At 37.1% G+C, this 144,179-nt stretch overlaps 7 protein-coding genes across 10 annotated transcripts in view; 1 reads left to right on the top strand and 6 right to left on the bottom strand.

The window, feature by feature from the left end:
* The window catches only part of LOC110167579 (adipose secreted signaling protein), a 5,096-nt gene extending 1,274 nt beyond the window's left edge, over positions 1–3,822 (bottom strand). Inside the window, exons 1-3 of the mRNA XM_020932943.2 lie at positions 3,804–3,822; positions 2,076–2,209; positions 1,172–1,325 (exon numbers count right to left, since the gene is read on the bottom strand). Of these exons, the coding sequence (XP_020788602.1) occupies positions 1,172–1,325; positions 2,076–2,209; positions 3,804–3,822 (307 nt within the window). The remainder of the gene's footprint in view (positions 1–1,171; positions 1,326–2,075; positions 2,210–3,803) is intronic.
* A 7,167-nt stretch (positions 3,823–10,989) lies between these two features.
* LOC110167578 (dual specificity testis-specific protein kinase 2-like) lies at positions 10,990–25,838 on the bottom strand. The gene is given in 11 exon segments (XM_020932942.2): positions 10,990–13,925; positions 13,927–14,753; positions 16,426–16,519; positions 16,868–16,954; positions 17,885–17,968; positions 18,045–18,135; positions 18,829–18,911; positions 19,997–20,143; positions 20,801–20,849; positions 21,546–21,667; positions 25,541–25,838. Coding segments are annotated over 11 exon segments (2,097 nt in total). The 5' UTR covers positions 25,748–25,838; the 3' UTR covers positions 10,990–13,619.
* Positions 25,839–40,518: 14,680 nt separating this feature from the next.
* Positions 40,519–46,815, top strand: tmx2b (thioredoxin-related transmembrane protein 2b). The gene is made up of 8 exons (XM_020932969.2): positions 40,519–40,808; positions 41,301–41,361; positions 41,757–41,870; positions 42,634–42,710; positions 42,786–42,892; positions 43,390–43,455; positions 43,535–43,664; positions 44,804–46,815. The coding sequence occupies exons 1-8, from the start codon at positions 40,620–40,622 to the stop codon at positions 44,978–44,980; spliced, it is 921 nt and encodes a 306-aa protein (XP_020788628.1). The 5' UTR covers positions 40,519–40,619; the 3' UTR covers positions 44,981–46,815.
* Positions 46,816–48,853: 2,038 nt separating this feature from the next.
* Positions 48,854–71,380, bottom strand: zdhhc5a (zinc finger DHHC-type palmitoyltransferase 5a). Its single transcript, XM_020932924.2, is given in 13 exon segments — positions 48,854–50,238; positions 51,574–52,541; positions 54,929–54,986; positions 54,988–55,039; positions 55,555–55,663; positions 56,366–56,492; positions 56,739–56,830; positions 57,456–57,558; positions 58,444–58,616; positions 60,196–60,353; positions 61,509–61,630; positions 67,242–68,996; positions 71,018–71,380. Coding segments are annotated over 12 exon segments (2,352 nt in total). The 5' UTR covers positions 67,406–68,996; positions 71,018–71,380; the 3' UTR covers positions 48,854–50,012.
* A 1,639-nt stretch (positions 71,381–73,019) lies between these two features.
* slc43a1b (solute carrier family 43 member 1b) lies at positions 73,020–100,249 on the bottom strand. 3 transcript variants are annotated; one of them, XM_055158657.1, is made up of 16 exons: positions 99,478–100,249; positions 97,083–97,275; positions 91,134–91,291; positions 90,372–90,555; positions 89,859–89,914; positions 89,653–89,729; positions 83,380–83,472; positions 80,423–80,556; positions 80,040–80,179; positions 79,351–79,491; positions 79,208–79,243; positions 78,879–79,011; positions 78,012–78,141; positions 77,546–77,619; positions 76,354–76,477; positions 73,020–75,656 (listed from the first exon to the last, which is right to left on the bottom strand). In XM_055158657.1, exons 3-16 carry the CDS (start codon positions 91,285–91,287, stop codon positions 75,450–75,452), a joined length of 1,683 nt encoding a protein of 560 aa, XP_055014632.1. In that variant the 5' UTR covers positions 91,288–91,291; positions 97,083–97,275; positions 99,478–100,249; the 3' UTR covers positions 73,020–75,449. The 3 variants fall into 3 exon arrangements, with proteins under 3 accessions (XP_055014632.1, XP_020788609.2, XP_055014633.1); XM_020932950.2 differs by lacking the exon at positions 99,478–100,249 and having other exon boundaries at positions 97,083–98,147; XM_055158658.1 differs by lacking the exons at positions 97,083–97,275; positions 99,478–100,249 and adding an exon at positions 91,924–91,998.
* Positions 100,250–100,974: 725 nt separating this feature from the next.
* On the bottom strand, positions 100,975–129,619 carry si:dkey-28b4.8 (sarcoplasmic/endoplasmic reticulum calcium ATPase 2). 2 transcript variants are annotated; one of them, XM_055158656.1, is made up of 25 exons: positions 129,002–129,619; positions 126,560–126,679; positions 126,233–126,250; positions 126,046–126,128; positions 125,474–125,578; positions 123,490–123,628; positions 118,594–118,760; positions 115,888–116,043; positions 115,553–115,694; positions 114,798–114,964; positions 114,143–114,234; positions 113,123–113,225; positions 112,858–112,989; positions 112,250–112,375; positions 111,419–111,640; positions 110,985–111,096; positions 107,132–107,370; positions 106,606–106,826; positions 105,773–105,975; positions 105,508–105,593; positions 105,116–105,249; positions 104,676–104,793; positions 103,270–103,404; positions 102,454–102,673; positions 100,975–101,069 (listed from the first exon to the last, which is right to left on the bottom strand). In XM_055158656.1, the coding sequence occupies exons 2-24, from the start codon at positions 126,675–126,677 to the stop codon at positions 102,503–102,505; spliced, it is 3,189 nt and encodes a 1,062-aa protein (XP_055014631.1). In that variant the 5' UTR covers positions 126,678–126,679; positions 129,002–129,619; the 3' UTR covers positions 100,975–101,069; positions 102,454–102,502. The 2 variants fall into 2 exon arrangements, with proteins under 2 accessions (XP_055014631.1, XP_020788565.1); XM_020932906.2 differs by having other exon boundaries at positions 100,975–102,673.
* Positions 129,620–129,821: 202 nt separating this feature from the next.
* Positions 129,822–138,680, bottom strand: pold4 (DNA polymerase delta 4, accessory subunit). The gene is made up of 5 exons (XM_020932990.2): positions 138,549–138,680; positions 133,796–133,911; positions 132,577–132,657; positions 131,756–131,867; positions 129,822–130,765 (listed from the first exon to the last, which is right to left on the bottom strand). Exons 2-5 carry the CDS (start codon positions 133,899–133,901, stop codon positions 130,741–130,743), a joined length of 324 nt encoding a protein of 107 aa, XP_020788649.1. The 5' UTR covers positions 133,902–133,911; positions 138,549–138,680; the 3' UTR covers positions 129,822–130,740.
* Between the last annotated feature and the right edge of the window lie 5,499 nt (positions 138,681–144,179).

Raw genomic sequence — 144,179 nt, 5'->3', positions numbered from 1 at the left:
GGTCCCCATTTAGTCCTGGTATCAGCTCTGGTTTAGTGCCTTTAATAACAATTTAAGATGAATTTATCCCTGGTTTGTTTTAAATGTTGTCCATGTAAAAACCTAGAATTAACCTACCTATTTCTGGTACATTCAAACTATATTTTAGTGTCACTTAAATCTGGTTTCAACCTAGTGTAGTCCTGGTTGGTCCTGATCTAGTCCTGGTTTAGTCCTGGTGTAGATTCTGTCTATAGATCTGGTTTAGTCCCGGTAGAGTCCCTCTTTTTAGCTTATTTTCATCTGTTTTGTTTAGTTTTGTGATATGGACTCTTTTTATCTTAAAATATCCATTACTAAAGTTGAAAATGGCCAAAATAAGGTAAAAAGGTAAGACTTTCATCTAAATGTAATCAGATACTCCTGTCTACTGTCTGTCTGGTCCGTAGATCAATGTCTGTGTCTGTTTGAATAAGTAGAAACAACAAAATGGCCCCAGATATTGAAATATGTACTGTATGGTAGCATTTCACAATAGATGCATCAAGAATTTCAGACTTCCGGTCATTGCGCAATGTATACTGGGAAGGATTTTCCGAAAAAGTGAGCATCAAACCGCCATGTTTGTTTTCCCAGTGGGATGCGTCTATTGACAAAGCCAGTCTTTTCTAGTCTTTTGAACCATATCACTTTTGTTTCTGGTTCTGATATTGTCATATTTTAGTTTTGGGATTTGGACATTGTAATTGTGTGGTTGTTGGATGTCCTAACAGTGAAAAAAGGCTCAAGAAATTTGTTTGCGAGCTCCATAACTGCAAAAGAGAATCAGATCTGTGTGACTGCAAACCTCTGTTCAAACTGTTTCCCTTCCCAACGGAATTGAAAAATAGTGAAAGGCGATGGGCAGGATTGATCCACAGGAAGGACAAAAAAGGTAACCTTTGACATTGGGAAACTAATGCAAGAATCACATTTCAGAACATGCTTGTACAGATCTAAACAACCAGGTTTATATATAAAAAAAAACATCAAAAATGGGATTAAAATTTAAATGTGAATAAACCAGGCAAATCAGAATCAAACATGAATGATGCTGATGAATACACCTACTGTAATGTATATTACAAATCTGTTACTCTTTTCCAAACCAGGAATACACTGAACTGAATTGTAATTGATTTTCCATCCATACCTTCTAGTGTGGAGTTGACGCGATTGACCTTCAGGGAGGAGGCTCTTCTGGTAGGGGAGGAGGAGCTGGAGCAGGACAGGTCTTTGCCCAGAGTGGGGACATCCGGGATGGTGAAGACGAGCTCATACACGTGGTGACTCTTCAGGAAACCAGCCTGACAGAGAAAAAACAGAAAGATAAAGTTCCCATTTTTTATGTGCTATAGTCCTAAGAACTCCTTTTGTTTCTTGTTACAAAACATATGTTAAACTGAATATCTTTATTTTAGGGTTAACTCTGCGTAAAAGAACAGTACATAACCTTACTCTTACTGTGTTTTTGTGTGTGTGTGTGTATGTTTTTTTTTTTACCATCACAACTGAATGTGCTGGGGTTTAGGTAGTGACCATTTAGATCAGAGAGAGTCCATTTAGGTTTACCCCAAATGGATTTCAACATTAAAACTGGCAACCCAAATGAGAGAGGCACATTCTGCTTTCTGATTGGATAATTGTCTTGAGAGCCAAAACCAATGAATACACCAAATTATAGCAAATTGCCCATCATGTCCCTTGAGATATATTGGATTTGAACATGTTTATACCTTATATCGGGGGACACATTTATGGAAAGTCAAATCTTACAGTCATCTTACAATAATGGTAACGGTATTGGCAAATATTCATTATCATACAGGCTGAAAAAACATCATCATATTGGACCATCCCTAACTCATGAACTATTAACTATTATGACAGCATTTATAATTTAGTTTACCAGTTGCTAAAATGGCTACCTCTATTTTTGTCATGGCTGAATCCCACTGATACCAGCATTTAAAGTTTTGAAGTTTTCTCTCTTTTTTCATACATAGGTATTATTCTATGTTTAGGCCTAAAACGTGAAACCAATACATTTCCTGGACCTTGACTAAGTAGCTGCCATCCTTTTCTCTCGTGGCGATGAGGGAGCAGAGATTTGATTGGTCGTCACGTCTCGTTGGGGATCCGGGCGGGGCATCGTCGTCAGGGAAACGAACCGCGCCTTTAGACGTAGACCCTGCAGTAAATTTAGCAATAAAAATACAAAATGCAGATGAGTTGTACATGTTTCCTGTTTATGTGTTATTGCAGAAACTATTTATATAATGTATGGAAACATTTTTGTGATATTTTGTGATTTATCTGCCCACCTTTTTGTTCAGTTCAAGTAGATGAGGAGCATGAAAGATGATACCCAAGTAATTATTTTCTATAGAGGAGTTTTAAAGCAATTCACAAATCAAATAAAAAAAAGGTTTTGCTTTTCTGGTGGAGAGTCTGCCAGCTGTTTGTGTCCATGGAGATCTTATTAAGGTTTTGCATCTACATCACAAAACTACGTGACCTGGTGTTTATGCTGCCATATTGCAGATCAAATTATCCATGTGGACGAACGTGTATTATTTGTGTGCGATAAAATTTGAATTGAATAACAATGGTTTTGACCTGCATTGCTACTGGATGTTCTGTCATCCAGTCAATCTGCTAAAGAAGGAGGCCAAAGTATCTTTCTATCAGATCCCGGCTGAGAAAGATCACAGACAGAGGTGGATAGCAGACATAAAAACAGAGGGATGGGAGCCCACTGAGTACAGTCATCTGTGCAGTCAACATTTCATTTCTGGTAAGGGACCACTTCCACACAAACGAAGAAGGGATTTACAGTAAATGAAATTATATATGCCAAAAGTTTTTGTTTGTTTTTTTTCGTAGGTATTCAGAATAATAACTCACTTTCACCAGATTACATCCCATCATTATTCACGTACACCCCATCAGCAGTGAAAGGCAAAGCAAAACGTTTGCTTATTTCCAATGAAAGAAGATCTAACAACATGAAAAAACAGATACTGGAGGTTGGGCACAGAGCGAGAGTTGATTAAACTAACAAAGCGCTCCATCGGAATTAGATTGGGATCTATTCCAGAACCCAGGAGGATGACTTTAGCTTTATACCTTTCTAATGATGGCTGATCTAACAAGCTGGCGATTTCAGACAGTTTTAAGTTGTTTGCTCTGTTTAAAGTAGCCATGATTATATTGAAAACTGAATAACACCATCTGGATTAACCCCATCCCTGACCTCCAATATGGCTGCCAAAACATTAAATCACATGACACATCACACGCATGTCCTTAATTACTTTTTTTCTGGATTATACCACAGTATGGTAATAAACGTATAATATACAGTATGTAGCTTTTTAATTACTGCTGTTTTTTTTTGCTTAAAGGTTCTATATTACGCAAAATTGACTCTTTTATTATTAGTCTGTCTACATTTCCAAAGCTCAAAATGCTCTGTTGCCTCTCCACAGATCTGACCAACTTTGCCTAGTGTGACACCTTCTTGTCTTGATGGAGCTAAATACATCTGAAGCAAATATATTTCCGTGGAAACAGGAAATATATTTAGGTAATGGAGGTAAATAAGGTAATGGAGCTTCCATGAGAAAGGTTACACACTGCACCTTTAATGAAGCATTCTCAAGGGCTGTCTGCAGTCTGCTTCTCTTCCCGTAAGATTAATCACTGCTCCCGTGTGAATTAAGATAACTACTTACAGAAAAGTCATATAAAACGAACCCTATAGTGAAGTTGCACGACCTCACCTTTACGCCCGGTCGCCATGGTGATCAGGAGAGTATCAGCCAATCCCGGCACGACGTCATCACTGGCCCTCTGCAAACCAGGAAGTGAAAGAACAAGGGCAAAATCCGAGTTACATAATCAGACTCACTCAGATCTCAGATGCTGTTTAAGAAGATGAAACATTGTGTAACTACCAAATTAAGCAGTCCATTTAATGAAACTGCAAACTAAAAATATACCCAGCTGGACACTGATATAATGTTATCAGCCCCTATAATCCTGATTCATAATACTCACAATGTTTAGTATTCAACTAGTCTGAAATATATATCTTTTTCAATTAGACCAATATATGATTATCTCTACTGTGAAGAAAAATCCAACCAGTTTAAGCTGTGTGTCTTGTCCAACACAAGTTAACAGGGATGATAATATTGAACTGCAAAATACAATACATATACAATACAATACAACGTACAATTGTAAATGTTTTTTTTTTATTTTTTTTTTTATGACAATTCACATCTGGAGTAAACAGTCTTCTGTAATAAAAATCTGCTGTGGCCACAAAAGCACAAAATCTATGTCCTTTATCCATTATGTATGAGACCAATCACAGCTCAACTCAAACACATGATCTAGCACTTTCACCTCAGCAGAGAAAGAACAAGAAAGATGTGTTCACAGAGAGATACAAGGACTAAACCAGGACTAAAACAGAACAAAATCAGGACTGAACTAAACCAATACTAAATACACAGGTGTTATAGGGCTGAGTAATACTGGAAAAAACAACCTTCTTATATTATTACAATATCTTTATTTATTTTTATTTTTTTTAATGCAGGTTCTAAGTTAAATACATTTATCAATTATCTCTATTTACCAAACTCTGCTCCAAAACTCATGCTTTGACTAACAGGAACAGAGAGCTGTACAGTACACCCTCATCTGTGTTAATGAGCTTTGGGTAATGATCGAAAGGAAAAGGAAAGATGGCGCATACAGGCGGTCAAAATGAGTTTCCTCTGCAGAGTGGCTGTGCGCTCCCTCAGAGCTCAATCGCACGAGAGGAGTTTAGAGTAGAGCTGCTGCTCCTCTACGTCAAGAGGAGCAGCTGAGGAGGCTTTGGTGTCTGATGTCTCCTAGACTGAGTCCCTACTTAGATGACCTCGGAGAAGCACAAGAAAACTGATGGATGAATTTAATTGGAAGCAACTGTATATTGCAACAGTAACTGATTTACTGCCTTGAACTGTCAAACTAACACAAGAATCACATTTCTGACATGTTTGTACTGACATAAATGATAGGGTTAGCAGCTTTTATGCAGAATAAGACAGGTTGTTGTTTGTTTTGAAAAATATGGTACTTAAAAATTGCACCCTTTGTGATTTGCTTATTGTGTTCTGTCAAATACGCAATTTTGATTTGATTGCAATTAATCTTGTGGCGCTATAAATTTTGAAATCTGCCTGGTTCTCCATCTCAGTCCATCTCAACTAGACTGCTGAGATTGCTGTAACAACATCATGTGAACACAACCTATGCAGAGAAAGTGGTAAATATTTCAACACAACCTGCTGTAGCTTACAAGTACACAAAGAGGAAAGGGCCATAGGAAAAGCATTAGTCACCACCACACCTTTACTGTCCCGTGGATCTAGCATTGATTTTAACCAAGGACCGCTTGAACTCCTTTTATAAAATGTAAAGTGGGCAGTTATTTCTTGTCCTGGACCTGACTATTATATTCTACACTTAAGGTGAATTCATACATAGCTTGCAACATTAAACCTGGGACTAAAACTGGACTGGACTAGAACTAAATCAGGACTAACAGGACCAAACCAAGTCTACATCAGGAGATCTAAACCAGGGCTAAACCAGGACAAGAGGATGTAGCCTTAAACAGGGAAAGAATGTCAATTCACTTAGCAACCATTGCAATCTCCCTCTGTATATTTTATTTATTGTTGACCTGACAATAGCCTAGTTTTGTGGTCTTGACAATATAATAAAACATAAGCAGACAACAAAATTATTTAGGCAATATTACTGAATATATGATCAAAGCAGAAGTCAAAATAAAATATGCCCAATTCATATTTTTCTATTCCACCGTAAGTTCCCGTACAGATGGGACCACCCAGTCTAGACAATCAGACAGTAGTAGCCTATAAAAACACAAGACAACCTTTTTAGCTATATTTATCCACTCTCTCCACATTAGCAAGCACTTCTGAGCTAAAAATAGACAAATGTATCGGGGCTAACCCAATAAAACAGTTCTCCTGGGAGTATTACGCACGCCCATGTCATTAACCTAAACATCCGGAGACGAAATCTTGCAAACTACAGCGATTAAAATAGAACACGTACCTTTTAAATAAACATCAAAGCGGAGGACATGCTATTCAAGCACGTCGTTCCCGGAAGATGTGAAAATGACCGTAGATTTCGTCCTGGTGAAGCGATTCTGCTCTCTTTACGAAGGGTTGGTGAGCGGGGCGTCGGGAGCGCGCATGGATGGATGGATGGATGGATGTAGTGCACGCGTGGAGGAGAGAGAGGAGCAGAGCACGTGGACGGGACATCACCCAAACCAAGCCCTGCCCTGCGAGAGGCCGACCAATTACAGTTAGGCATGCGTCAGTAGCAGCAGTGACGATGACAGTGGTATAGTAGTAGGAAGGCGAATTTGTAAAGTAACATTACAGACGTTAATTATCTTGCTTTCAGATTTTGTAAGTTCTGTGTCATAACTGACTTCAAGAGTGTTCTGTTGTAAAAGGGTGCAGAGGAAAGAGTCAAGTCAGACAGAGGAAAAGACGAAGAATGGGATGGAGGATGGAGTAGAGGGTTCTTTTGACCTTTTTGACCTTGGGGCTCAACTTTTTCTGTAATATGTAATCTGGGGCTCAATCTCATATTCATTGTTTTATATTCTTTTATATTCTATTTTGCTGACCTTAGGTGGGATGCAGTTGAGAAGGTCAGATGGAGCAGAGGATGCAGAATAGAGGGTCAGATGAAGCAGAGGATGCAGCTGAGAGGGTTGGATGGAGTACAGTATGCAGAATAGAGGGTCAGAAAGAGAAGAGGATGCAGTTGAGAGCGTCAAATGGAGTAGAGGATGCAGAATAGAGGGTCAGATGGAGCAGAGGATCCAGTTGAGAGGGTCAGGTAGAGTAGAGGATGCAGAATACAGGGACAAAGATGGAGCAGAGGATGCAGAATAGAGGGTCAGATGGAGCAGAGGATGCAGGTAGCATCCCGAGTACAGCAACATAAAGACAAACAAACATGCCTGCAGCAAGTTCTCCTATGAATGTGAATTTGTTGCAAAATGGGAGAGCGTGTAAACTTGATTTGAGAACTTATAGAACTTGTAGAACTTTGAACTTGCAATTGCCCATTTTCATACACAAGTGTATTGAATTTGCAGTCACACTGAAAAAAAACACACGAGTGCTTGAAAAAAATGTGCGCACTTTCAGAATGAAATTTTCACTTGTGGAAAATATTTGCACACATGGGAGAAAAATATGAATGAATGTGTAGATTGATAATTGTATAAATAGAGTGACAGCCACATCTATAATGACAGATCCAACCACAACTCAGCAACTGCAACTTCTCAAATGTGTCCCAGCAGATTCAAATCTGCATGCCTTGACTTTTACAACACAACATTTAGTAAAACCAATTTGCACTTGTAGAGAGGGGGAGGAGAGGACTGTTTTGCCTACTTTCATATTTCAAAGGTTTAATGCATATACTAGCACCACATGCTTTAAATGGACTGAAGCTGTTACGTTCTGTTGCATTCATAGAAAAAAATGTAAGAAGTGAAAGAGGGTAAATATTTAAACCTAAACAAAATATTTTTTCCTTTGTGTGCAGGTATCTGAACAGAGTCCAGTGAGCTCTCCCAAAGACCATCTGCTCCTGCACTTTAAGGACCCTCTTTTTGTCCCCCAGCAGTGACGTCTCTGTTGGACTGGCAGCTGCTCCGTACGGCGCTCTCTCCCTGGGCAGAGCTGGAGTTTGAGAACATCATCCTGACTGTGTCCTCAGAGGTGGTGCGGAACTCTCTGGGACAGGATCATGAGGGGCATTGCAGACCTGGCTGCTATCCCACCCAAGTTTAAAAGGAAGGAACAGTCACAGATCACGTAGAGCAGATTAATACGAACAGTTTAAGACCAAAATGATGATTGGGGTGACCATTTTTTCAATTGGTCAATAGAAGCTGGAGTTGATGGAGGTATAAGTGCATTTTGAAAGGAATGAAAGGAATAACTAAATAGAAAACCTTGATTTTTTGTTTTTTTTTTTGTCAGAAATTATTAATAAACATATTTATTTTATTAATCATAACAATAATTAGTGTTATTATTAATATAATATAATATGTATATTATAATAATTATTATTAATTAATTATTATAATTATTATTATTATCTTTTGTGTAAAAGACTGACACAGATCAGGATCAATGTGTTTGACCATCCCTTTTTGCCTCAAAAGATTGTTTAAAGGTTTTATAGTTATTAGTGTGGCAATGTTTAGAGAAATGCTAATCTTAAATGGGAGACAGCCATCACCCTTCCTTCTGTTAACAAATGAGTCACTCTACCACCAAGATGCCTCATCCTACCGACTTGCTTCCTTCCAAAAATATTCAAATTTTTTATAAAAATCTTTTAAAATTTTTACTGAATTTGAATATCTATGACGTACTATAACAAACTGGAAAACCTTCTGTAACTAAAGCCTTAAAGGTTCATTGTGTAACTTTTTCTGGTGGAGGGTCCGTCAAATGCTTTTCTTCATCGAGATATTATTGCTTTGTCTGTGTAGTGTGACTACATCTGGCCCCACGCTGGCACCAAAATATGTAGGAGAAATCTACATGGGCTCACAGCGTGATACCATGATGTAGGGGGGTAATTGATGTTACAGATTAGAATTTAGGGGTTCTAAGTTAAAGCAGCACTCACGTGGCCTTTGTGAGTGTTCGGCTAGAAGTAAATTTAGGGGCACCACTCAACAAATGTTGAGAAATATTACCAATCCAATTTAATCAATTACCTATGTTAATTAATTAATTAATAATTAATTACACAATTGATCTGAAGGTTCGTAAATTCTTGACCATATCAGTGACCTGCATATTTTGAAATGACATCACTGGAAATAACATCACTATTCACCAAAGCAAACTGTGGTTTATGGATATTTATTGACCAAGTTAAACAGAAGCATTTAAATATCAAATATGCAAATGAGTGTAGGTCGCTCTAAACTGGTGTCTAGAGATCTGAGATTAGGCATAAGAGTTATCTAAAGTTCTGTGCTGAGTCTAGATATACATTTGAATAGATATTTGAACATATGTATTCCTCTGATCTCTGACAGTGTGAGCCAATCATGTTATGAGAAGCGTCACAATGGGACAAAGGAGTATATGAAAAGTGGGCGCCCTCTTGTAGCCAACATACGATGTAGCTATGGCTGTTCTTGTAATTGTTTTGTCAGCACTTCAGAGATGTGTTTTTCAATACTGGAGTGCTATAAAGAAGGACAGCTTTGAATTAGAATGAACTCTAGCAGGTCTAAAGTCACTAGTCGAATATGCCAGGACAAAAGCAGGACTTAGCCTGTATGATTCTTTTTTTCAGTTGCTGGGGTTTAGCTAGTGACGACTGAGATGAGAAGCTCCTTTTTTGGTTTAGTGAAGCAAAAGATGAAATGATAACAAACAAGATGAGCAAACATATATATTAATAACTTAGAAGAACGAACACACCGCATTTCAGTCATAATCGGTTTATTGCACGCAGATTTCTAGTTTCACAAACAAACAGTGAAATGAACATGGTCCAACTTCAACATCACAAGAGCTTTCCAGTCTCAGTTTACTGCATAAACATTGCTAAATGAATGTTTAAAATGATTTGAATTAGTGCGACATCTTATTTTAAAAGTTGTATTAGTCTAGTCCATTTTTTATTTCTTTTTGCAAGTGTATGTCTGCATGATTTACATTGCAAATATTCCTGTTATGCAATGTTTTAGGGCTGTTCAATTGTAGAAAAAACATAACATCACAATTACTTGGTTCATTTTTGAAATTACACTTTTTTTTTTAAAAACATTCACTTACCACTTGAACCTGTAGAATATTATCATTTAGTGGTAAAGTTTTGGGCTTAGAGAAGACTTTGTTTTGAGATTGGTCGGATAATTATTTTTAATCATGATTCAGATTTGACTAATTGCAGCCTTACAGTGAACAGACAGACATTTAGCTAACTACCATCAATAGCACTGATCTGAATGAAGCACCATTTAGTGAAAGCTTTAAGTGTCCTGAACACAAGTGCAAAAATAAAGAATTTACATGAAAAATCAACCAAATAACACACAAACGATGCATTCCCATTCATTCTACTACAGTAAAAATGTACAAAGTCAGTCATTATTATTAAATGTATAAACAGTTCTCTCCGTGCTATACTGCTTATCAGTTAAAAAGTGCACTATGGAACTTTTCTGGTGGAGTGTCACCTGCTTGTTTCCATGGATATGTTCTATCAATCTCCAAAAGGTAACACCACCGGCACAGGTACAGGTAGATCTTTGCATTGCTTTTTATTTTTGTTGTTTTTATTTTGTTTTTTGCAATGAAACCATTTGTGATTAAATAAATGCAAGATAGAGGAGTTCAATGCCATACTGTGGAACATTAAAGGCAAGGCAATAACATCTCCATGGGGACAGGCAAACAGGTGGCGGAAAGTTACATAGTGCACCTTTAAACAAGATTAAAAAACTGCTTCACAAATTATTATTTACATAGCAAGGAAAAGGTCCATGAGTTTTAACCCATGCAATAGCAAAACACTGTTCAATTTCTTCTTTACAAACGGCAATCTGACACTAGCTTATCAGGGCGGAAGCTATATTACGATAACTTCTCGAAATTATTACAAGTATTGTTTAAAAAAATTACCAAAAATGTACAAATTGCAAAAAAGCAAACTTAGAATATTACCAGTGTGTAATTTCAGTGCGTAAATAAATAATAAATACATTTGCAAAAATATATTCAGGAGTATACAGTAGCAGTGCATGGCATGTTACAATCATCATCAGTATTATTTGCACAGGTCGTTTCTAGGAGAATTTTCAGTGCATTTTGTTTTTTGTTTTTTTACCCAATATCCTCATCAGATTATGGAGCTCAATCAAACCTTGGTTTAGAAAGTAACATTATTTTCCATATTTTCCATAGACAGATGGGAAAATGTCATATTAAGGGTTAAACATAAGTTTAAAAAAATCAGCTCTGGTGTAATTATAATGAAATACAATAATTTTAAAAAACATTTAGGCTGGCTCAGTATATTGCAATCAAATAGAAATCACAACTTGATCTGGTGTAATTGTATACTGCAAAGCTACAATTATTTAGCCTGATTCATCAGCTGGTTTCACTTTGTGGAAACCATCTAACCTCACAGCATTAGGATTTGTTTGCTTGACGATAGGCGGGTACTTTTTTTTTTATTTAACAAATTGCTGCTATATGGTCGTGACATATGTAATGCGCCAAATTCCATAGGAAGAAGGGTAATAACATCTTTCCTTGATTCTTGATAAAATTCAAGCATACATGCTCTTTGTTCCAGCTTTAAAACTTCGATCTCGGGACACCAACACAGAATGTCTGTCATCCATCTCACCCACTTTGTTTACTGTGGTGTTATACCACAAAAGGGACCCAGACAGGGGCTTGAGTTTGACGTCATGGCTTCACAGCTCTTTGTTGATTGGCCGGTGCACGATCTACAACTTCTGGAGTTTTTGCAAACCGTCTAGTGTATTTTGATTCCTGACCTAGTCACTGGAGAGAAATGAAATTGACCGGAGGCACTAGGTGGCACCAGCCTGGCTAACAATTATTTGCAAATCTTTCTTTTTAAGAAGAAAACTCTCTAACTTAGATATTTACTTTTTAGTCTTTTTCACTTTCAGATATGCACTGTGAACTGAATCCTAAACTGAAAACAAATTCTCAATGCAATCATACTTTATTCCCAAAACCATGTAGCCCTGATAACTTTGTAATCAACATTAGTGTTTTTATGTATTGATAAAAACATTTAAACAATTAAACCCTTAATAACAATTAAAAGTCTATGGAAAAAATGTAATTACAAATGTACTTTCAGAGCCACTTCTCCTTCCACCTTTGAGCTACATTTAACACATTAGTCCTGACCATATACAATAGTTGTTCGCTTTCTATTCTCTTTCAGACCAGCAGGTAGTGCCGTCGTAATCACCTCTGTCTCTACACAGTCTGAACACAGGTATGGATAAAGGTACAATTTATTTTCCGCATGAGAAACTTTGAATACCTAGCTGGATGATTAGACTGCTCTACTTGATTCTATCCATGGGTTTTAGAATGATGAAAAGTTAGGACTGTTGCCATAACAATTAACAATTCAAATCAAAATATTATTATCTTTTTAACGGTCAACCGTCCTCAACATGGCACCATAAACAGGAACGAGACGGTAATCCCTCATTCAAGCATGATTCAGTGTGGAGAAGGTTTTAGTGGTGGTCATCTAGGCCCGTTTTCAATTTGGTGGCACTGTCTTGAGGCACTAGGCTTCATCTTAGTCCGAGTTAACTAAATCCACTCCACAAAGGGAAGAGTCTTAGAGTTAAACTGCACTGCCCTTGTTTACTAGCTGACATCATTATGGGTCATTATGCCCGATATGTATTGGATGTCTCACCTATAGCATTGTTAGCATTTGATTTGCTTGCTGTCTCCTTATTCCAAGTGTTCAGGACACTTATGTAAACACCTGGTAGATTTAATCTGTTCTAAGAGCTTTCTTCACTTCTCAGAAAGAATCCCTCTGAACAGAAATGGTGGAGTATAGTATAAATCCTAGTGCCTCAAGCCAGTAACACGAAATGGAAAATGGCTTCTGCATGAAAGCCAAAATGTCTCGATTACAAAAGCAGTGTCCAGATGACAACAGTTGAAACCCTCTCTAAACAAAACGAAAAGCTGAAACCCATGAATAGAATAGTTTTTTGCATTTGAGTGTATTAAACATAATTGACAATACCCAGTCAAAAACAATATTTGTACTTTGCAAACAGTGAAGGATTGACAATTGCCTCTGCAGCGTCAGATGGGAATGTGTTGGAAGTGTAATGAGCAGTGTTGATTGTCTGAGGGAGAAGTCTGTGCTAACAAGATGCTCGTGAGCTCTGGTATTGAGAATTAGTTAGAAAATGCTCTTTGTAAACTCCTGTAAAATGTACTGTATGTAAAATATTTTGTATGTAATAAGTTAAGATCTGTGCTGTAGATGGTTGAATAAGTAACTTATTTCGTTCTACTGTTTATTTATTACAGCTTTTTATTGATACTGTAGATCAAAAATTTTGGTTTAAAATAAAAATGTTGGTAGGGAATTATCCCGCTTCAGGGTTAGTGTGTCAGTGGCATAAAATATTTCAATATTATAACTGGTTGCGATATCTCACTAGCACAAATTTTGGTACCGTGACATCGGGTGACATTGGACATCTGGTTTAAAATAGACAACAAATCAAGGTACAAATCAGCCAGATCTGCCAGTTATTTAATGCAGTATATATCTATCTAAAAATCATTCTAATCATGTAAACCCAACCATTTGATTCAGACTGTGTAGTAACACTTATAGAGGCTTTCCACTGCTGTCCTGTCTGCTTACATTCTATGCTTGTTTAAACTGTGCTTGTTTAAACACTATGTCTGAGCCTCTGGTAGCGGCAGCCCTGGTTCCCGCGGTACACAGGTTACTGCAGTTACCCCATTCGTACCCCTACACAGTAAAGCTTTGGCCGCGCTGTTCGTTGTAGATTCAGACCCGCTCCCTCCCGATATCGTCCCATTTAAATTCCAATTCCCTCTTTGCTTCGGTATGGACACTCTTCTCCTCTCCACAGCTGCAGTCGTCATTCCGGTCGAACCACGCAGGCAAATCGATGGTAAACTCAGTCCAACCAGGCAGCAACCTGGACAGGAAATGACATCATCACTCTGCTCCGTGCGAGTCCGGATTGTACAGGGGTGCAGCTGGAGCGTAGCCTTTTGACTGCGTTCCTACTCCGACCCACTGCGCGAAAGTTTGGTTATTGTTGTCCATTCGCGGCAAAGGAGGCAAAGTCGGAGGTCCATTTGAAATAGGGATGCGCCAGCAGTTAGTTCGTAGGCAAGAAGAGGCAGAGGTAAGGAGGGGTATGGCGGTTGAATTTGATTCTGCGCATTCTGGAGATTTTGTACAGTCCATAGGCTCGATTTGAATGCTATTCTCTTCCTCTCCCTCGTCTTCCTCGTCCAATCGCTCTAACGAAACCATGTCCAATTCAACAGGTAAACTTGTATCCTCTCTCCTCACCTCTTCACTCACTGCATTGCTATCAGCTGCTTCGAAATTCAAATCATTTTCTTCGATTTCTACTTTAGTTTGTTCGTCATTTCGTTTCTTATCTTTCTCGCTTTGCAAAACGACTGTCCGGCTCAGCTCTGGCGTACATGGCAGCGACTGACACCTCCTAGGGGGCGCTCTAACACCAGGAGATGATCTGAATAGATGCGGAGACATGCACGGATCCCTCAGAGCAGGCAAAGTAAATGTTAAACTTATCACAGATTTGCTTGGCGTGTCTAAGAGTTTGCATTTGCCCCCGTTTAAGTCCTGTCTCAGGGAGAATGGGTTGACTCGAGCCGGAGTTCCGACCAGAGGAGGGGTGAGGAGAGAGGGCGGCAGCATGTCCGACTGACTTCGGGCTAGACCCTTTTGTTGTTGTTGGACACAGTTGCCATGGTGACAGGGTGAGCTGCGGTGGCGGTACGGGCTCATGTCGGTGACCCCTGGCTCTGTGGAGAAGAAAAGAAGGATTTTAGTCCAGATATTGGTTTTGATTTATATTTTAATCTGCAGATAAATGTGATGGATTAAGGATAGAAAATTCATATAAATGTGTAAGGTTTACGGTCTGTAATAGTGTACTACAATAATGATGGCACTCCAGGTAAAAGATGTCTGTGTAATCTCTTGCAAAATAATATGTAATTCTGTCAACTAGACATAAGTCTTTTTTTTCTGTTTTCTGTTCTGTTTCAGTTTTTTTTCTGTTAGAGTGAATATGTTTTATCACTCATCAAAGTGTCTTTGTCTGTTGTGATGAAGCTCTGGTAAGGGACTGGCTTAAAGGGCCCATCTCATGCAAAATCAACTTTTCAGAGCTTTCTACCTTCTCAGGGTGACGTGTGGGCCTTGTATATGTCACCGAAGTGTTTTTTAGATTGATTCTGCCTTTTTTTAACAAATTGCAGCGTATTTTTACCACCCTCCCATATGACAACGAACTAAAGCTGCTACAACGATGACGCGGCCAGCTACACCTATGACGCGTTTGACGTAGCAGAAGGTGCTTTGCACCCTCCCCCGCTCCACCACCTCCGCCCCGCCTCCACCGCGCATCAGCTGACAATTCCCACATGAACACCTAAACAAAAGTGACAGCATAAACTAATTGTTCTACACTGCAGTAAACACGATATAATAAGTTTATCTACTAGTGTTTATTAATACTTTACCAATCAGTAATGTTCAGCTGATGTTGACGCGGTGCTTGAGCTTCCTGCACCTCCAAGTCCTCATCTGATTCTGGGTCCAACACATAAGGCTGAACCATGATGAATAAAAGTTTATTCCTACCACTATCAGGGCACACGCCTGTCTCCCCCTCCCTCCCTGAGATGGGCGGAGGAAGGGTGGCTCACTCAGAGCCTACGTCAAGTTTGGAGGGCGAAGCCTGTGCTTTCTCAGGACGGGGGGAGGGATGAGCAATATTCGGCATTTCATAGTTCCTGGTCTGTGACTGTCTCCAAGAAATCAGTAAGATTTCAGAACTATTGTGTAATGGATGTTCCAAAACCCAAATTGTGCTTGTATATGTGCAGAAGATACAATGTGAAAAGAGTTATTTTGCATGAGATGGGCCCTTTAAATATTTGGAAGGATCAAATTACACTGAAACTAACACACCCTAGTTGTTTACAGTAAGGAATATTTGTATTAGTTCACTCCATTTAAGGTGTTAACTGTCACAAGTCATATTTTGAATAATCGTCCATGCCCCTGTAGTCTTCTAGCACCTATTAGCTTACTCTGACTATCTCATGGTAAACAGATTGACAAATTTTGACAAAAATAAAACATAATAAAAATGTACATATTCACAAACCTCAGCAAAGCAATTTTAAAATAAGGAAATCTGAAATGAAACCACTAATCATAGTCAAAGCGACTTAGCCTCCATAATGCCTTTGAACTCTCAATATTTGAAAAGTATATGGAAAAAACAAATGGAAAATGTACTTCCAGAATCAAAGCATGGGGTCACTGGTCAACCTTACACAAGTTACTAATCCAGGACCTATGGCATTTTGTGTATTTGTCATTATGAAATGCAAACAAAAACATACAATTTGTTATTAGTTTCACATTCTGAAAACCTTACAGTCTAATTTTATCATGATTTACCAAGTGCAATGGTTTTGTCCTTCTCTTCCTCAAGATTCATTCCCTCCAAAGAAAAGACGATGTCGCAGAAAGTGGGTCGCCTCTCCGCACACATCTGAAGAACAGAGCATAAACAAAACAGACAGGACTCTGGAGTTAGATCATTTTACTTTAACATTCAGAGACAAGAGTATTATTTTTGTATAATGATTTTGTATATTTATGAAGAATTGTTGTGTGGGAGGATGGGATACATAGGCTTGTGGACCGAGTCCTATATAGGATTGTACTGTTAACCATAAGCAGGGTTCAAGAGAGATCGAGAGAGACATCGCTGATTACTCAAACATGCCTGGATGACATCTAAAATCTCTCCAGGCACATTTTTGATGAGGAAACATTAGATCATGGTAGAAAGCTCTAAAAAGTCAATTTTGAGATCTTTTCTCACACATGTACTCACATTACAGCAGGTCACAGCAAGGCTGAAGAACGCAGAGGGACAATCTCCAACCATGTTTTCAAACGCCACCACATCAAGTCCAAAGTCCTACATACACAGAGATACAAAATAAAGTGGACAGAACCCAGCATAAATCTAAATGTATAAAACTCAACTGGTCCAATAGGTCACATTCCCGTGACATCCCAACTGTAGAATTCCTATAGTTTTGAGCTGGAGGATAGATTAAAATTTTATGATAAAAATTGCTGTGAAAATGCAGATTTGTTGACCTGGTTTATGGTTAATGTTTCTGTAATTACTTGTGCTAGCCACATGAAACAAAAATTGGCACAATGTTTAAGCTCTCTTCTATAAGTATATATTTTTTTCATAATAACTTCAGAAAGGTATGGCATTATTCATCGCCAAACATGATCCTTGTGAGATTAATGTGGCAGGTTTGTGGAGCCATTTCCTATCATCGGTTTCAAAAACAATACATCTCCTCCTAAGCCCCTGTGCTTCATCTCTTCTAGCACATGAACACAACACAACAAATGTGAGCGATTATGACAAAAATTAATTTGTCAATATTCTCTAAGAATCTCCCAAAAACAATTCTGATACTTGATCTGTCTGTTCTTGTTGAAAAGTACTAATTTATAGAGGGATTATCAGACTACATATCTTTGCGCTCTACTGCGCATGTCTCTTGCAGATTTCAGCAGATTTCAGGTTCCCCTGTTGGGCAGGGCTAGTTGTGTCGATCAGGTATGAGTGGATGTCCAGCTACTGAAGTTTGAGACACTTCTTCTCTTCATTTACACACTGACCTACATTTAATGCATACCAGTCAATAAGATGTATCCCACTCACTAATGTCCATTTAGCATCATAACTTATTTTATCACACTGTTCGATAAACTGTTTTATTGTGCTGACAACATAGCTGCACTCAGGCTGTGCATGCATCCACTGTATTGGTAAACAAATAATCGGTCTATACTGTGATATCTATATCTGAATGTGTCATACCTCTGTCCTTGGTAAGAAGTCAGGATCTGCTTCAATTCTGGCAATAATCTCACACAAAATGATGCCATAAGCAAACACGTCCACCTGAACAGAACAGGTTAAATATAATTTCATACATCAGCCTTCATACATTGCAGGCTGTAATTATTTTTGTATTTACCTTCTCGTCGTAAAGCTCTCCTCTCAGAACTTCTGGGGCCATCCAGTAGGGGGAGCCAACAATGGCCAGAGGTTGCTTATTCACACCACCACTAGAAAACCACAATCAAAAATAGTATCAGTATTCAGTTATTCAGTAATCACTAGTCATTTTGAGTACACACAATTATAAACCAGAGATTGAATAAATACATTTTATTCTTTGGCATGGCGTGAGCTGAGAAGTCGTTATTTTATTCTCTCGTATTACTCTCTCTCGTAGTATTTATTTCATTGTATTGCCTTGTTTTATTCTGTTAGTCTATGCCATTTTTGCAGTTCTTATTTGGTTTTTAGAAGTTTTTATTCTTTTTTCTAGTCATCACTTAATAATCAGGATGCATATGGAAGTAATGACCACTGCAAACTGTTTAAAATGAACTATGTTTTTTCATGTTTTTAAGATGTTAATAATCAGATACAGCACCTTCAAGGATCGGATGGGGTCTTCTATATTTTATATAAAAGCTGTTAAGCCCGTAGTTTAGACCTCTACAAATATGTTCTGAAATGCATGGGATTGTGTAGCTTAGTTCATATTTTTGAATAAACCAAACAGATTTTCTTAATAACGACCGGTGGAGCTGACAAAGAATCTTTAATTTCATGTGAGCTACTGTGCAGCACTGTTATAAAATACAACACATACATGGATTTGCTTTAGATTTGCTTTAGATAAGTGAATGTATTGCACTAACATAACTAAAACTAATTAGAATCTTTCTCATTCTCTCTGTGTCACTGACCTGTAGTCTGGGATCTTCTCTGCCAGTCCAAAGTCTCCGACCACAGCAGTGAACATCCCACTGTCACAGCGCACCAGGCAGTTCTACAGGGACAAGGATGTGTATGAATACACTGCAAACTCTAGTGTGCCAGCGTCTTTTAAAGGGCCCATATTACGCTATCTTCTGATCTGTGTTATAATGTTATTTCCTCATCACAAACATGACTTTTGTCTTGTTTCATTCATACATGTTTAACACACAAGGCTGAGTTCTTCTCTCAAACAGAAAACACTCAGTTCCACCTTGTGGTGTCATGAGGTAATAAAAGAAGTGCTCCACTGTGTTTTTAAACTCCATACAGCTTCACTAGAATCATTTGGATGATTTCAGCCCTGGAATTGCCAGTTTCCACTGAACTAAAGCTTAAGCTTTGGAGATGTAGACAGACTAATAACAAAACACAACTCCAGGTACGTTTTTGAAGAGATAACAATATTATAATGTGGCTTAAAGCTCAACAGTCAGTTTTGCATAATATAGGACTTATTGAATATTTTAGACAGCAGTTAAATTCTGCAAAAGACACCTTATAGCACTGGTGGAACTATTATCAACCCTTCTTTTGTCTTATTAATGTTTTCTGTAGTTATAGGTTGTCCTGTTTTCTATTGCACAAATTTGTGAAAATAAAGTTCATCTTGAAACATTGATCAACCAAAGTGAAAAGTCTCAGACAGCCTGTTTCATTATGCTTAAACATTATAAGCAGCTGTTACCGATGCAACCGATGGGTTTGCAAAGGTTTAACAGGAGGAATAAATAGAATAGAGACATTCAATGTTTCATTTCATCATCGTTAATGAGGAAACAAGCTACACATCACTCCCCATATGAAGCCCACTCCCCACTATCCTTGTGTCTTTCTCTACCTCTCCCCCTCTTTTCCCTCCTTGGAACCTCCAAGGTGAGGTCACTGTTGAAGTCAGCATTATTCCTTTGCTGTGAAAATACTGTATATACCCTCCTCCATTTCTCTGTCCCCTTCTTTCTCTTTCTCTTTCTCGCTCTCTCTCTGTTCTTTCCTTGGAGGTCACGTCTCTATGGAATATCCCTTTACTGTGAAGATGCTGCAGTCCTCCTCCTCCCCCCTCATCTCTTCCTCCCTCTTCCCCTCCCTCCCTCTTACCTTAGAGGTGAGATCTCTGTGAAATATCCCTTTGCTGTGTAGATACTTGAGTCCTTGTGCGATGTCCAGAGACAGGCCGATCCTCACACTCCATGACAGGTACAGGTCACTGTCCAACAACTGCTCCAGGTTCCCACCATTTATGTACTGCAAGACAGGCAAATACAGAGCTAATTAAAGGATCTCTATTTTTCCACACATATTTTGTCCCAGTACAAATATTTTGTATAAGCAGCTCTTAGGGTAAAAATGTGAATGAAGAAGTAACACTGGTGCACTGTTGATGTTGATGTGATTGCAAAACTCCACCTTGGCATCTGAGAAAAACTCTGATAAACTCATCACTGTGAATAATTAGGATGTTCAGAATGCATGACATAATCCTGTGCTATTAACCCTGTAGTTTAGACCTCCACAAACATGTTCTGAAATGTATGGGATTCTTGCTTTAGTTTAACAATAAACCAAACTCTGACTATAACAAGGTATTTTACCAAAATTGTTCAGATACAAAATTTTTCCCTATATTTCGCAAAGTACTCACACATAGTAAATCTTGAACAAAAGCTTACACTAAACATATGGGAGACACATCTTCATAAAATATTAACCATAGATGCAGTGATATTGGGACATGTGGAGAGATAGCAGCGTCATGAATCATTTATGTTTTCAGACTCCAAAACGCAGCTGTCCAGGTCTGACTCTGTCTCCAGACGTTACCATGGAAACCACCCCTCTGCAGAGAGCACGTCGATGGACTGATAATAAAAATAAAAGATTTAAAATGAGAAAGATACATACCTCTGTGAGAGCATGGAGCTGGCCTTCGTGAACGCAGACGCCCAGAAACCTGAAGATACAATGATTATTGTTATTAAATAAGAAATAGGTCAAACAAACCCATGTAACAGCAAAATGATAATCCCTATTCCATATATTTTCTATAATTTAATATAGTATGGACAACAGCATGGTCTTCCAGGCATTGCTATAAATATTATACTGTACTTAAATTGCCCAAATTCTATCCCATATGATTTAATCTAATATGTTTTATTGTCTGAGAATCAGGAAGTAACACTGATGTAGCTGGCCAGTTGCTATAGTTACATGATGGCAAAACTCCACCCTGAATTCTAAAAGTTATGAAAAGCTCTTAGAAACTCATCATTGTGTATAATTAGGCAGTTCAGAATGCATAAGGTAAGTGAGGAATACCTTTGGACCACTGCAAACTGTTTAAAATGAACTAGTTCTGTGTTTCATGTTTTTAAGATGTTAAAAATCAGGTACGTCAAGGACGTAGTCAACTAGAAATCAACAAGAAAATCGACTAAAGTTGACTAAACACATGCTCTGTGCAGCAAACAATGAAAATGGAAATGGAAAATGCCCTGACAAAAGCTCGCAAGTATTTACCCAACAGCGAAGGAATAATTTCATGACATACTGTAAATGAGTGAGCTGTATATAATTAATATACATAAATGGTTCATATATTTACCCACTTGAGTATTAAGGAAATACAATGGCATAAATGGTTTACCTGAGTATGTTTGGGTGGCAGAGTCTGTTCATGAGCTGCACCTCTCTCAGCATATTGGCTTTATTAGAGGCCAAAGTGTTCATCTTCAGAGCCATGACTTGGCCTGTGATCCTGTGCTGCACCTGCAAGACACAAATAAGCAAATGGTTAGTAAAAAATAAACCTGCTTTCAGTAAAATTATTAGTTTGCAATGATGAGATAATACATGTTTCTATGTACTTGTCTGAATATTTGACCATTAAATAACATGATGCTTAATCATTGTCTTTTTGCCACATCAAGTAGACCCCATTCAGGGTGCTTTTGTCACATAAAAGAGAGGCAGTATATACCAGTGTAATTTATCATTTGTTGAAATTACCTTAATTTGATTGATGGATATTTTAGTAAGCTTGCCTATTCAGCCTCATTACATGTAGGACTCTGCTGGTTTTTTGTGTGCAAGGAAAATAGCTGAATTACATAAACAGAGGATATGTAGCCTATGATCTTAATTTTTTAACAAATTAACTACAAATACAACTGACAGAAGGTGCCTTAACCTCCATATAGAGGACATAAACAATATTTCCTAATTGTGAGTATCTGCTCAGGTCATGCCTCAGAACCTCCATTCACTCCCTGAACTGCAGAGGCTACACTAGCACTGATTCATGATTGGCTGCAGATATTGGGGTTTAGGGTTTTAGTCGTATAGGACCAGGCAGACCAAAATGAGAGACTATGTGGGGCTTATTCTGTTTTCTAATTGGATCAGATAATGCTTATGAAATAGTAAATAAAAAAACATACCCTCCTTAAACAAGATTTACATACATATGCTTGTTGACATGAAATGTTTAAACAGATCTACATCATTTATGAGAAATACTGCAATTAGGAGGACCTTATCCCTGTTACAGTAGCACCAGTCTATTGCCTGTCTGTGACCCTGTAGCCTCGTCTCCAGCCCTGATCCATGCAGTGTGGAATAGACAGGTCACTGACAGAGCTTCAGAGTTTAGCTGTCTGGACCTGCCCGAGTCCAGATATAGTCCTGCTATAGTCCTGCTGAAGTCCTCCTGTGGTCCTGCTGTAGTCCCTCAGTTCGGTGGAGAGTGCAGGGGTATTAATAGAGCTCTAATAGGATTTCTGGATTTCCCATCACCGCTACTGATCTGCTCAAATCCAGCACCGTGACACATACACTGTCAAGAAATACAAACTAGACCACACTCTAGACCTGGTTTTAACTTGGTTAGACTTTTCAAAAATGCACAAATCCACCTGTCTACTTGCTAGCACTCATACTTCACCGCAAGAAAGTTCTGGGTTCAGTTTCTTTCTGCGCAGAGTTTGCATATGTCTCCTTGTATCTGGGTGGGTTTCCTCCGGGCACTCCGGTTTTCCCGATAAGCCAAAAACATGCACCATAGGTATCCACTGCTCCTGACATCTTGTCCCAGTGGGATTGAAAGATGGGTCAAATGCAGAGAGCAAATTTCCCTAAGGTGGACAATAAAGTGTACCTTAACCTTAAACTTCGATTCAGTGCTACTACAAGGAATGCAAGACTTATTGCAGTCATATCAGGATTCTATTGACCAATTGCTCAGACTGGAATTTCCTCTCTAAACAAGAAAATATTCAGTCTTATTCTGTCATTAATACACCTCTACAAACATCTGAACATCTAATTCTTGTATTAGCTTAGCAGTTCAGATTTCATTCTTTCTCTCAAATGTTACTGCTCCTTTGGTGTTTTAAAAAATATTATATTAAAAGATTATATTTTGTCCAAAATTGTTCAGTCTTAACTAGTACATTGGGTTTGGTCCTCTTGGTTTAGTTTAGTTCCTGAAAACAATATGCAATATGTTCAAAATGTAATAGGAGTCCTGAAAAATGTTGAGCGTCTAATCAACTTATGCATGTTTAGAAGGATTTGTCAACATGCCAAAGAATTTAAGTCAGTGAGTTTTGATGCTCAAGATCTTTTTTGCATTAAATAGTTGCTGTATTATTAGCTACAAAATAATGTGCTGAGCATTATCTACTAACCAGCCAACCCCACCAAAGCATCTCAAATATGTCCCTTTAAAACAGTGGCCCATCCCTGTAACTGCTTTGTTAGTGTGTGCATTTGGGGAGGGAAACTTTGATAAGAGCTTCAGGAATGTGCTACACTGACTGAGTTCAAAGGGAATTCAATCATTCAACAAGAGCAGTGGCATTTATGTATAACTCCAACTTTGAGCCACAATTCCCCAATTCAATGAAGAAAATACGATTATAATGTGAAATACTGTTAAAAAAAACCACACACACATATAATGAAAATTTTAGCTATAGTAATATCAATTTTTTCAGTTAAATGTTTCTCCAGGTTGTACTCTGTGTACTTTGAATTACTTTGCATACGAATTGTGCTCTACAAATAAACTTGCCTTGCCTTGCCTAGCCATAGCTGCCCTCCCCTCCTCTGAACTAAAGGGCCCCATGTTCATGTGTGTAACAGTAATCTGCTTATTCCGCACAGGTTCTGACCCCACTCTCACAACACCCTGACCCACTCACAAAACACACACAAGCAACAATGCATGACAATACATACTTTCTAAAGATATAGTTCTTATGTATGTAACGTTTCTGGGTATACTCCTGCTTGTCTCCATGGAGATGTCATGTTCCACATTATGGCAAACAAACAGCACATCTATCTCCATAGAGACAAGCAGGTGATGCAGGCAGACCAGTTACAGGTATGATCTGTGGAAAGAGTCAACCCTACATTAAGAAACCACGAGAAGATATATTTTAGCAATTCAAAAGATATGTTTAATGGCTGCCATATGAGTCTCCAAACAACATGGCAACAGTGATTCGGTAGTAACATTTTAACCAGATTAATGTTATACAAAAAATACAGAGAGGTATTTCATCATTATCCATCTGTGTCCTCAGACCTGGATTTAGTTGAAGGAAATGGCACCTCAAATTAGAGACTCATTCTGCTTGCTGACTGGTCTTGGGAATTAAAACCCCAAATTATAATACAAATAACTTTGCAATCATGTCCATGTTTTTGTAAGAATAAATCAACATTACAGCTGTTATCACTAAAACAATAATTGATGTTTTGTTTCTGGGGACACAGTGATGTTATGTTTGAATACAAATTCTACAAACCCTTCCTTTAAATGAAACATTATTTTATTAAAAACAATTGCTTTATTTATTATTGCTTTATTAACAGTTGCTTTATTCACAATTATAAAAACTTTTTCTATTTTACATAAGTTCAGTGCTTGATACAGTGAGTAACTCAATTAACCTGTGCATTCAGACCACACTGTCTCGCCTCTGCGTGCAGCCTCCTCCAGCTTTACTTAAAAGGATTGACCATTTGACTCTCTAAAGGTGAGAGGGCATGGACAGTGCGGAGTAGTTAAGAATATCAACGTCGAGCCTCTGCAAATATAACCTTTATAGTCCTGTTTTAGGAAAACCTGACAGGAGCAGTGAACTACCGCTGTACAATGCTCAGGAACCAGATCTCCAGATCTTGAGCTAGTCTTGGTTAGGACAACCTTAGCTGGAGCATTTGACCTATTGTGCATATTCTGGGTTGATGGTGGAAACTGGAGTGCTTGGAGAAAATTCACCCAGACAGAGAGAACATGCAAACTCCACAAAAAAGGCCCAGCAGTCAAACCTGGATTCTTACTGTGAGCCAGGTTTTTTAAATGTATTGATTCTTTTTTATTTAACCAGGTTAGTCCCACTGAGATTTGGCATCTATTCGGTATCCTGACCCCAGAAGGGAAAGGACGCCTACACAGAAATGGGGAGACACCTACACAGACATGGGGAGAAGGACCTTCCAGCTATGAGGCTCTGTTCCACAGTGCTGCCCCTTGAAGCACCCATATTCTTCAGTTGAACTAACTTGTACCGACTTAAATTTTCTCACATTTTGATCAGCTGAACTTGAAACATAAATAAATCCACATACCTTGAAGACCTCGGAGAAGAATCCCGATCCTATTTTTTCGCAGAAGAAGTCATCAATCCTTGCCAGACTGGACACAGCGCTCCTCAGGGCTCTGTAGGATGAAGGCCGGACTCGATTTGGAGCATGGATACTGTGAAGAGGAAGGTCGTCTGCCCCCATGTGACCTTCCTCTGGGTCACAGAAGCAGCATTCATTACGATAGTCCATTCTGCCAGGGGAATACCAGGACTACCACTATGCAATTTGTTTAATCTCAGACAAAAATCCAAAAAGTTAAGGTTTAGTAGTCCTTTTAGAACTGGTGATGGCGACTATGAGCGACATTGTATAGTGTAGAACTTGGCAGACTGCAGCAGCTTCCACATCACTACCAGGGCTATACCAGAAATACTACTATACAATTCGCCTAATCTTGGCCAACATTTCAAAAAGTTAGGGTTTGGTAGTCCATTTAAAATTGTTGATGGCAGATAGGAATGTCATTGTGCCAAAAAAATGTTGAAAAAAATCCTCTTTGAAGACTGTAGCAGCTTCCACATCACCAAAAAATATATATCATTATTGATTACTGTAACCAAAGCTAAACTAAAATGCACTTAGGTAGAAATCATTTTAAAACAGATTTTATAGGTCACAGTGTTAAAAAACTATGCAAAGATTATTAATTGTGAATCGAAAAATAATCCACAATATGCAGTATGTAGTAGTCGCTTCCAAGTATACATAAAACATATATAGATGAAACCGAACAAAGACTGAGAATGACTTCTTGTATTAGCAAAGAGCAAAAAAAAAATTAAGCAAATGGTGGTTGTGGTAACTAAACCGAAAAATCTTCGCTAAGATTATATATTCTGAAAATGAAAGAAGAAAATCCACTTAGCGAATAGTAGCAGGATTACACCAAGAGAGACATCTTGCAGTGTAGTTTCTTATCCTTGAAGATAAATGAACCAAAATATAAATCCATAGTCAGAACTCAAAATGGTTTAAATCAGACTTTAAAAAAAAATCTTCTGTTGATGGTTTAGCATTGGCCCGTGTCTTCACATGACATTAGTTTGGAGGGTGGTGAAGAGTATCTGTGGTCAGCTGACATCATTAGCCTGTATAAAAGCACAAAATAACAACAAAGCTGTGATAGCATGTTCAAATAAGACTTCATGTATTTCCTGTATAGGCATGGGTTTTGGCTGTGACAAAATATGGTCTGCTGGAGCTTTAGGGATAGCTAATAAGATAAAAAGTGCAAAAACTGGCCCATTATATAATTCGTCTGATATATGGGACTCTATATCCGCTGCAAAGTATCAGTGGGTCTTTATTTCTATTTATAATGCATTTAAGAGATAACAGTGTTCCCCATAGATAAATATGAGTCTGTGGTGATACAGGAAATCATTATTTGAATAAAATTACTTCTATACATTTACGAAAACAAACCAATCAAAAAGTATAAATTTTAATAGAAATTTTTGCTGAGCTTGTCTTAGACCAGGGGTGTCAAACTCATTTTGGTCCGGGGGCCAAATCCAACCTACTTTGATCCCAAAGGGGCCGGATCAGAAAACTCATGACATATAAACCCCAAAAACAGCAATAAGTTCAAATATTTGTGCAGAGAAACACAAATCTATTACAGAAATCTTTTTTTAACTGATTAACTGTTTCTTTTACAAAATATTATAATATTATGTACAAACCTGAAACTTTAAGAAAAATGCTATTTCAACACAATGTTTTAATATGAACGTGTATTCAAATAGGAATAAGTCAATTTTTCTTGGAAAATCCTGCACTCGGCTCCACTTTTCTCATTTTTGACATTTTGCTGATGAGGGTGTCACGGTCAACAGTCAAAACGATCGTCCTTTAAGAACGTTTGGAAAGAGACAAGTCTTCATTTGTGCTGCTCTGGAGGGAGGGGCCACGTACAGAGGCACTGGAGACGCTGTTATGCTAAGCACCGCAGAAAATTATCATTATTTTTATAGAAAATATGATTAAAATATTTTTGTAGAAAATCAGCCGAGGGCCACATTAAAGGTCTTGGAGGGCTGGATCCGGCCCCCGGGCCTTATGTTTGACACCTGTGTCTTAGACTATGGGGACAAAAGACTATGAGGAATGAGATCACAATTCTGTTTTACACATAAATTTTCTCTCTCTCTACTGTACATGTCCAAACCCTCTCAATCAAAATATAGGAATATCTTCAGATATTTTAATATCTTCACAATAATTTTTGTGGGCTTATGTGTACACTGCTTCTACTTCTCTGTCCTTCTTCATTGACACTGGGAATCAGGGCATTTCACATTCACTACATGCACAAAAGCTAAAATGATACTTCAGCAAGGTACTCCTTGGGCATGTAAAAATCGTCCCTATCTAACCTTATGATAAAATTAAAAATGCATGTTTTTTGTAATTAAGAATAAATCAGCATACTTCAGTAAACATCTTTGTCTGTGTTAACTGACACAGTTAGATCATATAATTTTTTAAGTAAAAATCATACTGTCCCTTTAAGTTATATACCTTAAAGTGATCTTTGTAAATTTAATGATAATAATCCATTCTGAATACATTTACTCAATTAAATGCCAATAGGAAATATTTTAATAGAATAAAACAATATATATATATATATATATATATATATATATATATATATATATATATGTGTGTGTGTGTGTGTGTGTGTGTATATATATGTATATATATATATATATATATATATATATATATATATATATATATATATATATATATATATATATATATATATATATATATATTATATATATATTAGTGCTGTCATGCGATTAAAAAAAATTGAGAGATTAATTCATTATGATCTGTAATTAATTAATCTAATTAATCTCATTTTAATCTCACCTAAAAATTGCTGAGAAAAGCCTTCAATTTGAGGTATTTTCATTTAAATTCATTATTACATTATTGTGGCAGATCAAAAGACTAATATAGATTTAAAAAGTGACTTTATAAAGTCCCAATTTGGCTGTTGAGCCCAAGTCTCCATGAATAAGAAACTGTTTGTTGTAAAGTAGCAAAGACGAGGAAATCTGAACGTAATGACTTTTGTCTACTTAAAGACAATAAAAAGTCCAGTCTTTCCTTAACCATATTAAAAATATTATTGATAGAGAAATGCTTTATATATGAGATCACTGGTTTTAGTCCTGGTTTAGACCTGGTTTAGACCTACTTTAGTCCTAGTTTAGTCCTGGAATGGATTAATCCTGATTTTAGTCCTGGTGTTAGTTGTGGTTTAGTCCTGGTTTAGACCTGGTTTAGTCCTGGTGTTAGTTCTGGTTTAGTCCTGGTTTAGACCTGGTTTAGACCTGGTTTAGTCCTGGTTTAGTCCTGGTTTAGTCCTGGTTTAGACCTGGTTTTAGTTCTGGTTTTAGTCCTGGTTTAGTCCTGGTTTAGACCTGGTTTAGACCTGGTTTTAGTTCTGGTTTTAGTCCTGGTTTAGTCCTGGACTGGATTAGTCCTGGTTTTAGTCTTGGTGTTAGTAGAGGCGCACAGGATGAAGCGCGGTTTACGCAGCGTACGCGAGAAAACACGATCCACACGCGGCTCACGGGAGCACGTCGGTGTCCGCGCAGTGTCTACGGAAGGAAACGTGGTCCGCGCGTTCTCAGGTTAATGACGATGATGAAGGTGTGTGTTTGTTTGTGTGTGTTTGTGTTTGTGTGTGTTTGTGTGCGTGTCCCCTCATGTGGCAGGTCACTATAGGACAGTAGTGCAGACATCATGAGCCTATGCAGGTTGTTTTTAGGCGATATTATATTTGTTATTTTCTTTTATATTTCACGTCGGGAGAATAATTTCCAAAACACGAATGCGTTTTTACCTGTGCACTGCTGACTCTGTTCTACTGGCTCTTCGACCTCGTCCACTGTGCGCCTGACGCCGCCAACGTAGACATGACGTTTACATCGCTGTTACTGCGCGCGTTTTGTGTGGCTTTCCGGCAATGAGTGGAATTACCGAAATAAAAAAATGTATAAATGTGTTTGTGTGTGTGTGTGTGTGTGTGTGTTGTTGTCCCAACAACACATAAAAACAGGTTTTATAATAAAGAAACTCACATACAGAAACACTAAAGTTAGAGATTAAAAATGAGATTAATATGACTGTAATTAATTAATCGCAATTAACGCGATAATTTGACACCCCTAATATATATATATAAAATTAAACTCCTTAGATGTACCATGCCATTTAAAATATCGCACTCCATTGTTGTGTGGGGTAGCCAATTGAATGCATGGCTCTATAGGAGTCTATGACATCACCACACAGCCACACACCCCTTTAAATTAGAAGATAACATACATTTTACAGCTTTATAGGACTGATGGTTATTATAGCCTATATTTTAAGACTTTGTAGATAGACCAATTCAGTGCAACGATAAATAACATCCCCCTATATATAGTAGTCCTTTAATGCTATGACCTATATATACACGTAGTACAGACCTTGTATAAACATATATATATATATATATATATATATATATATATATATATATATATATATATATATATATATATATATATATATATATATATAACTACAATATGAAAAAGTAACATAATGGTATGCCTATAAATAAATTAGCAGATTGTCTTCTTAGCGTTCAAGATTCTGCAGATTTCAATAACACGGTAATTTAATCGCGTCTCAAATTAATTTATAATAAAAAGTACAATAAACATAGCTAATTCTCGATGCATATAATAATAATGCACATTTAGTTATCTCATAATATAATATTGTAGTACGGAGATGTCTAGCTGTGCATTGGTCATAACGGGTGCTGTCAGTACCAGGCATCAGCGGGCCACGGCAGAAACACTAGACGAAAATCTCACCTCTTACGGCGGCCTGGAGGACATAGGTGGCTCGGTGTCGTTTTTGGTGGTCAAATAAAACCATTAAAATGTCGATGTTGTGGTCCGTGTCCGCTGTTGATAATCCGGTCCCGATTCCCCCGGCCGCTCGTCGGGATGTCCTCCATGAGCCACACAGACACGAGTCAAGGCGCAGGCGGAGGGGATATAAGCTTCCTGTTTGGATTTCAAAATAAAACCTGATAACCAAATCTTTAGTAAAAAGATAAGCAAATACAATGTCAAGTAAATCAAAATAACCAAGGAAAATTAGGCCAAATGTGGGAAGCATATAGTCCATTTTTTATTCATTTATTTAGAATTTATTGTGATGCATTCCCCCAAAGCCTTTAGGCTGTTGTAAAAGCAGGCAAGCATTGTCTTCCTAGGAACCCATTGATACAGTATTTGCACAGCAAACATGACGAGATAACAGATAAGAGCTATTATGAGAAACAGTGCCTATTGAAAAAATGTCATTGTTTGAGAGCTTCTGTGTTTATGTGAAAACAAGTGTAGGTTAAATGATTGGCCCGTAGCTAAAAAGACCAAGTGATGATGATAGCCTAAGTTATATAATATGCTGCTTAAATAAATGGATGTTTAATTGTCTTTGTAACGTGTGGCACCAGCCTTTGTGATTACAGATGCATATTAGCAACTGAGCAAAAAACTGGTGCCTGCATTTCTCCTGATAAACAAGCAAATACGTAAAATGCATTGTAATAATTTTTTATTTAATAATACAAGTTTAGGTTGTATTAATTATTTCTGGTATAATGATATGAAATGCCAAAAGCTGAACACAATTTGTAATTTTTTTTCCCCAAATAAATTTTTATTTTCCAAACATGGTTCCGTAGGATCCTCTTTGCTCATCTCTCACTTGACGCTTCGCCAGTACACTAAAGCCCTGTGCGACGCTGTGATTGGCTCGTGAGGAGGCAGAGTCTGGAATAAAACAACTGATCTGAGTTCAGCTTTTTCTATTTCAACTAGAGATAAAGAAATGACATTATCACAGCGTAAACCGATCGTAGATCAGGACGGAGTCGGAAATGGAGAATTGACAATGACACACATTTTTGGAAATATGTCAAATTTGACAAATGACAAATGAAAGCAATAGGATAAGAAAGAAAGGTGGGATGGTGGTTAATTAAAATAAAGCTAAAGAATATTTGAGGGATGAAGTTTAAAATGGGAATGATAAATAAATTAATAACTGGAGAGAGAGAGAGGCCATCTTTTTCATGTTCGCGTTGGAGGAAGTGATGGTGGAGCTTTTTCATTATTAATTTATTTTATCCCTCCATCCGTGGGCAGTGCAGCGTCAGCAAATCGATGTGAGGGAAGATTAGAATTTTAAAAAGAGAAAGGGAGCACATATAAATGTTATTTAAAATATATTTATGTCATTATCTTTTAGGATAATAATAATAATAATAATAATAATAATAATAATAATAATAATAATAATAATAATATAATCATCATCATCATTATCATCATCATCATCTTTGTGTTACAACATTCTTTTGTGTCTTTTATTATTATAAATACTTACTCCAGTACACTAGTAAATCCTGCATGTGTTAAAATGACTCAGTATTGAGTAATACATGGGTGACATCATCAAGATTTCATGTGGGCAAGCAATGTTTTGAATCTGACACATTTTGCACATAATCATTATAATAATTGTATAATTCTGATCTGAATCTGTTTGATTTATTATAATTTTGTATAACTATACCACAGAAAATGACCACCCAAAATATATTTATGTGTTTTAACAATACACGATACAACAATCTACTGATACTTTGCAGGTGAGTTCATTAACATTTCCTGGAGGTGTGAAGCTAACTGAAAGCACTACTTAGAATTTCTGTAACTCAAATTAGATTTAATCTGAGTTTTATTTGAACACAATCTGATCATTAAGAACTGATTTAGCTGCTGAGATAATATTTGCTGCTACAGGACTATGAACACTCGGACTAATCACAAGCTCTTGAAAATATGCTGTTAAAAGCCACTTTGTCTTTTTTCTTGAGTTTTCAGACTATCTTAAACTTTTTTTTTGTCTGTGTTTGATAATGTGTGGATATTAACAACTGAATATTCCGCCAATAGAAATATATATAGAACACCCCCAGCATGATGTCACAGCAAAGTATCAATAGGCCTAGTCACCAATGAGAATGATCAGGTTCAACATTTGTGAATTTGGACATTTCATCATAAACTACATCTGACAACAAGTTTACAATAAAAGTAAAATAAATGAAACAAAAACTTGAGTTATTTTTCAATTTATAATATTTAAGATCACAGAGAAAAGGTAAGTTGATAATGATTGCTTTTCTTGGTCCCAGAAAACACAAATTAGCAAACATGACACAAAGCATTTCAGTATATAGATATTCCCAGATTAAAGGTCATCTCATTTTGGGGGTATTGTGTTGCTGGATTACATCATGCAGAGATTTCTACAGAGCAAGCAATATTTTGATTTTGAGTCATATGTCACTGTTACTATGGTGATGACAGTGTTGTGGATCAGAAAGTGTGGGATAATGTTGGACTAATCTGAACTGAAGTATCACAGTTACACTTTTATTTTCAATTTCTTTTGTCAGTACCAGAGTGAAAAAAGTCTGTGGTCACATTATTAAGACTCAAATCATATAGAATAAAGCCAGTAGTTTTGCTGTTTACAGAATATTTTTTGTTTAACACAGACTGACCCGTATAATGAAACCAAAAACTTCCAGAATTACAATCGCATTAAAGTTCAAGACATAAGAAAATAACTTCTTGGAACTTTTCTTTGACTTGGAAAACCTGTTCTATTGTTTGGCATTCTATTTCCTGGTTTGCCCTAAATGTACACCCTATATCAATGACAAAACAACAAACAAAGCAAAAATGGATGAAGTCTTACATACATATCTTACACAAAATTAATGCTTTTAGCTTTTAACCATTTAATCGTTTCTTCATCCAAAAAAATGTTGTATTGAAATTTGTGTTTGAATCATAGACGGTAGAAGTGGACTGAGTGTGTGTGTGTGTTGTAGAGTTTGACTACAGCCAAATGAAGCCAGTCCAGGCTAACAGCTGGAGCAGTGGATCTACAATCAAGTTCCATATTTGGAAATCCAACTGCGCAAGTAAAGAGCCAATCAGGAGCAAGTCTGTGGAAGGTACATGTCCCAGATACCTGATTGGTATCTTGATTTATAGACACAATAGTGAAATAAAAATGTCAGGATCATGTAGAGCATACAAACATTTTAACACCAGAATGATGACCCTGATAGCAGCAGTTATGGAGAGAGAAAGTGAATTGGAGCCAAAGTCGATGGAACCAAATCACTCCCATGTTCACTGGAACTCCAGTGAGTCTAGTGAGTCTGATATGTCCATGGGTGACATATCAGCTGACATGGTTTGACTTTGTCATTGTTATTGATTATGTGAAGCACTTTGTTCAGATGAAGCTGTTTTAAATGTATTAGTTAATCACTGTAATGACTATTTGTCAAATAAAAGTAACAAACAAAAGCGATGAGCAGACTCAGAACTAAACATAACTCAAATAATCACTTTTGGGCACCATGGGTATGTGGTTTTACACAGTACAAATTAATGTCCATGACCAGAGCTGAGTTTCTAAGGTTTATTTCCAGTTTTGGCAAACAGCAAGGGATATATGTTAAAGGCCAACTCCTGCTGCCTCTCCATTGGACTGGTAAAAAAACCATAGGCCCACCCAGGTGCACCCTGGTCTACGTGTTCTACCCTCCTTTATCCGCTAGGTGACCCAGATTAAACCAAAAACAAAAAAACATAAATAATACCAATTTAGACTAAGAAATTAGCAAGAATAATATTAACATAGCAAAAATATATTATGCAAATTAACAAAACTGAATTAGTAAGCTAATTAACAAACAAAAATAATAAACTAATTTTAGAATCAACAGAATAAGCAAATAGCTCCTACAATCATATATTTCCCTGTTCAGACTTCAGAAGTAGGTGGCAATCAATACATTTTTCTTATCAGTCAACCTCTTGTCTTGCTCTGAGTGAGTGGGAGGTGGATTTACCCAATCACAGTGAAGCTGCAGGATGGTCCAGACTTTAATTTGCTCTATGTGACTTATTAATTTTCCCTAGGACAAAAAAATAAAAGTAAATTTAAATGTTTAAGTGAATGAATGATATACAAAAATGTAAAGTTCCTGAAAGTCATGAAAAGAAAATAAGGCAAAAATATTGCAGTTAAAATCTTATTGGTTTAAAATACCTGTGTTTGAGTAATATGATATATACCTTTTCTGGATTGAGCCACAGAAGTTGGTTTGGTGGAGGTAGATGGTAGAATTTTTGATACTTCATGAAAGCACATAAGGCACAAATATTATATTACTATTAAAAGTGGTTTAAAATATCTTATTGACCAATTGAAGTTAAAGACTGATGTGATGTATACCATGGTGGGGTCGATTCATCATAGGGAGTGAGGATTTTGAGCCTTTAGAACTGAAAAAAAAAGAAAGAAAAGACGTTTTTGTCTTTGGTCTTTGGTTTCTTTTGAGAAAAATTAATATTAAACATGTAGCCTGAGCTGGTAAGCCAATCATCACTTATACTCTGGACAGCAGCAGAACATATTTATTAAACAACACCCTTATAAAAGGTATTGGTTATTTTTGATAATAAACATCACAACTGTAAAATCAATACTGGGATTGAATGTATAGCCTTACTTTGAGACCCAGGACTACACTAAATCAAATGGCATACAATACAACAAATAATAAAACTTTTTTGCACATACAGATGGTATAGATGGTAGATTTCAGATGTATGCATTTACCTTTTGGTACCTTATTTCACTGCAAAGTAATGCAATTAATGGGGAAAAAACTGAAATCTCTGAAACAATCTGTAAGTGAAAAACTGATTTTAAATTGTTTTTAGTTGTGGTTCTTCATGCAAAAAACTAAAAACAGAAAATAGACATGCTTGTGCTCTTATCACAAAAGAGATAACAGGTTTACCCATTGCTGAAGTCTGGTCGTGGTATCGTTATGGAGTGAAATTTTCTCGGTGGAGGAAAAGCTGAAGGGGTGCGAGGACTAATGGGTGTCGGATCAGTGTGTCTGTAAAATATTGAAGTAAAAATAATAAGTAAGTAATATTTGGTGAAAGTGTTTTGTGGTGGCAGATTTGTAAATAATGTGATTTGTGAATGTGAAAGTCAAACCAAGATTTAGATTGTAAATGATAATACAAAAACAAATTCAATCAGAAATGTTTTTAGTTACATCACACGTTTTTCTCAAAATCTTTTCACACAAACCACAAAGAAAATTTGACTTTCCAAGCACCACCAGTCCTGAACTAGATTTTATTCCAGTGAAGCACAAGAACATCAGGAGAAAATAAAGATACATTACAATTAAAAATAGCCCATCTAACCAAATGATTAATATACAAAATACATTAACTTACTACTACTATACAAATACCACTGCTAGTAAAAGGCTACTACTTGGGAAAGTACAGTGAAAAAGGAGAATGAAATAAATAAAAGTTCCAGAGACTTACTGCTTAGGCGAGGACATTGCTACAGGTCTCAGTTTGGTCTAGAAGTGATATGATCTTACTTCCTCATGCACTTGTCTTGTTCCCGGAGCTGCCAACTACAAAAATTACACAGTGTTCCTTTAAATATATTAAGGTTCCTTTTTCTATTTAAATGTTTTTTTGTTGATCTGAACCAAATCGCTTAGATTTTAAGATAATCAAATATAAACCACCAAAATTAAAAACAAGCTTTAATTTCACATTTTTAGCTCAAATTTTATGAAGGTTTAAGCTTATTTTTGGCACTGATATAGACATCTTTGTGAGTGACTATTCAGGTTTCCATGGAGTCAAAGCAAAGTTCATATGCCCTTGGGTTAGCCATTCAGAAGTCCCATGCTTCAGCAGCTGGTTCGTTTGTGCTGCCAGGCGCTCGTGGAGGGGCAAGGCAAGTTTATTTGTATAGCACAATTCGTACACAAAGTAATTCAAAGTGCTTTACAGAATAAGAAATACATTAAAATCATAATAAAAACAAATCAAAACATAAATAATCATAAAGATTAAAAAAAAAAAAAAAAGAGAGACATAAATTAGAGAAGAGTGTGGAATGAAAACCTTTCAGTTATATGCACAGTTAAAGAGAACCGTTTTGAGCCTGGATTTAAACAGCATCACAGAAGAGGCCTGTCTCACATGTTCAGACTGTTCCAGGTTTTAACTGCGTGAACTTGAAACGCTGACTGTCCTTGTTTAGTCCTGACTCTGGGCACCAGCAGGAGGCTGGTCCCTGAGGTCCTCAGAGTGCGAAATGGTTCATATGACACTAACATGTCACAGATGTACTTTGGTGCTCGGCCATGGAGAGACGTGTACACAAGCAGAGCTGCTTTAAAGTCTATTCTCTGAGGCACAGGAAGCCAGTGCAGAGACCTGAGCACAGGACTTATGTGCTCGTACTTCCTAGTTCGAGTAAGGACCCGAGCTGCAGCATTCTGGATGTTCTGCAGCATCTCACAGCTTGTTTGGAGAGACCAGTGAGCAGACCATTACAGTAGTCTAACCTACTGAAGACAAACGCATGGATAAGTCTCTCCAAGTCTGATTTAGACAGTAAACCTTTGATTTTTGCTATGTTTCTTAGATGGTAAAAGGCTGCAGATGTTATTGATTTGATGTGGCTGTTAAAGTTCAAGTCTGAGTTCATTATTATCCCTAGATTTTTTGCCTGATTTGAAGGTTTTAGAGAGAGACTGGAGGTGACTGCTGACACTGTCTCTTTGTTTCTGTGGACCAAACACTATGACTTCTGTCTTGTCAGAGTTTAGCTGGAGAAAGTCGTTTTGCATCCACACACTGATCTGTTGGATGCAGTGACAAAGTGAGTCCACTGGTCCATAGTCTCCTGCTGCCAGAGAGACGTAGATCTGAGTGTCGTGGATAATTGTGGTAGGACACATTATTGCTGCTTATTAACTGGCCTAATGGCAGCATGTAGAAATTAAACAAAAGGGGGCCCTGGATTGACCCCTGAGGCACCCCACAGGTCAGGGCCATGTGATCTGAGACACAGTTTCCAATTTCAACAAAATACTTCCTGTCTTCTAGATAGGACTTGAACCAGTTTAGTACAGTACCAGAGATGCCCACCCAGTCCTCTAGTCTCTGTAAGAGGATCCCATGATCGACAGTGTCAAAAGCAGCACTCAGATCTAACAGGATCAAGACTGAGACTTTGCCTGCATCAGTGTTCAGGTGGATGTCATTTGTCACCTTGATAAGAGCAGTCTCAGTGCTGTGGTGGGCTCTAAAACCTGACTGGAAAACATCAAAGGAGTTGTTCATTTGGAGAAAGTTCGTAAGCTGTTGGTAAACAGCTTTTTCAAGAACTTTGCCAAAAAACGGCAGATTTGAGATGGGTCGGAAATTGTTCAGCACTGTGGCATCAAGACTGCTCTTCTTAGGAGAGACTTAGAGAGGCAGTTTTCAATGCATTTGGGAATGTTCCAGGTTGAAGTGACATGTTAACTATGTGAGCGAGTGGTGAAAGTAAACTGTTGAGGACAGACTTTAGAAATCTAGTGGGTAACATGTTAAGGCAACATGTAGATGAACTCAGACTGGTAATGATCTCTTAAACAGTTTTGTCAATTACAGGTGCAAAGTGACTCACCTCTAAGTGTCTCTGTGGCTGCATGCTTGTTATTTGTGTTGTGGAATTGATGGCATTTTCGATGCCCTGAACTTTGTCATTAAAGAAAACTGCAAACTCATTACATTTAGATGTGGAAATTAGTTCTAGTGGCAGTGGAGCTGGAGGGTTTGTTAATCTGTTCACTGTTGCAAACAGGACACGAGAGTTGTTATTGCAATTTCCAATAATGTCCGAAAAAGTGTAGTTTACATATGCAGTTTTCCTCTGTAAATCTCATAATGAACCTGGGGGTCGAACTTGCGCCATTTCCGCTCGGCCCTCCAGCACTCCCTTTTCTGAGAGCAGTGAGCTTTTTTAGCCAGCATGGATCAGGTCAGGGCCTGGTGTGGTCCAGTTTTTCATACCTGAGACTCTTTCCTGAGTGTTTGCCACTGTGATGGTGACTGGATTCTGTTCAGGGAGGTTGCTATGGTCTTCTCTCAGAGCCCCCAGCCACTGTGCATCAGTGTTATGTGATGCCTCCCTCTTCCATATGCCTTTCCAGAATGTTTCAGTCTCCTGCCCTGGTGGGTCTGCTCTTGTGTTATTACCCTGCCATTGAGCATACACTTACGCAGGTTGTGTTGGGAACAGGCGGTTTATTCTTTTGGCTTCATTATCTCCTGTGCACGTCTTTAGGCAGCTGGCCAAGGATTGGAGCATTGGCAGTTTTGAGTGCTTCAGGTATGGGCATCTGGCTGTACACCTTGGGCACTTTTTCATTGCACCTTTTTGACAGGTGGCTCACTTCTCTCCACGATTTTACCCTCTAACCGTCTTTTCCATGCTGGTTATGTATCTCATGACTCCCATGGTTGCTGTATAGCCCAACACCTCTAGGATTACTGCTACTTGAGTATCAGTGCATTGGTTTCAGTGATGGTTGTGGTAGAGATCACTCTCAGTGCTGCATTCACATCTTCTAGGAGACTGTCAGATAGTACTTCACTTAGCCTCTGTAACTGGCACTGGGGTTGCCTTGTGTTCATTCGGACCACAATCTTATCTTTCAGGTCAGTTGCTGCCTCTCTCACCGTGATACTTCTTGGGTCTTCGTACCCAGTCTCTGGTTGGGGAGTTGGTGTTAACTCCCCTCTGACCTGGCGTCTTGGCTCCCCCTTGTGTTGTACCTCGTCAATCTCTAGTGATAGCAGTTGACTGCGGTTGAATTGGTTTGATATTGGATATTGGATATTCGACACATAACACAGGCACAGATTTTTTTTTTCAAACAACTTGTGACGTCTTCATAATCATCCAGGGTATATATCACAAGACAGTAATTATTAAAGAATCATACTACACGTTTATGGACTTTAGCTTTACACTGTGGGTATCGAAGGGACAATTTTTCTCTCATCCTGTTCATGTAACCCCTCTGACTCGGGTTACTGGAGTAGTAGCATTTCAGCGGAGCCTTGCTCCGATCCTTGCCTTGTTCTCGCATCTCGCCCATTTCCGCCTTGTTTCAGTAGCCCATTTTTCATCAAGGTGTTCTGGTTCCCTAGCACCTGACGCAGACCTTGTTTGGCCGGGCGACGTCTGAGTCTTGTATCTAGTTGAGGGTAAATAAACACCTTAGCATTTTGATTTAGTAAATTTTATTTTTATTTACATTTTTTATCTTAAAGTTAACAACCCAACTTTTTTGAGGACCAACATCTCTGACAAGCTTCTACAGTCGCCTCAAAAAGTTTTTTGACTCCCCTTTAAATTGCCGTTATTGGCAGCTTTGTTATATTATGCATGCACAATTTTCAAGTATTGTATTTCAATTGCAGTTTGCCTGCATTGTTTACAGGCGCCTGAATAAATCATGAGTACATGTCTAAAATGGCATCGTCACTTAAATCAAAATAAAATCGTAAGGTCAAAGCCTCAGGTGTCCTTTGTCCTAAATGACCTCTACACCTCGTCCCAATCCTGAATTTACTTTAAATACGGGCGAGTAGGTCAAAGAAAAACCGCTGTCAAGCTAGCCGTGTTAACAGTGTTTATGTTTACATTTGAGAGCACCTTCGCAGTCAAACTTTTACGGAAAACATTTATGGAATACTTTATATCAAAGTACCCAATGTATATAAATATTTCAGAATTATATGATAAGAAATCAGAATAAATCATTGTTTTCCCAAAGGAACGTCTCCAAGAGTCTATACAAATGCTAATATCACGTATAAAGATGGCCAGGGTTCTTTTATTTTGGTAGAATCTTTTAGGAAGTTATGTTTCTTTTCACATCCGGTTGCCCTACCAGTGCACAGTGCCCTACCATTCATACAAAGCTAGCTCCTCTTGGGTTTATGGGCATTTGAGCTCGTTTATTAGTAGTATTAACTTTTAAAACAAAATGGCATTGCTAACGCCATTATTTGCGTTTCTTTACCACTTGCCACAGGTTTATAAATGGCTACTAAAACCGTATTACATAGCATCCTTGTTCATGTCAATAGCATTTTTAGCTGTACGCAAGACCCCTGGCATCTGCGACCATCTGTCTACACAACGAGAGGATGGCAACCCCTGCGACTTCGACTGGGTTTGTATAAAATCTAACAACTATATTAATAGCAAACATTATTCAAGGGGTGTTTGTTGCTGCTTCGACAACGTTATACCTATGCAATTACACATAAGAGGACAAGGTAGCATTACTGAAAGGCTAATTGATTGTCCTTGATCAACAATGGGTGGAGGAGATGGAGGAGATAGATAAAGTTGCATGTTTTTTAATGAAATAATGAAAGACCAAAATTGCTGTTTTCATAAAGTAGAATGACATATTAATGCCATCCCTGATGGAAGATAACTATTCAGGCTCTATTGTGCATTCACAACAAAATATTAGAGACAATGTCCATTATTACACAATATTTATTCAACTATTCAAACCTTATAAATAAAAATCAAAATTTGTAGTTTTCTGCCCAACATCAACAACAAAACTACACAGTAATGGGGCCCAATCAGTTAACCAAGTAAGCGTATAATCGTATCTAACATCAATATTATTTTTTGATTTGTGTTTCAGAGGGAAGTTGAAATCCTGATGTTCCTGAGTGCAATAGTCATGATGAAAAATCGACGAGCAAGTGAGTAATGACACTTGGCAAACTTTTTTATACCAAGAACCTCCTCAGAGAAGAAATACTGTTCAAACCCACCTTAAATGTTTTAAAAACTCCAGTGACAAGAAAGTAGGGTGATGCCTGGACTTTAACAGAAAAATTGCAAGAGTAAACCAGGTCTAATCTACGACAATTTCAGGACTGAATTAGGGCTAAACCAATTTGAAACTATGACTATACACAAGGACAAAATCAGGACAAAACCACACCTAAACCCAGACTATATTAGCCAGACTCACTAGAAGGAAGGAACCAGAATAACATCAACAGAGTGACCACCTTCAATATCCACTGCTCTGTTTCTGTATCACACATAGTTTAAAGACTCATATTTTAACTTGTGTCTTGTGATGAACCAGTCACGGTGGAGCAGCACGTTGGGAACATCATCCTCTTCAGTAAAGTGGCCAACGTCATTCTGTTCTTCAGATTGGACATCCGAATGGGACTTCTCTATCTCACTCTCTGCTTAGGTCAGTATTCCAACTGGAGTGAAACTACGGATGAAATAATGTTATAAAATCAAAAACATGGTATGGCCCTGTGATAATGTACTATTCTAAGGAGATCATGAACTTGATCAGGTGATTCTGTTTGTTGGCTAAAATGGACATGCTTTTATTGTCACATATTTGACTCTAAATCTCTTGATTATAAAGCCCAGTCTGACCATTAGGTGTGTTTCCATCACTTTGTTTTTAATGTGATTTTTGAAGATTAGATAGACATAGGTAATAGGGAGGTCACAAAGCACAAATATCACATTTAGAACCCTTAATTTGCATAAAAAATTATTCACTTGCTTCAGGTGGATTTTGATTTAAAGCACATAACAGTTAAAGCACAGTTTATATGGGTGGAAACAGTTATTGACAATTCAAAACCCTTGTTATATACAGTAAAATGTGATTAAAGATTACACTGCTCCCTATTACCAAAGGCCCATAAACCACAGTTGCATATAAGAAAAGCAGTAGATTATTCCTCTTGGCAATTTGTTTGAACACAAATGTTTCTAAGTTTAGCAGTCCAACTGATTTGCTTTTTACATTTATTTATAACACTATTGTCTGTATCCGTCTTACACTTAGTATTTTTTACATTTTAAATGTTAAATTTTATTCAGTTTGTGGTGTTTTATAAGCCCATGAAAAGGCTGGCCATATGTATGCAAGAAAGAATAATAAAAAAAAATAATTCATTCAAAAGTTGCTAATAGCTCTTGTTCTGTTTCAGTGTTCTTGATGACCTGTAAGCCTCCTCTTTACATGGGCCCAGAGTACATCAAGTACTTCAGTGACAAAACCATTGATGTATGTGAACAAGAGGAGATATTTCATATTTTTGTAAAGTAAAACAAATGTGAATGATTTTCAATGTGCGTTTAGGACGAGTTGGAGAAAGATGGCCGCGTCACTTGGATTGTGGAGTTTTTTGCCAATTGGTCTCCGGAGTGCCAGTCCTTTGCTTCAGTGTATGCAGATCTGTCCCTCAAGTATGTATCAATTTTATCTTTTATTTATTTGATTGGGGCAGTGCATTTTATCTAACATGCAGTAAGAGTTACAGTAAATATGACAGATTATAGCAATTTCCATTTGTTGCAAGTATCATGGGAAATAGTTACAAAATATTACAAAAAAGATGGCATGGAACAGTAAAATATGTTAACATAAAGAAATTTTTGCCTCCATAGTATGAAACCAAGCTGAATAAAATAATAAAGTGGTTGTATTACCACTTTTTTATTATACATTATAAGTTACGCTTGTAGTAATTCAAATATGAATCGTTTTTGCTACCATAGTCTCCAGTTTCCTTCCTGTCGTAACAATATCGTAAAATTGTGTTATTATTATTATTATTATTATTATTATTATTATTACTTTGTGGGACTAATAAAACAGCTATCCTTAATTTGGCAAAAGTAAGATTTCTTGCAGTTGGCCTTGTGAGTTGCATGGCTGAATATAGGTGACTGTTGTTTTTCAGGTATAACTGCGCTGGTCTCAAGTTTGGAAAAGTAGACATTGGGCGATATGGGGAAGTATCTAAAAGGTATGATTAGGCATCAGCATATATGTTTTCTTGAAGACAATGTGAGATATTTTAATATTCATTTAAAATATTTTTACAGATACAAGGTGTCCACATCCCCCCTGTCCAAGCAGCTGCCCTCTCTGGTGCTGTTTCAGGGAGGAAAGGAAATCATGCGACGCCCCCAGGTAGACAAGAAGGGGCGAGCAGTGTCATGGTCCTTCACTGAGGTATACATTTCTTTACAGAATAATTGCAGTTTCGTTAATAGCGTATTATAGTATATAGTAGTCATACTAGGTCTGATATAAAAGAAAGCAGCAGTTACAGAGAGAGCGATGACAAGATCCTAATATATGCTAAGTCAAATGGAGCCAGGGTCAGAAGGAACCGGAAGAGCCTCCTGGCGAACTTCCTATTTGGCATGCGGCGGCCAGTGGGTTAGCTATGTCCACTCATATATATGGTCTATGGTTACTCTACTTTCTGATGTTATAATGTAATGACATGTTATAATGCTGTTTCCTCATCACACAATGAAGTTGTATTTTGTTTCATTCACACATGTTTAACACATAGACCCTGCATATTTAGCCAGAGTTCTTCTCTCAAACAGAAAACACTCTGTTCCAATTTGTGATGTCATGTGGTGATACAGGAAGTGCTCCACTGTGCTTTTAAACTCCATACACCTTCACTAGAATCATTTGACCTTTCTGCCGCTGAATTGCCAACCTCTACTGAACTGAAGGTAAAAGCTAGTTATTAACTCGAAAACAACTGCTTCATGACATCACAAGGTGGAAGTGGACATTCTAAGTTTTAGGAATACAGACATCCTAATAATCCATGTTTACTCAAACACAGCTGCAAGTATGTTTTTGAAGTAACATTTTAATATGTCTTAAAACTCACAAGAGTCAATTGTACGTAATATAAGAAATTTAAGTATCGGTTTGTATCTGTGTATACATTTTTGCTGTACTGCTGTAAATGATTTGATTACTTCCTCCTTTGGCCCTTATTTATGTAGTATGTATGTATGTACTAAGTATTCATGCTTCAATTTCGGGATGAAAACAATATTTATTTAATAACTTATGTTTGTATAGAATTTAACTTAAGATCTACAAATGTTGGACCTTACCATTATTTGTCTGGGATTGGCTCCAGAAACTTGCCATGTTAATCTTATGACTTAAACTTCTTTCAACACACAACCACCAGTGTTGGGAGTACAATGATGGAACCACTTTCTGAAGCTCTTGTGAAAAAAATATTTCAATTCAGCAAATTCTAGTATAGAATTATTTGGGTCCATTTGCTCCTTTGACACACATTTAAACATCGCTCTTGTTTATTCCAATAGGAGAACATCATCAGAGAATTCAACTTGAACGAACTTTACCAAAAATCCAAAAAGCTCAACAAAAAAGGCGAGAAGGCAAATCTGTCCACGTTCGCTCCTGTCCCAGAGGAGGAGGAACCGGAGCAGCAGACCACAGATGCCCAAAACGAGGAGCCCGAATCCAAGAAGGACAAATAATTCAAAATGGCCGCCATGTTCTCTCCCAGCTTTTGTGTTATATTCTCTACACTCCAGACTGGCTCTATGGTAAATTTAAAGAACATATATTATGAATCTTGTGGCTTTAATTACCTTTAAACCTGCTTTTGGTCCCTTTAAGATTAGCGTTTCACATTTTCTAACTTAATAATGTGAAAATCTCACCTGTTTCAAATTAGGTATTTAGGTGTTCAGCAGGGGGAATGAGCAGTCAGAAAGTAAGTAAATGAAGCCCGTAAGCCCCTTGAATGGTATGCTAATAGAGCCATGTGTTTGTTGTGAAAATAATTTAACAGCAAAATTAATACGGTTAGGGTTTATGGGCTTAAAAACTGCACAGTAGTAGTCATCTTTTTACCTGTGATGCAGCAATCTGGACAAAATACGAACTGAACTGATTTTTGAGTGCTCAAAGAAGATGACTCTGGATTAATAAAGTAATGAAACAAACAAGTGTATGTAACAACATTATAACTCCAGGCATGTTTTAAATGAGGGGGCAACAATATGGTTAAAGGCTCAAAAAAGTCAATTTTGCATAATATGTGGTCTTTAATATGTAACATCAGAAATAGTAAGGGCCCTTGAAGAAGAATTGCATGGAGTAAATTAATTGCATAAAGTTTGGGATGGACTGAAGTGACTGCTAAAAGTTGGAGAGGAGAGGTAGAAATGTACTAATTGACAAAGGAGGCATATAAAGTGCTGCTATTTTTTATTTTTTCCATTATTTTTATCAAACTAATTTAATTCAACAGTCGCAATATAGATTAACTGCAAGTAATGTGAATAATATTGGTTAATGGTACATTCCAGTTTGTAATTTTTTTTATGCAATTGGATACTAATTTGCCTTCAAGTGGTCCCCATGGGCTGTGTTAATGTTGCTTTGAATCATCATTTAATTGTAATTTTTATATCTTATGATTGTTGTTGTTGGAACGTCTTTTTGATTTTATTTAAGCTTTACTCTCAAAAGTTAATATCTCCATAAAAAGAAATGCATCTTGTAACAAACTACAACATTTCAAAATTTAAGATTTTGATTTTTTTTTGTCTTCTAACAAATCTATATTTGTGTGTTTTCTTCTTGCAGTGTGATGCAGTTATACTTTTTTATTTATTTCAGAACATCTAATAAATAATTTTAGAAGGAGCAGTAGGTGTCTTTACAGCCCTCCAGAGCACGAGAACGGATGAATTAACATAGTCTAAGTCAAAAGAGGTAAAATGTCGTTTTGTATTATACAATATGGAACATTTAAATCCAAGGTAGAAAAGTATTTCTTTTAAATCTTTGTCAGTCACTTTCCACGGGCCACTTGAGAGCAGCATAGCTTAATCTTTTGTTTTAAGTCAGTCTTTGCCAATTCTTCTGATTTTTGTTTCTGTTTTGAATCATTACTACTTTGTTCTATATTACCTACATAACATCAGTTATGGTCAGTATTTTTAGAGCTTTTGTCACTGGACCAATTCTGTTTTTATGGTTCAATATTTTGCTTGTTGTTACAGACTTCCATGTTTGTTTTCCTATTTTCTGTCACTAGTTTTAACACTGTTTAATTCAAATGTCTTGGTATGATACAGAGACTGAACCAAATGTGTCCATGCATTTCTACAATACAAAATATTTCATGTTTAAGCACTGACTGGCCATTTGTTGCTGTATTTTAACATTGACCTCCATAGAATGCATTAAATGTGACACATGAACAACTGCTGTATGTACAGACCTGGGTCAGTTACTACCCAGTAACATGTTTTTTGTTGAACTTTCTTGCAATATGATTAAATTACTTATGCAACCTAGATTTTTTATTTTCTTATTTCAAGGCTGATAATTTGTTTTCAAATCTGCTATTCTTCTGTTTGCTTGCATAACAATATGTAATAGTATTATATTTTCTGCACATTTAGCAGAATAGTAGGCTAAAGGTTAAAGCTAACAGAACAAAGTTGTATATTCCCTGCAATTAAGTTTGTATTAGCCTCTTAAAAGATAAATGATTTGAAATAAAATCTTTTTGTTTTTAATAGCTTTGAATTTTATAAGTAAAATAGGCAAGTGGAAGAATATTGTTTTTGGCCAGGTTTGTGATTTAGTGTATTTAAAAAAAATGTTCAAAGTGCAAACATTGAAAAATTTCAGAAGACTGAAATGAACAGAATCCTGTGCATGTTTGAAGAGGTCGACAGTACAGGATCAGCAAGTTTTTCCACATGCTACGTGACCATAGACTGTACATTCTATGTACATGACACAGGAAAAGGTTTTTAAGAGGATAATAAACCTGAATTCTTGTAGCTTTTGGAATTTGCCAATTTCAGCATTTCAAAACTTTCAAAACTATAAATAAGGACACAGTTTTGTCTCTTTAGTTTGAGGTTTATTCCAACGCTCCTCCCGTCACCACACATGTACATTCACAAACACCCATACACACATTAGGCTGTACAATACAACTACAATTTCAGCTATTTTCAGGTCAACATTTCACCTTTGAATTTAAATAACCCAAAATGTGCTTGGTAACATCCACTTATTCAACGTGTCAAACTTTTTCTGTTACAAAAATCAAGTGTTTCTGCTATGGGGCTAAACAGTGGGGGAGAACATCAGGTTTGGAAATTAAATTCCTGTATTCCTGTAAAACATATATATTCTAATATTAAGACTTTGAAGACACAACAGAGGCCAATTAGCTATGGCAGAGTTTGTCCAACGGTGGGGCATATTCCTTTGGTGTTACACTACCTCCCTCTTGTGGTACAAGATGTTCTCTGCAGGTCTATTTCTTAAAATACAACATGCAACTATCTGGAAGTGGCATGTCACCTGCATGAATCCAAGATCGCAAAATCATACTTTGGAAGATTATAACCAAAGGAGCAACATTTCCATGGATACACACAGGAGGGGGCCCTCCTTCCTCCTCCAGGCAAAATAAGAGACAGGTTTGGGCGTTGCAAGGCCACTCACAGAAGGGGTGCATGTTTTGTTTTTAAATGTTTTGGGTTTGTGTTATTGTCATTTGCAATAACACAACCAAAAATCAACAAATGTGTTTATTTTAGTCTTTTTTAAGCAAAAACTTACATACTGTGACTTTATTATTATTATTTTTTTACTTTATTCATATTTGTCTTACTTTAAGTTAGTCCTTGTTTACTTACTCATAACATTTTCTTATCTTCATATTTTGAAAACTTCAAAGTCCAAATGCACTTAAACTGTTTTAAGATTAAGATATATATATATATATTTATATATATATAATTTTAAGAAAATACAAGTTATATATTGGTAATTACCCATTTCCCATAGTGAGTCATTTGGTTCCATCAGACCTTACAGACCGAACACTTGATTTCATGAGACAAATTTAAAGGAATTTACTCCAGAACAATAAAGTTCAATCCACTGTTGAGCTCCATGATTCACTGCCTTCACACATGCCCCTTTAAAGTCTTTTTCAAACAGGAAGATAGGACTGCTTTTCTACCTCTTGAGGGTTTATGTAGAAATTGGTTTAGAGTTGGCCACCGCAGACCAAAAGTCATGATAAATGTAATATTGCTGATAAATAGTTATTTGATTGGCAACTTGGACTTTGTAGTATATATTTTCATATAATTCTAGGAATACTTTTGAGCACTTAACTGTTTTTCTTAAGTATCCCAAGTGAGTTTGGTACAGGAGAAAAAGAAATATATTTTTAAAAATATAATAAAAAGTAAATTTGTATGTTTAATTTAACTTGATTTGAGTAGATTTACCCTGGATTGTGTGCCTTATTTCTAGACATTACCAACTGGTTTCATCATATTTTAAAAGAAAATTGCAAAATGTTGATAATTACCAATTTACTGGACAATTTTTTTGCCAAACTATAAACTTGTATTGACAAGGGGGCTGTCAGTTTGTAATTTTGACTTAATCTATAGCAGTTCCTGTTACATTACAAAACAGGGTATGTTTTCAAAAATGGTCTATTCTGCTTCTTGCATAAAATCTCTTCACCTACCTTATATTTCAATAAAAATTCATATAAAACAAATTAAATAAGTGAAATAAAAAAACAACACTTGAATTTCAAGGCAATTGATCAAAGAATTTTCTACAAAAACGCCTTTTCATTTGGACCCAAACAACAACAATAACAAAGAAGAAAAAAATAACAATTTAAAACAAACATTTCTTGTTCATTGAATCATGTTTGTTCAAAATAAAAAGTGGTCCACGTCAGACACAGCGACCTCTAGTGGCTGTGGGTGGTAAGTAACGCATGCTTGCAGTTCAGAGGAATGCCATTCATTTCTTAAAAGAAATTTGACATTTAAAAATGACATAATGCTGTACAAACATATTCACATCTAGGAATCATTTGGGGATTTAAATCAGATCAACCAATGCAATTTAAAAGTTAGATTTTTCTCCCATTTTTTGAGTCGAAAGTGCAGTTTTAAAAAGTAGTTTGTAGAAAGTCCACTGATGAATGTGTGCCAACTCCACATTCCCCCAAAAAATCTTGCTTCTTGTGCATTTTTCCAAACAACACCTTTTAGTTTTTTTTGTATTTTTTTTTCTGGGCAAGACAGCAGCTTTTGTGAAGTAAGAACAACTAGGGCGGCATTACCACGAGTCCATGCAAAACATTGGCATTTTTCAACTATGGGAAGCCCTTAAAACGTTTTTTTGACGATTGGATTCCATAGTATATCATTGTTGTGTAATAAAAATCCAATGACAAAACGAGGTGCCAATAGGAGCTGTTCTAAAAGATACTTTTTGGGTTTAAAGCTCCTAGCAGTGGCAGTGGTCAAACTAAATTCATATTAGACAAAACCATGCAATTGCCATAATCGTAATGACCAGCATGGCTAAAAAATTGTTCAAACCCAATGGAAAAAAGTTGAAATTAAGGTCACGTTGGTCACTTGATATCAGCAGCATTTAAGACTGTCTTTAAGCAACAAAATTCTTCTTCTGTTTTTAAATCCGTAAAATTTAAACAGAAATCTCATAAGTGGTGCCTCCGATTCCCGTGACTTTCTTGACTGTCCCGGCCTGAGGTTTGTGGGTGGGACTTTGGGCCAGTGTCGAGCCGGGATAGGCTACTCCAGGTCGGGCAGAGACGCTGATTGGGTGAGAGGGGGAGGAAGGGGCGGAGCTCGAGGACAGAGCCTGGCCGCCATTGGTCCATCCGAGAGGCTTCATTGGAATCGGCTCATCCCTGGTTTGGTGGATGAAGTAAAAAAAACAAATGAATTTAGATAGAAACACAACAGAGGACAAAAATACACTGCACTACTTTTAATATTGGCCCCATTTGCTATTAAAATGTAGCCAATATTTTGGACTATATGTGCCATCTATTGTATATGGTTACATTTATTCTTTTTGGTTTCAGGCTGACAGTGAAAATGCTCTAATCCTGCTCTAGTCCTGCTCTAGTCTTGCTGTCACTGCTGGAGGTCTCCATAAGTTAGATGGGTCTTGAAATCAAAGAGTTTCCAAAACTCTGAAGAAGCAAAAGTTACCTATGTAGTTTTAAATAAGGTGCCAATATGAATGAAGAGCACAGTTTAATTGCTGTGTCCCTATCAAATAAACAATAAAAGACATTTCTGTGCATCTGTTGGAAATGACAAACATAAATCATATTATGTACTTTTTGGACCTTTTCAATAGAGGTGCTCCGATCAATTGTTCGCCAATCAAGACAAAAATAATGTGGTCGTTAAAGTGAGACATATCGATCAGTAGTACCACATAGGGAATTGATGGGCAGTTTTCTAGATGCCCATCATAGGTAACTGATGGGCATCTAGAGGCACATTATTGGCTTACATTGCCAGCAAAAAATCCCTTGATGATATAACTAGATTTTGCATCACTATATCAAAATCCATGTGATCAGTATCAACTGTGACCAGTATCGGCAGATCAAAAATTCATGGGATCAGAGCATCTCTACTCTTCAGTAAGGATTAATAAAGATAGAACTGTACAGAGAACAGACAAGAGCCAAGTCAGACAAAACATACAACTTAACAAATGCATGCACAATATTTTCTGTACTACATGATACCTCCAATGTTTTGTGCATTTTTAAAATACATTTTGTGTCATTAGACTTAGTGAATAGTTAATGTGTAGTTATTGTCTCATACAGTGTAATATCTATTTAGGTTGAGGTGTTGTGAAATAAAGTCTAACATATATTAACAATGCATTACTCTATTCCTGATAAATTTGACAGCATAAATACATATATTGTGAATATCCAAATATTAAAATTATCCTCCATAAAAAAAATGAAACTAATTCATTCAAACAGAACATGCAGACAACATGTGCAAGTTTAGCATGCCAAAACTGGACAGAGGACGAGCGAAGGGAAGAGAAAGAGGCACTCACAGGAAAGCTTGTTTTGGAGAAGAGGAAGAGGGAGGCAGAGGAGGCAGTCAGGAGGATTCAGGCGAGCAGGAAAATGTAGGAAATTTCAAGATTTTAGCAACAAAAAAAACCAAACATCCCAAAATCCAAATGGGACTTGTATACTCACTTCGAAATTTGTCCTCCTCCTCCTCCCATCCCCCCTGTCCCTCCTGTGTTAGCCGCGTTAGCGCTAGCCGACGCAGATGCCTTCCGCACTAGCCTGTATTGCATTTCAGCTGCAGCGGCGCTGGAATAGGACAGCGATTTACCAAGGGGCGGGGCGTGCGGAGAGCGGGGAGGGTGCGCTGGCGTGCCACTGCCGCTAGGGGGGGTATCTGTAGAGCGGGTGCGGTAGGGGTAGGCGTGGGGGGCAGGAGCGGCGGCAAAACGTGGCGGTCTGTTCGTGGAGTGGTGGTGATGATGATGGTGGTGGTGGTGGTGAAGGTGGTGGGGAGGGGCGGACATGGGAGGAGCGGAGTTATTTGGAGAAATGTCAGGGGCCGACTGTGGTGACGAAGACGTTGAAGAGGAGCGGTGAAGATAGGGAGGAGGGTGATGATGGTGGTGTCCATGGTGATGGTGATGATGCGGTGACTGCATTTCAACCGCTTGCTGAGTGGTTAAAAATGGCGAGGGCCTTCCAGAAGTTGCCGAAATCTCTGCTCTGTCTCCTGCTACAGATGGTGTTGTGGAATTGGGCGCTTGCTTTTCGAATTCATCTGTAGCCAGGTTGTCGTAGGATAGGCTCCCATTGCGCGTCGCTTGGTGAGGTGGTGGTGTCTGATTGGCTAAGCTCTTGAAGCTAGTAGAAGCGGTGGCAGCAGAGCTAGAGGATCGGGAGCTAGCCACAGCGGACAGCACTGTAGCGTCTGAAAACGAAGGATATGAACGCCCGCCCAAAGTGTACCCAGGCATGCCAGAGTCTCTGCCAGTATCACGCCTCTCACCGCCCCCCGAGTTGGTCCCAGGGCGGTCCGACGGTGGGTGGTCCAGGCTGGGTTGGGAGCGGAACCCGGGCTGCTGACTGGACTGGAGCAGGGAGGAGGTGGAGGAGGAGGAGTCACGGGCGCTGCCGACGCTCTCCCCTCGGCTCAGCTGTGAGGTGAGAGGGGAGTGGAGAGGAGACAAGTAGAGAGGAATGGAGGAGAAGAGGAGGGGGAGAAGAGGAGGATAGAGGAGAGGAGACACGTAGAAGAGAGAGAAGAAAGAGCAGAGGAGAGGGGGGAGGAGGGAAGGAGACAAGGAGAGGAGACTGAGATCACAGTGATAGCACAGCCCTCAAACCCAGATGTGCTAATTCCGTCAGTGTGAAGCCCCTGTGAGGATTTTAATTCTGAATTCTTTAATTTGGTGTTTTTGATTAAAGATTTATTATGTAACTTTTCTGGTGGAGGGTCTGCCACCTGCTCATCCTCAGATATTTTTACTTTGCCTGAAATCTTCCACAGTATGATACAAACATATTTATTATTTTTATTTATATATCAATAACAAACAAAGGAATAATTCGCAGTGATCTAATCTGGAACTGGCAGAGTGTGTTTGTCTTGACAATAATAAGTATTGTATTTTTTAGACTTTTTTTCATGGTTTGGGTGGTCCCGCAATTTATAATCCGGTGCGATTTACATATTAAAATTTTCAGATTGACAGCCGCGAAAGGCTCTAGGCTTGTGTGTCAGTATCTAGTACTACTATTACTCCTGTGCCACTGTCACTTCGCTCTACTGCACATTCCTCATGTAGAAAAAGCTGCTGTCTTGCTGCAAATAGTGAAATATTAAGCCAAAAACAGTAATTGAGCAGCAGAAAGAAAGTTCTGAGCAAGTGAGAAACTTGTGAGGGACTGGCAGAAATCGGGGACGGAGAACACAGCTTCACGGCAACCGGAAGAATGCACCATGCAACTTTCCTGGAAGTCACTGGATGAACAGACAAAGCCTGAACTTCAATGACAACAGAAACCATCCTGTCAGGATTCAGAAAGGTCAGAATAATTCTAACTGGAACTGATGCTGAGTCTGACGACAGCTACACAGAAGAGGAAGCAGCGCTCCGTTTACATCATGGATCTATGGTTTATCTCCGGAGAAGTATTACTGATGATGAAGAATTCAATGGATTTAGTGATCTGCAGTGAGATCGTGAATTTGGTAAACTTATGTTCTGTTGTTTATGCTATAATTATCTGAATAACTGTTAATATGTTACGTTAACATATTAACACCTATTCAACTTGTTGTTCTCTGTTGTATTGTTATTATTATAACTTGCCTTTTAAAATTAAATGTTGGTTCCTGGTCTGTGACTTATATATGTTTTTTTCTTCTTCATTTTTTGGCTGGTGCAACCGGAGCGATTTATAGTCTGGAAAATACAGTACGTTTAATGTATTGCCATACTGTGGAAATTTCCAGGTGATGGGCTTATCTGGGGGATGATCCAGCAGAAAGTTAAATAGTGCATCTCGTAAACAATATAGTTAGGTGTGTTTCCATATAAAAAAAAATAATTATACACTTTCTACTGTTAAGTCTCTCCATTGTCCTGGGGCAGACTGCTGGAAATGTGGCAACTGATCTGTGCCACCAATCTCTCTGACCACCATCAGTCACAGTAATAATGTAATTTAATGGAAACACAACTAAGTTTAGTAAAATGTGCCTGAAGTCATACAATGTTCACATTTTGGAGATTATTAAGACAAAACTCACTAGTTCTACAAAGGGATTATTGGGAATATATGGGGATATTTGACAAGGAGTAGTATATTGTGAAAAATGTCTACATCTACAATCACAAAAACAAGGGAGTGAGTAAAAATGTAAATAAATAAAAATCAAAAGGTGGAGACAAAATGCTTCAGCCACTTACTGATACGGATCAACAGAAAGCCACTGAGAAACCAAACCAAGATGGCCGACAGGAAATCAAAAGAAAAAGCATGGACACTTATTAGATTGGACATAAATGTAATAAAAGACAGACACGCGTCAAAGCAAAAGGAAACACAGACACTACAGAGCTAAAGCAGAGGCTACACAGGAGATGTCAGGATTAACTGATAACATAATAACAATTTTATATTTAATTCATAATGGACAAATCGTGTATTAAGAATGATTCAGGCTTAGTAAACACTTAATTAACACCCTAACTCCTAACCTCTTAAGTAGTTACTGAGTCTGAATCATTTTAATAAAATATTTATTCATTATGAATTAAGTGTTTGTTCATGCTTTATTAAGGCTATAGATAGAGGTGTAGTTATAAAAAGTGGTAGCAAATTTACAAGTTTTTAGATGAATTTCTATTAACAAAGATATGACTTTATTTAAAGTTGCACCATAGCATTGTGTTGCAAGGAATGTTCCACTGTATGGTATAAACTTGTGTAAATAAAATTGTGTTTCATCCAAAAAACGTCAGATTATTATTGAACTGTGACATCCCTGTTGTGTAGCTTTAGAGTGGCGCATTACCTGGTTAGCATAAGCGTGTGTTAGCGCTGTGTGGTTCTTCCCAGGGCTGTACGTAGGGTCTGTACTTGTACATGGTGGGAGTGGGAGGAGCTTTGTTCAGGAGGCTGCACTCTGGAGAAAGACACAGGGAAAATCATGCATTAGTCTCATACGGCGGTTCATTTCAACTAACAGTAATGACAAAGGCAACTGATGTCATACCCTAGTCTCATATAGCACGTTTCCAGACGTCACTATACAATTTGCACTCTACTTGATGGTGGTAAGCTTCCTCTGCTAAAGCTGGGGACTTGTATCCGTTTACTTGAGCGTCAATGTCTTGCCCAAAGACACAATGACATTCATTTGTGGCAGCAGGGACCGAATCGCCACCCTGTGGTGGATTTCACTGCTCTACCTACTACTGTTGTCTGGAGTGAAGTGTCTTGCTTAATGACACACCAGTATGCACTAGAGCCAATGCTGCCCCACTGTGGCACCTGGTATTCTCAGCAGTCTCCAGTCCAAGTACCAGGTTCAACCCTGCTTAGCTTCTGAGATTTGAGGCAGTTGGGCACTGACAAGGTAGTGTGTCCATTCATAATGTGACAATTCTTGCTTACGCCGCTTGTCCATAAGAGACCTACCCTCATTGTTTCCGCGGCTGAGGCCTGGGTACCGCAGCTCAGGTTTGGGAGGAGGAGGAGCTTCAGCGTCACATGACTGGGACTCCATCATCTCCAAACTCGACTTACTCTGAAACACACAAAATAACAGTCTGTTACCACAATTCAATGTGTCAATTTTTAAAATGGTTGCATGAGTTTAGTCCAGATGTGAAATGCTGAAAATTAATTGGGATTCATAAACTCCAAAATTTATACCACAAAAAGACAAAAAAAAAAAATCAGGGTCACCAATAATGAAATTATTAAAATAAATTGCAAATAATACATTTTTATACAGATTTAACCTGTATACACCACCTAAAATTTGAAAAGGTTAGCGTTTGCATAAAACTTGTTTTGGCAGAGTGACTCTTGGCTGAATTGTAACTTGCTTAAAGTGCCCATGTTGTGCTATTTTTTGAAATGTTATAATGTTGTTTCCTCATCAAAAACATACCTGGAGTAGTGTTTTGTTTTATTCGTACATGTTTAACACATAAATCCTGTATATTTAGGCTGAGTTCTTCTCTCAAACTGAAAACACGCTGTTCCACCTTGTGTGAATGACACAAATCACAAATCCAGGTATGTTTTTGATGAGGTAACAATGTTAAAACATGACTTAAAGCTCACAAGAATCCATTTTGTCTAATATAGGACCTTTAAATACCTGCTGCCATATGATCTCATGTAAATGTAAAAGGAGAAGATTTGAATGTGGGTCTGATAAGTCCATTTACACTATTTGTTAATCAAAGCACTGCTCTTTTATCACGTTTATGGTCCTCACCCTGTGCAGCTCTCCCTGGATCCCATTGTCCAGGATCTTAGCCGCCAGCTGAGCCTCTGTGAGCTGGGGTCTTAAGAATGGAGGCTGCACACATACGCTTTGTACAACCTTTTTTCTCCCCAAATATCTGCAGAAAAGAGTAATATTTGTTATTCATGATTATTCATTTGTTGTCATGATTTCAAAAGTCTTATTTATGGACTTTAACAGTGTATCAGGTGGTAAGCTGATGGGGTTAAATGCATTGTTTTAATAAAGTGAAATAATATTATGTAAAAGATGACAAATTGCTTTTAGGAATTGCATAAATTAAGCTATAGTTGTTTAGTATCATTATCTTATTTTCTTCCTCACATTGAAAAAGTAGAAGTACCTGGGAGCTTGTGAGCTGCAAAGAACATGAGATACGTTCTTGAAGCAGCCGTTTGTGAAAGGGTTAACTCCTCCTCTGAACTTCCCCGTGACCTAGAGCACATAGAAAAAAAGATAGTTGATATTTAAAGGTGCATTGTGTAACTTTTCTGATGGAGGGTCTGTCAAAAGCTTTTCCCAATGGAGATGTTACTGCTTTCTCTGGAATGTTTCACAGTAAACCTTTCTATCTCGGAGACAAAGTTATATGTCAGATTTGCGGAGAGGCAACCCCTCTCACAGTCAGAATGCCCGTTTTTCTAAGCATTTTTGAGCTATAAAACCATCTCTAATTGAATAAATGTAAAATAAAGCTGTTCCATGCCATCCTGTAGTACATTCCAGGCAGAGCAGTGACATCTCCATATAAAGAAGCAAGTGACAGACCCCCAACTAGAAAGTTACACAGTGCATTTTTAAAGAAGACTCACTGTGCTTGTCTACTATAGTATAATCTAGTTTGGTTCATGCTTTCTTCCATTTAGAAATACCCCAATATGCCCTTTTTCAATTTCAGCAAGCACTAGTATTAACTTTAATATTACACGATGACTCAATCCATTTATTTTTGATTCATGATTCCTGTTGTTGCATGTCTAGAGTTTGGCAAGAACAGGCTGCATTGGAAATAACTTTCAGGCATTAAACTACAAATAAGTAAGCAAATAAATGATCTTACCTGTTCATTGGTGGTCCTCCCTCGGGCCACTAGAACTATGTGAAACCCAGTGAGTCCAGCCACAGGGATAAAAAACAGACCAGCCACGCACATCACAGCCAAACTGAGAACTGGGGTCAAGGAGAAACTTTGTATACAGAAAAAAAACTCAAATGTTACACAAAGAATTCACATACAAATACAAATGGCCAAGCATGTTAATTCTTATTCACTGATCATTTATATACTGTACATAAGATTTTTATTTTAAATGTCAGAAACAAGACCCATTTGTGTCTCTACATACAAGGTAAACATGTCTGAATCACAAATTGCTTTTACTGATAACAATTACAACGCAGCTTGTATAATTATGCCTTATCTGACACCATTGCCTTTGCTCTTATTTTTGCTACTTATTTAGATTTATTTTATATATTATATTTTTTTCTTTGCTATTATATTATATTGTGATGTGTGAGCTTCTGTGTTCAAGTATTTTCCCTTGTGGGATCATTAAAGATTGCCCAAGTCCAAGTTATATTAGCTTTTAGGGCTCAGTCCTTATAGTGTGTACATTTTCTTTGCAAAACTGGGGAGATTTGGGATATTTTTGTTAAGATAAGATTTGAACTGTAGAGGGTTGAATAACTAACTTCTGTGGCTAATTAATGCTTCAGTCTGCAATCTATTTGTTGCAGCTCAGGCCTTTTGAATGATATTGTCTATTTAAAAATGATGTACTAGGATTATCTTGCATTACTGTTATTGTGTCAGTGACAGGAAGTATTTTCAATATTATCTCTGTAGCAAAATACCACGCTTCAAAATTAGTCATCGTGACAGATCTACATATACTGACAGTGAGTAAAACTTATGTGTAGGTTAAGGCATTGGCAACTTAGGTTCAGTTGTGATTGTAACATCTTAGTACAATAAGATGGCAGCCGGCTACATCAAACTGAGTGAGTGTGATAATTTAGCATTGCAGCTTGTTTGAGAAGAATACGTGACGATGGCATGTAGTCGGTCAATGTTCTGTCGATGGTACATGATGAAGAGGAGCCCAAACCCAAACACGGCCATGATGTGAGCCGTGAGGGAGAGGAGGAAGAGAAAGAAGTATCTGTAGTTCCTCCGACCAATGCAGTTATTCACCCATGGACAGTGGTGGTCGAACTCCTGAAATGGAACACATGTAAGAATTTAAATTGCATTTTTTCCCAATATCCACGCTCACTGTAGTGGAAATTATGCTAATTTTTATTTATTTTACTTTTGTCCACATCATTTTTGACAAGATTAACAAAACTAAAACTGAAACATTCAAAAGTTTCAACCACATTTGATCCTTTAACCCTCTGCATGTGATATGGCGCTTTATGATTGAAATTACATACAAAAGTCCTTACATTTTGTATGTGCTCATTCCTTCAGTAGTTTGTTCAGCTTCGGTTTGTTGACAAAATGGTCACCATTATTACCACACTTCTACCATTGTTTCAAATAGAAGAACCTTCTGCCAATTCACATAAACTTCAGTATTTTACATGTGGTTAGTGATTATCCATCAGTTACTTTTTATATACTACATACTAGGGGTGGGCGATATCGATATTTTAAATATATCGAGAGTTTTTAAACTCGATATGAATTCTGACATATCGTATATATATCGATATAATGCTTAGATTCAATTCTGATTTCGCCGCTTCGCTTGTTTACCTTCTCTCTCGTCGCCTCCGCCTCCCTGATTTTGTTCGCTCGTGTCTCCTTCACTTGTCACTACCACCGTGAACACCGAAAGTTGGTGCCAGTGAAAAGCTTCAAGCACTACGAACCTTTTCCACCATTTACAGACAAAACCATCAGCAGCACATCCTCATATTCCACCGAGTCGCATCCTTCAGCCCGAAAGAAGCTAAACGAGCTGAGCTGCAGGAGAAGTGCGCTGTTTATGCAAATGAGCCATGCGCTTAAGTTTCGTTTCTGTAAAATGTAAACACACGTGCGCAAAACTGCATTAAACACATTATTATCTCAAACGAGCTGATGTGGCTCTACAGTCCTTATGCTTTATATATTGTAAAGTTTAGCAATGTAAAGTTTATTTATGCAGAAGATTTTAATGAATAGTCTGCTGCAGTGTCACTTGTACAATAGTGTTTGGAAACGTTGGGTTTGATCTGCAGTGGATTGTGGGAAACCTCAGAGCTCCTTCTGCTGGTGAGGAACATGGATCTGTTAAAATAAGGAACATCCTGAACTTCCTCTGCTAAAGGAGCTCGTGGTTCTGGTTCTGGTCTGGATAAGAGAGTTAATGCAAAGATGAGCTTGTGTTGAGTTGTTTTATTTATGAATGAAAAAAATAAAATATGTTTTATTTATTTTATTTTACAGTTAAATTATTATTTATGTAATTAGGTTTTTTTGTAATCGTAAATGTTCCTATATGAACTGCCGACCTCTTACACTTCAATAAAAAAAAAAAAGAAAAGGACCTTGTTGTATTTGGCAGATTTGTTTTTGCAGTTTTCAGTTTTAGGGGGTTATTTTTTCTTGAACATATATCGAGATATATATCGTATATCGAGATATAGCAAAATATATTGAGATATATTTTTTGATCCATATCGCCCAGCCCTACTACATACTATGCAAAGCTAAATTTATAAATAAAGAAACATACTTGTCTTTTAGGAATTTTAGGAAAACTTGGCAAATTTCCTAACACCCATAACCCCACTGAAAGAGCGTGTACCTCGACACAGTTGTCACAGACGGAGCAGTGGGAGCAGCGTGGTGGTCTGTAGAAGCGACATGTGGAGCACCACTTCATTCGAACCTGGATCCCTCTGATCTCCACTGTCTTATACAGAGGAGCGCGGAAGTCATCATCTTTATCTTCATCCTCCTCCGCTACAGACAGAGACCACAGGACAGAGAGATCAATACAATAAGACATTTGGGATGGGAATTGCAGGGTCATTCACGATACAATACTCTATACATGGCTCACGATATGATATTTTCATGATATGGCGATACATGTGATAATCGATATATTGTTCTTGATCTTTTGCAATATATCACTATTTTTATGAAAGAAAGAAACCCAAAACATGTTACAGGTCTCCAAGAGTTGATAGTCAAGGTCAGTTAAATACAATCAATCAACAAACCTGCCCAGGGACTACAGGTGGAAATTAGCACTGATACTACAACCTGGTGTACAATGCATCTCTCCTGTTAAAGTAAATGCAAAAATTGTGCATTGTCCCTGCCTAAAATAAATAAATAAATAAATAAAAATAAATAAATAAACATTTCTTTGTTAAAGCACAACTTGTGCGAAGTCAGTATAGACTAACATAACCATTACAACAGTGAATGTCAAGTGCACTGCATAAACGACTTTCGTTTCTCTGAACAAACATCAAAATTGTAATACTGTCACAAAATAATTTAGATACCAAAAAATACTCTTGGTGATATATCGATACAGCAGCACACAATAATGACACTGTATCACCAAATTTAGTATCTCTATATATCAATATATTAATATTTTAGCACACCCCTATCATACAGAGGAGAGTGAAAGTCATCATACTTGTCCTGGTCCTTCTCAGAAAGGCAAAAGAAACAACACAGAGGAGAGTTCTGTTCATTACAGTTCTATGTTTGTTTTATGAATACTGAAACTTCTTTTTTTTGTAATTTAAAATGACATTACCGGTAAGCTGTTATTATACCACTATATGATCAAACCCCCTTGTGGATATTATATGGTTTCAGACGTGGATATAAAAAACCCACAAAAGTTTCAAGAGTGGTCTTATCTAAGCATCCCAGGTTAAAGTTCAAGGGCTACACATAACAATAATACAAATAAAATGGTAATAAAGAAATCTGCAAAGAAATATGCAAGTGGAACAACCAAACTAACCCAAAATTAATTATTTGATCAAGTCAAATATATTATACTGCACACACTGACTTAAATCACTATGGAACTTTTGCAGGACAAGTGTAGGTCCCAAGCCCAAACCCAAATCTGTGAAAGACACTGACCTCTGGGGAAGATGCCGGGGTCCATGAATGTGGCCATACAGAAATTGGCCAGAACAAACAGGAAGATGATGCCATTGTAGATTGGCACGGCAACAGAAAACCGCTCTGACAGCCACGGACACCTGGAACAACAGATATAAAAACATTTAATGCAAATTATTAAATTATTTAAAGGTGCACCATGTAACTTTTCTGATTTAGGGACTGTCACATGCTTGTATCTACGGGTTATCACTTTGCCTGAAATGTTGGCATTAAAGTAATCTCCATGGAGACCAGCAGGTGACAACATCTAGCCAAGTTAAAGGCAAGCCGACAAATAGCAAGACAGTATGCTTTTCAAGATAATTTTAGCTACAAAAACACCAATAAGTAAATAATGCAAGATGGGCAAATTGAATGTCATACTGTGGAACATTACAAGGCGAACTAGCAATAACCTGTCAATGGAAATTATATTTCGACAGGTTTTATGGCTAATATCACTGTAATTACAGGGTCTATTGCATTGCACAAAAGGTCAAAGTCTTCTCTGTCTGCATAAATAAACAAAAGTTTTTTACTGGTTCCAGAAAGTGGTGTCATTATTCAACCCCAAAGACATGATTAATGTCAAAAGAAAGGACTTTAAGACAAAGATTAATAGGGAAACTTTGTGAAACAATACATATTGACTTCACAAAAGGATTGGTTAATCTTTGGTTTATTGAAAGATAAGTCAACTAATTATTGTGACAGGCCTAGTCGTAGCTGTAGAACCTGTTGGACATACTGGTTCTGAGATGTTGATTCAAAAACATAGTAGGGAAGGGAAGTGGGAAATAAAGAGCCAAAAGGTGTCAGTCGTGTTCTCAGTGAAAGTTTCACACTTGTGGAACTCTTTGCCACTGGAGCTGACGTCACAGTCAGACTAAGACTTTACTCCACAAAACTCAAAAACTGGCTTGAGGAAAATCAACAGTGTGAACACTAAACTGCCCTGGGATGTAAAGTGGACAGACGTGGAAAATTCCTTCCATGTGTGTTTTATTTATGCCTTTCACTAGAGATAGACTGATATATCAGCTGGCCGATATTTGCCTTTTTTTGCGTATCAGCTATCGGCATTCAAACGTCATGAGAGGCCGATATATTGTTTATGCTAACCAGATGCATAATAAATCTGACTACAGTTTTAACACTTTACTACGAAGAGAATGATGTGCAAAATGAGACTACACTGCCTTCTTATCCATTTTGTAGTAAAACAGAGCTATATACATTTGTAAAAATGTATTTATATAATTTGACAAAAATAATCAGAAACTGCCTCACATATCAGCCAAATGAAATCAGCCGTGAAAAAACCCATATCAATCAATCTATACTTTTCACTAACTAACGCCTTCTTTCCTAAATCCTTTTAAATGCCTAACCAGGGGCGAGGGCTTTAAATTAGCCTCTAGCCAGAACGCTTGTGTACATGAATATTGGTTACCTATTTGGAAGCAACGTTTAACTGTATTTGTCCCTGTCAAATAAGCCAATAAATAAAAATTGTGCCTCTTGAATAGAGCTTCTAAAATCATCAATGATCATTTTGGGTCTTTTTACTAGAGAGACCTACACAGCCAACTGTCAGTGGATTGCCATGAAGAAGAAATTAATATTGAAAAAAAAAATCAAAATAAAAAAAAATAAAAAAAATCCTGTTTGATACTTAAAGAAAAATACTGTGATGCATTTGTTATCCTTGTTTTGGTGTGAAATGCGTGTGATAGTGACAGACTCATACAGTGTTGAGGCTTCAGGGAGTGACAGATGTGGCCTATTTTCTCTGCTTTAATCCAGCTCCGGCATCAGACCCCACAACACAAGCTGATTACACAGCACATATGCACCACGCACATTTACAAACATTACAAACAAATATCATAAGGGTCTGAGGTTATTAAAAATGGAGCTATATGTGAAATTGTTATAATAAAATGAAAAGTGTATTAAAAGGTTCTAATGAGCAAGGACAGGAACAAATACTCAAATGTAGTTTTAGACTTATTATACACAATTATTAGAAATATTTTAATCCAGTTTTACTAATAATACTTAAATAAAAAAAAAAATATTTATATGGTGCTTTTCAATAAAACGCACTATAATAAATAAATACCTAAAATCTATTTGTTTTTATGAATGATATGATTGGATGGGTGGAAGCCAACTCCAATTGCAAACCAATTCTACCTGCGGGTATAAATAAAGTTACCTGAACCAGAACTTTTCAGGACTAGTATTGTCATGGTACTAAAATTTCAAAGTGGATTTTGATACTAAGAAATAGACTCGACAGTCGACCACAATGAAAAAAATGCTCTATCTTTAGATGACAAAATATGATTTTCAACATCAAACTACAGTACCGGTACTTTAATATTACTATGTGGTGTTATAGCTATGCAATCCCTCAGCTGTCCAGGTGTATACTAGTCTATGTGCTCTCTATTCAGGAAAGGTTCATTTCTGTGCCATGAATGTGACTTTTGGCATTATATTAAAATGAGTATCTAGTTTCAATACTAGTTTTTGTATCCATTAGTATTTAATTTTTTATACTTTTCACAACCCTATAGAACTACTTTGTCGTTTGTAGTGTCAGTCTCCCTCCACTTTTCTCTCTTTTCCCCTTTCTCTCTCTTCTCTCCTCTATCTCCCACTCCCTCCCTTTCTCTTCTTCCCACGATCCTTTGCGTCCCCACAGAGAGGTGTCAGTGAGATCAGTGATGACAGCCTGATACAGCAGTGACTCAACAAGACAAAGACAGGACCTGACAGGAGGACAGGGGTCTCAGAAGCAGCTACAACTGGAAATGTACTAAATGTTTAGATGGGTTGCAACTTACGATTCTTTTAGTAGTCAGCTAGTCAGTCATACTCACTTTTTTTTTTTTTCCCACTAGTCAGATTATTTCTATTTGATTTTCAAAACATGTCATTGACCAAATAAAGGTTCAACTATGGTGACTGAAGGCTTCTGGATAAAGAGAATATTATATATTTATATTTATTATATATTTTTGTTAAACAACTAAATCTGTGATTCTGAGGACCCCCTCAAAAATGAGACATCTCAAGGGGCTTATCCTCCAAACAAATACATTAATAATAATTAGAGCACGACCGATATATCGGTTGGCCGATGTTATCGGCCGATATGGCCGCCTGCTTGCTGATAGGGGCCGGTATTTCACGTGGGCATGTGATACGTCGTTAAAAATCTTAGACTCGCTACATTCTGTTCATTTAATCCAATTTACAGACAGATAAATATCCTAATATGTGGCTCCACATCAGTATTTATCTATAGAGTCATTTGTCTGTGTGTGTGTCGTACTGTCCCTGAACACACCACAGAGTCACTCACGTGTGTTTGTTTACACGCGCAGACATAGATCCAAGCATTGAGATTATTTTCTTTTTACGGACAATCGGTTTGAGTCTGGATTAAAAGGACATTTATTAGTGCAGACTTGTGATGTGAGGAGAAGCCTGTGTGAGTGGTGAGTGTTGGAAATATGTCGACTTTTAAGCTAGTTTTGGTCATTTGTTATGGGTTAGCTGCTGTAGCTCCCACACATAAACAGGCTGTTTGCTATTGGTCTATTGTAAACTGACTACATTGGCCGTATATTTGTTACTGGACCTGCACTGATATGTAAATGAGCTGTGAATAGACGTGTGAATTATGACATTTGCGCATATAATTAATTACCGCGGTGCGCACGTATTTACGGCTAGTTTCTTTACTAGTTATGGGTCGGTCGTGAACGAAATGGCTCTTAGAGCCGGCTCTTTGACGCGAACAACGGGAGCCTGATCCTTATTGGGAGCTGTGTTTTCTCTTTCTCTCACTTGTTTTCTCTTCAGGCCGTGTGCAGACTCGTGGTTTGACAGCGGCAGCGGCTGAAAATGAAACTTTGAGAAATTTGCGTGTACATAGGATAAAAAAAAAAGAGCATATTTGGCTGTAGTTTAGCATAAAATAAATAAACCAGGACTAATTTTGGGCACGAGATAGAGACCGAGTCCCGACACTTAGTCCTGGTTCAGTTTTGGTTTAGTCCTGTTTTACACGTGGTCTAAATCTGTTTTAGTCCTGGTTTAGTCCTTTTTCAGTCCTGGTTTAGACCTGGTTCAGTCCTACTTTAGACGTGCTTTAGACCTGCTTGCAACAAAACAATCTGAAGAGCCACTTGGGAGCCAAAAGAACCAGCAGCATTTAGTGAACCGAGCCAAAAGAGCCAGTTCTCTAAAAAGAACTGGAATACCCACCACTAGTGTCTAGAATGTGATGAAAAAATGCCATTAAGCTAACCTACTGTCTGTAAATATGATGTAAAGAGGCAGAATAACAATAAATATTGCCTAAATAAACCCAATTTAAAATCCACCAGAGCCAAACCTAAGTTTTTGGTTTCAACATTTACAGTGTATTTTTACATCACTAAATATATCGACGATTATATTGGCTATCGGCAGCTCCAACTCCCATTATATCGGTTTCATATTGGCCACAGCAAAATCCATATCGGTCGGGCTCTAATAATAATGCCACTGTTTGTAATAAAACAGTCTTTTCTTATGTGTTTTTGAGCCTATACAGTTCAGATGATGATTGTGATTATCAAAATACGACTACAATACATCTTTATAGTTGACATAGTCATGATTAGACTATTAATCATTGCAGCCCTAGTGTTAACACAGTTTTACTCAAGGGTTTGAACTTCAACCTGTTTGTGTAAGCACCATTTTGCACTTTTCACCGTTCAGAATATACTGTAGAATATAAATTTTTCATCCCTCTTGAATTCAAGAATTTAAAAAGGTTTGATGGTCAACTTCCAAATATTTTTTTAAACTTCATTCATGGACCTGGGTATTGATCCTCCCACCTTTGTAAAAGGCCGTTATTCTATTGTCCCATGATGTGTTCAATACACCACACTACACATTACCTCGCACATTAGTCTTTCATAGGCCTTTTAAAAGACACTAAAATGGCTTTAAAACTACATGCATTATTCATTAACTCCCCATTCAGAGGTGACTCAAAGCTGGTGTGAATTCTTGTTCAGCCACCTCCAAATCACACACCGCATTCATATAATAGGCAAATAAGGTTTTGCCCAAGGACACAATAAAAGATGGCTATATCTTGGCCTGATTTCATGGCCATAGTGAATATTACAAACATACATTAAGCTTTTAACCATGTTATATTGTTTCCCCTTTATCAAATACATATGAGGAATTTTATTATGCTTCATTCACACTTGGTTTATGAATCCATCAATCCAAAACCTTTTTCTCTGAGCACTTAAATTCTGTCAGTTTTGTTGAGTCATAGGGTAAAAGACAGAGTTCTCCTGCAGAGTTTTTTAAGCCCATGAACCATCACCAGACTATGGTCTATGGTCAAATTATGATCACAACAAACACATGGCCCTGTTAATATAGCATTCCATGAGAATTAGTTTACTTTCTGATTGGTCGTTCTTGTTGTTGACAGCAGAAGCCTAAATAACTAATTTGAAACAGGGGTGAGGTATATTTTCCGAATGTAGACATTATTTTAAGTGAGAAAATTTGAACTACTTTATAAGGGGATAAAAATGTGTTTAAAAGAGAATTAAAGCCATTAAATAATAGATAATTTTGATACTTTTAAAGAACACTTAATACATGAAGACTTACGTGAAGCAGAAGAACAGTGTGGTGGATCCGACTAGGAAGAATGTTGCCGCAGAGACAGGGACATAGCGCGAGGGTCGGAGGGGTCTGGGCGCTGGGACTCCAGTGTGAGGAAGGGGGGAGGAGGACGGACCACGCCCCCCTTTACTACTGCCTCCTCCGGGCATCACGTCCTCACTGAACCTGGGAGGGGGCTGGAGCTATGGTGGTGGGCTAGATGTCATTCACAACAAAACAGGTGAGGGGCAAACATGGCTGCAGGGAATTGGGGCAAAAAATTTGAAAAATTCTCATCCAATACAAAATGGAAGAAAAATATGATTGGTAATAAAAAAAATTAAAATAATAAAATGATAATAATATATTGCTGCTACAAATAATGAAAGAATGTTCACAAATGGGTTTTGCAAATGCAAAAGAAAAAATATAAAAATAAAAACTAGGCCAATGGAAAGACTGTACACAAAATGTGTACAAAAAATATGAAGTGAAAAAAATGTTTAAAAGTTGGCTTGCCTAAAACTACAATGTGTTGGTGGTATTTTGAAAACAATATACAAATAAGAACAAAAATATAGTTATGAGTGGCAAACAGCACTGCTAAATTTGGAGGTTGTCAAGGAAATGTGCCAAAAAGGATATAAACTGATCCTAAAAGTATTACAAATAAAACTGAGTATAGAGTAGTAGTTACACAATTTAAAGACGTTGGTGACGTTTTTCTTGCTTAAAACTGTTTAAAAGTGGCTTGACAAGTTACTACCGCTTTGAAACTCGGGTGTGGCAAGGAACTGATATGAAAGCAAGATAAGGTTCAAGAATAATTGCTTAGTCAATTATCTTAGTTGAAGTTAATTTGTAAAGATCTAATAAAAAAATAAAAATAACCCTTTCGGCAAGTATTTTTCAAATTACGGGATGTTAATGGTCTTATTGTATTGCACACTTCATGGGGAATGAACAAGCAGCAAAAACACAAAAAAGTAAGTTGAAAGTAGCAAAACAAATTTATAACAAATTAATATTTTTTTCTGTTTAAATGCAGCCTTCAGCAGTGAATATATGTGGCAAAATAATAAAAAATAAGTCCTTAGTTGAAAATATCGGTACAACTTTTGCAGTCCCGAATTCGTATTAAAAACAGCAGTCTTTGAACGGGCCAGTGGAGCAGCCTAGTTTTCCTGCGAGGAGACATGCCTATACTTTGCAGGTGGATTGCTTACACCACCTCTCCTCCACCCTCCAAAATAATGTGCTTGTTTTGACAGTGCAAACAGCAGTAGATGATAGTGGTGCCTTCATTTTCCAAAACATCTGTGAGAAAATCCATTAGTGTCCATGTAAATAATAAATATTTCAAGATCAAGTTTGAAGTTCGTAGAAAGTTCAAATGGCTCACAACTTGTTTCAGTGTTAGCCGTCTATGTGTAGTGGCAAATGCTATTTACATTAGCCACTGAGCTACATTTCTCTCCATATTTCCCTCCAGGGAAAGTCTTGGTTTTACTGCCCAGGTCGGAGCACTCAGGCTTGGATAACACCCAGCCACAGCGGTCCCTTAAGAGTCCATCTCTCTGGAGGAAAGTCCCAAAGTTCATAAGTGATAAACAACTTAAATTTAAAAAAAAGTTTGTCTTGATTTGTGGATTTTAATCCAGACTTTTCAGAGGGAACTGTAAAGCAGGATTTTAGCAGGTGATGGTAGTCTGCAGTCCGTGTATCCAATTGATATCCAGTCTGAAGAAGGAATGGTTAGACCTTAAAAAAAAGAGAGAGAAAAGAAATGATCACATTATGAAAAAAATTACAACCTGAATTATTAACCTGAATTTAAATCTCCAAAAACCTGAACATTCTACACTATTAACTGACAGTTGAATCATTACATTACAGCTATAGTAGTTGGTTATTGCCACACATTATGACATGTTCCGCTCCTGGTGTTGCTAAACCCTTAGGCCCTAACATCTGAAAATGATCATGTGATGTTTGTCTGGTCAAATAGATTCTTCCTCCTTTTGATTCTCATGTTTGCTGGGATAGGCTCCAATCCACAGCAATGGAAACAACTGCAGGGCAAGCTACTAAAAGACAGATTTTGTCACACACCTAGTTAACAGACATTTACAGTTATGTACTTCATAATAAAAAGTTAAGTACTGTTATTACTGTGCAGTTCCAGTATTTCCCACAGACTGTAGACAATATGATGGCACAATCCATATTTGATTAATTTTGCTTATTACAAGTTTGAGGAAAATGTAACTTAATGTAGTTTAAACAGCACAGTTGTCCCTTTTTATGCTATAAGATGCAAGAGTAATTTGTTTGTGAAATCAATTTTATTCAGTGTTCAAATTAATCATTTTGTCTTCAACATGTCTTCGCTTAGTGGGAAACAAACAATTGTAAGCTACAGATTACACATCAAATAAAAAATAATTCAAGATGCACTAACTTGTCTGCATGGAGATGTTCCACAGTATGGCACTACACATTACCCAAGTACAGTTGTTTTAGGCAATAAAAGCACATGTAAGAAAGTAAGGTTATATTGTGGAACATTTTAGGAGCATATTAAAAATATACTGTGACTGATTTGTTAGTGCTATAAGATTTTTAATAAAAAAAATAGACACTTAACAGTTTAGTCTATTGTTAAATTGGTATAGCACTTTTGTGGCTATAGTCAAACAATATCTTACAATGACAATACTGAGTGATGAAACCACACTATATTGAGAACAAATTGTCCAAAAAATCTTGTTCCTCTTTTAATGCATGTAGCTGTCCTCTTCATATATGCTAGTACTAGAATTATGCAAAATGGACAAAACGACTATCCCCTTACATAGCCAACAAAAATTAAATGTAACAAACTTATGTATTTAGAAATGTTTCATACCAATATTGATAATTTACTGTCTTATGAGTGTGCATTGTAATCTACAAATGCTCAAATCCCCAGACACAATAGCCCTCCATTGAAAAAGGCAGCAGCTTCCCCCGTATCTTTGGGTGTGTTTGGCCCGCTGCAGTGCATCCAGCGCCGGGTAAAGAAAGAGCATTAGCCACTCTTCCGCTGCTAGTCTACAGGGCATCCTCCGCCCTCCATTGAGTGTTTGCACTTTCGTTTTAATCCAGGGCTTGTCCTTAAATGCTTTGGTAGTTTAAAAGGAATAACTGAATTAAATAGAATGACACGCTAATGCCAAATGAAAGGCTGGATACGCGCTATGTTTGACAGCTTGGTGGCAGATAAAACATGACCATTTTCCATATTATGTTCATATACATTAACATGTTTATTTTTAAAATGTAACTCACAATATTGCATTTACGCGTGCACTTTCATAGGATGCCGTGCCAAATAGCTTAAGATAGCAAATGTTATCGCTGCAACACGCATTTTGTGTCTATCTTGCCAATGTACTGGGCATCACAGGGTGGGGGACACAAGGAAGTGGGTGGGTAAACCAAATCAACCAGTGCAATTGCTATAATTAATTTAGGTTTAATTACAAGTTCTCGGATCAAAAAATAGGGCGTAGTGAGTAGAGATGCGCTTGGATAAATGTCATTACGCTTAATATTGACAAGCATATAATACAGGTTAGATAAAAATACACAGTTTAAACTATTAAATGTACTTGCATACGCTAAGAAATGGTATAATGTGGTATAATATGACACTTAAGGTTTACTTTCCAGTGTGGGGTTTAACGTTAGCTTCTGTGATCAGATCCTTAGCTCTGGCTAATTGCTAACATCCATTTTACCTTGTGTCTGTGCATCCGTGTCCAAAAACAAAGCGATAGAGACGCGCAGGTAAAGGATGATTGCTTCAGGCGTAAAGGGACAACGCCTCGCATCCGAAATCCACCAGAAAGAAGCGGTGCCAAGGTCCTCTCCACAAGCTACACAGCGCCAATGCTAATTTTCATTTCAAGCGCAGGTAGCACCAGCCATTTAAACAGCCATATCTTTGTTGTTGTTAAAATCCCCTGTGTTGCGGGTGATCTAATAATGCAGAAGTCTGTAATCCCGTGACATCCAGGTACTTTCCGTGTCCGTAGTGTCTGTGGTTAGGAGAATCCCAGAGGCCGCCGACATATTTGCTAGTAACAAAACTCGGATAGCGCAACCTCCAAGTTACGGCAGCCTAGAACGCAGCTGATTGGACGAAGCAAACGTCATTCAATCAATTTAAGAAACTGATTGGTCAATAAGCTCTTTATCCCTCCTTTCATGGGTAAGCGTTTTAATTACAGGAAATAGTGTTTTAAAATGTTTTAATAACATTTTCTATATTTACATACAAAAAACATAAAGACTGATATTATTCAAATAAGATTATACTTATTACTATTTAACACGCACTTCTGGAAAAAGGGTCCATCTGAATTAAATAAATACATTCAAATAATAGCCAGCATATAAAATAATAATATTGAAGACAGCATTTATTTATTCTATTTGGGTTGGAGTCGCACAGTTGGTAGAGTGTTTGAATCCCACTCTCATCATAAACATGACTGGTTGAGCAGTCAGGTCCACTGACAGCTGGACCTGACCACAGGTTGGGGGTGCAATTCCAGCTCCCACATATAAATGCTGTCGTTGGCAATACACTTACCCTCCTAGCCCTTATGTGTGTATACACTGGTGTATGAAAGGGTGTGTGAATGGGTGAGTGGTTCCTTGATCTAAAGAGCTTTGAGTGCCTTAAAGGTGGAAAAGTGCAATATAAAAATGTGACCATTTACCACTTAATGTACCATATTCATTCTAAAACTAATTCATATATAATAATTAATATATTAAAAACTGACCAAATATTTGTCTACACTTGTTGACTGATATGATAATAAGATAATCCCTGATGGTAATATAATTTATTGTTACTAAGCATTGGCTTGCACATAAGCTGTTTCTGACATGAGGTTTTAATCCTTAATGCGACCCACCGACACACTAACGTATGCTGGCTCTGAACAGCTCAGAACAGGGCTACAGTCATTTAAAGAATCCTTTATATCTTACCCTATAGACTTGATATAACATGCACTGACTACTACTACTACTGTTTTGCTAAAGCTGATGCCTTTATGAAACATGCTATTTATTTTTATGCTTACATCTATTTGATCAGTTAATATTTTACCATTATTATTTTTTATTGTTTTATATTGCACTATACCGCCAAAGCATCATCCTAGTTTGTGAATTGTGTTCACTGACATTGGTAATAAAACTTTTGTTTGATTCCCTCTCAAATAAATAAATACAGTAAATGCTACCTTTAAAATACTGTTAGTTTCCATAGGGTACTGTTGTTGTAACATATTATTGCAACTATTAAAATATACAGCTTCTAGGTCTACTACTTATACTACTACAATACTACAAAGTACTCTAGCTATTTACAGCTACAACCTACTGTAAATGTCTGAAAACAATGTCTACTGTCATTCACCCTCTGCTGCCCAACTGACTCAAAAGGGAAGATTAAAATTGTGGCAGTGGTCAAAGGGTTAAACCACTCAATCAACTCTTCATCCTCTGCAGCACAAACAAAAAGCCCACACACAAATACAGCAGGCTAACGACACAGTGTGCACTCTGCAGCTGGCACCACACAAGCTAAAGAGGCAATCTCCACTCAACAATAGATTATTTTATGGATGACCCAAATACAGAGGGATGGACAAAGCTGTTCAACCTCTTTGTTTTCAAAATTCTCAAAAAAAAAAAAAAAAAAAAAAAAAAAATTAATGGAGATTTTCACTTGTTTTTAATTTAAATTTCAGTCATACAACACAGAAACCTTTAATATCACCATTAAAACTGAATATAAGGCACATCTTATCATGAGACTTTTTTTAGCACATTGTATGTACTCAAGATGCATAAACATAATTTACACAAACATATTATTTGAGAAATAAATAGCCACCACAAAAAGTGACTTACAAACTACTTACATACTACTCCCACTTGTAGTATTACAGTATAATAATACAAAATAAATCATCAAAGTGCAAGAATCTGCAAGCTACAACTTCTTTATTTACAGCATCACACCAACACTCAACTGCACGCAACAATTGCAAACAACAAAAACATGTAACAATCACATGTAACAACATGCACAACATGTGACAACAACGGATAACAATAGCACGTAACACATGCACAAAATGTAATAACAACACATAATAACACGTAACAACACATAACACATGGACAAAATATAATAACATATAACAATAAAGTCACAGCATGTGAACATTCCTGAACCATGGCTTATGAATGTAGAAACTCTCTCCACCTGTGCATAATATAGACCGTATATGTATGGAACATGTGATTTTGTCTCAATACAATTGAGATCAGTGATGGTATGAGCACCAATGACATGTCTCTTAACTGAGTCTAAGTGCATGGACCCTTATCTATCAAAACCGTCGCCTGGGGTCCTGAATACACACTTTTCGAAGCTGTGAGTCTGGTCACCGATGAATCTTCCTTAGGTCAGATGGACCTGACCAGTGATCAAAACACTAAACTCTCAATCTGAGGTGAAAGAAATTTGAAATTGTATTTGTCAAAGTTGGCTGACCAATGAACTCCTTTGTTTCACAAAAAAAAACAAAAAAAAAAAAACTCTGATTGCATGATCATGTTTGGCTCTGTCTCAAGATGCGATAGAGGGTGTGGTGACCAGACTGAGTGTACTGTAGTGATATAAAGAAAGGTCCAAATGTGTTTTAAAGTTTGAATCATAAATTACACAATTACATTGATAAAGTCTGTGCCTGCACAGTCTCACTCAACCTGTTTCTGTTCTCCAGGAAAGCACCAACCTGAACATGAACTTTCTTTTAAACAATATTTATAGAAAAAGCTCAAAGCTGCTGGGAGAGAGTTCACAGTGAATGTTATAACTTGTTATTTCTTGTTTTGAACTCCTTATGACTTTGCTGAGAGACACTTAGTAAAAAAGACTAAACTTCTACCTTTGTCTGCAAATCTATGTTATTAGACCCCAAGAGATTTTTCATTAGTCCTGTATGTGTTATATATATAGGATCTACATTTACTACTAAGATGCTTCTGTTTATGGCTTTTTGAGGGCTTTTCACCATTCAATAGTCAATATTTTATTTTAAATTGTTAATCGATATGGCTACACTCCTCCTACAGTCTTCAGTCTGAAACCCATGGATAGCTACTTATACTAATACTAATACTAATACTAATACTTATACTAATACTTATACTAATACTTATACTAATACTGCTACTACTCAGACTACTCTGTTGATCATGAACCTTTTATTGCTTAAAGGTGTACTATGTAACTTTTCTGGTGGAGGGTTTCACCTGCTTTGAGACAAGGTGACGCCAAGTTACAGGTCAGATCTTTGCAGAGGCAAGCATGCGGACAGTGAGAACGTTTCACTGAATGTATTTTTCAACAGTAATCTTCCTATAATTGAATCAGTGTAAGCTAAATAACTGCCATACAGTCAAACATTCGAGAAAAAGCAATATAACTCCATGATAACCTGCAGGTGGCGGATACCCCAAAAAGTTACAGAGTGCACCTTAAAACGTTTGTTAAAGAACATATATTATGCATCATTTGTACCGATGGCCTTTAAACATGCTTTTGAGTATCTCTGCTTTGGTAATTCACTAAAGATAATAAAACCATGTACTGACCATTATTTTATAGACTTCAAAACTGCACAGGGTTTCTAACTGTGATGCAACAATCTTGGAAAAATTTAAACCACAAATTCTCTGAGGTTGTGAGGCCAAGGACTTTTTATGCAAATTACTGAAACCAGCACGAATGAAGCTAAATACAACTCCAGATATGTTTTTGATGAAGGAACACTGTCATAATATGTTTAAAAGCCCAACAAATACATTCAGCATAATATGTGTCCTGGACTTTGTAATACTGTAAGCCTTCACAAGATATTGCAGTGGTGTGAGAAATGTATACTGTTACATCCCTAACTTGTGTAATACTATTTTGTCAAAACAAAAGGTAGCCCGTATTTGTCCCAAGGCAGCATTTGTCTTTGCTTTTAAAACCAGTTGGTCAAGACTAACTCCTCACCAACCACCTGTAAGTCATTCATAAACTCAATATTTACTCAATAGAAAAAAGAAAAAAACCCCCAAAACATTACAGTCCTAAATCACATCTCCATTAGCAGTGTGGCCATTGGCTCGGACTTTGCTGTTTTCTGATTGGTGGAAAGGGTTGTTTTCTTGCTCTGATTGGCTGAAGAGATTTGAATCGCACTGCATTTTGGACTTGATGAGATTTCGTTTGTGGTAGAAGAGGTATCCCGGTAACAGGAACCCGGCCAATGAGAAAATGAGCAGGGCAAAATTTATCTATAAAGAGAAAAAAGAGGCAAGTCACTGCAATGAACCACAACCAACCTGTTTTTGAAACACTGCTCCTATAATGTGGACTTGTGTGTGTGTGTGTGTGTGTGTGCTGTGGAGAGAATGTTCTCTGCTGAGAACTTAATGTGAATGATACAGTCCTTTTTGTGATGATCTGGTCATTGTAAAGCCATTTCTTTGAATGTTTAATTTTAAGGACTATAACATCAGCCTGCCCACAACAGGTGGAAATTAGCACTTGTGCTACAACCTGGATACAATGCATCTCTCCTGTTAAGGTTAATGTACTGTCTGTGGTGTCCCTGTCTCATTAAATAAATAAACTAATCTAAAATATTCCCACACTATTTTACAGAGCTATTTGTGAATAAATCTACAACAATACATTTAAATAATCCTTATTATTGTGATAGCTAATGTTTTATGTTGTATTTTGTGATAATATTATATATTAAAAGTTTCACAGTGTAAATAAGGACTTTTCCAATATAATACATGGTAACTGTTTCAGAGCATAAACAAATCTGTGACTTAGACATATGGTATCACATGCTTGTGCATTGTGTCATTGCATCGACAGAAAAGTGAGTGCTTATTTGACTAGGGCTGTACCATTAGCAGAGACACAGTACTTTCTCTCTGTGTATCATATTTTACCCATAGACATATACTATGATTTTACCCAGTATGGATCTCCTCTGAGCGTGCCCAACATCAGGATGAACAAAGGCTGCTGCAAAAGAGCAAACGCTGCACTGATCATGGACTGCATCCCTGTCAGAGTCCCAAAGTGGTTGGCTGGATATCTGTGGACATGACAAACACAGAGAGACATGTCAATAGAGATGTTATTGCATTAGAATTATTCATGATCATTTTCACCATGACTAAACAACAGTGAAATCTTTAATTCACACTGATGTGTTAACATTGCTCATGTTATGTATTACCGCCTATATTCAATTTTATAAATGATACCAAAATGTGATATAAACAACACTGATTACATTTGATTCTAGTTAAAGGAACAATATTACACAACATTGACTCTTGTGAGCTGTAAGCCATGTTAGAATGTTGTTACCTCCTGAAAAACATACCTAGAGCTGTATTCTGTTTCATTCACACATGTTTGAATAACCTCAAAATGCTCTGTTGCACCTTGTGATGTCATATAGTGGTAGTGTTCAAGTTTATAGCTATGTACCTTTTACCTTTTACTAGTCTAATGTGGGTAAACTAATTATTGATTTGCCAGTTAATCTTGACTTCCCTAAATGTAGATGTTGTAATACAGTATTTTGTGATAATACTGTATACGAAAAGTTTAACAGTGCAAATGAAGACTTTTCCAATATAATATGTAGTATTCATATCAGCTTAAAGCAACCATGTGTAAGATTTTTATTCCAAAAACATGACCTATTTGTGTCCCTAGATACAAGGTAAAAATGTTCAAATCAAATACAGCATTTACTGATCGTAATTATGATTTATTCTTCATTACAAAACCAATGGACATGATGGCCAAGTAATTTATGTTATAATTTGGTGTTTTGGTTATCAAGATGATTATCCAATCAGAAAACAGAATGAGAAAAAGGGCGAACCATAGCACAAAGTACTTTAACAGAATTAACAACTTAAGCACCAAACTCTTATCTCAGGTAAAAGAAGTTACATATTTATTCTTAATCATAGGAGAATTTTTGTCATCCACATTTAAGAGACATGTGCAACAAATTAGTGGCTGTGGTTGGACCGTTAGGACAGAGATTTTTCATGCTCTGTGGTATGATTCCAGACTCTTCTGGATTCTAACAGACTGTGGAAGGGACTGACAGGTCAAGCAAAGTTTTGGTGGTTTTACTCACACTGCAGCATAGAGGCCTCCACAGCACGAGTGGATGAATCCTCTGACCACAGTATGCAGAACGAATGACACCATCTGACCAACAAGAAAATCAATTATTTTACTCAGGAAACACTGTCTATGTTAACTGGATTTAAAAGGTGCACTGTGGAACTTCTGTGGTCTGCCAACTGCTGTCTCCACGGACATGCAATAGTTTGTTGTCCTGGTTTATGGTTAATATCTCTGTAATTACTGGGTCTGTCATTCCACACACTTTTGTTCATATAAATGAACAAAAGTGTGAAAATATATTGTCATAATAACTTCAGAAAGTGGTACCATTATTCAACCCCAAAGTTATAATGTTGTCAGTTGATACTGTAGATAAGTTAAAAGCTATAATGTGGAATATTTCCGTGGAGATAAGGAGGTGGTGGACCCTCTGCTAGAAAAGTGACATAATGTAGCTTTCAGTGTTTTCTCACCTGAATGGGCAGATTATCGATGAGCGAAACGACCCCGAACATGACAAGGAGGAGGTTTGTAAAGATGAATGCTCTTATGGAATTGGTCAGTTTCTGGATCTTTCTGTCACGTTTTGGAGGATTTGATTGGCTAGAACAACAATTATATTAGTTTAGTATTTAGTAATTGATGTTGTGATGTGTTTTTTATGTTACCTTAAACAACTGATGCCCTTTGACCTCAGACTTAAATTCAAATTCCTCAACCACTGATTTGAATGGAGAATGAATTACTGTGGAGTCTGCATGGAGAGAAAGTACACGCTACTGCTGGAACTACAACTACTACTTTTACTACAACTAACTAATACAACTCCAACAACAATAACTACCACTAGTACTTATTACTACAACCACTCTAACTATACTGCTTTTGCTTTTCTACCTACTATGGCTACTATTATTAGTAAAAACTAATACTCCTACAACAGCAACAACTTATGCTGCTGCTACTAACAGAACAAAAACTACTGTTATTACTACTACTTCTAAGACTAATACTGCTAACTACTAATGCTACAATTTAAAATATGATCTTACCCAGGACTGAGTCAGAATTAAACCAGTTAGCAGACAACCCAACAGGAAACATGGCTCAGGTGGTAGAGCAGTCATCTTATAACCAGAAGGTCAGTGGTTAGACCCCAGCTCACAGCATAATGTATGAGTGTGCCACAACATTTATAGAAACATCTTACATAGTCTGAGGAGTGACTGGATTTTGTGACTGGAAGGGCATTATAAATCAAAGTACATAATAACAGTTGTACTATTGTCAATGTACTAACAATCACAATAAACCTTGATTTTTGACACACAAGTTTTTACCTCTTCAGAGTTTCTGGAGTTGCTTTCTCCTCCTCACACTCCTTCATCCTCCAGTCCATGATGTACCCAATCATTGGACACGTGACCAGGCACAGCAGCTGCATGGAACCGAACACAGACGAGTAGAAACCAACTGTAACAAGAGCAAACAGCCACAAGAGGGCAGCAGAGGGACACATGTTTAATTTAAGTGGATCCATTATCAAGGTCTAACAATAGCCCTGGAACTATTAGAAACTTCTTTGATACAACAAAAATGTACAACCTAGGAATATGTAATAATTGAAAAATACAAAATAAAATATATAAGTGGAATACCATAAACATACCTTGAGTCTCTGCCTCGTTCAGTACATGTTCTGAGGCTAAAAAACAAAACCAAAAAACACCACATAAAATAAAGTATTTCACTATTACTGAAAGTTCTAATATACACAACATTATAGTGGTATCAACTCTTAAAGTGTCATACAGTCTCCATGGGTGACAAGAAACTCCAACATCTTGTTCATGGCGCCCATAAAGAAGATGAGCCTGAGCTGAGTCATGGCCATCGTGATCAAGCTCCAAAGGAAGATGGGAGAGCAGACCGAGCGGCACAGGGGAACAGCATCTGGACAATCACAATAAAGAATATGTAATAACAACAACAACAACAACAACAGAGAGTTGAGAGTAAAGAATATGTTGAAGAATGTAAAAGATCAAACTTTTATATTTAGTTATTTTTTTCTGTTTCCTACATGCCATATGTCTTCATTCATAGTTTTGGCTACTTTCACACTGCAAGTCTTGAGGCCCAACTTAGATTTTTTCCCCAAATCAGATCTTTTGGGGAATTTAAAAAGCATTAAACTATTCCCTAGGGTCTCCTTAGTTAACAGCGACTTTACTCTGAGCTCCTCCTAATTTTTTCACTCACTTTCCTACCACTTTCTTTGCATCCAAGTTATTCACCGCAATGAGTTTATGAGCATGTTTCACAACTTGGAGAGGCCAGAGCGGGCACCCCACTGCTACCAACTAGCAGTGGATCTTGGTTTATGGGGATGAAAGACTTTGTAATTAGATGCAGACAGCATTATAGGATCTTTAAAAGTCAATTAAATTTATGTGGATGTGGTTAGTAGCTAATACACCTGTAAATAAAGTGTATCTTACTCTTTGGGGTGCTCTGTGAGTCTGAATGGTCCTGTTCCTGTCTGGAGCCCACAATTTCCTCAAACGTAGTGACTGGAGTGAAGTGCATGTCTCCGGTTTTAACGTCCTTCGTGAGAACGCTGCTCATCTTCACCTTCTTACTGCAAACAGTAACAAACCAGTAACAAAAGACATGAAGAAACAACTTCGAAAATACTAAAATGTATGTTAGTAAAACCTATGTTCTGAATCTAGAATATAACACAAAGAGATAATTAATCAAAGCATCATCAGATGAGACAAGCTCCAGGAATCAAACCCATCCACGGGAATTCCAGTGATGGAAAATGTGTCATGTGAACATAAAAGGTGTAAACATAACCTCTTGTGAATAAAATACTAACGTGTATCTTATATCCTCTGGTGCAGGGAAGGACTCCAGGGGCCAGTTAAGGAAACAGTTGATGAAGACAAAACAGGCGAGACCAGACCAGGACCACATGATGACCCTGAACGACACACCCGCATCGTAGATCAGCTACGGAGAAGAGAAGGGAAGGTGAGAAACAGAAAATCATCGAGAGGGAGGGGGAGAGAGAGTGAGTGACTGTGTATGTGTGTGAGAGACAGAAAGAGCGTCTGTGCGAGAGAAAGAGAGAGTGTGTGTGAAGGAGAGAGAAAGAGGAAGGGGGAGAGAGAGTGAGACAGAAGAAGAAAGAGACAGAGAGAGAGTGAGAATATGTGAGTGTGTGTGTGAGAGAGAGAGAAGGAGACAGAGGGAGGGGGGGAGATAGAGAAGTGTGTTTAAAGATAATGTAATATAAAGTCCCTATAGATTTTAGATATGCAGAACCTGGAGCTTTAATGTGTCAGGCTGAGTTGGGAAACAAACCCCTGGACGATTTCCAAGAAGATACAAGATACAAGTGGAGAATATATTAATACATGGATAAAACGAGAAAGAAACATATACAGTAATCTCCCAAATGAGGGAATAAAAGTCACGTTTCTGTACTTTTCTGGTTCTTGTGAGATACTTGAAACTCAGCCAAGACATTTTAAAGGTTCATTTTTGAACATTTGTGAAGCGCCGTTTACTGTTTTATTTTCCCAGAATCATACAGCTATTTGTCTATAATCTAAAACACAGACACAAGATTCTATTGTACTTTAGGGTCTACTAACCCTAAAAACTCAATTTAAAAAAAAATGTTGTTGTTGGTACAGGCCAATTCTAACGGGGAATGAGTATAGACAGTTTTGTGAAAAGCCAGTTAGTGCAATAAATCTCTACTGAACACCCAAATGGACTATATTTCATTGTTTAATTGACAATTGTATAGTTCACCTGAGTCAATAATATTTTTCCCTCTGCTATTCAGAACTGACTATAAGCTGCCTACTGGAGATCAGGAATGTTTAGGTGTTTGGGGGTCTGATGCCGAATATTTGAGATAGGAGGGGATTTTTTTTTTCTTGGGGGGAAGGGGAGAAGGTGGAAAGAGGGAAGGGGGAATGAGGGGTCCTGGGGTGAATGTAATTGAGGTAAATTACATCGTCTTCAGGTTCGCCATCGAAACAAAAGTGCAATCCACGCTTGAACCATCCACAGAAGTGAACACGTGGTTTGGTGTCTTCTGGCTCAGATGTTGTCAGTTTTGCTGGTTCTTCTTTGACCACATTGGGGCTGGTGTTGTAGGACACTTGATGGATTAGTAGAGCTTGTGAACATAAAGATTGTTTACTGTTCCTGCCCCAGTTTTTCTTTGCAGACATTTCTGTCACTGCAATGACATCTGTACAATCTTTGGTGTTCTTTGGTTGGTCTGTTCTTTCTCAATCAGGTGGGTGGCAAGAATCTCAGGCCCATTCTTTAGCGTTGGGACCTGGGTTATGTGAGGGGTGTGAACAGTGGGAAGATGTCTTGGTGGTTTCCATTCCACATGCTTTGGAGGTGGTTTGTCTTCACTGCGTTCTGCTGGAGTCTTGCAGTCACCTGACTTTCTTGGAAGATGTCTTAGTGGCCTCTGTTCTTTCAGTGGGCTCTAAGGATACCCCTCAACTAGGTGAGGAGGTTTCCACCAATTTTATCCACCATTTGTACCCTCCTCAGCAACCTGCCTGGATGGACTGTCCTCCCATGTTTTTAAAATTTTCCTGACTCAGGCTTTTTCTGTGGGTACAGGAGCTTGCACAAACTTGGTTTGGCTTTGGTTTCTCCTGTGAAGCCTCTGTTGTTTCAGTCTGTGCCTGGTTGATTTGTGGTATACCTCTCTCTGGTGGGTGGCGATTCCCACCCTTTCTATAATTTTTTCTCCTGCTTTTAGGATCTTGCCATGGCCGTGCTATCCTACTCTGTCTTCTCGACTGTGACAGAACAAACGTAGATTTCAGATTGAGGAACCTGCAAAGAATCTAAAACTTCTTTGAGGCCCTTCCTCCAGTGTTTCAGGGCAATGGCCTATAGCAGCTTCAACAAGCTGTTTGGGTGTATGACTCTTACCATAATGCTAGATCTTTTCTGGTTCTTTCTTCTTCCCATTGTGTTAAGTTTGTTATTATCAATAATCTTGATAATAAGTCACAAGTATGTGTAGTGCTCACCTAAAAGTGTTAACAGTTAGAGTCTTCTGCTTCTCTGTTTGTATCCGTCCACAAGTGCGTCAACTATTGAATGACCAGATTCTGCACCTGTTTCACTCTCACAGACAAAGTTGTGGAATGTCACACAAGCAAGATTCTTATTTGGACTGTCATGGCTTGCCATGGCAGTTGGATTTTCTTAGTTTTTGTTCTCAAAATAATAATAATAATAATAATAATAATAATAATAGGAAAATGTAAACAAAATGTAATCGCTGTTCGTTTGTTATTTTTGAATACTTTATGCATATTGTCCCTCATAAACAAATGAATGAACACTTTTTGATACTACTACTATAGTATCCTGCAGTCCCACCTATTGTTAAAAGCACAACAAAAAACTGATTCACATTACCTAGTATGGAAGTAGTGTGTGCGTGAATGTTAGTGATGGTTGGGGGGGGCCGAAGGCACAGATTGGCGGCCTCACCTCTGCTAGTCTTCTCCAGAGCAGCTGTGGCTGCAATGAAATCTTACCACCACTGTGTAAGGAGTGAATGAATAAGGCAGCAGATTTTAAAGCAATTTTAAGTGTCTGGAAAAGCGCTATACAAAACTAAAGCATTATTATTATTATGATTATAAATGATACTAGTAGAATTCTTATTGTAGTGGAGTAATGTTGTTGACTATTGGCTAAATACTGGTCCAGTATTTTGATGTAATGCAATACTGTGAATCACTAAGACAAACCTAATTCATAGGACTGTGGCTTTACCTTGACTCCGGGGAAAGTGACGGCAGATGAAGCATAGGAACCAATCATCAGAGAGAGAATCGTGGAGCGGATGTTTCCAAACATGTTTGGCAGCTGTGAGGAACAGAAACGCACACATAAAGCTGTGTGACATTGACAGTCAGGCATCACACGTTAGGTAAATAAAAATGTTCTGCCTTATGTCTGACAAACACATGGCCCTGTATTTATGGGTGCCCAAATGCTTTACCTTGACCCATACACTGGTATGTGTATGCAGTGTACACAGATACAGGAGGGATATAGCACCATAAGAAGTGCGGATTGAACCTTCAAACTTTGTGCGTATTAAGCAAACTGAAAAAATAAAAGAGATAAAGATCAAAGTAAAATTTACATTAAAAAGTCCTATATTTCACAAAATGGACTCTTATGAGCTTTAAGCGATGTTTTAATGTTGTTACCTCATCAAAAACATACCTGGAGATGTGCTTTGATTAATTTAAACATTTGTTTAGGTAATCCTTTATTATTAGTCTGTTCTCTGGGAGAAGTGTGCTTGAGAACATGTTTATTCATTATATTTTAGTATTAGTTCTCCCTGTCTGCAGTTGTTGTCAAGCACCACACAAGGGCAGCAAAGAGCCAACTACAAGCTGCTGAAGTTTTCTAAAATACACTTTTTCTAATTCCTCACCTAATTTAAATGATATTAACTTAATCATATTATAAATCAAATTACATCTTCTCACAATTACTTACTTACTTTTTCACTCAAATAATTTCTTGCACTGCTAGATTGTACTTGAGTAATATTAACTTTGAAGTAAGTTTATCCCACTAACTTCTGACTGTTGTTTTTTTTTTTTTTTATTACAGTTGAAATTAAAATGTTTGACGTTTCAAAGAGAGTATCACCTGTCATCTTCGTTTTATTGGATTGTAGAAGCCTTGCCTCTTTCTAGCATTGCCATGTGGAGTAGAGAGTATAGGAGAAGCATGAGAACATTTCCTGGCTGAACACATGTGAATTTTAGACCTGCGCTAAGTTTAGACTTAACCTGAAGAGGCCATGAAGCTACTGAAGCTACTGCACGTGTCTCTATGAGCTGTGTGTTAAACCAGGAATACTCCTAGACTCAATCAGGACTAAACAGGACTAAACAAGGAGTGGACTATATGCCTGCTAGGACTAAAACAAGGGCTAAAGCAGAACTTAAACAGAATTGAACCAGGACTGGACCAAGACTAAACAAGAACTGAGCCAGGACTGAGCCAGGGCTGAACCATGGCTGAACCAGGACTAATCCAGGACTAAACCAGGGCCAAACTAAACCAGGACAAAATTAAGACTAAACAAGGGTAAATTAGGACTAAACCAGGACTGAAAAGCAGGAAGGTTTAAAGAAACCACAACTGAAAATGATGGAGTAAAATGAATGAGTTTTGTCATTTGGGGGCAGTGGTGGAAGACTACTGACAATTTCAAATTAAAGTACAGTTACATGGCTAAAAGTGTTCAATCAAGTACAAGTGGTGTTGCCAAATTTGTCATATAATTAAAGCCCTAAGGTCCAGCCTGTAAGTGGCAGCAACATCTTTTTGTCTCCATGAAAATAAACAAAAGCCCTATTGTGGAACATTCAGGTAATAATATAACATCTCAACAGAGACATGGCTGACGCTCTCATGTGGCTGACCCTCCACTAGAAATGTTACAAAGTCTGTGCACTGGCCTAACTATGACTACCAATAATATTAAAATTCTACATTTTGACAATGAGACATCTCATGAGGGATAAAAATATTCTACAATGTTTCAGCGACAAAGCAATTCTGTAAGATAATTAAGGCCAGGCACGTTAACACATTAATTTTGCGTTAACTAATTAATTAATTATCGTGACAACTATTTTTCCACCGTTAATGCAGTTTTTATTTATTCTTTTATTGTAAACATCTGTTGCTCACTGGCTTTTACTTCGAAAAAGTCCATCATCAGCGAGCCTAGAATTGGTTACTGTTGCAGTGCTCACAGTAAACACCGAGAAAGAAAGTGAGATAAACAAACATGGAGGAAGGTAAAGAACTTTTACATGTCCATTTTCATTTTCATGTCCATTTTCAAGTTCTTCCAGACAGCGCTGTTGACACAGCCAAAGTCATTTGTAACACTGAAAGATTGAACTGGACTGAACTGGACATGGACTTTACAGACTAGTGCCCTGCTACTGTATAAAGAAATGCTGTTTGCACAACAGATGTGGCACTTTCGTTTACATTTCCAATAAAAGTGTGCTATATGCTACTTTTGAATTCATTAACTGGTTTTCCATATAACGTGATTAATCATGATTAATCACAGGAACTCATGTGATTATTATTATAAATTTTATAATTACGTAAATATGAAACCTTTTTTTCAGATTTGGATTATCACAACAAAAGTCCTTTTGCAGTTCCTTGAGAACACACACTTTTCCGATACTTTACAAAGACGTGAATCTGGTCACCCTCGAATGTCCCTGAGTTTAGATGCACGTGATTGACAGGCCATTCAGGGACATGCATGATCTGTCCATGTCAAAACAAATAAGGCTGCTTACAAGAAAAAAAAGAGAGAAAAAATGGGTCTGAATGACATTACGGATTTCTGCAGAATCAATGAGCGAAGCACTAAATTCTGTTAATCTAAGGTGAGAGCGATGTAACTTTATTCAAAATGATTGGGACTGGGATTTAGTTTTACATGACAGGAAACTATAGAGTATCAACACTGATATGTAAGTATTGGTGTTCGCCAGAAAATACTAAAACTATTGTAGAAACTAGATACTAATTTTACAAATATCAGTACAGGAAAAATAATAGGAGCATTCCTGAATAGTTTTAGAATTTGATCCATGGTTGGGGTGATAGATAACACCACATAGTAATATTGAAGAAACCACTGTTATGTGTTGAAAATTGAAAATCACATTATATTGACTAAACATGTGTTTATTTCCTTATCATGAGGTATTTAAATGGATATCAAGCATCAAGCATTTGCCTTAGTTTAAAATAGAGTTTGATATTTTTGTATCATGACAACAAGGTATACAATATGATTCAACTTGAGGTCAAGGTTGTTGTTGTTGTTCTCCATTCTTATCAGTCCTTTCTCTCCCTCCCTCTCTCTTTCCATCTTTCTGTTTCTGTCTATCCTGTCTCTCTTCTCTCCCTTGACTCATCTCCGCTCTCTCTCATTCTCCTTCTGACTCAGACTTTCTTTCCATTATTGTTCCTAATTCAGGTTTGGTGATATTCTGCTGAATTTGGGCAGAATATAAAGTGGGCTAAGGAAGTGTGACGTCACAGCATTCGGATCCAGCCACATGAAGCTCACAATGCTTGCAGGTCCATATTAGAAATAGGAATTTATTTCCTTACAAAATAGTGAAATAAAAACACCAGGATCATAGAGCGAATTAATATGAACATTTTAAGACCAAAATGATGAGGCTCACAGCAGCAGTAACAGAGACACGGGGTGACAATTTTCCAATGTAATTTCAATTGGAAACAGAGTTGAGGGAGCTAGAAGAGTCTCTGTGAACACTTTCTATTTGAAACGCAGCTTCAAATGGGTTAGCTATGTCCATTTATCTATGGGGCATACTGAACTTTGTATTTGGGGTGATTTGTGCCTATCTGAGCAGTCTTTAATTGCTTATTTTAAAGATGTCATATTGCCACCAGTATATACAAATGAGCGTGATGTGCAACTATCCATCGGAGGTGCACGGCTCTTTTTTGTGATGATGTTTACAGAGACAACAGCTCCCACTGGGCAATGCAGTTTTCTAATGCAGATTTTCTTATTTTATTTGAGATCTAAATGTTCAAATGAGAACACAATGATAGACTGGTTTAATAGATTATAAGTGCATATCAGACACAAGTACAGTACTGCTGAAGTAAATTTCTAGTTGTGAATTTTATTAACTGACATTGGCAATAAAATATATTCCAATTTATTCATCTTGATTTGACTGTGCAGTAGGGATGTAACAATAACCAAAATATTGTGATTTCGTATCGTCAAACTTCTAACAGTAATATCATGGATCACAATATATCGAATTACAAGTCTCTTTGCTTAAATTAAGAGTTATGGTGCAGCAATAGCTAAAAAAAAAAGAAATAACAGTTCTAAACACTTTTAAGTTTTAGTTCTTTGGATTAAGTCTTGTCAAGGCATTTTATGGAAGAAAAAGTATCATATTCACTCTTTTGTTAGTCTCCACAAAATATCGCAATAAATATTATACCGTGAGATGTAAATCCTGAAAATATCGTACCGAGATATTTGGATATTGTTACATCTCTAATCATGAGCCTCCCCACCATATCGTGAGCTTTCCCACGATATTGCAATAAATACCATGAGGTTCATACTGTCGCAATATCATATCGTGAGACTTGGATATCGCTAAACTCTACTGTGCAGTGACATGCTGGGGGTGTACTGCATGTCTGACTATGGTGGAATATTTAGAAGTTAACATGACGACAAAATACACACTGCCAGCTATGTTTTAAAATGGTGTAAAAGAGACAGAAAACTAATTTAAACACATTTTCAGGAGCCTATGATCAATATGAGCATTCATAGTTGTGTTTAGATGTTTTCTATTTCTATTTTCTAGAAAAAAGATGAGAGTGTCTAATTGGTAAACTGTTGGCTAATGCTACCTCGATTGTGACTGTGAGAAGGACTTTAACAGTAAATTAGCTCACCTGTTGTAATTCTAACCAAGTCAGTTCTTTCTAGTCAAACTGTGCTAAGAGAAAATTCAAATTTAAGTCTAATTTGAGCAACAGACCTTCAGAAAGAACACAGTTGGCTTCACACGCCCAGAGCATGTTGATGACATCAGCTGTAGTATCAGTATCTGTCCTTATTTAACATCACGCAACAGATGTATTACCACTTCTATCTGATTATATTATCATGTGTGACCTTGTGTGTATTAGGCATTTCCGTCATGGATCAATAAAGTAAGTCTAAACTGAAGAAAACCCCCCATGGATTCTTCTAAATCTAGGTAGTCATGCGTAGGTCAACAAGACAAATCAACAAGACAAATCAACATCAATGTCCCACAACAAACAGTGGACTCAGATGACCATGGCCCGGACACAAGCCAGGTCAGGAGCTGTTTAAATTTACTCCGTGGGTAGAGGTGTGATAAGGCTGAGAATCTGCACAGAACATAAGAGAGGCGTGGGTCTAACTAAGGCTTCTGATTGGCTACCAGACACATGGCAATATTTAGAGCAATCGGAACAGAACACCTTTAGGGACCTTAGGCGGTTGTCCCTGTGTCCCTGGGATTGCTATGCTCACAGTCATCAATGCTTTCCAAAACACACACAAATAAGCTGCAATCTACAAGTTGAACAAGAAACCACTGTCACTGTAAAAGGCTGATGTTTATAAACTTTTCACCGTCATCATTAAACCCTGAAGACGCTGTAACTGGTTTTTATGGCCTTGAAAAAGTGAAAAACAGAACTAGTTCATTTTTGCTGGTCCAAAGGTATACCAGACTTACCTTATGCATTCTAAGCATCCTAATTTGTCACTGCAGTTTATAAGTGTGTTTCTAGTGTGCTAACAGTGTACATCCTAGTTTGCGATAAAATTTTTTGTTAGATGCATACAAGAGATGCTTTTATTCAAGGCAAATTTGACTTTGTACATATTTTTTTTGTTTAATTCAACAGACATTTGAAACCTTTCGCCACACTGCTGTTTTATAATTGCCTGTGTCTGCTTCTGATTTATGTGATTGAAATTTGGCTTAGTCAGTCAGGCACTCTGTATCAAAATAAACATGACTGCTTATGAGGAAAATACATGAATATCACAGGGAACTGAAAAACTCAGATCAACTTTTAAGAGAAGTTAGATTTTGTTCAAAATGATGGATGACTCATAAGCTCCTAAAATAAAGTTGTAGCTAACATTGAAAAAGTAATTGAAAAACACATTCTTTTTTGGTATAAACTGTCACAGTTGTACTCCTGATGCACTAAACTGTATCATGTAGATGCAACATTCAGGGGCAGTACTGAACCATCTCTGTACCATTCTTTGTTGTTCCCTTTGACAGAGAATAAAAAAAAAAAAATATATATATATATATATATATATATATATATATATATATATATATATATATATATATATATATATATATATATATATATACATATATACATACATATACATATATAAAATCTTACTGTGAGTGACGTGAAGGTCAGACATATTCCGCCAAAACCGTTGAATGAAACAGCAAAAAAAATGAGCATAGAAAGAACTGAAAACAGAAAAATAATACAAAATAAACTGAAATCATTTAAAATATTTGAAATGTTCATTATTGGTTAAGGTCAAACTTTGTCTTATTTATATTCCGTATTTTAGAAAGCTTACAATATATAGTTACCTTCAGGCTTGTACGTTGCTGTAGCGATCATTGCACAAGATGCTGCAAAACATGAACTGAAAGAAGCAAAGTTTATGTAAAACATTTTCTGTGGTGTGAAAAAGCAATAAACATTAGAAGAAGTTGGTCAAAGCATATCTGGAGCTATGCTTTGTTTTATTCTTACAAGAGTAAATCTGCATAATTAGCTCCAGTTCTCTTGTGTTACATCACAATACTTTGTTCTACTGACCCAGACTGTGTGGTTCTCCTTATAACATCATCATGACTGTCTTTTTTTTTGTTTTGTATATGCATTTATATAATGTGCACCAGTAGAAAGCAAATCCTTGTGGCTACTGCTGGCAACCATGACATTTTGTATGATCCTGTGTTAATAAAGAGTTAGGTCAAGTAAAATGACTGTTGCTCATTTTAGTTGTAATGTATCCAGTCCAATACTCTAGTCATTATATATCTCAGGTTCCATATTGGGCTGACTCCTGCCCCACCTAGGAGAATGACATCACCTACCTGCCGATGAGTCTGAGTGGGCGTGGTCCAAACTTGTCCATTAAAATTCCCAGAGGTAAAGTGGCGGCGCTGAGGAGAAATGATCCGATGGTGAAACCCAGATTGAGGATCTCTTCCTGCTCCACACAGCTCGCATACTCCCCGCTGTGCTCGGTGGAGTGGTTAGAGGGTGCTGTTCCATTCTCTGAAAGGAAAGAAACTAGTAAATTGCTTTCTGTGTATTATTACATTATATATATTAAAACATTTATCTTATTGGAATGTAATGGTGCGGACGTCGAGGTCTCTAAATGGACATGTTTCACGGACAGATTATTTCATTCTTTAAATTAAAATCTTGTTGTTATAGATTTTGGAAAACTAGTCACTATCAACACACATTAAATTAATTAAAGTTAAAGATGCACAACGGAATTTCACTGAAAACAATTTACTAAAATATTTAATAATGTTTCACTTTAAGTTTTGACACTTTGAGTCCCCATTCCACTAATCAAACTAATGCATATCACATCAGGTTTGTGAAGTTGTGTATAGTTTTGCATCCAGCTTTTGTGACAAATGGCATTGTGGGAGCATGGATGACATAGGCTTGTGAGCTGAGCTTTGCTTAGGATCATACTGCTTATTGCGAGAGATTGCAAAATTACTCAGACGTGTATGGGTGACATATAAAACCACTTCAGGTATATTTTTGGTAGAATGACCCCCTTTTTAAAGAATGACCAAACCCTGAACGTTACATATATTCCTTCAGTGTACCGATGCAGATGTGTGAGTAAAATCCCTCGTTCTTGAGCATGATGAGCAGAGAGCCCCAGCCCAGCAGCACAGCAGAGCACAGCAGGTTTTCTATGATCGCTGTGACCGCCATCCACCAGCGCCTTCGATACGCCTGCGCCAGACTCGGAGCCATTCTCCTGCAACAACAAGTATAACAGAGGAAGGGTGAGCAACAATATCAATACTGTATATTGTGATACTAAATTTAATGATACAGTGTCACAAACTGCAATAATGTATTTAAATTGAACAAAATAATCAAAACTGCACTTGCAGCTTTTCCGGTGGAGGGTCAAATGCATGTCTCCATAGAGATGTTATTGCTTTGTCTGGAATGTTTCACAGTATGGTATTAAACCTTTCTTTACCAATGCCTCTTCTTATTTTGGAGCTATAAAGCCACCTGTAATTTAATAAGTATAAGGTAGATTTGTTTAATGTCATACTGTGGAACAATCCAGGCAGAGCAATGACATATCCATTGAGACAAGAAGGTGATAGAACCCCCTACCCAGTGCACCTTTAAATTAGCTCAAAGTATAGTACTAGACAAAAAGCCCACCAATTATAATTACTGCAAAATACCATTTTAATAATTAAATATAAGAGTGTGCTAAAATATGCAAAAATATTTATACATCAGCATACTAAATTTCATGATACAGTGTTGAAATTGCTGCTGTATCAATATATCATCACTATATATTCTAACATTTCCATGAACACAAGCAGGTGACAGACATTACCCACCAGTTACAGTTAAGTGTACCTTTAAAGTCTGAGAAATGCCTGACGCCTTTAGCCATGTCATGAACATATAAAGCAGGATTTTAGTTACTTAATGAGATGTTTGGTTGCTTTTAGATTTTAGAAAGGTCTAATGTTACATCCTGGTGAGAGAAATAAAATAGTTTAGAGCAAGTGAGTTGTGCAGATGCATTTTTTTTTATTATTTTTTTTTTATTTTGTATTACCTGCTCCGATCCTCCAAACTTGTTTTAAGATGTTTATGGGCGTGTCCTCTCCCTTACTCCCAGACAAGGACACAAGAGACTTTTTTTTATATATATATATAGATAACACTGTGCTTTTCCATGAAACATCCAAAAGGTCAATTCACAAATATGACTATTTCTTTTATTTACTACACCCATAAACACACCATTTTGCAACAAACATCTGCATTGGACCATGTAGCTTTATTCTCCTTGACATGTAATTACTTTACCAAGAGCGTTCCACAGCATGGCAATAAATTTATCTATATACCCATAGATTAAGTTACAGGTCAGGTCTGTGTAGAGACAAGCCCACTCAGAATAAGAATAGTTTGGAGCAATAAAACATCAGATGCAAAATAGATTAATGCCATACTGTGGAAGATTCTAAGGCAAATTAATAAAATCTCCTTGGAGACAGGTTAGTGGCAAACCCTCCATCAGAAAACTTACACAGTGGACCATTAAGGATGTTATTTTTAGCTCTTCTCCTGTATTAACTATGATTGCCCTATGTAATGTTGTAGTGTCATCTGAAACTCAGCAAAAGAGGAAACCCTAATATGTAAATGTGCTCCTCTCTGGAACAGGTCCAGTCTTACTCAGAGTTAGACATATTACGTGAATGAGACAACTGCGGTCAGAAATAGAATGGTTTTCTGGCCTCTCTGACATGCATCTGTCCGGGGCAGTTAGGCCTGTGACCACTTTAGGCTCAAATGACCAAAGCATGGACTATGATCAGTGAGTAAAGCTAATGCAAGATTACATCAGCAACCCCGCTCATTTAAACGACTGAGACTTACTTTTAATGTGTTGTTTTTTGTTTTTTTTTTGTTTTTTTGATACTTTGCAGATGATGTCATCAACATTCCCTGGGGATGTGAAGCTAACTGAAAGCTAACTCTGTTTGACTTTTTTATTTTAACACAGAAAGAACCAGAAAGAGTTGGCTTGGTTGGAACTACAGCAGGTGAAATGATTTGTGCTGCTCTCTCACGCATAAAATTACAGTCACAAGCTAACTAGTATTAGCCTGGAGTTTTTCAGTTAGTCACTCTCAACTTTTTGTTGTAAATCAAACCCCTAAACAGGACCATAAATGCTTGTGTTGCTCACAAACTCCTGAAAATGTGTTTTTAAAATCCATTTTGTATTTTCTCTTGAGTTTTCAGAGCAGTGATGTCACTACCAAGTATCAATTGTTCTGTTCTTTTAAATTGTTTTATTGAAGCTTTGTTGTTACTTTAGTGAAGCATATTACATTATCTGCTTGAGTACAGATGGTTAGTTTTAGTGAATACACAAAATTTAAATCATATTGTATCGATACTAGGGTGTTCTACATGTATCTCTATTGACAGAATATTCAACAGTTACCATGGTAACACAATGCACATAATATCTTAATAATAATAATAATAATGCATCAGTTTTATATAACACTTTTTTGGACACTCAAAGACGCTTTACAGAGCATCATTCATTCACTCCACACTCAGTGGTGGTAAGCTACAATTGTAGCCACAGCTGCCCTGGGGCAGACTGATGGACGCAAGGCTGTCAATCTGTGCTATTGGCCCCTCCGACCACCACCATCACACACACCACTTTCATACTAGGCAATGTGGGTGAAGTGTCTTGCCTTGCAACGACAGTTTTTACAAATGGGTCCACTGTGGCACCTGATTATCCCAGTAGTCTCCCATCAAAGCACTAACCAGGCCTGGCTTTGCTTAGCTTCTGATATCTGATCTGATATGGCTACTAAAAACTGCCAAAAATGCTTTAATAGTCTGAAAACTCAAGAAAAAATACAAAATGGGTTTAAACAAAACATTTTCAGGAGCCTGGGACCAACACAAGTGTTCATGGTCCTGTTTAGGGGTTTTCAACAAAAAGTTGAGAGTGACTAACTGAAAAATGTGTGAGAGACTTGTTTAACAGCACAAATAATCTCACCTGTTGTAGTTCCAACCAAGTTAGATCTTTCTGGTCAGACTGTGTTAAAATAAATCTCAGATTAAAGTCTAATTTGAGTAACAGAGCTTCTAACAAAGCAGTGCTTTCAGTTAGCTTCACATCATGAGAGAATGTTGATGGCATCAGCTGCAAAGTATCAAAAGGGGCTTCGAGAATGTGTTACCCAAATTAAGGTCAATGACTTTAGAGGTCTACAGTCTATTTTTATACATATATAAATTATCTGAATTAGAGCTAAAATGACTAACCAAATTAAAGTGGATATGGCAGGTTAAACTACTCCTTTTACAAAAACATAATTAACATCATTATTTTTAAGATTTTCCAAAAAACCTTCACTAGTTTTTCTTAATATTTCAAACAAAAAATTTTGAATTTTACTTCCATAGAGTTAATTGCAAGACTTACCTAGCAAACATTATGTCAATAAAGTCAATAAACTTAACCATGTGTATTTGTATGTGTGTACGTATGTGTATTGATTAGACTAATTAAACCACACCTTCATATAAATTCTCAGCATTAAGCATTCCACGTCAATCAGAGTTAACTAACTGCTGTGCGCTGTATTTTCTATGAAGAGTGACTTAATTTCATACTCAGTAGATGTAATTACAAGTATTAAGGTTCAGCAATATCAACAGTATTTTTTATAATCCGTTAATACTAGTTAACTAATACGCTTATGTATTTCTAATTTTCTTTTGTCCAGACACAGTTAATATACCAAACCAAAAACCTGAATTTACAGATTCGTAATTCTAAACTTAATCCTGAAAAACTGGATGTGTTTTAGTAAAATTTTAGGTTTAAAGTCACTTTGTTTAATCAAAAACCCTGTTCCCTCGACTGGGGCAGCTCAGGTGAATAGGAAACTGTTTAAAGGTTGTCTGCCATGGTTGCAATTGAACATTAAGCCCCATCAGTGGATGAAATGCAGAGTTTTCAAGAGAGAATCCCAGTCTGTTTTAGAATTTAGTGCTACTTCCTGTATTTTTGATCTTCTACCCTTTTTTCCACAAACTGCCAATTAACTGATGAAAAACTTCAATAAATATTTTCTACTGGTTCTACCCCACCAAACCCAGAAATAATAAAAAAAAAAACATGAAAACCTGTCTTATGCATTTTAAACACTGCTATTAATGTAGCAGTGTTTAATCGCACTGCTACACACACACACACATTAACTTTTGTGATCACCCTGTCTTTTCACCACATTTGAGTTACAGGAAGGATTGGACAAACTTGGTTGCCGATTTTTCAGCAGAAGTTATTGTTTACATTGAAAAGTGTAAATACAGATGATGCAATGGTCTGTCTGACATAGTTCTGGGGGGAGTGACTGGAGCTCTGTGGTGACACTAAAATAGCCTGTACACAGCCCATGTACACGTGGAGCTCTGGTACATGAGTGGACAGTAGCTGGAACCATAAATCTCCCTAAGGTGAAAATATGCACCCATTAAACGTGCTGTAGTTTTGAGCTGGTGTGTGAATAACAATAGAAGCCGAGGTTAGAGTTGCAAGGACATATTTGCTAATTACTTTGTTGTTGTACTGTTGTAAATATTTATCATAGTTTTATACCAGTTAAGTGTCAGTCCAAGAATACAGGGAGTAGAGGAGTTCCAAAACAGAATACTCAATCCAGTGGTGGAAAGTATTAAAGCACTGTATTTAAGTAAAGTACACATACCTACATTTTATACTTTAAAACATTTTAAAGTGGATATTGTTACTGTTACTTCACTACATCTGAGAGCAGGTATGTGTATTATTACTCCTTTCGATTTCTACTACTATCTGTGCTACTCCTTTCTACTCTACTACATTTCTGAATTGGAGTATTTTTGAAGTATTTTTTTACTATTATTTAAGACCTGCTGAAAAGGCTGAGGCGTGATTTTTTTTAACACGTTATATACAAAAATATTCAAAGAAAAGCTAGAAAAAAATTCAGTTGTTCTGCTGAACAAATTTCAGCACAAATCTTTATCAAAATCACTACGTCTGAAGCTTTATTAGATCTCAGATTCACCAAATTAAAAACAAGTAGAAATAATATTCAAGAGTAGTAAATTAGTGTCCCACCTATAGTAGTCTATCCTGTTTTACGCACTTTTAGAAGACCAAAGACAAGATTTACAAATGATCAAAGATTGGGAAATCACAATTCCCAAATCTGGATTACAGTACTGAAATATTCAAAATTCCAGTAAATTATTTCCGTAACCACAATTGCCCTGGGGTAGGCTACCCAAAGTGTGGTTGCAAATCTGTGCCATAAGTCTATCTACAAACCATACATTCAGTGATCTTGCCCAAGGACACAATGGCAGTAATATGCAGTGTGGGTGACTGCTCTAACAACTGACCCAATATTTTTGTTTGTGTTTTGTTTTTGGTTAATACTATGTAAAATGTAATACATATTTCAGTGATGCTGTGTATTTAGAAAACGTATTGTAAATGCAAGTTCACAGAGACTTACTTTGGAATGCCCTACAAAAGTTAAAGGAACTAAGTATCTTTTCTAGTGGAGGATGAGACACCAGCTCCTCTCCATGGGGATGTTCTTGGTTTGCCTTGAATATCACACTGTATTGTATAAATCTATGTCCATGGAGTCAAGCCAGGCAATTTATAGAGAGGACGCTCATGGTAAGAATGTTTTAACTGTATTTTTGAGCAATTAAACATATGCAATTAGATAAGTTTAATGCCATACTAAGAAACATTCTAGGCTTAGCTCCATGGTGGCAGACTCCTCACCAGAAAAGTAACATAGTGGATATTTAAATGAACATACACAGACACACATATGGTTCAAAACTACAAGCAAAGCATAAGCCGTAAACTTAAACTAGAAGGAACTTTTACTTTGAATTGGAAAACTATTACCACACCCATAATATCTAAGCAAAAGTTTATGATCTGATCTTACCTGTTAGCAGTGTCTTGTTGTGAAACCTGTGATTTCCCTGTGTAGATCCTTGATTGCAGCAGTAGCAGAGTGGCTCCATGCAGCAGACGCGTGGAAAAGACACATGGACTTTCTCTCCTCTGACCAAAGCAGTGTGTCCAAATAAGGAATGACCCGCCCCCTCCACTCACACTGGACACAGAGAGGAACTGTACTGCAAATGAATAGGAGTAGTGGTTAAATAATTTTACTATCAGCCAGGTCCAGAGGACTCTATCAGACAGTGGACACATCCTGCACTTTGAGTTCATTCTTATGCACTGAGTAATGACATACAGAACTTTTCAATGCAAGCAGAATATGTAGAGGAACTCCTTTGAACCTGTTGAAACATATAAATGATGAACTGGAGGGCAAATGGAAAAGGAAAGGAAAATGTGTGTGTTTTTCTTTATGTTTCACTGTAACTGTGGTATTTTCAGGAGCATTGTGCTTGTATGTGGGTGATGTGTGAGCTGCTCCCCTTGTCCATAAAAAATGTCTCCTACAAGATGCCAATAAAATGAAGGAATTAACTAACTAACTAACTAACGAACTAACTAAAGAAACTGACTAATTAACTAACTAACTACTATTATATACCATAACCAACATAAAATTATGAAATGACAGTCAATTAGGGGGTGATCAAGGAGGTGAAGTAGTCAAGAAGAAGAAGTAGGTTTTCATCTGTTTATTTATCTGTTCACAACATAACAAAAGATTATATGTTACAATGTCACAGTGGTTCAGTCTGGAAGTATTTCTGAATTAGTACAATCTAATCAATGTTGTCTGTAAACCATAGTTGTAGTCTGTTAATACATAGGAATAATTAATATATTACACAACTAGATTTGTGTTCGCTACATTTGTGCATCTTCTCAGTTCTTTGCTAACTACTACCTGGTTTTAGCAGATTGTAGTTAGTAACTGGAATGATGACTAAGCTTTTTTGCTATATTTTGTTATTCCAACAACAAAAAATGTTCGATCCGTACCACCAAACCCGAAAGTACTAGAAATGGCACATGAATTTCATAATTTAATCATTAGGGAAAATTGGGCAATAATGGGTTAGGGCATAGCAGCACTTGAAATATTTCTGGACCAATACACATATCACATTCATAAAATTGGAATTTAGGTAGGCCAATATTCCTGATATATAACCTGATAATTAACATCAAGGTTGTGCAGAACATGCAATGTCAACTTGTGAAAAGTTGGCTGCAGTCAACCAACACTTCCTGAAGAAAACTACAATAAAGGAAATAATTAAAAGAGAGATTTTTGTTTTACTAATCAGAATACATTTCCTGTCTTATTTCATGTAAATGAAGACAGATCTGGAATCTAGAGTATATCTGAATTACACAATAACATTTCCTTTTTTCTACTGTTCTGCACTGATGCTGATTCCTTTGAAACCAAGAATAATGTCTGTAAAAAAAGTTAAAATACAGTTTCATTCTAATTACTAAAGACAACCTGTGTTGTGCATTAACAGGGCCCATATTACACAACTTTTTGATGCTGTAATGTTTCCTCATCACAAACATAGCACAGTGCACCTTTTCTGTTTCTGGTGTAATCTGTGGGGCACCTTGGGGATAAAGGTGGATGGTTCAGCTGGACCAGAGTGCACCTGGTGAGCCTATGATTTTTACCAGTGGGCAGGAGAGGCAGTAAATAGGCCTGAACATGTAGCCTTGTTGTTTGTGTAACCAAGGAAATGTACTTTTGTTTTTATTTGTGAACTTCACCAAATGCTTCATTGAATTAATTTTCTATGGTTATTTCATAGTTTAAAGCAGATTTTAGCCTATTTCCCAACATTATTATTGTGTTTCACATTTTGCTTATACTGTCCCTTTCCTCGTGTGCCGTGCAGCAGCGCCTCCCTCAGTCTGTGCAATGCTACTGAGGAGGGGACTGATGAGCTGTGTGCATAGGGATGGTCCTTACGCAGATAAAGCTAAGGGTTATCGGATGTGCACCAACACATTAGACTTTTAATGAACAGACACACACCCGTTACATTTGCCTACAAACTTGGAATAAATCTCGGAAAAAGCATCTCTGTTATGTTATGTTACCGCTTTGTTTGTTAGTTTTCATTGATAAACAACGGTGGGTGGTGTTATAATTTTTTGGGGGGAGCACATAGGCCAAAATTATAAATATTCATTATAAATATAGGTATTAGATATACTATAGGCTATATAGTATTATAACGAATACCATCAACAGCTCATTTACACACAATTTAATTATTAACACTTTAACACTAGTTAACTCTTAATACTATGACACAATTTACCTGTGAGGCTCTGTTCTCAGATTTGCCCCAAACTAATGACAACAAGCCTCTTACCTTCTCCAGGGGACTGATGCAGAATATATCCTCTATCCTTTGTCCTGTTGGTTATCTCCAAAAGAGTATTGTCCAATATGAGGAGATCAAACTGGTCCAAGTCCTGGTCCAGACAGGTCTGCGATGCGAGGTACGGGAGCTGAATGCAAAAGCTGGCTGTAAAACTAGTCTTAATCCCACTCCCCACCAGTGCATATTAGCACTATACTGTGTGGTTTCAACTGCATTGGGGAAAAATAAACAAGCATACTGACATATCCCCAAATTGAAAATTTCTACTGAAAAAAAAAGTAAAAGTTAGCTGTTAACTTGAAAACTTCCACTACATGATGTCACAGGGAAGAACAAAGCATCTGGAGATTTGGAGATGTAGACTAATAATAAAGGTTTACTTAAACATGTGTGGATGAAACAAAATACAACTCTAGGCATGTTTTTGAGGAGGTAACTAATGACATTCTAACATGGCTTAAAGCTCACAATTTTGTGCAATATTGGACATTTAAAACATCTTGTGGACATCTTACCTGCTACTACTATTACTACCACACCCAGTGTTTCCCTTTAATAGAATAGACAATAGCTGAATACCTGAAAATATAAAAAGGGTAAAAATTGCATCAGCTGGTACTTAGTGGGAATAGTTTGAGGACCACTGATACAGATGTTAGTTTTCATTCTCAAGAAATATATTAGAAAATGTGGCACTGACTTTGAGAGGAAATATTTGTTCTGCAGTTCAAATACTCCTCAGTGCATTCCTGAAGCTGTGCTTTAGATGAGACCGAAACAGGAATATAGATTACTGTGGTAGACCTACAAAACTTCAAGCAAAGGAAATTAAAACAAAATACTAAAGTGAATGTATGCTTCTGCTTAGACACAGAATATAACACAATATATTATTATTATTATAACTTTATTACAAAATTTGTACCTTCTATGAGAGACTATGATTCTAGTTTGTATAAAGTTATTCTGAGTGAACAAGAACTTTTCACTGTGAGATTTGAAGTATTTTGTGTCAGGTTTATTAGCCTGTCCTGGTGTAGTCCTGGTTTAGATCTCCGTTCCTTCTTTCACCTATGGTCCCTGGTTTAGTCCTAAATCAGATTAGATTAGATTTAGATTAGATTTACATTACTCTACATATTATTTCATTGCAGAGTATTTTTGACAAGGCAGTAAACCTTTCTATCCTCATGGAGACAAGCAGGTAACACCATCAGGCCAAGTTGCAGATCAAATCCGAAGACTGGCTTGCCTGACAATGCCATCCCAGGAACTAGAGGGATGGCACTGTCAGGAAAAGGAGTGGCGACCCTGCTCACAGAATGTTTAAGCAATAAAAAACACAATTGAAGATAGATAAGTTGAATACTAAATGATAAAACACTCTAGGCAAAGAAGTAACATCTCCATGAAAACATGCTGGTGGCAAACTCCCTCACATGTTGCATGTTCAAATGATGAACAAAGACCATGGACATGAGAATATTCAAAATCCCTTTGCGACCTTTATTTAAACACAACTTTCAAAGAACTTCCAAAACATCAAGTCCTGTTCCACTCATATCCTATGACAAGCTGACCTACAAATAAATAATAATGACATCACAATTAATTAATAATAAAACATATAAATACATAAAATTAAGTGTTGTACAAAAAATCCCACAATTTTGCATTTTTCAAGCGGCGTGTTAAGACACAAATTCAACCTAAAACAATAGAAAAACAGGCAGAAAAAAACTATAAGCTTCGAATCACAATGAGGCAAACAGTGCTTAAATACAAAAAATAAGTAAAAATTATAAGTGTTTTTAACTCTTTCTCCTTCCATATGAACTGCTAAAACAATCAACAACCAACAACCCTTTATCAACGCAACCTTTTCATTGGAATTAAGAAAAACATTTAAAGCAGCAATGTGTAATTTTTCAGGTGTTTTCCTAGAATATTCCTCAAAATGGCATTAAACTTAGCAGTTTCCATGGTAGTAGATGAGTCCAAAGTAAGAATTTTTGATAATATAAATGCTTGAAATACACTAAATGAGTGATATACAAGTTAATATCATAATGTGGAACATTCCAAGAAAAGTAATAACATTTTATGAGACAAGCAGGTGACAGACCATCCTCCAAAAAAGTTACATAATGCAGCTTTAATCTTCATGTAGCATATTGTGAAAAACTAGACCTATTTATTATAGGCTTTAATATTGGAGACTTCGGACTATGCTGGCACACTCCACTAAGAGGGGTTATTGGGTAAAACATAGTAGGAAGTTGTATTACCATGACTGACTCTAGTGTTAAAACAAACATTTAAATGGCTTTTTCAACAAGAATTTTAGACAGGGAAGACGTGTTGGCATTTCAGTAGCATTAGTATTATTAGTAGTGGTATAAAGCTAATGGAGTTGAGTGCAATTGTACTTAAAAGTTTATTCCTGTATTTTCATTTCGCCCATAAACTGATTGCACAACAGTTGAAAAGGTGTTATGTGTAGCATTGTCTATATAAGCTTAAATTATAGTAGTAATCATAGTTTCCCGTGGTTAAGATAATAGTTATTCGACAAACTTTTCAGCAGTAATTCAATTTTTTTTGTACCATGATGCTTCTCTGCCTTTTTAATTAATATATTTCTGAAATAATAAGAAATAACTTCAGCATTAGACACCATTAGTACAATTTACTGGAAAAAAATGTGACAAGTCTGAAAAGACTTATTAATATTGTGTACCAGTTTCAGTTCTTAGAGGGCCTGAAACCTTCTATTCTTCAGAAAAGTTACTTACTAATATTATGAACTGTGTAATAATAAAAAAGGAAATGGCTAAAGCTACACATAGCACCTTTCAAAACAATGAAAAGTGACACAGTTGTACAATGTTTTATTTGTGATTGTCTTTTGGACTGACTTCAAAACCTTTTTTCACAACCCAATAACTTGCGAGCTTAACTTACCATTCTTTCAATATCCTATTAACTTGTTTAAGTTATAACTTAAACTTTTTCACTCCCAGAAGATGTTGGTGATGTCAGAGTCCAGACTGAAGATCCATAAAACCAAAGGAGCTGCAATTGCAACAAACGCCCAGGACACACCCCTTAGAGACAGCCGTATCCAAGTGCCAAAGCCCCCCGCTCCTCCTCTCCTTCGCTGCTCTTCCTCCTCCTCCAGGGACTGAAAGCGACAAGAGAGGAAATACATTTTATTTATGTATTTTTTACCATTGAAAAAAAGACTGAAGACAGGTCTAAATCAGAAACCAAACAAGCGAGACTATGGGTGTGTAATGTTATATTTTTATAGGTACCAGTACTTGAATGATAACTGATTTATGGAACAGTACTTTTACTTTTTACAGAAAAAATTCGGAACCACTGCCTTAAACGGTACCCATCCCTAAGCAAAACCTAAATAATACAAATGGATCAAAGTGATCTGGATCATCAATGAGCTTGTTCGTTTCCAACTTGTCACTAAAATAAAACTGATGGGAGAGCTCTGTCTGAGTTTGGTCTGTATTTTAAGCCTTTTCTATTTAGTCTACTACCAAAATGAACATTTTACTCAAAATGAGGTTACTATTTACTGCACTACAACTTTTTTTGATTAGACAATTTTCTGTAGTTTAAAAAACATTTTTGGTAGTGACGTAGAAAATTTGTAAACTGAAATTGAAATGACAATTTCATTTTTAAGCAAAATTGCCCAGCCCTAACAGAGATCCCCAGTTTGTTTTACCCAGGCTAACACACTGAGCATAGGACCTTTACCTGAATCTGTGTTCCTGGTTCAATGTAATTACGAGCCAAAAACTTGAGAGCTTCGTCCATGAGAATCACAGGGAGAGACATCTTCAACACCACGACCCACTGAGGCCAGGACAGAGGCCGGATCTGGAAAATCATCTGAGGAAAAACATGCAAACAGCTAAGTAGAGTAGATACAACTAGGGCTGAGAAGGTTAATAGGTTGTGTTCATATTTTTGAATTGGATAATTTCAGACAGAAGGCAGGGGCCTATTAGCCAGGCTGGCACCACCTAGTGCCTCCACTCAATTTCATTTATCTGCAGTGATGAGGTCAGGATTCAGAATACACTAGACGGTTTGCAAGAACAAGTTCGGGCACCAGCCAATCAGCGAAGAGCCATACATTCTGTGTTGGCAATGATTCTCGAGCTTGAGGATTTAAAGCCAGAACAAATAGAATGGTGAATTTTATCAAGGGGAAAGACGTTATTGCCCTTCTTCCTACGGGATTTGGTAAAAGCTTAATATACCAGTTAGCCCCGTTAGTGGCGCATTACATACGTCACGACCAAATAGCAGCGATTGCTTAAATAAAAAAAAAGTACCCACCTACAGTCAAGCAAACAAATTCTAATGCTGTGAGGTCAGATGGTTTCCACGAAGGGAATAGGCTAGGGGCCTATACAACTTTATTGGAAATTCACAGTTTTTGAAAAAATATCCAAGCTTATGATCCATAAATGTTGAACCTTATTATTTGTTAGGGACTGAATCTTAATCTTACTCTTTTGTCTTAAAAGTCCTTTCCACTGACAACATGTCTTTGGGGTTGGATAAAAGCACCACTTTCTGAAGCTTTTGTGACCAAAAAAAACTTACTCATGCTGAATGCTGATTCATTCAGTTGTATTAAGTGACTGTTTACCTGGTTAGCCAGAATCCCATGCATGGACAAAACGTGACAAAAAGAGACTTGGGTCTGGAAATCTGAGTTGGGTGTGACTGACAGGCAGGTTAACCAATAAGAGATGCATAGTCCGTTAATATCAAAACAAAGATGTGGCTTACATGAAAAAATGAAACAGAGGACAAGAAAACAGCACCGATTTGTGCAGAGTGAACAAGTGAAGTACCAAACTGTCATCTATCTCAGATGAAAGAAGCTGTATACTTTGCTATGAATGATATAAGAATTTTCTAGAGGAGATGTCTTCCACATTGGAGAGACACGTGATAAAAATTAGTGGCAATGATTAGCCCATTAGGATGTGTTTTTTTTACACTCAATGGTCCGACTGCAAACCCTTTCTAACATAATTCTAACAGAATGACTAATTCTGACAGAAGGACTGGTTGGGCAAGTTGATCATAATAATAGTAAATTAACAATAGAAAGTTTTACTGTTCAGCCTGCCATATCAACTCACGGGCAGTGGGTCCACGTAGAGGATGAGGAAGTGCAGAGCCATGGACAGGCAGATGGCTCCCATCAGCCACGGGTTTGACCAGGGAGGCATTTTCAGCAGGGATTGGTTTTCTGAAAGACTACACACAGAATATAATAATATTTTGATAAAATGTTTTAAAATCAAATTTAACAAATGTTTGTTCAAATGAATAAATAATACATGTTTTGTAAGCTTTACATTTTCTTATTTCCTCAATTAAATGCCCTAACTTAGTATAACATTTGGAGTCGTTGCACCCTCGAGTCTTAGTAAAGAGATAATTTTTACTTTCACATGAAACGACAAGGCTAAGCTGTTTAAAGGAAGGTTAAAACCTGAATGTTGCTTGTTATAATAGCACCTTTAAAGTCACTGAGACATTATTTAGTGGTTGGCGTGTCACCGTTTTGCGTACTTACCTGTTAAGGGCATTGCACATCTCGATGGTGACCAGCACAGACAGAGCCATGGTCATGGGGATCGGAGACTCAAAGACAGAGCACTGAACTCCAGCAAACTCCTCATGACCCTCACTGCACTGGAGGTAATGAGACTGAGGACAGAAAACTGGTTTAAGTCACATTCATTTACAATGTGGACGGAGGTGATAATTGTCTCTGACATCTTGAACTTATCGTTCAGTGTCTGATAGATGGAACAATCATTTTGGGGAGCCCATATTTATCATTCTTTGTACTAGTGGAGAAACTTTTTAATTTTTCTATACTAAAAGATTTAAATTGTAAAGAATTGAATTACATTTTTTTTACTTGTTGTGCATGTTTTCTGCTGATGGGGGAAAGTGTCTTACCAGCTGGTAGAAGGAGACTTTGGGTCCATCGTGCGCTGCCATAAACCACCAGGCAGCAGCTCCTACAGTGGCTGCTCCAACATAACCTACAGAGAAATACATCCATATTAGAGAAAGAACCATTTTATTTACAATGTACTGCCATTTACAATACCACTTCAAATATAGACAGAAGTAATACCCAGCGTTTTTGGTGTGAGTGTAGAAGGCATACATGGTAACTTTTTAGACTTAGACAAACATTTAATTGTGCAGCTGGACTCACAGCCAATGATGAGGTATCGACAGAAGAGCCACCCGGAGATGAGTGGTTCCTTTGGGGAGCGGGGAGGCCGTGACATGATGTCCAGGTCTGGAGGATTAAAGCCCAGAGCTGTGGCAGGAAAACCATCAGTGACCAAGTTCACCCACAACAACTGTACTGGGATCAGCGCTTCAGGCATCCCCAAGGCCGCTGTGAGGAAGATACTGCAGAGAGAGAGAGAGAGAGAAAGGAAAATATTTATCTAAAACAACTTCATAAAAGAAACAAGTCCAAATTGAGGAACAAAGTATGTAAGTATGTGTATATGGGGGTAGGGGAAAAGTGAATTTTAGCAATAATGGCATCTTGATTGAAGGAGAATTAAGGTTATTCAAACATGTGTAAATCACTAAATACAACTTCAAGACGGCAACAGAGCAGATAGTTCCTCACTCTGAAAACCGTTACTGCAAAATGCTATCTGCTGTCAGCAAAGGAACTGATTAACTAAAATAATATACCACTGTTGCATTGAAGAGTGAAGCAGTGTAAACAAGTCTAAAAACAATAACTCCTATCTTCAAGGACATGCATGCCAGCTTCCGCTCATCCCAGTATTAAGGTAAATATGGTTTTAATTGAAAATGGCTGTGTTTCTTTTTGTGGGCTGTCCAATTTATATGTTGAAATGCACATTTGCAAAGGTGACTTGGTATGTTGGCGTATGTTGGGTAGAAGTGGCTCTCCTCTTGATTTTGCTCTTCCTAGTGTGGCTCTTGTAAAAATAGTGAGCATCACTGCCTTAGAAGATGGAAGTTGATTCAGAATAATCAAGTAATAATAGTTGTACTGACCAGACAACCTCTCCAATGTTGGATGAGATCAAGTATCGGATGAACTGTTTCATGTTGTTGTAGATGGCGCGTCCTTCCTCTACAGCTGCCACAATGGTCGAGAAGTTATCGTCTGCTAGAATCATCTCAGACGCAGATTTAGCCACTGCCGTGCCACTGCCCATAGCAATACCAATCTCTGCCTTCTTCAGTGCGGGGGCGTCGTTCACTCCGTCACCTGTCTGCAAACAAACAGGAGAGGAAGAGAGGGCATTTGTTTAAAAAAAAAAAAAAAGCACACAAACAAAACAATGAGATATGTTCACTGACACTCCACACAAAACTAGCAGATGAAAATTCAAAATGTTGTCACTAGAAGAGAAGAGGACTATTATATGTAATTTATTTTTTCTTTTACCATTAAGAGAAAACTACTGCTCTTAAAAATTATATTATATTTGAACTACTACTACTACTACTACTACTACTACTACTACTACTACTACTACTACTACTACTACTAATTCCCACAAGTTCCCCTCCTGACCATAGCTGTGATGTCACTGAGGCTCTGCAGATATTCCACGATGCGGCTCTTGTGTGCAGGCTCCACTCGAGCGAAGCAGCGTGCCGTCCGACAGGCCTGACGCTGTAGGTGAGGGGGCAGCTCGTCAAACTCTCTCCCTGTCAGACCCCCCGTGGCCCCAGGACCCTCCTGCTCCTCCTCCTGCTCCGTGATGATGCCCACACGCCGACAGATAGACAGAGCTGTGTTCTTGTTGTCACCTGGAAAAGATTTAATAATACAATATTTAGAAAAATAATGCTGCCTCACAGCCAATTTTTCTGAAATCAGACATTCAGCAGTGAGGGTAATATAAAGGGGGAAAATGAGGGTGTGACAGAGCACCAGCAAAGGCCACACCCAATCAGTGCAGTTTACAGCTATATATTTAGTATTCTTATAGTTTTTGGATTATTATTGTAATAAATATAAATATTGTAATAAATATAATTTTATTTTATTTTGAACCAGCATATTGTGAACCAGAGAGATAGGAGAGAGAGAATTATTCAAAACTATTCAAAACAATCTGAGTTCCATAATCTGGGTTAATATACTGGGAGAATAAAGGGTGTGGGGCTTTCACCAGAACAACACTTACATCTTTTTAAAAGAACTGAACAAGCAAATATGCTCAGTTTGTCTTCTTATGTACTCATTGTAAGACAATACAGTAAAGTGTATTTACCTTGTTGACAGTTCTGAAGATATCTTACAGCTAGCAGCCGAATGATGTCAACAAGGTAAATACACTACTACTGTATTGTATTGAAAAAAGAACCCAAGACGTTAGTGAACAAACAGCTACAGGTGTATGCAACAGCTGAAACGCACAAGACTGAACCTCCACCTAAAGAGTGAAGATTTTAAGAAACAAGTAAATTACCTTTAGAACATTACAGTTACATTACAACATTACAGTTACAACATAACAGTGCGTTTTGAAGTCATGAAGACGGCACTCAAACTACTCCTGTTCTCATCATTAACTGTAGCTCTGTCCATCATCTCAGGTAATATCAGCAAACCCATATATTTATAGGTTTGGCTTAAAGTTATACAAAGCATTTTGAACACTTGTTCCAATTTAAAAGATATACAGTAATACTTTTAAATTGTTCATCGCTATGGCAACAGACCTAATTTTTTCAAATATTTGTTTTCCAAATACTGCAGCCCCTACTGCAACAACAAATACTAAAGCCTCAACTACTACTACAACTACAACTACTGCAGCCCTTACTACTACTACAACAACTACTGTAGCCCCTATTACTACTACAACTACTGCAGTCTCCACTTCTACTACAAATACTGCAGCACTTACTTCTACTACAACTACTGCAGTCCCTACTTCTACTACTACTACTGCTGCAGCCCCTACTACTACTACAAATACTGCAGCACCTACTTCTACTACAACTACAGCAGCCCCTACTACTACTACTACTACTGTAGCTCCTATTACTACTGCAGCCCCTACTTCTACTACTACTGCTGCAGCTCCTACTACTACTACAACTACTGCAGCCTCTACTACTACTACAGCTACTGCAGCCTCTAATACAAGGCAAGGCAAGGCAAGGAAAGTTTATTTGTATAGCACAATTCGTACACAAAGTAATTCAAAGTGCTTTACAACAACTACAACAACTACAGCCTCCACTTCTACTACAACTACTGCAGTCCCTTCTTCTACTACTACTACTACTACTGCAGCCCCTACTACTACAACTACTGCAGCCCCTACTTCTACTACTACTACTGCAGCACCTACTACTACAACTACTGCAGCTCCTACCTCTACTACTACTACAGCAGCTCCTACTACTACTACTACAAATACTGCAGCTGCTACTACTACTACTGCAAATACTGCAGCTGCTACTACTACTACAACTACTGCAACCCCTGCTTCTACTACAACTACTGCTGCTTCCACTTCTACTACAACTACTGCAGCCTCTACTACTACTACAACTACTGCAGCCTCTAGTTAATTAATTAATTAATTAATTATGCATTTACATATACATAGTGCCTTTCATGACACCCAAAGCACTTCACAGAGCATTACTGATTCACTTTACACTAGGTGGTAATAAACTACTATTGTAGCCACAGCTGCCCTGGAGCAGAATGACTGAAGTGAGGTACCAATCAGGGCCACTGGCCTGTCCGACCACCACCATTACTGACACACACCACTTTCTTACTAGGCAATATGGGTGAAACAACAGTTTTTGCCACTGGTGCCTCCCTGTGGCACCTGGTATTTGCAGTGGTCTTCCATCCAAGTACTATATATACATTTATTCTTATTTGCTCATTTCCAAAGAAACAATAAAGAAAAGGCAATTTTCTATTTTTGTTTTTTTCACATCTCTTGATTAGGGACATCAAGATATTTTGGTACAGTGATAATTGTGTTTATGGAGGTTGCAATATTATTATATGTTTATGTATTACGTGTTTATAAAAAAAAATAAAAATTTACAAGCAAAAAAAGTAATTTCAGTCTTAACACCAAAAAAGTACATCTAAAACTAAAGGGTTTTTATCTTACTGTTTATGTGACATCAACTATATCTTGCACAAAAATAGATTTCATAAAGCTGGTCACATACTATAAACAGGGTATTAGGCCTGTAACAATAAAAAATTTTGCTGGACGATTAATTGGCCAAGAATTTATTGCGATAAACGATAATATTGACATTTTGAGACCAATTTCAACTAATATAATGACCATGGAATAAAAATGCAAATACATCCTCTCAATGATCAGTAAACCTTACTTTCTAAAGAACATTTAACACAAGAAGTATAAGACAACCAAAAACAATAGGCCTAAATAAAACAGACTTAACAACCAAAGCAATAAATAAAATGGATTATTAAGTCTCTAACAAAATTGTCCTTAAAAGTTATTTGTCATTGACTTACACTGGTATATTGTGTCTCGTCTCTTTATGGCTGCTGCTGTGAGCCTCGGCATTTTGGTCTTGAAGTGTTCGTATTAACCCGCGACACAGGATGTTATTTCGCTATGAGGGAGACACTGTCCTGTCTGGTGTCGTGTCGATTCGGGATTTCGGGTTCTCCGGGGGCTAGGCTACTTCTGTCGCTTGGGTTTGGGTTTATGTCGGCTGTTGGGGTTTGAAACATTTCTTCTTGTCGCTTGTGCGCTCGCTACATTTGACGCATGTGACTCTTGAGACGTGTCCTGTTCACCAATGCTGATTCGGCATCGTGACTTGTTTTGGCGATGAATGGCGATGAACTGTTTTGTCACTCTGACGTACCACACAGAGAGCGGATTTCTACATTTGCAGAATTTGCATTTGCAGAAAGCGTGCAGACTACGCGCGCATCCGCTCTGTTGACAAGCACAGCGCACGTTGGTTCAAGCGTCATTACGCTTTTTAAACGAGAGGAGTCAGAGAGCGATAGAAGCCTTCTAACATTCAGTCTCTTGGAGAGCGAGAGAGAGCGAGGAAAACAAACAAACATGCAAACAGAATTTATCGTGGCTGGAAAAGTTATCGAGCTCATTAAAAGTTATCGTACGATTAATCGATTTATTGATTATCGTTACAGGCCTACATGGTATTAAGTATTTTTTATGTTAATAATTCTGTATACGTATTTGCTGGATTTTTGCAATATTTAAAGCTTCTGGGTTAGAGTAACATGTTGGAAATGCTTTATTTTTGTTGTAATAAAACCTATGTTTTTAAATTCCTGTGGTCACCTTCAACATAAATAATTTTATTTAATGCATGGTTGATTTAAAAGATAGTTAATAGAAACCTGCCATAGAATTCTCCCTCACCTGTGATCATGATGACTCTGATGCCAGCCTGTCGACACATTCTCACTGCATTGAGCACCTCTTTACGAGGCGGGTCCAACATCCCCACACAGCCCACAAACGTCAGGTCAGACTGAGGACAAATAATGAGGATCAGTTATATGACATGAGAATAAATAATAACCCATCATTTAAACTAAAGTAGGAACAGAAGAGAATACAGTCCAACTGGCTGTTATACTGTCAAAATGCAAATGTAAATATTTCTGTAATGATTGGGTAATTCCTAAAAAAATATATAGGTTTACATTACATTGTATCACAGATATATTCCCTATAATGTTTATAGGCAACATTTTAAGAACTTTTGACCATTATTATTTTGTTACTTGCTATGGGAATGGACCAATTTATCAACACAACTTAAAAATTTTCTCATCAATAACCCTCCTCACCTCATAATCAGCAAAGGTGGCAGAGTTTTCCAGATTCAGTGTTTTGATGTCAGGAGGAGAGTCTCTTGTTGCCATAGCCAAGCAGCGCAGTGTGTCTCGGCCCGATGCCCACTCTCTCACTGTGGACAGCAGCTGCTCCTTCAGTGCTTTGCTCATGGGCACACGGGAAGTGCCACTGATGCGAATGTAATTACAGCGCTCCAACACGCTCTCTGGAGCTCCCTATGAAAGAAAACAAGACAGAATTATATGAAACAATGAAAATGAAAAATCACTGAAAAATTACAAGAACTACATCATGATTAATTTGTATTTCATGATAACTACAAATAGTAAGTAATACACAACTTCTACTAGACAGCATTTGAAACACATTTTATTAATAAATTAGTAGTCAGCTCACAGTTGCCTATTCTGTGGCAATGGCCTCTATACCTAAGGGGAGGTTCATTCTAGCAAACACGATATCAAAATTTTGGACTAAAGAGTGATTAAACCCTTAACTGCAACTGGACTAGAGTGTCTCAAACCAGGACCAAATCAGGGTGCAAGTGTGACAAGAAAATTGTATTTTTTTGTTTTCAATGGCATTGTTGATTACTTTACCTGAGATTTGCTCATTACATAGTTTTCATGAAGAGGCATCAGTTTTTAGATGAATGAATAGCTAAATACAATTAGGATAATTCAAATAGTAATTTAGTTTGAATTTCAATTACCTTGTGGCTCTATTCTGATTAGTAAGAACAAATAACTGCCATGCTACAGAGCCACTAGAGGGCAGGCTAAGCTTTCACAGTATCAAACAGACATACGCTTGTGTATGTTTACCTTCACAAACATCTTGGCCCCAGTGGTTGAGCGAGAGAGTTTATTGGACAAACAGAAAACGGACATTGACTTTCTGTCTCGGGAAAACTCCAGGGTCAGCTCCTTCTTCATCAGCTGCTTTATTACCTAAAAAAATAAGCAAGAATTTAAAAAAACTAAAATGAAATGTGCATTTTACTTGATTAGACGGCATCTGAATAACTTAATATTGTACCAATAGGCTGTACCTGATTTCTTTTATGTAATATAGTTTTGTTTTTATCCCTGTACAGAAATATTATAAAAACATGGTCAAAATGTCTCCTGTTTATGTAATTATTAACTGATTTTACTTTACTTTGAGGACCAGGAAGATATGCTGGTGTCCTGTTAACATACTTGTTAGCATTACCATGATAGCAAAACTCGCTCTGGCCTCTGACAGGTGAAAACATTAATAGATCAGTTTTTCACATTTGTAAGACAATAAAAATCAACAAGTACAGTACATGGCTTTAGGTCTTTAGATCCCTGTTTATTGGTGCCATATTGAGAACTTTTCAAAAGACAGAATATTTAGTTTTAAATTGCCATGGATATTGTCACATCCTCAATGCAGATACACTTACAGAGCAGCAGGCCGTGGCTCTCTCCGATCGGCTTAGTCCTCTCAGATCTGTGTTAAAAACGTTCATTTTTTCCACGAGACAGCAGAGAGCAGTCTCGGTTGCCTCTCCAACTTTCTCAAACAAACCCTTGGCCTGGAACATAACAAGGAATTAAAATTAACAAGTACAAAAGTACAAATGGGGCTGCAACAATTAATTGATTATGCAGTTTCTTATGCAGTTGCATAAGACATCGTTAACTATAACTCTGATGAGTTTCTGTTACCTCATTGTAGTCCAGAGAGGAGTCGTTGCACAAAGCACAGATCGTGGCCATCTCCACCAGTCCTTCATACTGACTGCATTTCACCACTGCACCATCTTTGAAACTGGGGGAAAAAACAGACACTATCATTACTAGACTGAGAATAATTCAAAGGAATACTTTCAGAAAAAGTCCTGAGGGCAAATTTGGGGAAAAGTCAGTAAACATGCTATTTCCCATAATTTGAGGGTGCTGATTCCAAATATTTTGTTTACCAAGCTGAATTTTGAGTTTTAAGAATGCTCATTAGCATAATAGCACAGGCACCAGGCTAATTAAAGTTCAAATAAAAGTTCTTTTTACATATTAAACACCACATAAAATCCTGATATGTGTGACTTATAGTGATTTTGCAGTGACTCCAAGGAAAATTGTGTCTTCTTGAGTTGGAGAGGCAATTTCTGTTAAACTAAAAATGCTGTAAATAAATTTGATTTGTACTTGTTGGATTCATATTCATTCTTAGTTTGATTTAATATTTAAGACTAATTAAAATAGATTTTTGATTTGTTTTGTTACCTTTATTTTATAGAAAATTGTGTGTTTATATACAAATATATATATATATATATATATATATATACACTCTCTCTCTCTCTCTCTCTCTCTCTCTCTCTCTCTCTCTCTCTCTCTCTCTCTCTCTCTCTCTCTCTCTCTCTCTCTCTCTCTCTCTCTCTCTCTCTCTCTCTATATATATATATATATGAAATATATCATTAACGATACAAAATGACAGAAGTGAGGGCTGTGCAATTAATACAAGGTTATTAATACAGGTTTTAATTGAAATTTGAATTCCAAATCCTAATGCAGGTGTTACAAGTAGTACTTCATCTAATTCATACCTTTTATTCATTTATTATTCAAGTAATTAGTTATCATTAGTAGTACATACTTCTACTACTTCTGCTTTAGGAAACCACACATTTGTTAGCAAATACAGTCATGTCAATGCTAGTATTAAAGTGTTAAGAGACTCACACTTCTCCTTCTGGAGCATATGTGGATCCAGTCACAGTGAACTCACTCAAGGTGCACTGATCTCCAGAGACAGTCTTCTCCACAACAAACATCTACAAACGCATTAGTTATGGTTAGTGCTCAGAGTTAGTTACATGCTAGTTCGGTTATATATTAGATTAGTGAAAACACAGCTAAGAAAATTTAATTAAAATTTGTGTGTTTACAATGTGCACAGTGAACAAAATTTCGATTTTGGATTCATATTTATTTTTCTCTAAATCAAGCAGCCCTTCGTAAATCCTTTTACTCATGTCAAACTAAAATTAATCACCTGGAACTGAGGAAACAAGGAAACATATAAGACAATCAAGAAAAGTTGTTATGAAGAGGCATTAAAAGCATATAAATAATACTAATACTACTCTAAATAATAATAATTGCAAATGCGATATGATTTTTGATAAATGTTTAAAAAGTAAGAGTTTGTGTTTGAATCCACATTGTAAATAACTTCAGGAGTATTAACATTTGAAGCAAGACTGAAATACATTATTTAATATATTTTGTTAATTAAAATACATGATATTTTGTTCTGTGCAGAGGAAATTCTGTAAATAATACAACGCAGCTTTTTCCAGTGAAAAGACATCTCTCGTGCTCTTTGTATGCTTACCCTGCAGACAGACATCTGGTTTGTTGTGAGGGTCCCAGTTTTGTCAGAGCAAATGACGGAGGTGCAGCCCAGAGTCTCCACTGAGGGGAGGCTGCGCACTATGGCATTTTTTCGGGCCATTCTCCTTGTGCCAAGGGCCAAGCAGGTGGTGATCACTGCAGGAAGGCCTGAGGAGAGAAGCAATGAGATGGTGAGATTTACTGGACACAACGTAAGACTGCACACGAAAGTAGGAATTTTATTTCAGATAATTCAGTTTTAAACTCTTAACATACGTAGGTCATTAGTTATAATTTGTTAATTGTAAAGTAAACAATGATCTAAAATGGTTGGATAATACTAAGATGTCCATCACTTTTTGTTCAAAACTGCAGAATTACTATTGACAGATTTTTATTTATACATTTTTATTGTTGAATAATGGCTACATGCTATTTTTTAACCATGCAAGAATGACCTGCAATGTGAAATTTTTGAATAATGGCAAGCAAGTTCAGAGAGTCGGGAGAGGGTAGGTGAAAGCTAAAATTTTCTGACCATTCAGCCATAAATGCAGGACAATACAGGATTACTCACACATGCATGCATCACCTGAAATACAACTGGCTAAGAATGACAGAATATGATTAACAAAATATGCATATAAAATGTGACAAAACAGGAACAAAGACAAAAACACTTTTTGCTAAAATTGTTCCAATCAGTAAACATGATAGAGGTGTCTTATTGTCCTGCCTTATAGTAAACACGTGTACCTTCAGGTATGGCAGCCACAGCCAGAGCCACAGCGATCTTGAAGTAGTACACAGCCCCTCGGAGCCAGCTGCCTCCGTGCACAGGGTCGTTAAAGTGACCCACGTTTATGGCCCACACAGCCACACAAATAACACTGATCACCTACACCATACAAAACAAGCAAATCAGGGACAATGTTTTAAGACCCACAACAGAGTAGCTATTTTTACTTGAAAAATGTGCACTAAACTTTCTTTTTGAGGGACGCATTCCCTCAATCAGTACATTTAACCTACATATCTTTAGGCGCATATTTGATTCATTACAAAGATTAAAAGATTTGATGTGTCCTTACCTTGGACAGTTGTTCCCCAAATTGGTCTAGTTTCTGCTGCAGTGGGGTGCGTTCAGGGTCCGTCGAGGCCATTTCATCTCGGATTTTCCCAATCTCCGTTTGAACTCCTGTCGCCACCACCACCCCGATGGCCCGTCCCGCTGCTATGTTAGTGCCCTGTCAGAAAAAGACCAAAAGTTAGAGACAAAGTTGACATATTCGATATTAGTTTTAATTATTATTAATATCACTTTGCTTTAGTTTTAATTTAATGTAATTCCTCTTATATTATTTAAGGCCTTCAATTTTGCAAAACCTGTCCATGCTGTTTTTAATATAGGAAAATCCTGCATAATCTCAGATATAATTTCACAGATTCCAAAGTAAATCAGTTTACTTGTTAAAACACTTACATGCACATGTGAGCACATTCCTAAAGCAGTGGTCAAATACTGTCTAAAATACTGAGAGATTAATTTTTGTCTATATTGCTTTATGACCATTTTCTCATCTTCAATAAGTCTGTATTATCAGATGCACTGTAATTCCCAGCACACAGACAGAACTGTTGCTGCTGAAATGTTGTCTTAAATAAATCATGAGTGTTTGTCCTTTGAGCTGAGGACTGAGTCAGCTCCTTTTGAACAGAATACAACTGCTGCTTTCAGTTATGCATCATCATTAAATCAATACAGTCTTTTAGACCACTACAAAAGATCAAGCCCAGGTTAAATAAATGCCCAGGTTAAAGTGTGCATGACATTTTTTCATGTCTTTCTAACTATTACTGTATTAGGTGGGATAGTATATTTATCATAGATTTATATCAGTTAAGTGGCAGTTTGTTGGACAAAAGGTTACGTACAAAAATACGGAAAGCAGTCTCAATATACAATAGAAATAATAGTTTGACTAGTCTACTACTAGAATCATTAGTTGCAGCCTTAGTGTAAAAAACGGTTGCTTCCCTGTTGTCAAATTATAAAGTTCATTTACACAAAACATATAGAGGAGCAGCATTGAGTAGTGCCAACAAAATTCATTCTATACAAGTAAGGAATTAGTTTTTCCATTGTATTTTTTCCTGGTAAGTAGCCATATTTGTTTTAACCATGCACTAATCCACCTGTGAATCATGCTCATTTGACCTGTGAGCGATTCATTGGTGACTAGACTCACATCTTTTTAGAGCATTGTGTATGTTTGTGTGTAAAATGTCAAAATGTCAAAATCAGCTGTAAATGTTTGACAGTAATAATCTCAACCTCAAGTATTTTTTATTTTTATTTTACTTTTTAATTTTCACAGTTTCTGTCAGATCAACTTAAAACAAAAGTGGCTAATGGACTAATTCTGGGATAGTTACATTGTATGTTCATTAATGGGCAGTGCACTTAAATACATCAAAATCTTTTTAAATTTATCTTTGATTTGATTGAACATAAACGATAGAGCATTTTAATCATTGCCATTTAACACAAAAATAGTCTCAGTTCCACATTTCTTCCTCCAAAGTTTTCCATCTTCTCCAAACTACAAGCTTTTACTGACAGAGGATTGGCTCTCCTTTAAAAAGACCCAAGCTGATCATTGACAATTGACAAAAATTTGAAACGACTGAATCATAATTAAAATGTTATTCATTGGTTATCAACAGGTCTACCAGCGTATGGACTAATCTTATTCTGTTTTCTGATCCATGTTATAACGTTGTTTCCTAAACATGTGTGAATAAAATAATGAACAGATAAATCCTGCATATGTAGGTTGGGTTCACTCTCAAACAGAAAACACTGAGGGCCCAATCTTGCTACCAATCTTAGCACTAGCGCAAGTGTGGGGAGTGAATATCAGGTGAAGTGGAGCAGACTGAGGGCGTGGTGTGGGGTTTTCAGTGAACAGCCAGAATCGTAAAAATAAATATTAAACTAGTCCGGTGAAAAACAACGAGTAACATGCTCAAGACTTATTTTATTGTAAATATATTAGGATGATGAATGCTTAACATTCATAAATTGTTCGTGTGCGTACGGGATGTTTGTGCGCCATCTGGATGTCCTCCCGCAGCAGAGCACAGCCCCTCGCCTGCTCCCTGTGTTGGCTCAGTTCTGCTCTATAGTTTGGTTTGATCTGGATCTGTACAAAAGATGCTTATTCACATGAAGGCAGTTTACAGCGGTGTCCTCAAGAGTGTTTCCCTACCCTGTCTGCAGTCCTAATACTGTGATGTCGATTTTCTGACATTCTCGTGTCCTTTCTGTTACAACTCCATTTAATTTCATGACCAAATTATTCCCATTGTGCCTCTTTGGTTTATTTATAACATTTATAATGTTAGTCATCAATAGGTAGGCTACCATCAGAACTGTAGAAAACTGCATGGAGCTGTGGAGCGGCCAGTGACAGGGATCAGTGCACATTCACTGACAGCTTGGGGCAATGACAGCGAAGCAAAGCAGACACACGTCTCATATGTGCTGCTGTCTTGGCTGCAGCATTGGAGATGTAGATAGACTAATAATAAAAGGTTTACTCAAGCATGTGTGATTAAAACAAAACAACTCCAAGTATGTATTTGATGAAGTAATAACATTTTAACATCACTAAAAACTCACAAGAGTAAATTTTTGAGTAATATAAGACCTTTAAGCCAAATTCATGTTTGGTCAGGAGTACCTATCCATATCATGGATCGTGCGAGTCATGGTTAGTAAGTGTCATTCTTACAGAGAAGAGCATGTTCTTCTTGTCCTGGTTGACGGCTCTGGGGTCAGGCACAGGGTCAGTGTGTTTGAGCACAGACACAGATTCTCCGGTCAGAATCGACTGGTCCACGCGCAAAGTCGTGGAGCGGATGGACGTCAGCCTGATGTCGGCTGGAACCTTGTCTCCAACTGAAGAAAAAAGGAAACAGCAATCAAGACAAGACAAACACAAGACATCAAGAAAAGTTAGTATGAATAGGCATTAAAAGCATAAAAATAGTAAGACAGTGTTTGTTTCCCATTACTACAGAAGACTATGGTGGCCTCCCATAGTCTAAAATTGTCCCCATAATCTAAAATAATCTGGACTCTATTGGCATAGCAAAATTAGACATTTGTTGCTCATTGTATTATCATAAACTTACTACACTGGTCAAAAATTACTTAAAAATTCAAATTAAGTGACATTTATGCTCCTCAAATTGAGATGAAATTATACAGATAAAAATAATTTGTGCCACAATAGTTTTAACAGAGTATATAGAAAACAGAGAGTAATACTCTTGACTGGTCGACTACAAAAAATAATCATAAAATAAACATACGAAAAGACTTTTTTATAACAAAGACAGCTGCATTACTAAACTGAAATGTCAAAAAGGAACAACCAATTTCTGATTTTCATTACTAATACATTTTATTTGTAAATATTCTCTAACTAGAAGCTGTCAGGAACTATTTTCATCCTTTATTCAGATAATATAGTATTTATAAAGTCTCAATGTACAATAAAAATAAATCGCTGACACCTAAGATAATCGTTAGTTGTATTAGACATTGATATTTTGTGTGATATTGATATTCAGAGAATATTATTTCTATCCAATAGTAATGTGCTAAAACATAACTTTAAAGCTGGATACCTGATGTTCACACTAGCTCTCACAAACTTTTTTTTACAACACAGAAAAGAAACTGAGTTAGGACTTATTACTTAATACAAATTAGACAATGAAACTGCAATGTCTCAGTTTTTCATCAAGTGCTGCTTTTACAATATATGGTACTCTTATGGGGAAAACAGAAATTTTATTCATTTGAAAAAAAAGTTTTAAGATCACATCTGAAATTGTATTACAATTTTTTTCTGCCGGTAGATAGCAGAAGTGAAACCTGCTCCTCTCTCTCCTCACCTGCGTTTGTTCAGGCTCACCTGTGCTCTCTGGTCTTCTTCTGTCAGGCCAAAGCTGGCACACTAACAGACAGCAGCAATAAATATATAGATAGCATCTAGTGGTGATATGTTAGAATACAATAAGGGCGGTGGTTGATGTTTAAGTATCAGACAGACAAAAGTACAGAAATATCAGTTTATACTCTTATTAGGAAGTTGGAAATAATTTATTTAAATTTTTTTGTGGGATTTTTATAAGCGATATATAATCAATTTTGAAACTGTGCATATCTTCAAAGCAACAGTCACAGTATTATCCATTATAAAATATTCTACCCACCTGTAAGTGTGATACATTTATTACACATCTATACAGAAATAAATCGAACTGAATAAAAGTCCTGAAGTTATTGTGAAAGGCTTGAGAGGAAGTCTGCAGTTTTACTTATGGGAAAACAGGGTCGCATTCTTCCATTTGCAAAAGCACAGAAACTTATAAACAGTTTACATTAGTTTGAATACACAAGGTGCTCTGGCATAACAACACACACACACACGGGTCTCCAGAGTGGTCTGATGAAGTCTTTCAAGGCTAATTTCAAATGTTATTAAACTACATCATAAACTATCAGTCTAAAATACTATTTCAAGGATGTTGCTTTATTCCTGGTATGTACTAGTATTATCACAGATTATTAGTAATAGTAGTATAGATTATTGTTACGCATGATGTTTAACACAGGGACAACAGACATTGACAAGAAAGAAAGATGCATTGTACCAGAAGAAGCCAATTTCCATCTACAGTCCCAGAAGAGGTTGATGTTAACAGCTTACAGAATTAGTCCACTGAGGTTCATTTGGTCTTCCGATAATTTATGTTCACAATTATGAACATAAATGTAGTACAATTTACAGAAATAGATAGATACACAACAATGTCCCCACACATTATCACACAGAAAACTTGGAATGGCAAGACCAGGACTAAACCAGGACTAGAACAGGACTTGAGGAAATGTACATAAGGACTAAACTGGGCTCAAACCAGGACCAATCTAAGACAAGAATCACAAGTAAGTGAAGTAAGTAAGTACGGGACCTTGAGCAGGGTTAGGAGGTAGGTGCAAATGGAAATTTTCTGATCAAGCAAGCAGGCTTACCATCGAAATACAACTGACTAGGCTAATGATGAGGCTAATGATGAGGGAAAGCTATTATAACACAGATTTGCAATTTCTATTTTAATAGGATTGTGTTCAAAGTTCACGTTTTAAACACATCAGAAAAATTGACAAAAAGGCTGAAATTTTTAACTGACTAGGAACAAGATTTAATTTGTTTTTAGAGTAAATCATGGTACTTGAAAAATTGAAGCCTTCAAGATTTGCAGATTGCCTACAAATCTTATAGCGCTGCATAACAACGACAAATTACACTTTTCTTTTGTTGGTTACTGGAAGTGAACCGCAAACATTTGGGTAAGTGGGTAAATTTCTGAGCTACTGTCCATTGTACGAACCCAAACATTAAAACTTTCTAACTTGATAACCTTGTAATCAGCATCAAACAAATTTAGATAAGGAATTTCCTATCTGACTGCCTAAAACAACACAATTCACAACTAAATTGCAATATAAACAAACATGTGCCAAAGCTGTGGTAAAAATAACTTAAAATAACTAAAAGCGTGCCTCCTCTGAGTTCCCATGGTCCGGAAACTCTGTGTCTACATTAAAAGAGGGCACTGGATCACACACACAGCTCAATTGCGGTTCAAAAAAAAAGAAAAACAGTTGAATTCCCCTGATGAAGTTTCTGCTGCTATTTCAGGAAGACGAAAGAGGGCAGTGGGACAGAGGAGCTCTACAAAGTCAAGATATTTACACATGATTTAATTCAACACAGAAGTCAAAAGGGGAATGGAAAACTGAACAGCTGAAAATATGAGAAGACATTTTTAATTGATACCATATTGCGACTATTGACTAACAACTATGGCAGGACAAAAAAGTTCCAACAGGACATGAAGTTGATATAATTATTAATAATATTATTGCCCAGTTTTACTGGTTCAAGGACCAATCACAGGGCAGCATTGTGGTTGGTGCAGAAAAAAATGAAGTGCCTCAACACACCTCAAGACACCCCAACATGGAGAGGCTTGATTTGAAATGCATTTTATTCCAGATTACATGGCTATATGCATGCACGTGATTGAAAAAATATAATAAACTGTCTGACCTGAACAAAGAATAAACTAGAACAGAGAAAGTTTAAATAAGACTAGTCCAGATTTTTCCATCAGGTTACTCACATCAAGAGCTCCTCTCTAAAGCAGCCTGTTGTTACTTCAGACAGATATCTGAGCTGTGATTCCAATCATTCCAATGCTCATATAAGGAAATGACAGAAAGAACTTTCCCTCTTCACAAATCCAATAATTACGATGTTGTCAGGCATGGCATGTGTAAATAAATAATACTATATGATGACATGGTTGCTTGTCCACCTACATGGTTCAGAGTTCACACATTCATCCTAGTCTGGTCCTGGTTTAAGTAAAAACCTGAACTAGAAGAGGACCAAACAAAGCCAACATCACATATGGGTAGTCTGTATCAAAGATTTTGGTCTGATCTATCTATTCATCTCACATTTGTGAGATGAATAGATAGATCAGTAAATGTATCATTTTATATATTTTCCTCCAAAGCATATATTGTATAATAAGCATTTTATGACAAAATGAGACTGCTGCATTCTGTCTGCAGCTAATAATAATAATAGTGTTTTTCATTCTCGGCAACCTGGAGGTAAGCACCAAAAGCAGTACTCTGACTGGCTGCACTTGGGAGGTCCAACACAGTTTCATTTTGGGGTCTGAAAAAAGCTGTTCAAAAATATTGAATAAACTGAATATTAATACATGTAAATATTAACAATATTCCAAACAGTTTGTGAGAGCTACGAAGGAGTTAGACTTAAATTTAAAAGGTAATGCGCTCAAAATTTCCCACAATGTTTTGAAAAGTAGTGGACATCAATGGTCACTAAACCGGTCAATATAGACCAAAATGCATTGCAAGAGATCGGGAAAACAACAGCATACAGCAACAGGTGTTACACAGTACAACTGAATGAAAGTAGATAAAAGTGCTGGTTTGTGGAACTGTTGATCCTGATTATGTATAAAACACTCCATTAATAAACCATTATGATCCAAAGGCGTTAGCGGTACCCACTTAGCTCCAGTCATTAAAGGATTGATAATGTTCACATCTCAGACAAAAATTACATAATCCAGCCCATTTGAGTGAGATCCAGCGTGACAAAAACTTGTATTTAAACTTGATTATAATTAGTCCATAAACACTCTGATTTGATCATTATTTATGACCAAAGTTTTATGAGTTTTGCTGACTTTTTTTCATCCAGATATCAAGATTCACGTGACGGGAAAAGTAGTGAGCTGCATGTTTGTTCTGTGAATGAGTGCACTATATAGTGCGCTAATGAGTGCGGGCCTATGTAGTGAATGAGTGGTTGGGGACTCAGGTGGACATTCAGAGACAGCCCAAGTCTAAACTCTAAAGCAGGTTTAAAGCAGGTCTAAACTAGTTCCATACCAGAACCAATCTATGACTTCACCAAAATTCCACCAGGACTTAATTAGGACTAAGTAGGACGGGACTACATCAGGTTTAAACCTGGACTAAACCAGGACATAGTTGTTGTGCTTACCGGCCACCTCCACGATGTCCCCGGGTACAATGTCTCTGGCTCTGATTCTCTGGACGCTCTTTTTGTCCTGACGATACACTTTTCCCATCTCAGGCTCATACTCCTTCAGCGCCTCAATGGCATTCTCTGCATTACGCTCCTATGAACAAGAGAAAATACCAGATAGACAATGTTATATAAAACAATACTGCAAAGAGCATGGCTATTACTTATGACTTGGAAATTCCAAACAAGTTTGTAAAGATAATTATTAATATTAATGTGTTGTCAGATTCAAAATATTGCAATTGATCTATGACAGAATGAAAACAACTCGCATCTTTGTATTTTTGTGTAATTTTTGTCCATGGAGATGTATTTGCTTTGCTATGAAAGTTTCACAGTATGGCAATAAACATTTCCATTCAATTTGTATTCAGCAAAGCTGCATTTGCTAGGGTTAGAATTGGAAGTACTTGCTTCCTGTTGATAATGTATTTCTGTTATGGGATTTCCTGATAAAAACAATTTTAATGAGAATTTTGGGAATAATATTGAAGGAATAAAGTGTAATAATATGATACGGATGTTGTCAAAGTAAATAGAATTTCTTATAATAATTGTGGTGGGACTAATCATTTTGTTGCCTTGTTCTATTTCCATTCCCATGTGAGCAATAGACTTGAAGCATGTGATTTTAGATTAAAGGCCCTGTATTCCACTTAGTCACTTTGTCTCGCTTTGATATTGAACCATAATAAAGAAAAAACTGCTCTCAACTAACAAAATCCTAACAATATAGGACCTTTTAAAGGTCCTATATTACACAAAATGGACTCTTGTTAGCTTTAAGCCATGTTAGAATGTACTTACAACATCAAAAACATAACTTTAGTTGTGTTTTGTTTCATTCACATATGTTTCAGTAATGCTGGTTTATTAGTTTGTCTACATCTCCAAAGCTTAAAATGTTCTCTTGTGATGTCATGAAGCAATATTTTTTAGATTAACAGCTCTTTTTACCCTTTGTTCTGGGGAGATGTGTTATTCCAGGTCTGAAATGACCCAAATGATTCTAGTTAAGGTGCATGGAGTTTAAAGTGGAGCACTTCCTGTATTGCCATGTGACATCACAGGGTTGAGTGTTTTCAGTTTGAGAGAAGAATGCAGCCTAAATAAATATGCAGGGTTTTTTTGTTAAACATGTGTGAATGTAAAGAAAACCCAACTCCATGTATGTTTGTGATGAGGGAAAAAACATTATAGCACAGATCACAAAATAGTGTAATATGAGCTCTTTAAATGTATGGGTAATATCACTTAGGCTGCATCCACACTTAAAACACAAAATTGGAAGTAAACCCAGAACTTAATATGGGTCAGAGAAGGACTAAGACAAAACTAGAACAGGACCAAACCAGGTCTACATTTGGACTAAACTAGACTCAAACCAGTACCCAAGAGTGACAGTTGTGAACGTACCTTAATGCCCTTTTTTCACAGACAGATGTTTTTACAATATATTATATGGAGTAAAATGTATTTCCCTGAATTGAAATAAATAAAACGATCACGCTCTTGAAGTGGAACTGAACTGAATCAACTTTTTTACCTGAAGCTCGCAAAACCAGCAGTCATAGGAGTGAATTTTGAGCTGAGTTACATATTGGGAATAGGAATTTATTTGAACAAAATAGCGAAATAGAAACACCAGGGTCATGTGAAAGTCAGTTGGAGCCAGCCTCAATGGAGTCGGTAGCGCCCCCATACTCTCTTCCTATTTGGAATGTGGTGGCCAGCAGATTAGCTATGTCCATTTGTATATAAAGTCTACGGTCCACAGGCACTGCACAGTTTAGCGCCACTATTTGAGATCTAGTTGAGGACAGAGTTTTCGTGTTTAGGTGCACTTTAATATCACAAATGGACTTTAGTAAGCTGATTTACAGACACAGTTTAAAAGTATTACAGGAGAAACTTTGCACAGGTCAAACTAATCACTCACCTGCCACACTCCTACGATAGCATTAGCGATAAGGATCAAGAGGATCACAAACGGCTCCACAAATGCTGTGATGGTACCCTCTCCCTCTTCAAACCAGGCCAAAGTCTGTAGCAAGACAAAAAGATTCATGAACAGAGTGTTTCCTATTTGAGAGAGGAACTCAGCCCAAATATGATGAGTTTATGTATTAAAAGTATGAATGAAACAAAACACAACTCCAGGTATGTTTGTGATGAGGAAACAATATTATAACACAGATCAGAAAATAATATAAGCACTTTAAATTAGTTATGATTATTACATACACCATGGTCAAACAACAGTGACATCCTTTCATTACCACTATCTAATTAGATAAGCATTCCTCTAGTAGTATGAACAGTTTTAGAAAAAGTCATATTCTGAGAGATAAAGTAAAATTAATATGACATAAAAACACTTGATTGAGTAAAAAATATTATGCTTTGGCTTCTAAAAAATTTTACAATTATTATTTTTTAGTTCTTAAGATTATATTGTAACCTGAATAATCACATTTATTGACTCTTATTTAGAATGTTTATCTTACTTACAAATGAAATACAGGCAGCCAGCAGCAGGATTCGGACTAACAGATCCTCAAACTGCTCCAACACAAGTTCCCATAGTGACTTCCCTGATGTGAACATTTTTAAAACACACTTAGTTTCAAAAACAATATTAAATGATAAAATCTATTAAAATACAAAACCAAAAAATACAGGTCACGCTACTGCTCACCTTCCTCCGCTGGCAATTCTGTGAGGAAAACAAAGAGAAAGTATTTTGTTATTAAATATTATTACACATTTCTGACTTTTTGTATTTACTTTTCTTGTCATAAAAACTATATACTGACACGAAAAACTACAAAGCTGACACAATTTAGTGTATCAGAGTCATACAACATCTTTTCTAAGCATGTAACATGTTTTAGAGTCTATGCATATAGTCGAAAGTTTACAAAAGTATTCTAACAGGAGGATCACATGAATAATTTTAGAATGATCTTATTTTACATCAGAACTAATATGTGGTGATCCTCCCTCTAGTGCTTATATATCTCACCATTAGGTCCCCATCGCTCCCTGTTCTTCTTAAGCTGTTCACAGCTAAGGCCTGTCGACTCGTTCACTCCGAAGTGTCCCAGAGCCTCCTCCACTGTTTTTGTGTGTGCATTATCCATCACTGTGGGAATATCCAGGAGAAAAACAGGTCAATCACATGTTTTTACTAAGATCTGAAAGCTCTGGTGTCTTTTAGGTTATCTGTTTCAAAGGCATATTAATTATTCATAACCACTTTGCAGTCAATACACTGATTCCTGAGGTTACATCCATAGACTGGGCACTTATGTTGTTGATAAGGTAACAACATTATAACGAGGGGTGTGCAAAAATATTGAAATATTGATATATTGTATCGTTTAATGTGATGATAGAGTATTGATATCATGGGCTGCTGTATCGATATATCGCCAAGAGTATTTTCTGGTATATTTTACTAAATTATTTTGCTATAGCACTACAGTTTTGTTACTTGTTCAGAGGAAGGAAACTTGTTTATGTGAAACATTTGACATATTCACTGTTTTGATGATTAAAATTGATGTGTTTCATATTCACTTTGCACAAGAAGTGGTTTAACAAAGACTTTTAGTATCACAGTCATGATTTAGCCTTTATTTATACTGAACCGTATCAAATCGATTTGAAATATATTGTACTGAATCGAAAGTGCACTGTATCGAGATATGTATCATATCGTGGCCTATGTATTGAGGTATGTATCGTATCAGCAACTTCTTAATGATACCCAGCCCTAATTATAACATAGCTTCAAAATCATTATCATAATTTTGTGTAATATAGGACCTGATGGAGCTGGAGTTGATGGAGCCGGAAGCGTGCCCATGCTCCCTACCTATTTGGAACATGGAAGCTAGCAGGTTAGCTATATCTATTTATTTAACCTATGGATGGACTCATGATTCACAAGTTTAATCTGTTTTTATATCAATACATTGTTTCCTAGTACCTTGTTCTTCATAAATAGTTGTGCATGCAGTTGTAGTCTTTTGAGTGCAGTTTGGGTCAGATACATAGCAATAGGTAATCATTTTGAGAGCTTTTACCAAACTGACAACTAATCGATCGGTAGGACAATCGACCGGGAATTTCTTTAGTCAACTACAGCCTTATGTATGCAGGAGAAATACAAAATTCTCTGTATTTACTGAAATGTGGGTGGTTGCATCTCTGAGACTTGCCCCATAAATATTGCAGAGTATTTCAGCAGCAGCACAGTTGGCAGGGGACTGGAATGCACTGAGGACCGCCAGGTAACAGACGCCCTCAGGAGTATAAACTAAATAAACTACAGTCCACAGGGGAGCAGTCGACTCAATACAAAAGGTCAGAATTGTGAATACAGATTCTATGGTCAGTTATTGGAGAAAGCTCTAAACAAAATGAGTAAACATTTTGATGTTTTCATCAAAGAGCAAAAGAACAAGCAAAAACAATAGTATCACTAATTTTGTCAAAAAAAATAGTGTCCATCCATTTTAAGTTGCCTAATATCTAGAACAGTTATAACTAGCACATAGAGGCAATACCAGACAGTGAATACCATCATTGTGTCCTTGAGCAAGACACTTCACCCATCTTGTACAAATGTAAGTAACTGGCGGGGCAGATGCACAGATTATGACAGTCATGCTCTCCTCTGTCTAGCCCTGGCTGGGCAGATGTGGCTACAGTGGAATCCCACCACTACCAAATATGGGGAACTAATACTGCATGAAATTGTAACTGTAAAGCAATTTTGAGGGCTGTGAAAATGTAGTGTGTTGTTTAAAACTCAAATTTAGTGAAGAAAAATCTGAATGTGGTCAAATTTACAGTTTATGCCATTGTCTTAAAACTCTCATCAGTCATTAAAAACCATGCCCAGATGTCTATAAAAACTTGTATTAATTATTTAAAGAGTTGTAAGACCAATATTATATACAGCCCGATATAGTTCAGTATAAAGTATACACCTATAAGCCAGTAAAGATGATTAGTAGCCAGAGGTATTGGCTTTTTAAGATGATTTTGGTCATACTAATTGTAGAAATTTTGACTTGAATTAATACAATGTATTATAATTTAAGAAAGGTGTATACTAGTATATTATAACATGCATGTTGCCTGTTATTTGACTGGCTATAAGCGGTAATGAGAAAAAAAGGACTTCCATTGACATATAGATAGGACATGTCATAATAAATAGCACAACATCTTATCTTGACTAAACAAACCAAGCCCAATGACCTTTGATTTTATGCTAAGCTACATAAATATGTTACTACAAACTTGCTGGAGGCATGATGCAATATTACACATTAATTCATAAATAAATTGAAAAAATGTAGCCTAAAACAGGAGGCTAAAGCTAGCACTAGCCACTGATGCTGCTGGAGGAGACACTTATAATAATCCCTTGCTGGAAGAACAGGTTGCTTACCAGATTCGTCCTTTTAAATGTCCGTGTGTTCTTCTCTCTGCCTTCTAGGTTCAAAACACAGCTTATATTAAAGCACCATGTGGGATAAATTGTTGAGCGAGGCGAGATGACATAGGAAAAGACGTAGAATGCGTGGGAATACTATTTAGTTAGAACGATACCCGCGAGTCATTATACAGTAGCAGCGTTAGCCACGTAAATCTGCATTTAAACGCGAAATTAGACCCGTGTCAATAATGAAAAATAAGGCGTTTATTAAGGCAAATGTTGTCGAAAGCTATGGATAATTTCTGGTTAGTTTATCCCGTGAAAATGCTAACGTTATCCCGGTTTTTATTAGGAGGCTACGCTGGACTACATCACCCAATGTCACCAAGCTCCGAAATTGCACCAATGACATCCGGTTCCTATCTTTTAAAAGCTTTTCTTCTCTTCTAGCTCATTATTTATACATCAAATTACTCCAATATAAAATTAAGTACTATGTAGCTACTCTGAAATCGCATATATTAGCATTAAAAAGCTAAAGCGTAGTTATTTAAGTAAGTTATTTATCATTTCGCGTCACTAAATATTTCTACCTTGACAGCACTGCGCTGAAATGAACATGATTAACGGTTCTTGACAGACGTAGGTGAAAACAAACCAATCAGAGAACGGGATTTATGATTGATGTGAGCAGAAGGCCAATCATGTTTTGTAGATCTTTTAGCCCCGCCCACCCAAGCTTAGACAACGTTGGGACAAGCGTGTCTGTGAAGTAATGGTGATGAACAGGGCCAATAACGTACAAAATAAAATGGCCGTCTGGCCAACTTAATAAAGACAGTTTAATTCATTTTTATTGATATATTATTGGCTAAACAAAATTGCTTTGGAGGTAATCTCATGTCCATTGTGATGTGAAATTTTAGAGTTACAATAGTTTGTCACATTGGTAATTTAAAGGAAGCCCAAAATAGGGCTGAATAAGAAAAATATTAAATTATTGTTAACATTCAGATTACATGTAGTTGAAGCAGCTTTGATCATGCATCCCCTCTGTCGGTAAGCATCATGATCTGCGTATAGCCAGTAAGACATAATTAATATGACATCAATGGCAGATTAGTTTATTTTTGGTCAAAATGCATAAATCTTCATTAAAATGCAAATTAATCTCAGTAAATTACTTCCTAAAAACTGTAATAAATATGAAATACAATATACTTCTGTATATTGTAGGAACTAATGTAACACATGTAGGCCGGTCTTTTCACATTACAAGGATTTGTAGAATTTGGCAAAACCACTTTTTATATATTATTTTATTTTTAAGTTACCAAAACAAGGATACAACATGTTTTATATAAGAATACTATAGCAATAAAAAGCAAAACATTACATAATTTTCTGGACACACACTAAAGTATACCACCCAAATAAAGAGTCATTCATGTAAAATAAAGTTATAATGGTAGATAATAACATATTAAAAGAGTAAGACATGTAGTAATGAATGTCTTTAAAATACAAAGAACAGTTATAAAAGTAGCATAATAAAAAACTTGTCTAAAACCTAGAGGGTTAAATGTCAATATAAAAATGGTCAACAAACCCCATTATTTCAAGTTATACTCAAGTAATACTCAAGTTATACTCGGATAGATGTGCATGATGTAGTTGCATTGCATTATAAGCAATGTAGTACATGTCTTACATTCCCTTATTTGAAGATGGAAAACTTTGTAGTGTCTTCTTTAAAACGGATATTCACGCCACAAACTGGAAAAAAAAGACAATGTAAATTTGTTTTTATTAAACTGTGTACATAATAGTGTTAATGATGCCATGAAAGTCCATAGTTTAAAATTGAGCAGAAGCTGTGGAGAATAGGCAATAGGTTTCCTATGGTAGAACCTTCCTTCTAACTGTCAAAATTGAGAAATTTTTACCTGGTTTCTGATTGGTTAATATCTCTTAATTACATTTGCATGGCCATTCAAAACTAGAAAACTAGAATAATCAGATAACCCAATTAGATATGATTTTTCATGTGTGTTTACAGTGCAAGAGAAATTCGATCATAAAAACAAATGGTGACATGTCAGTTATTCAATGGATTTTTAGAGTAACTGTTGTATTTGGAGAATAAAGCAAAATTAATTTTAAAATTTTAAAATAATTCCTATTTTTAAAGATTTCTCTCTTTCAGTTTTGCCCTTGCCACATCAGTTTTCCTTTTTTACATTTTGTCAGTCAAAACCATTTTTTTGGTGTGCATGTGAACAGAGCCATTTCTGTAGCAATAATAAACTAGAAAAGCACTCAGAGAGCGCAGACCTCCGCCAAGGACTACCCCCATTTTTTATATAAATTGCGATAAAATCAGTCTTCTGGATCAGATCCGGATCAGCCTTTGGAATATGAAAGAGGATCCCATTGTCCATCCCTGAGTCAAATTTCATGGGGTTTGGTCAATAATTAACCGAGATATTGAGAAACAACATTTTTGGCCCCATTTACCACAATGTTAACTAAAATTTCAAAGTGATCCAGAATCCAGGATTTCTTCCAGATCACCCCCAAAATGAAATCAGTTCTTCCTTTTCACATTTCCAACAAATCCTGAAAATTTCATCAAAATCGGTCCATAACTTTTTGAGTTATGCTGCTAACAGACAAACAAACAAACAGACAAACGCCGGCAAAAACATAACCTCCTTGGCGGAGGTAATAATGACTAACAATAAATAATTGTATCTTTTGTGTTACCTGTCTGTGAGCTCAAGGTCTTGTGCGCTTTGCAGCAGAAGCTCCTTGATCTCTTGTGGAGGATTCAAGCCGTGGAGCTGGGCCCTCTCCCACCTCTGCAGGCGACTGATTCCTGAGCAGTTAGAGACAGGTTACAAATGTGTGCAGGAAAAAAAACTGCCTGCATTAAGAGTTAGAAAAACTAGATTCAGGGAAATTACTAGAATAGCAGCTCAAAAATACAAAACAAATACAATACAAAAATCTTGTGTGGCTATTTGATTCACAATATAACATTTCAGAGTTACGATTATTATGAGAAGAAGCAACATGATTTAACATATGTTCATGATTAAAGAGGGGGTTCTAATTCTGTGGTGAACTTAGATCACCATATTATTTTCTATAGTTTGGAAAATGCTATATTTGCCCAAAACTCCCCTCCCTACTCTCCATGCTCTCTGTGCACTCTCACTCCCCCTTCAGAGCACTACCACAACACAATCACCAGCATGCATCCTGCTAATAAAACTACTGTACTTCACAATAGTTGTTGTGTATCATGCGCATTTATGGAGAATTGTCGTGTGGGAGCATGGATGACTGAAGCAAGCATGAATGACATCGAAAACCTATTCAGAGAACAAGGCTGATGACACAATGACACAAAAAAGCAGTGACTGAAATTTAAACTTCTGTATGATAAAGTAATGAAAGTGTTTATGATAAAAAGCATTTTACATTTAGGTTTAGTTTAGTATAGGTTCAACTGAAAAGACTTTCTTTTTCAAGGGATATTGTCATTTCTATTACCTAAATAAAGTTATATGTTATATAGTCACCTGTGCAGGGCCCAAATCTCCAGTCCAGATCAAACTGTTTGAGTCTCTGCAGATCCTCTTGACGAGCTTCACTTTCTATTTCTGTAAACAGTAAAAAGAGAAAATTAGACTGATGGTTAGGCCTTTATAGATTTTGACTACGCACTTGTGTTTCATTGTGCTATTAGCTTATTATTACAGCTTGTTTACAAAATAGTTCATGTACAAAAGGGTCTATTGAGAATATCCTTTTTTAAGTGTCACTGGCATTAAGTGTTCAATATTCAATATTTATATTATATAATATAAGGGCTTATTGTACTATTTTGTAGTATATGTTACGTATATGTTGTGTTATATTATATACTAGTCATGTTTTTTCCTCATCACAAATACACGGAGAACACAGAAATCCTGTATATTTAGGCTGTGTTCTTTTCAAAAACTGAAAACACTTGGTTCCACCTTCTGAAGTAATTAAGTGGTGGAAGTACAGGAAATGTTCCACTGTGTTTTGAACTCCACACACTTTCACTAGAATCTTTTTGCTCTTTTCAGCACTGGGTTTGCCTTTTAGTTCAAGTTACATCTATTGTTTCAGCTTCATTCCTCAGTTTACCAACAGATAAGATAAAACTAAAGTATTCAAACACAGAAGCTACAGCTTGCATAGTAGGCAAGGCAAGTTTAGTATAAGACCTTTACCATTATTATGATTTTATATGTAGCAAGAAACCTTCAAAATGTCTTATCGTGAATGGCTTGTTGGCTGACTGCTGTAAACAGGTCTCAGATATAACACGCATAAATTCCACTATAAACTGAAAACACTGCATTATTCTGTATGAAACCTTCTAACCCTATAGTTTAGACCTCTCTCTGGTCTGAAATGAAAGGGCTCTGCTGATGGTATGTCACAATCAAATCAAAATTGTAATTAAAATTGGCACAGTTATCAAATTGCAAAGGCTGCAAATGTTAAGATAACAGATTTTTCACAGTAAAGTACAAAAATCTGGTTGTACCTGTAGTTTAGACCTCTAGTCCTTTAAAGATATGTTCTGAAATTTGTATTAGTTTATCAGTTCATATTTCAGTCTTCTCTCAATTATCAATGCTTCTAAACATGTTGCTCTGTGAAATGAATCTTACTAATTAAAACATAAATTGAAATAATAAGAAAATATATTTGAAATTGTTGCAGCAGACAGTGGTTTAGCATAGTATAACAGCTGCATACGTTCTGGGGTGGGGGGAGGAGTGGGGCTCCTCTGTCGTTTTCCTCCTCTTCTCTCTTTCTTCACCACTCTGTATGAGTCTGTGATCAGCCTGCGCTTGGTCGTCATTCTGCCCAACCTGAAATACACAAAGGCTCTGTGAAAAAGCAGCTACAAAAAAGGTGTTGTCCCCATACTAAACTCTTAAACTCGAATTCAGTATCAAGGAATTGACTCAATACTCAATAACGATTACAATATAACAATTAAGAAAAAACATGTTCCTTTTTTGTAATAAAATCAAATTTTCATACACAATATAATTACACTTTCTTTCTTTATGTTACCATGAGAACTTATACTAGTTCTGATGAAGCTCAAAATATCAACTAAACTGTACAGAAAAGCTCAAATTGTGTCCTGTTAATGTGATTTTTTGCAGTATTACTCAAATCTACTTCTTGATACTACAAAAAAGTCAACTACTGTGCATGAAGATAATTTAATGCTATAGAAGAGCATTCAAAAGATTACATTTTAGTGGTATTCCAATGTTTTTGATTATTCACAACTTGACAATTACACTATGATCAAACAAGAGCAGACTTTAACATGTGTCCAGTGAAAATCAGATAACCCAATAACTGGATCTGATTTTTGGTGTGTTTACATGCTCAAAGCCACCTGGAGACATATGTCTGTTAATCAATGTATTTGATTAAGTTTCTGTTGCATGTGGAAAACAAAGTACTAGAGCTGAATCTAATGATTAGTTGTTTAGACCACAAAACTGGCTGCCGAATTATTGATCAGGTACTAATCAATACTAAAACTAGTATCGAAACTAGATACTCAGTTGAGCAAGCATCAGTACTAAAAAGGTCACAAGACAGAAATTAACCTTTCCTGAATAGGTTTAGACAGACCTTGAGAGATATCAGAAAAAGTGTAAGACCTGATAGACTATGAGGAGAAAATTCAGTTTGTCGACTGGACAAAAGTTAGTTTGGTTGAAGATGTTTCGCAGCTCATCGAAGCTACTTCTTCAGTTCTGGTCAGAATGCTGGTGGACACTTCCTTATATCTGCAGGGAGGAGCCAACAAACTGAAACTAACACACCTACTTGTTTACAGTTTCTGTTTGTTAGTTCGGCCTATTGACCTGTACAGGCTGTGGGGTCTAATTAACATAACAATTCACGGCCATAATGGAGCTTCCACACCTCTGGACCTGACCTGGCTACACCTATTGTTCTCTTGTTTGTTTTGAATTAGGTTTGAGGATAGAGTTGTAAATAGGAGATAGATGGTGTCTGAGTCCTCCATTTCTGTTAAGAGAAGGATTCTCTTTCTTAACAAAAATGGCTTCTTTCAGTCCCCTCTCAAACCAGTTTTTCTCTCTGGCTAAAATCTGTACCTCGCTGTTCTCAAATGAGTAGCCCGTGGCTTTTAGGTGGAGATGTACAGCAGACTGAGGTCCACTGCTGCTCTCTCGTCTGTGTTGGTACATCCTCTTGTGAAGTAGCTGTTTAGTTTCTCCAATGTAGCGTTCACTGCAGTCTTCACTACACTGAATGGACTAGATCACATTGCTTTGTTTGCACTGTTGGGCAAGTTACTTTGAAACTGTAATGCGTTATTTATTACCTATTACTGTCATTTCTGTCAAGTGTGACATGTTAGTGTCATATGAACCATCTCGCACTCTGAGGACCTCAGGGACCGGCCTCCTGCTGGTGCCCAGAGTCAGGACTAAACAAGGGGAGTCAGCGTTTCAGGTTCATGCAGCTAAAACCTGGAACAGTCTTCCTGAACATGTGAGACAGGCCTCTTCTGTGACGCTGTTTAAATCCAGGCTCAAAACATTTCTGTTTAACTGTGCATATAACTGAAAGGTTTTCATTCCGCACTCTTCTCTCCAATTTATGTCTCTCTTTTTTAATTTTAATCTTCATGATTATTTATGTTTTGATTTGTTTTTATTATGATTTTAATGTATTTCTTATTCTGTAAAGCACTTTGAATTACTTTGTGTACGAATTGTGCTATACAAATAAACTTGCCTTGCCTTGCCTAATTTGTTACATTACAATATTACTGCATTTAAAATGTAAGGCATTACATTACTATTGCATTACTTTAAGTTACTCTCACCAAAATAACTTTTGCACTTTATGGACACCCTGCTGCTCGGGCTCGCGGCCCTGATTTCAGCAACTATTTGCAGGTACCCAAGCCGGTGCAAGAGTCTGTTACAGCGTGTAACTTCTACCTTCCTTCAGCGTGTCCAGAAGTCCAACTTTTTGTGTGATGGTTACATCTTCCTCTGCCTTTTGGGTGCGAGCGCAGGAGCCTTTGTCGGTGCAGAACGTTTCGTCGACGTTGTGGGTTTCGTCGGGGAGAAAACTTGCAACCGTACAGCACTTCAGAATCACACTGATACAGATTGAACATGTATTTAAATTTGGCAGCTGAACACATTATGTACTGTACTGTACAGGAGACAGGAGTCCCTTGGCCAGTCAGGACGCAGCGGGAGGAACGCAATACGCATTCATACAATGTAAAAAAAAAAAAGGGCATGCAAAATTGCACAAAAAAAAATAATAAAATCTGCTGAACAGCGAGACCGCGAAATGTGAACTGCGACAGAGGGAGGGACGAGTGTAAACCAGGTCTAAACCAGAACTGACCCAGGTCTAAACCAGGTCTAAACAGCGTGGAGTTCTTTGTCAGTCCTTTCGCCCGCGGTTACCTGAAGGTCTACGAGGGCGCATCTCCGGCGTTTCACCGCTGCTGATATCGAGGTGATTTTAATGAATCTGTATGAAGAAAAACCCACCACTTCAATCCATGTTAAAAAACTCATGTTGTCTGAAAATCCTCTGTAGTTTTTCAGAAACACCAGCCGTGTACGGAATAGTTACCCCCTTTCTCCTGGGTTCTGATTCTCTGTTGTCCTGTTTTTTAGTTCTCTAGGTTTTGTTGAAGGCCCGTTTTGGATCTCCACAAACAGAGAGGGCTTTCTGCACATGTTGTTCTTCTTTCTCCTTTCCCTCTGTGCTTGTAGGCACCACTTGAGCCCTGTGTCCCTAGTGTTCGAATAACTCCAAGTTTGTGTTGCAGTGGGTGGTGAGAATCAAAAAGCAGGTACTGGTCCGTGTGTGTGGGCTTCCTGAAGACCTCCACCTGGAGTCAGTGTTCTCCTATTGTTACTGCACAATCTAAGAAAGCCAATGTGTTGTTCTTGGCATCTTCACTGGTGAATTTGATGATAGGATCTACAGCATTAATATGTGCAGTAAATGGTTCCAAATCTTGAATTTTGATTTTAGAAAAGTTATCATCCACATAACGATACCAATGTGTGGGTGGAGTTCCTGGATAAGAGGCCAAGGCCCTCTGTTCAAATTGTTCCATATATAAGTTAGCAATGACAGGAGAGACCGGTGAGCCCATCGCACAGCCATGGATTTGCCTGTATAAGTTCCATCTGAACTGGAAATAGGTGGTATTTAAACAGATTTCCAGCAGTTGGCAGATTTGATCAGGTGACAGTTTAGTTCTTTCTTCTAGTTTGGTATCTTGCAGTAGTGTCTTCCTTGCTGCCTCCACTGCTACTGATGTAGGGATACACGTGAAAAGAAACGTCACATCAAAGGAAACCACTGTCTCATCCGGGTCGAACTGGAGATGTTTGATTTTGTTAACAAATTCAGCTGTGTTTTCAATATGGTGCTCCGTGTTACCCACCAAAGGGGACAAAATGGTCTTCAGGTGTTTGGCCACATTGTACGTTCCTTATATCTCCCTACAGATATAAGGAAGTGTCCCCCAGCATTCTGACCAGAACTGAAGAAGCAGCTTGGATGAGCTGTGAAACGTCTTCAACCAAACTAACTTTTGTCCAGTCGACAAACTGAATTTTCTCCTCATGGATTCTACCTGGACGACTGAGGGATTCTTCACACACCTCATAGACTAGTATACTTCCATAGACCACTATGGAACCTAGATGTACTGTATGACTGAGGGATTACACAGGTATTAGACTTCATGGTAATATAGTAATCAAGTCTATTCCTTAGTATCGCAATTGTGTTTGAAATTTAAGTATCACGAAAACACTAAGCTGAATATGACATTTAGACAAAATTGGACACAGATAAAGCTGAAGTGAAGCAGCCTGAGAAAATCTTGTAGGAGATATTTACCTTTTACATATTTTAAATGACTTCTAGACGGCAGTCAAAACGTCTTGATTTCAAAAACATTATTGGCATGGCTATCTTTGAAACCTTTTACCATGGACAAATAAGGATTACTACTACTAGGCTTCTGCTATTTATTGTTAAAGTTACAAAGACAAATTGTGTTCTCTTATAGTGTTTACTTTTTTATTCACGTGGATAGCCTCATGATTATAGATATTTAACCATATTACAGCATAATAACTGGACGTGGAATATTTAATGATAAAGCACTTAAGTTGACTTATTTGCAGGCCTCAAATTCATTACTGTAGATTCTTCGCAGTAAATTGTAAATTACCACATGCGTATTATTGTGTATTATCGCGTTATTACAGATCGATTTCAATATCTCCAGTTTATAAACACTTATTGATTGCTGATTTTGAAGAACGACCATTTTTAAACCTCTTCCGTGAATGAGGATCAGAAACACGGACGGACACATCCCATTGCGGTTATAGAACTATTTCAGCTTTTGTTATTACACAGATTTGAAGACATCCTAAAGCTATAAGTGACTAACCTTTTGACTGCAGGTTAAAAGAAAAATAAAGGAGGATTTTGTTGTTTAAAAAGTGATATTTTCGTGGACAGCCTGCTGCAACTGTCGATAAAAACAATAGTGGTTCTTCCTCTGTCGCTGTTAAGAAAAGAGGTTATCAACGCCTGCCCTCTGGCGGACCGATTTGGCATTACAAATACAAAACCAACAACAGTCCACTACACAATTATTTTGAGGAGCAGTGTTGTCAGTGTCATGACACTAAAAGTTCAAACTCGACAGTGTTGTGCAAGTTCACACTTTTCATGAACTAGTTCAAAGTTCAGTTCACACTTGTTCAAAGTGAATAGTTCACGTTCATAGTTCACAATTTTAATTTTGAACTAGTTCAAAGTTCAGTTCATTTTATATTTAGATGAGATCTGTAAATGAAAGGCTGCATTTATTTTTCAAACTGACTTCTAGTTTACAACAACTTTACAAAATACACTGTTGGACAAGTGACTTTAAAACTGTAATGTGTTATTTATGACTTGTTACTGTCATTTCAAAGTAATTTGTTACACTACAATATTACTGTATTTAAAATGTAAAACATTACATGACTATTGCAGCACTTTTAATTTACTCTCACCAAAAGAACTGTTAAGATGCTGAACTTTTGCGCCGTATATGGACTGAACCAGGTCTAAACCAGGACTAAACCAGGACTAAACCAGGTCCAAACCAGGTCTAAACCAGGACTAAACCAGAACTGAACCAGGTCTAAACCAGGACTAAACCAGGAATAAACCAAGACTAAACCAGGACTGAACCAGAACTGAACCAGGTCTAAACCAGGACTGAACCAGGTCTAAACCAGGAATAAACCAAGACTAAACCAGGACTGAACCAGAATTGAACCAGGTCTAAACCAGGATTGAACCAGGACTGAACCAGGACTAAACCAGAACTGAACCAGGACTAAACCAGGTCTAAACCAGAACTGAACCAGGACTAAACCAGGACTAAACCAAGACTAAACCAGGACCAAACCAGGACTAATCCTGGACTAGAACTTGGAATCTAGGACCGTCCCTGAGAGAACCCCGAGTGCGATGGGGCGTCAGCTGCGTTTAGCTCGGTGGAGCGCGGACTTCTGCGTCGATCCTTTCGCTCAGGATCACGGTCTACGCGGGCGCACCTCCGGTGTTTCACCGCTGCTGATATCGCGGTGATTTTAGCAAATTTGTATGAATAAAAACGAAAAAAGGTTAAAAAAGCATTGTGACGCGCGTTACTGACATATGTACCAAGTAAAATAATACGCGCGCGGAGCAGCACGTCCTGTGCGTGTAGATTTCAGAAAATAGGATCCATCCTATTTTTTGACGCTCTACACGAGCGTAGGCGCGTATCCCCGTCAAAATACACAGAGAGCATGTATCTATTGCTGTATTTGTGCATTTACCATCAGCACATTGTGCTCCCTGGGCAGTTGTGTATCATGTGAAAGAGCCCAGATCCACATAGACTGTTAATTAGTGCTTTGAAATTTACTTTTGAAATCCTTGCGTTTGCCGTGGTCAGCCTGTACAGAAGGTAAATACAAGCAGCTAAACGCGCCCAGTCAAGTTTGATTGACTTCCCACTGAGAGACACAAGAGCCCGTACGTTCCGCTAAAGCTGCTGGTGGAGTCGCCTTCACGTTGACACGCGGCTGTGGTTTCGCGAGGTGAAGTGCGAGCAGAACCTCACTCGTCAGGTGAAAACAAATTCCGACGTTTAACTGAACCCCAACAGTGACGTACGTCGTTCATCACACATAATTTGAACAAATTCACGTTCAAGTTCTTGAATTACAAAAGTGTTGCGTTCAGTTCAAAGTTCACTGAAAAATGAACGTGTTCAATGAACGCTCGTTCATGCACAACACTGAAACTCGATTTAGTTACTATGGAGGAACAAACTTGATGCTTGATACCGATTGTGATACCACAATGGTAATAAAAACATTGATTCTCTAAAGAAAATTCTGTCTGATTCTTCTCTGTGTTTCGGGCAGGCTCCTGGACAGGCAAAATCTCTGCTGGAAGGGACAGTCCACAGATCTAAGCACGAGTACATGTTCCACTGAGTCTATCTGGGGTCGGCTTGGCACACCATGGAAGTAAGCACTATTACTCTTCTGTTCATCTGTACTTGATGTTATGTTGTTGTCAAAATGAATTCTCTTTTCACCATGCATCCTATAGTAAAATATTATCTATTCATTTTATACATGGCATTTTCTCAGGTAATAACCATACACTCTATAAAGACACCCATAGTGTTCGGCACCAGTCAAATGAAGCTCACTAACAGTTAGGAGCAAATTTTGTGCGAAGTTCTATACCAAAATTATAACACCAGGATCGTGATGAGTGGCTTAAGAGGAACATTTTAAGACCAAAATAACAAGGCTCACTGCAGGAGTTACAGAAAGAGGAGTGATAATTTCTTATTGTGAAGTCAATTGGAGTCGATGGAGCCAGAAGCGCCCCCATGCTCACTTCCTGTTTTATATATACAGTAAAAATCGGTAATGACTAATACAGAAGTTCTTTACAGGTTACCAAATAGTAGGCAGACATTTGAGAACAAAGATACAACTGTCTGACAGTATTCGAGACAGCTGTTTTTGTGTCATTGTGCAATATCAGAGCTCAAGAGTCAGGTGATTTTGGGTCTTCAGGTTCTCATCAAATCCCTTCTCCTGTATCCTCTCTCCTATTTTAAACACAGATTCAATAATATAGAACACAATTATATGACTGTTTTAATTGACGACTAAATGAAAAAAGTGTTAATTCACTTGCTCTGTCCTCACCCCTGACCAGACACTAAAGCCCATCCAAATGCTGAAGCAAGCACTCAGAGCTAAACACACCGCAGAGATCATTAGCTTTTCCGTCTGATTTTGAATGAGACACAGTATTTACCTTTAAATACTAGTATCAGGCATACCTCCACACTGTGTATAGGAGACCCAACTTGGGCAAAGTGTGCATGTGTGTGTGTGTCTGCTCCCCCAACAGAGGCGGTGGGGTCACGTGAGCCTGGGTGCCCGCGGTTGGGGAAGTGTTAAAGGTACGCAATCACCTGGGGCAGGCAGGAGGACAGAGAATGCTGGGTTGCCATAATTTTTGTCGACCACTATTGCTTTTGTTTCTGGAATTATGTTATCAATGCATATTCATCTTCACAATATCCCTGCTCTCTGTGTCTGCATTTGTACTTTGCCGCTGTGATTTATAGTATGCCAGTTACCCATTCATTAAACCATCCCAAAATGCATACTGGATCCAGCCTCTGTCTTTTACATCGCATTCAGCGCGTTATAGTTTTTACTGGACCCAATTCTATCTCTCCTCGGCTACCACGAAATACGGGTCTTGTATAGCCGCTACAGTGTGCTTAAATACTCAAATTAGGCTGCTGATGTGCTAGATGAAACAAAAAACTAATACAAAAATAAAACTAGACGGTAAAAGAAAGTGAATTTTAGTCAGTTGATGGAGCTGGAAGTGTAAGGCCCATAGTAGCTAAAAGGGCTAAAACAGCTAAAATGAAGTAATGCATTGTATATGTTATGTCAGTAATTAAAAACAGACACTCACTTTTTTTTTTTTTTTTTTGAAATATGATATCGTCTTGTAATGCAATACTTTAGAGTGCCGCTAGGGGGCGGTAGAAGGATTTAGGAATCGAAGGGACAGCACTGCAGAATAAACCCTGCAGTCCTGAGATGCTAAAGACGAATCATCTGTCCCTTGTATTGCGTTTCCAAGTTGTTAAAAAGTAATTTGTGTCTCACCCAAACAGTACTGGTGTTGAGATAAAACCGTTAATATGCATCTGTGTAAATGTGAACACTGGTTGAAGTGAAGTTGTGTGTAAAACACATTTTGAAGCGATATGTAGCGCGGGCTAGGCTAGCGCAGTTGTAAAGATGCAGCGCGGGTATATTTTGAGTTAATTATTAGACACGGGGTGAGCTATTCATAAACATGTCTAAGCTTTTACTTTGTATATTTTTGTAAAGCTTTAGCACAGGATGTACATGTTAAAGTTGCAGTTCATGTGCAAGTACAGTGCCAGTGTAATTACTGCTGTCACGGGCTGGACGACATGTTTAGTTGTAGGAGCTAAGTTAGTTACAGTTAGCACAGAATTAAATGTTACACTTTTGTTTGGTTATTAACGAATGTATAAATGTAAAATTTTAAACATGTATCAATACGATCTGGAAGTAAGATACAATGGAAATGTTGTACAATTGGGTCTGTGTAGCAACATGGAAATTATTATTTGTTGTAGCAGAATAAACCCTGCAGTCCTGAGATGCGAAAGACAAATCATCTGTACTTTGTATTTCTTTTCCAGGGTTTACCTCGAAAGGGGCAACAGAAGCACACCCATGCTCACTTCCTATTTGGAGTGCAGCAGCTAGCAGGTTAGCTTTTTTGGCTTTAAAATTGGAATAAACCACACACTTAATTCAGATTTAAATTTAATTCTGAATAAACTGAATTCTGAATAATCATTAGGAATTAAGTGTTTACATTGTCTTTTTAAAGCGGAATACATTTTTATGCCAAATTAAATCATTTTTAATCGGAATTAAAGCTCTCATGTAAACGGGGCAACTGTGAGTCACCCAGCGCTGCAGTCAGTTTGCAGAGGGTTTGACTGATTGATTTAATATTGATTAAAAAAAAAAAAAACATATATTTTAAATTCTCATTTTATTTGGAAAATATTTTATTCATTGTTGTAAGTGGAATAATCCCAATCCTAACATCTTTTAATTCAAATGCAATCTAAAATATTATTTAAAAATCATTAAATGACACTTATTTCTTGTAATCTCTGTGTATATTGTTTATCTGTTTTTTTGTATGTATGTTTATAGCAATACTTTGTATGTATAGATGCAATAAATTTAATGAAAAAATTTGTAGTTTTTTTTTTTTTTTTTTTCTTTGTCTTGTTTCATTTATGTCTCTTATTTCTGGAGATACCTACTTAAAGCAAAAACATGCACAAGGTTTAGTGTCAGCAGATGAAAAAATGACAATTTAGAGTGTATTATTCCCATTTATATATATTTTTTTCTCTTTGTTATTATAATATATTGTGATGTGTGAGCTACTGTGTCCAAGTAAATCCCCTTGTGGATCAATAAAGTTAATTTGTCTAAGTCTAAAATATAGCCACAAGTAGCAGTGATCGGCCCTCAGAAGGAACATTTCCATGGAGGCAACCAAGTGGAGGCCCTCATTCAGACCAGATAAGAGTCAGGTTTGTGAAGATGCAAGCCTGCTTACACGAGGGGTTGGCTTTAATTGCATTTTGGTACGCTACATTGATCCTATATGAAACCACAAATGCTAGTTAATACATATTACTTCATTTACCAAAAAAGACTGGGAAATGATTAATGTAATCAATATAACAGAAATACAGAATGTCTGTAAAATGCTGAGGTATCTGATATAGCCTCTAATGCTATAATGCCAGTCAGCCAGTGTTTGCACTTCGATTATCTTAAGAGCCTGAATGAATTGCGGAGTACATTTATTGATTTCACTTTTAACAGATGTATTTAAAACCACATTCTTAAACATTAAT

Source organism: Boleophthalmus pectinirostris, unplaced genomic scaffold (genome assembly GCF_026225935.1).
Source record: "Boleophthalmus pectinirostris isolate CB_2022bp ecotype Guang Dong unplaced genomic scaffold, ASM2622593v1 HiC_scaffold_22, whole genome shotgun sequence".
NCBI lineage: Eukaryota > Metazoa > Chordata > Actinopteri > Gobiiformes > Gobiidae > Boleophthalmus > Boleophthalmus pectinirostris.
The sequence above is the reverse complement of the archived record's forward strand: the minus strand, read 5'-3'. Positions and strand labels throughout refer to the sequence as shown.

Excerpts from the sequence above, each read along its gene's own strand:
- pold4 (XM_020932990.2), bottom strand. The coding sequence starts at position 133,901 with ATGACGACCAAGCGCAGGCTGATCACAGACTCATACAGAGTGGTGAAG. Across the intron at positions 132,658-133,795 it reads TCCTCCCCCCACCCCAGAAC|AAATAGAAAGTGAAGCTCGT; the intron begins GTATGCAGCTGT and ends TACTGTTTACAG. Across the intron at positions 130,766-131,755 it reads GACCTTGAGCTCACAGACAG|TTTGTGGCGTGAATATCCGT; the intron begins GTAACACAAAAG and ends TTTTTTTTCCAG.
- tmx2b (XM_020932969.2), top strand. The coding sequence starts at position 40,620 with ATGGCATTGCTAACGCCATTATTTGCGTTTCTTTACCACTTGCCACAG. Across the intron at positions 41,871-42,633 it reads CTATCTCACTCTCTGCTTAG|TGTTCTTGATGACCTGTAAG; the intron begins GTCAGTATTCCA and ends GTTCTGTTTCAG. Across the intron at positions 42,711-42,785 it reads TCAGTGACAAAACCATTGAT|GACGAGTTGGAGAAAGATGG; the intron begins GTATGTGAACAA and ends ATGTGCGTTTAG.
- slc43a1b (XM_020932950.2), bottom strand. The coding sequence starts at position 97,372 with ATGAACTCAAAGTGCAGGATGTGTCCACTGTCTGATAGAGTCCTCTGG. Across the intron at positions 91,292-97,082 it reads CAACAAGACACTGCTAACAG|GAGAATGGCTCCGAGTCTGG; the intron begins GTAAGATCAGAT and ends TTGTTGTTGCAG. Across the intron at positions 89,730-89,858 it reads AGCAACGTACAAGCCTGAAG|TTCTTTCTATGCTCATTTTT; the intron begins GTAACTATATAT and ends TTCTGTTTTCAG.
- si:dkey-28b4.8 (XM_020932906.2), bottom strand. The coding sequence starts at position 126,677 with ATGGATAATGCACACACAAAAACAGTGGAGGAGGCTCTGGGACACTTC. Across the intron at positions 123,629-125,473 it reads CTATCGTAGGAGTGTGGCAG|GAGCGTAATGCAGAGAATGC; the intron begins GTGAGTGATTAG and ends TCTTGTTCATAG. Across the intron at positions 111,641-112,249 it reads GGGCCAAGATGTTTGTGAAG|GGAGCTCCAGAGAGCGTGTT; the intron begins GTAAACATACAC and ends TTTCTTTCATAG.